General features: G+C 39.1%; 5 protein-coding genes across 8 annotated transcripts in view; 3 read left to right on the plus strand and 2 right to left on the minus strand.

Moving 5' to 3' along the window:
* The first annotated feature begins 1,191 nt into the window (after nt 1-1,191).
* On the plus strand, nt 1,192-3,323 carry LOC117987771 (actin-5C). Its single transcript, XM_034974821.2, has 2 exons — nt 1,192-1,350; nt 1,859-3,323. The coding sequence occupies exon 2, from the start codon at nt 1,870-1,872 to the stop codon at nt 2,998-3,000; it is 1,131 nt and encodes a 376-aa protein (XP_034830712.1). The 5' UTR covers nt 1,192-1,350; nt 1,859-1,869; the 3' UTR covers nt 3,001-3,323.
* A 5,676-nt stretch (nt 3,324-8,999) lies between these two features.
* LOC117987770 (klaroid protein-like) lies at nt 9,000-38,997 on the minus strand. 4 transcript variants are annotated; one of them, XM_034974820.2, is made up of 12 exons: nt 38,462-38,997; nt 36,268-36,436; nt 29,025-29,158; nt 25,356-25,511; nt 20,822-21,020; nt 18,755-18,947; nt 17,475-17,581; nt 16,832-16,955; nt 11,191-11,802; nt 10,610-10,780; nt 10,088-10,200; nt 9,000-9,361 (listed from the first exon to the last, which is right to left on the minus strand). In XM_034974820.2, exons 1-12 carry the CDS (start codon nt 38,617-38,619, stop codon nt 9,083-9,085), a joined length of 2,415 nt encoding a protein of 804 aa, XP_034830711.1. In that variant the 5' UTR covers nt 38,620-38,997; the 3' UTR covers nt 9,000-9,082. The 4 variants fall into 4 exon arrangements, with proteins under 4 accessions (XP_034830711.1, XP_069358778.1, XP_069358777.1 ...); XM_069502677.1 differs by lacking the exons at nt 36,268-36,436; nt 38,462-38,997 and adding exons at nt 32,116-32,228; nt 32,649-32,924; XM_069502676.1 differs by lacking the exons at nt 36,268-36,436; nt 38,462-38,997 and adding exons at nt 32,116-32,228; nt 32,349-32,475.
* Nucleotides 38,998-39,512: 515 nt separating this feature from the next.
* Nucleotides 39,513-64,305, plus strand: FANCI (Fanconi anemia complementation group I). Its single transcript, XM_034974819.2, has 25 exons — nt 39,513-39,715; nt 40,010-40,105; nt 40,669-40,841; nt 41,354-41,521; nt 42,322-42,432; nt 43,316-43,446; nt 44,468-44,667; nt 45,512-45,639; nt 46,477-46,688; nt 47,426-47,627; nt 48,735-48,896; nt 50,176-50,279; nt 50,670-50,827; nt 51,751-51,927; nt 53,012-53,197; nt 54,450-54,688; nt 55,430-55,606; nt 56,278-56,405; nt 57,870-58,066; nt 58,608-58,766; nt 59,263-59,458; nt 59,703-59,892; nt 61,774-61,975; nt 63,380-63,506; nt 64,134-64,305. The coding sequence occupies exons 1-25, from the start codon at nt 39,614-39,616 to the stop codon at nt 64,250-64,252; spliced, it is 4,044 nt and encodes a 1,347-aa protein (XP_034830710.1). The 5' UTR covers nt 39,513-39,613; the 3' UTR covers nt 64,253-64,305.
* Nucleotides 64,306-64,787: 482 nt separating this feature from the next.
* Nucleotides 64,788-66,512, minus strand: LOC117987772 (small cysteine and glycine repeat-containing protein 2-like). Its single transcript, XM_034974823.2, has 2 exons — nt 66,276-66,512; nt 64,788-64,973 (listed from the first exon to the last, which is right to left on the minus strand). Exons 1-2 carry the CDS (start codon nt 66,434-66,436, stop codon nt 64,868-64,870), a joined length of 267 nt encoding a protein of 88 aa, XP_034830714.1. The 5' UTR covers nt 66,437-66,512; the 3' UTR covers nt 64,788-64,867.
* A 45,916-nt stretch (nt 66,513-112,428) lies between these two features.
* LOC117987528 (suppressor of cytokine signaling 2-like) overlaps nt 112,429-115,917 on the plus strand; it is a 56,208-nt gene continuing 52,719 nt past the window's right edge. Inside the window, exon 1 of the mRNA XM_034974554.2 lies at nt 112,429-112,816. Within this exon, the coding sequence (XP_034830445.1) occupies nt 112,798-112,816 (19 nt within the window). The 5' untranslated portion in view covers nt 112,429-112,797. The remainder of the gene's footprint in view (nt 112,817-115,917) is intronic.

The raw sequence follows: 115,917 nt of genomic DNA on the forward strand, positions 1-115,917 counted from the left end.
GCCTCAAGTTTTACCGTCGTCTGCGCTTTGTACACCCTCCGTAACTTAGCGCCTGTACTTTGCTACAGAGGCCAAGCAGACGATGATATTGGATTTGAATGAAATATACACACACTGAAAAAAGCTTCATGTGTGCTTTCGCCCGTTGTGTACGAATAGTGACCGTTGCGAGCGTACACCAATCAGAATCCTGTGTCCATATACGGGAAACAGACGGTTTTGCACCGAGCCTGGCTGGACCAAAGATAATAATGCACCGAGGAGGTCATCAAGCCGAGTGCAGAAAAAGAACAAAAACGAATTTCCATTTATGAAAAATGCTTGACATTCATGTCAATTGATTTAGGTTTTTTGAGAAGCTTGGATACAAAAAAATAAAAATTTTAATAAATTGCTGGTGAGGTAAGGGGTTTCGCTGAGTGCGTGGGTCAAAATACCTATCTCTAGCAAAACGCGACAGTATTGCTGTTGAAGCGAATCGACCTCCGCGTGCGAACGACAAACGACCGGCTGTTCTCACGTAGGTACCTATTGCCTATTGTGTTCAGTTTTTGTCCAACCTTCAGGTGAGATGATCTATCACAATAAAATTATTGATTTTTCGGCAATGCATTAAATTATCAAAAATAAATAGGTAGGTAGGTAGGTAGTTAAAGAAATAGATAAGCATAAGGTACCTATTTAAACGGGCCCACCAGGCCCATTAAAAATTACAATCATGCTAAATTAGTAATTATTTATGTAGACATGCAAATTATAGGTAGGTACAATCAATAAATTCACCATGAATCATTATTGCATGGCGCTTGGCTCGCAAAATCTACAGCTGTGCGTGTTGGAACGACGCCAATATTGATCAATATTTTTATTTACTTTCGCTACTGCACTAAACACTTGGTTTTATTGATTGTTTGTATGCAAGTGTATTAAAAGGATTCTAATGAGACGTTGAGATGAACCCGACCGTGTATGTCTCGGAGCTCAAAGGCCAATGTGTGAGATGTCGTTGTCGTGTCGTTATCACATGGCGCGCTCGGCGCTATCAACGCCGCCCGCCGCCGCCGCCGCCGCGCCGGTTCGCTGCGGGGCGAGGGGGGCGCGCAGGCTCCATGCAGCGCAATACCATATATGGTAACGAAAACTCAGGCTTCCTGTGATTGGTGCAGAGCTCGCCGCGGCCGCGGGCTCGCGGGTAGGGGGGCCCCGATAACCAGCCTCATTTATATACTCCGGGGCCCTCGTCCGCCAACATTCCACGAAGTGGGCTCGAGCTGAGGTGTCGTACAGCATAAACAAGGCTGTGCAATAGCGATATTAATTTATTTATTTAATAGGACTATTTAAATTAAAGTAAGTTTATCACATGTGCATCTTAAGTGATTAGTGCCTAGTTGTAGTGTTTTGTGAAGATCAAGTGTAATTAGTGAGTGCGGTCAGTGACACGGAGCCGGGTGACGCCGGTCGGGATACCGGGAACGCCGGTTGCGGTAGGGCGTGGTCGAGATATTCCGCTAATTGCGAATCATTTGCAATACTACTGCAGTGGTTTGATATCAATATCAAATCTCAAAAGAAAGTAACCTAAGTGAAACGCGCGCTCGACTTTTACCGCCCGTCTCCGTGTCGCGCCTCACGCCACGTCCCCGGAGTAGCCTCGCGCAGACAAAGCCTTATATGGCCCGCCACTCCATCGCCCACTTAGTGCGGCGTGGGTGATCTCAACTCGAGCTATTTATGGTCTTGTAGTATTGATTTTAGTGATGACTAGACCCCATCTAATGAAAGTTAACCATCAATCCAGTTTCGTGTTTAGTTGGTCTATTATCGTGTAGCTAATAGAGTGTTTGTTGTTTTCCAGAGTAAATCACAATGTGCGACGAGGAAGTAGCCGCGCTGGTGGTGGACAACGGGTCCGGTATGTGCAAGGCCGGCTTCGCGGGCGACGACGCGCCGCGCGCCGTGTTCCCGTCCATCGTGGGCCGCCCGCGCCACCAGGGCGTGATGGTGGGCATGGGCCAGAAGGACTCGTACGTGGGCGACGAGGCCCAGAGCAAGAGAGGCATCCTCACCCTCAAGTACCCCATCGAGCACGGCATCGTCACCAACTGGGACGACATGGAGAAGATCTGGCACCACACGTTCTACAACGAGCTGCGAGTGGCGCCCGAGGAGCACCCCGTGCTGCTCACCGAGGCGCCGCTCAACCCCAAGGCCAACAGAGAGAAGATGACGCAGATCATGTTCGAGACGTTCAACACGCCCGCCATGTACGTGGCCATCCAGGCCGTGCTGTCGCTGTACGCGTCCGGGCGCACCACCGGCATCGTGCTGGACTCCGGCGACGGCGTGTCGCACACGGTGCCCATCTACGAGGGCTACGCGCTGCCGCACGCCATCCTGCGGCTGGACCTGGCCGGCCGCGACCTCACGGACTACCTGATGAAGATCCTCACGGAGCGCGGCTACTCGTTCACGACCACCGCCGAGAGAGAGATCGTGCGCGACATCAAGGAGAAGCTCTGCTACGTCGCGCTCGACTTCGAGCAGGAGATGGCCACCGCCGCCTCCAGCAGCTCGCTGGAGAAGTCGTACGAGCTGCCCGACGGACAGGTCATCACCATCGGCAACGAGAGGTTCCGTTGCCCGGAGGCTCTCTTCCAGCCCTCGTTCCTGGGGATGGAGGCGTGCGGCATCCACGAGACCACCTACAACAGCATCATGAAGTGTGACGTCGACATCCGTAAGGACCTGTACGCCAACACAGTATTGTCCGGCGGTACCACCATGTACCCTGGAATCGCCGACCGAATGCAGAAAGAAATCACCGCCCTAGCCCCATCGACAATGAAAATTAAAATTATCGCACCCCCGGAGAGGAAGTACTCCGTATGGATCGGAGGCTCCATCCTCGCGTCCCTATCGACCTTCCAGCAGATGTGGATCTCGAAACAGGAGTACGACGAGTCTGGCCCCTCGATCGTGCACAGGAAGTGCTTCTAAGCGCGCCGCGCTCGCTGCCACCAAGCGGCTCGCGGCCCGGCCGGTCCCGCGGCCGGCTGCTCAACTCAGGCTTGTAATCTCCGTTAATTTAATTGTACGTAAGATATTATTGTAATTAAATCGTAATAGTGACGGCAGGACGGAGCGCGGCGCCGCGGGCGCGCCTCGGCCGCCGCCCGAGGTACTGCACTCGCCAAAGGATCTTTTGTAATCTCATGAATGATGATTGTATGTGCTGAAACGGATAAGACTACTTTCTTACTAGGTCATTTATAAATTATAAAATATAATAAAAAATAAGAAAAAAAATCTGAAAAATTTAACCTGTCTTTCTTTTCACCTTGACCGTATATTATCGAAGCACTTGCATTGGGATAACAGTGCAGTGGGAGCAATGCTCGACATTGACCCATGTACCGAAATAGATCGGTACGGGAGGGCGTGTAGGTTCCAAAAATAGTACGACGCACGCCGCATAGGTACACTTATTCTGCCATGTGTGGTGCTCTGCTCTGAATTTATTAAATTCTAGGGCTTCCATTATTTCAGTACGTAACACATTCCAGATACAGAAAGTTGTTCTGTAATCGGAGTTCGCATTACTTATTCAAAATTTTTTCAATAGAAATTCCTAAATTATGGTTTTTTTTTTTTCAAGGGTACGTGGGTACGAAAATATCAGGTAGGTAGGTACCCTAAGTACTGGTTGGCTTTCTATTACAAAACCAGTAGAAGCCAACAACTGTACCATACGATTTTTGTTACTGTTGGTATCAGAAAAAACAACCTTGAACCTGCGCAGTGGGTGAATCGATCTATTTGGAGGTACGAGGACATCCTACAAGCTATGCTGATTCCTAGTTCGTACATAATAAATGGGTTTAGCTCAGATTATAATAAGTATACCTACCGGTTTAGCCCATTTCCGTTAAAAGCATGTAGGTAGGTATCTTTTTTGCCTACAAGACGAGAGATCTTTAATCGTATCCCATGCATATGTATGTAGTAACGGAAATGAATAAACTTTCATTTCGTAGTCCGTGTTGTAAAGGTGCGCACAGACACGCGAGCTATGAGCACACGAGTTGAGTCTAATATCTACTCGTGTGCTATATGAGCGTGAGCTCATTGAGTCGCTCATAGTGATTAGTGAGTATGTCAAAACAGAGCGAGCGACCTTTATCAGATACCACCACCACGTTACGTTTGTGCGCCGCGCCGTTCAACTTGATCCACGTACACATTTGTCTGAATGAATGCACTGCCTGTTACATTGAATTGAAGCGGAGCGCAGAGGATCGTTGCCTGAGCGATCGCTTCTTTTCAGCAATTGAAGCGGTTAATTAGCAGTAAACAAGACACTCCATGGTTGTTTGGGCGGCCGAACATTAAGAGGTATCCCGTATCCTACACCTGAGCGACTCATGAGCCGTTCAGCTCTCATGTACCTATGTACAGTGTACACCTGCGGTGCGAGCTGAGTTACGTCAATTTCAACTTGATCCATGAATCAAGTCGGAAGTCGGCACTTGGTTCGCGTGGCGCGGCGGAACGTCCACTCAGAATTGGAGCCACTCAACTCATAGGTGTGGATCCTCCTTAGGAGGCGGGGCGCGCACTGCGGTGCGGCGAGTTTTAAAATCCGTAAATTTGAATTTAAATCAAGTAAAATCCGGTGCGGAATTAATTCGGAAAAAACGTACGGAAAATAGCTGCCGTAGGTATACCTTCGTCTTATTAAGATGCCATGGCTGCTAGAGCATTACACACTGAGTCAAAACAAGCCAATGTGCACCAAAGCGCAGGACTGTACATTTTCCCACTATAAACAAAATAGAAAGAGAGTGCAGGTATTTATAAATGACAACCACAGTTTTAAGTTTTATATATAAGTTTATTTCGGAACATGATTAAAAGTACCTTTGCAGTTAAAAAATTCATCGATATTTTATAAAATGTAGTTCATTAAAATAAGGTTAAAATGTAGTTAAAATCTGTGACTTGGTATACAATAAAATAAATAAATAAAAGAATTTACACAAGGACTCACAAGTCACTATTACATAATTCATTTGTTTTGTAAGAAAATTATAAGTAAAAATACGAATTGAGGCGTTGGCGAACAAAACGGTGACACTTCTGATTATAGTACCTACTTCTTTTTCTTTAATTCGGACGGACTTTACTTTTAGGCAATACAATACAAGTCTGAACTCAATTCTCAAACTTGACATTGGTCTTAAACTTAGCCCCAAGTTCATGGTTTCGATTACTGAACTCATTTCCAACCAAAACAGCCCAAAACTGTGCTAAAATTGAGTCCAAAGTTAATGATTACGACCAAAACGGTACAATTACAGTAAACTTTCATTCGGTTTTTTGCTCCTGTAAAATTTAATTCCGTGCAATTACACCATTTTGTTCGCCCACTCCTCAAGTGTGACTGAATCTAAAACAAAATCAGTCTGAATTTTAATACACAATTATTTACATAGTATAGCCATGGCCGATTCCATATTTTTCATTTCTGCGAAAATAGACTACGACGGATGTTTCTACAAATAAAGAAATTTAATTTGATGACCTACTCTTAGAAAACTGAAAATATTACAATTTCAAGAGATGTTGCCTGCTTTTTTTAGTCTTTAAAATGTTGGCAACCCTATACTATGATACTATTCAATATGTTACTATTGAGGTCATAGTTAGTTGAAAAGTTAATTTTTGTATAGTCACAATTTTGATATAAATCGTAAAAACATTTAAAAAAAACATGGTCATTGTTAGTATTTTTTTTTTGTTGAAAAAAGTGTATAAAACTTTTTAGAAACTGAAAACGTAAAAATACTTTGTAGAAACTGAGAAAATGAATCTTCACTTTTTAGAAACAGAAAATGAATCTTCAGTTTTTGTAACTGAAAAAAATATAGTCACTTTTATAGAAACTGAAAGGACAAGAAATGAAAAAACAATATTAGATACAAAGTTAGTGGTAACTTGTTAACTAAAAAGAAATCTTAGAACTAATGAATTTATCAATAATATCTAAACAAGGCATTTGCAAAATTGGTAAAATAAATAAACAAGCTGCCTGAAGGTTTCCCTTTCCACCTTTTGAAAACAAAATTTAAGATGCTTTTTGAAAACTGTTTTATATGCAGTTTGCCTATAGGTATACTCTATCCGCGCAAATAAGTTAGTATAGCTCTCTCTCTGTTTCGTAATCCCATACAAATGATAGAGACAAAAATCTCAGTGGGCGCTAACCATTTTGAGCCACCAATCTATCACGAATGAAATTTAGAATTGGATAGAATAATGTTTATTCGAGGTATCATATACATGGTGTAGGCAATATCGTCCTGTCCAGCAGTGCAACACCTCGAACAGGTAGGCCACTCAGCTTGTGTTGAGACGTCTGGCCCCTCAGACACAAACCTATGACAAATATGAAGGTACCAGACGCCCCAACGCTGATCTTTCTCATTAATTTTCGAATGTTTTTTGAAAACATTTTCAATTGAATTTCGAATGTTTTTGAAAAACATGTTTTGTGATTGCTTAGTGGTTCAAAATGGTTAGCGCCCTTTGCCTCTATCATTTGTATGGAGTTACGGAACAGAGAGACACTATATTAACTTTTTCCGCAGATGGAGTATAGTAACGAAAATAAATTCATTATGAAAGTATTAGAAAAAAGTAAAACTAATTGTGCAAAAGCGAAAAAAAAACTCTAAAATAAACCTCAAAACTTAACCTAAATTTTGAAAATTCAAATTAGCACGGACGATGGGCTTCCTTTAAAACTATATTAGTTTGAGACAAAACACTTAAGTGTAGCTTGGCATATTTACTAACTTCTAAACTGGACTAGTTCCTTCATTAACCTAAATTAAAATATAACAAGGACCAATCAGCCAAAGTTTTTTGTTTGAGAAATTATCATGCAACATTATTTCAACTAATCAAGACCCACGGCCAGTCAAGCCAACTTAAGTCTAATAACCGCCGTACTCAGAGTCGCTTAATCGTTACTTAAGATTGAGTTAAACGAGACAGCTATATCTCTCACATAAATCTGTCTCGTTTTAACTCAATCTTAAGTAACGATTAGCTACTCTTGAGTACGGCGTTATGACAGCTTTTTAAATAAGAACGGCGACGCACTGGCAGAATCATTTCAAGCTGCTTTCAACCACCGCATAACTCAGAAACTATCAGAAACTTTAAGACTAGATTTAATTTCTTTTACATGTACCCGTGACAAGTTTTAAGTTTCTTGAAATTTCAGAAAAAAAGAAATTATTAGCTTAAATTTTGCATACTTGGCAATTATTACATCTTTGCCACGTTGTCATGATATGCATTCCGAACCAGTGGTAAATTAAACTAGTTAACGATTCAAAAGCACTTGTAATAAGTCTACTTGAATAAAATATATTCTACTCTATTTTATTCTATGGCAATTTCTCGATCAGTGAAATAAAATCTCTATAATATAAAAATGAATCACTAAATGTGTTGCTCATCGCAAATCTCGAGAACAACTGAACCGATTACGCTAATTCTTTTTGTATAATATTCCTTGAAGTACGAGGATGGTTCTTACGGAGAGAAAAATTTAAAAAATTTGAAGGCGGAACGAAGTTCGCCAGGGTAGCTAATAAAAATTAACACACAAAATATAACTAGGCTCAATGATCCTTGTCTTACGCATTTCAAAACGCTAAAATATTAACAATTAAAATCTTAATTAAATACTTAGTTACAATTAAAAACATTAAAATCTACATTAAAATATAAAAAGTACTCAGAACTAAGCGTATAACAGGTTTTGTGCGGTATCTATAGCCGGGCAATGATTCGAAGTTGTTATCATAAGCTGAACAAAATATTGTAAGGATCAAGGAATATTGGGGCAGACTCGACGCGTCTACGTTTTCTCTAAAATGTTCCTACGTTTACTGAACTTTATCTCTAGTACATATTGAACAAAGTATGAAGAATACTTTGTTAACCACGTACCAAATTAAAAAAATACCACCGACACGTGATTTTGCGGCCAATTAGTCATGATTAGGATATCATATTATATCCTATCTTTGAAATACGCTACCTGAACATAAATTACATTGTAGTTACATACGTTTTAATTTGTGTCACTGGTCACTTTGACATGGTAGTGTAAGTTTCTAGAAAAATGACATTAGAGTATAGTGTTATTTTTCTAGATTTTTCTGCTACATTCAGCACAATAATTATTTTGCAGAGATCAATACACTTCGTAACCATTTAGAAAAGACGTTTGCATTGCTTGGAGTCTGATTTCTGTTTTAATTAAACATTGAATTATCACTCGAAATATTAATGAATACTAAAAGACACAAACTAATGTTGTAAATTCTACCTGTATAACTTATATTGTTTTCAAATATAAAATTCTAACAACTGTAAAATTTCACTCACTGTTAAAGGTAAAAATATGTGTTTCTGGTCAAAATGTTTGTACTGCTTTAAGTAATAAGTAAGGATCATTTTTAATGCAACCAATCTAATTATCTTCATAACTAACTTAAGTAAGATAATTAGGTTGGTTGCATTTTGCCCCATAGTTGCAATTGCCTCGCTGGACTAAATTTCTTTTTGAGATTTTTCTTGTATTTTGAACATTCAATTTCCTATTACATTTTAAAATTGAGACTTTTTACAACGTAACACTAAACCTAAGGTTCCGTCAGTAAAATGTACACTTAGTCAATGTTTTGTTTCAAGTAAATTAAGTGTCCTTTTGTTCAATAACTACTACATACAACACACAATTCTCAACTTAGTCTCTAAGTAAATACTAAAATTTAAGTCAACACTCAGATTTTGTACTTTAGACCATTAAAATTAAACATAGTTCGCAATTTTAAGGCCACATCAGTATGATATAATATCCTAGGAATGTTCTACCTGTTACATTAAACACAATTTTGTATTGCAGCCGGACGTTTCATTAGTCACTCAATTCCTGTCACTGGTCACTTTTACAGATACACAGAGTTGAATGTCACTTGTGTCACTTTTCTAGAAATTTCTGCTAGGTCTCACTGTCTCTTATGCTGTCTTCGGTTGCGCTTCGAATGTCTGTGAGGGGGTTACCATGGATTCTGAATCTGTAGACGCAGGTGTATGTAGGGTTGCCATGGTTACTCTCAACTCTCAGTTCTAAAATGTCGTAAGCAACTGGGTACTCAACACCGTCAATGTTCATGGTTTTGGGGTATTTAACTGGGAAGTGCTGTATGGATGTTCCGTTGGCGTCGTACATGTATTTTCCAAATAGATGTGGTTCAGGATCTAATTCACCATGTAGACCCTGAAAGGATCATTTTTAATGCATATTTTTTTTTTGTTTTTAAAGAATTCCCCTTTCCTCTCCAACTAAGCGTTAAGCTTGTGCTAGGAGTAGGTACGACAATAGTGCAACGGGCGGGGTTTGAACCGTCGACCTTTCGGTTTTCAGTCCACTGCTTTACCCGTTGAGCTATTGAGGCTCTTTATTCAATACGCATTGGGAATAAAATTATTAACATTAACTTATATTCTTAAAATATAGTAGTTTTATAACAGCACAAGCAAAGGTTTAAAAAAATTACTCTATGTTTATACATATGCTACGCATAATTGGAAATTTTTCTGAAATATTTGATATGGAAAATATGTAACTAATGATAACATTTTTGGGATATCGTTAGTCTGAATATATAAAAGGAAAAGGTGACTGACTGACTGATCTATCACCACAACTCAAACTATTATGACGTAGACATCCTCTAAGAAAGGATTTTTGAAAATTCAACCGGTAAGGGGTTAAAATATAGGTTTGAAATTTGTGCAGTCGACGCGGAAGAAGTCGCGAGCATAGGCTAGTATTATGTAAAAGGAAAAGCTGACTGACTGACTGATCTATCAAAACAGTTTAACGGACTACTGGACGGATCAGGCTGAAGTTTGGTATGCAGATAGCCTATTATGCTGTAGACGTCCACTAAGAAAGGATTTAAAAAAAATATATTCAAATAGGGGTTTGAATAAAACTCACGTAAACAGAGAAGTTCTTGGGCGCAGATTCGATCTTCCCTTCCACGGCGAGCAGGCGGGACATGTGCTCCAGCGAGAAGCCAGTCACCTCGATGATAACAGATGTGCGTATTACTGCAAATCACAAACAAATATTAATACACTAGCTAATGCTCGCAACTTCGTCCGCATGGAATTAGGTTCTTTAAAAATCCCGTGGGAACTTTTTGATTTACCGGGATAAAAAGTAGCCTATGTCACTCTCCAGGTCTTTATCTATACCCATGCAAAAAAATCACGTCAATCCGTTGCACCGTTGCGACGTGATTGAAGGACAAACCAACAAACCAATAAACCAACAAACAAACACACTTTCGCATTTATTATAAGGGTACTGATTATAATCTAAGAAGAGCGATAGAGGATAGCATAGCACAGCGCAGCATAGCTGTGTTGACTGGTCACATTTACGCGAGTGCCGTCGAAGATACTATCTTCCGTCACGTGACCAACTGAGCCCGGCCTGGTTCTATTATATACTAACCTAGGTATCCCGGGAAGCCCTGGAAGGCCCAGCACTCGGCGGGCATGGCGCCGGGTGTGAGAGCGTAGCGAGGCGACGTGTACACCCACCACACTGGCATGCCCAGTATAGAGTACTGCTTCGTCTTGATCTGATACAGCTCTGTGCATTTCGTCGATATCACTTGCCCACCTGGGAGATAACAAAAATATTGTTCATTCTCAACCCCTGAGAACGGGTCTCCTCTTAGAATGAGAAGGGTTTGGGCCATAATCCACCACGTTGGTTAAATGCGGCTGACTTACACCTTTGAGAACATTATGGAGAACTCTCAGGCAAGCATTAAAACTATCGCGAGTGATTTCCTCACATTTTCCTTCACAGTTAATGCGAATTTTTGATTAGTTAAAAACATTAACTCCGCAAATTTAGAAGTTCCCTAAGGTAACAGACTAACCTACTAAGTTAAGGTAGGTAAGGTTAGGAGGATAGAGGGAGATCCCAGGATCGAATCCCCGACCTTCTTAGGAGGCCAACGTCTTAACCACTAGGCTGCTCAAGGAACTGACTATTTGACAATAATAAAAGTAACGGACACTTACCAGCAGATTCCATCGCATAATCCACAAGACCCGTCTTATCTGCGTCATACACCTCCAACATGCCCGCAACCATTCTCTTTATACCCGCAAAGTCCACATCCGATCTCATCTCAACAGGCCTTATCTCAATTTCCCTTACATACTCCTTGACCTTCTGAACAATGAGCTCCATCTGACGTTTCTCGATCGTCAACAGATACTCCTGAACGATTCTCCTCATTCCATCCTCATCTATACCAGGTTTCCAGGAATTTATCAGCTTCTCATGTACCTCACGGCTCAGTATCTCCATTTGTTCGTTCGAAACGTAGCTTCTATCGAAGTGATTCTTAAGTTTCGCCGCTAAAGCATCACTGTTTCTATTGTCACTTAAGATTTGGATGAGATTCTGCTGTAAGTGCTTGAAAGAGTATTCCTCTATTTGGATTTCTAAGTTGTCTAATTTGGACAGTTTTTGGTCGAAGAATTTGATACGCGTATCCACGTTCAACGCCCAATTTTCTAAAGCTGCTATTCGTTTGGTTAAATCCACATCTTGTACTATTGCTGGAGACTCGTACGTGTCGATTACTATTTCTTCTTTCGGGATAACTTCATCCTTGTACATGTAATCTGTAATAAAATAAAAACAAGTGTAAGTAAAGTGGAATGTTTCCCTGTCCTTCCCACATAGTTTTAAAAGAAATTCAAAATGTATATTGGAAATATTCGAGCAGGGAAGGACAGAGAATAAATTTTACGTAAAAATAATATTTCTTTGACTCACCTAAAAGTGTTGCGTAGTACATCCACTTTCAATAGGTGACTCTATCCTTCCCTGATAGTTATACAATTTGCAGGGAAGAATCGGGATAAAAATGTGGGATAGGTGTAAGGAAAACACACAGTGCATGCGAGAAAAAAAGAAATATATTCAATCAAAAAATAGCTTATACTTTAATTAGTACAAAATCATTTAAACGAAAATAAACTTAAAGACAATTCGTTACTTTAAATTATAGCCAAACCATTTTTATTATAATTATTGATTAAAATCTAAGTAATTTGTAAAACAGGCGATACTTTGTGACTTAATTTTTTTTTGTATTATCATACAATATTAAATTAAATAATCGAATTAAATTAGCATTGAAAATCCTAGTTGTATTTTTAGATTATTAAAAAAACAACTGACGTCAAATGAACAAAAAATAAATTAGGCTTGCCTCTCAAAAAATTTATTACGACTAGGGTGTTAGTTTTCTTAATTTAAACCAAAAACTTATCAAATATTTCATTACAAACAAAAAATAAACTCAAATATATGGCATCATCATGTTTCAATTAGGTACACCGAATAATCTTAAAAACTAAGGACATTACCCAAATAGGGCTAACTTTTTCGTCGGGCAACAATAAATCTTACTAATATAGACTGTAAGTCTGTTACTCCTTCGTGATACAATGACTGAACCGATTTGGCTGAAATTTGGAATGGAAATAGCTTACACCCTGAATTAACACATATAGTTCCGAGTTAGATGTATAAACTAAAGGATATAACAAAAATATTAATAAATCTCTTCCAAGAAATCTTCGTTAATTTGGTTTTTCTTTTTTAGGATCCTATTGATATTTCGCAAAATCTCAAGACGCAGTGGTTTGAGCTGAATGTATGTAATGTCAGTCCGTTTCTATGTTTATTAATTATATAGTATTTTCTCCACCTGGCTTGGTCCGGGTGGAATTTAATATATTTATATAACAAAGTATGTTTCTAGTAGATAAGGTAGCCTTCTAATGGATAAAGAATTATTGAAATCAGTTCTTAGTTTCGATTACAAACAAATAAACAACAAACAAACCTTCCATCTTTATAATATTAGTCATCTTTATATTATTACTAGCTGCCCCGGCGAACTTCGTACCGCCTAACAGTCGATTCTTTTTGAGGATTTTTTTAAAATTTTTCTCTCCGTAAGAACCATCCCCGTACTTCAAGGAATATTATGAAAAAAGAATTAGCGAAATCGGTTCAGCTTTTCTCGAGATTTGCGACCAGCAACACATTTAGCGAATTATTTTTATATATCTGGAGACTAATTAACTATTGATTGAATTAGTTGGTAAATATTTATTTGCTATCCGGCGATAAAAATAGCCTAAAACTGTATGAATAGGGAGTAATGTCCTTTGATTCATGCTGTCTCAAACCTATCACACAACCTTTTATATTAATTTAGATTAAAAAGGAGATGGAGAATTACAATGTTAAGTTTTTCAATACATGAAGCAGTTTTTCAACATTTGAAACAGCAAGCATAAATCACATCACTAGAATATGAAGTACATTAATAAAATTCAAAGAAAATAAATGACTGTTACGAAAATTATATATCTCTATTCTCTATATTACAAGAAAGCATAAAGCTTATTTCAAACTAAGGGATATGAATTATAGTATAGTGCGGTCGATATTGGCGTTCCCAACATTCGTACCAATTTTTGCTCAAAAAATTCCCAATATTCAATGGTACGAATACCATTACTCTAATAATTGGTACCAATTTTTATTGGGAACGCCAATATTGACCGGACTATAGTGTAATTTATATCCCGTAGTTTGAAATAAGCTAGAAATTGTTAAATAGCACAACAAAATCGTACAATTTGTACTGTAAATTAATTAACAGGTTAAGAAAATAAATATTTTGTACTCTTGGAGGTATATTAAATGAGCTAGATTAAGGCAATAACAACTTAAAAGAAGTGCTCCCGCACATTAGTTTAGGAGTTTAATAATGATTATAAAAGAATGTACAATTGGATAATATGTCAAAAATAAATTATTTCTTAGGAATTATTAAATAATATTCCAAATTAAATTGTCTTCCAAAATTTGTAAAATCCACATCCGCTGTTAGTTATAAGTTTCCTTGCCATTTTAAATTATCTGGGGAGCACCATAGAGTATTTAGTAGTGTATTTAAACATAAATAAATACATTTTACAATAAATCAAATTATTTAAAGGAATCTCTTAAATAAATATTATAATATGAAAAAGAGAATTAAATTATAATGTGTCCAAACTAGGAAAGGGGCAAGTTTCCGCCACGTTGTGTGAGTCTTAGCTAGAAATATATTTTGATTTAATATATTTTCAACTAGTTGATACCCTCGAGGATTGTTTATTAAAATCTTTTTTATTTATTTGTGGGACAAAAAGTCTATCTAGGTCTTTAACTGTATCTGTATCCATTCAACAAATCAAGTAGATTTGTTGCTCTGTTGCTTTCAGATTTATTATATGGGTAGTGATGGATTTGTCCCATAAAATCAATTGAAAATTCGTCGTACAAAATCCATTGGAAATATACAGGATGTAACCAGAACGCTAGCAAAAACTTAGCATTATTGTTATGTTACCTAAATACAATCCAATATCGATAACCATTTGCATCATTTTGTAGTATTCAGTGATTTAGTATTTTGCAAACCGGCAATGTATAGCGCGCAAAACCCGGGTCAGTGCCCCGCCTACAGCATCGACTCCGAGTGACCTACTTACATAACGTTCGTCGACCTCTGGCGTCAGTCAGATGTTTTATTTGCAATATATCGTAAACTTTTACAAAATTATGGGATTTTTTATTTTTTCGCGTTTTTTTTTTTGTTTTATCATATCAGCAATCATTAGTACTATCACTTCTCTTCATTTTTGCCAGCGTTCTGGTTACACGCTGTATTAAAAATATTATATTGAATCAAAATATATTTCTAGTCAAGACATTACAACTCACAACACTGCGAAAACGTTTGCCTTTGTTAGTTGACTTTGGACGCATTATACTTTACTTTGACAATAACTATATTTTATTAAGTACATACAGATAAAATATAATATTAAAGCATTAAAATAAAGTTCCCGTTTAAAAAATAGTCTCTTTAGTAATCGTTTACATTTCTTGATTATTTTAATCAAGTTCAAAGCTTATGTAATTATTTATTACAAGTCCCGCAAATTTCTAATGCGCGTGGCCGCCATTTTAGTGACGTCAGCACTAGACTGAAGTTTCGAGATGATGGTATATTTTTACTTAAATATACGTCATGACGTCAAAATGACGTCATTTCAATGTTAATGATGGTTCCAGCGCAATAGCAATTTGCGGAACTTATGACAAAATATTTTAAGAGTATTATACCTAATTATTTTGTACTCAATATATCTTGTTACAATATTTTGTAAACGAATCATTTTCACGACTGGTCAAATTGAGATCAGATGAATTTAAAAATACTTTCGCAGTTTTTATGATGACTACAAGACATATTTCTAGACTCGAATGTTCAAAAATCTAAATTAATAAAATCCGACCAAAAGAAATGTAAACAATACATACTGACAAAGTAAGGGCTTATACGCACTCATACGATCCGAGTCCGTGAAAATACGTTCCGAAGTAGTCATAGTACTATTTGTATGGTAGCTTTGACATATGACGTAGATATTTTTTATATCCGTATTTTCACGGATTCGGATCGAACGAGTGCGTGATCACTCTAACTTAGTAAACATATATTTAGTTATAATATATAAGTTAGTCTTTATTATCGTGACTGTCGTTTCTGACATCAAAAAAAAAAAAAAATTCATCCGCCCACCCCAAGGAAAAATCTTCGCATTTCTTCCCAACAACTAGCAGCAACAACCGATAGATGATCAGTTACATCTGCCACCGTATTCTGTACCACATCTTTGTACTCAGTATAAACCTTTCTAACTTGGGGCGAACTTGGCAAGTGATCCGTTACGTCCGGCAGAGTTATATTTATATCGGGCAAAGTTAGATTGAACGACGGTAGAGTTGGAAAGCTCGGTAGACTCGGTAGGGTGATGTTCGGTAGTGTTATACTCGGTAGATTCGCTGTGAACTCCTTTAAATCTAGGTGGAAATCGGTAAAGTTCGGCATAGCTAGATTTTCGTAGTTTTCATAGGTGTAGTGCACTGAAAGGAATTTGGGTTAATAATAACATGATAGTATGAAAAAAGTCAAAGTGCGCTCTATAATATGTAGATCTCAGCGCTAGGTTTTAAAAATCCCAAGAAAACTTTGATTTTCCAAGGTAAAAAGTAGCCAATATTCATCTCCAGGATGCATTCTACATCCTTACCGGTCAAAATCATTCAGCGGTTTAGACGTACAAAAACCAGCCAAGTGCGAAACAGACTCGCGCACTGAGGGTTCCGTATTACAGTTGTATTTTTTTGATATTTTGCACGATAAATCAAAAACTATTATGCATAAAAATAAATAAAAATCTGTTTCAGAATATGCAGGTGAAGCCCTTTCATATGATACCCCACTCGATTTATTTATCTTACTTTGAAAGTTGAAAATACTAATATTTGTTCATGAACACATTTTAATTTTTTTTCTGTGATGTAACCACAATATCACGGTTTTCAAATTTTTCCCCTTACGTGTGCTACAAGACTTGCCTACCTGCCAAATGTCATGGTTCTAAGTCAATGGAAAGTGTCCTTATAGGTTGTCTGTCTGACAGAGACAGAAAGAAACGAAGTGCTCCTATAATGGTTCCTTTTTTCCTTTTGAGGTACGGAACCCTAAAAAAAAGGAAAGATATAACAACTTACATCCATAACCAAAAGCAGGCAGCAGCAATAGAAGTATCCACGGCCACCAGCGACGCTTGACTCCGGCTTTTTCCACGTGCCGGGCGCCGTACGCTCGAGCCTGAATCCCTTCACTCGGCGATATCTAAAGTGCACATAGTACGGTCAGAGCATGTAGACATGTACAGTTCTTGCAATTCATGAAGGCGAGTGAACTTTACTTGTGGTTACGTCGTTTACATGGGCATTGCGTAAGTGTACGTGCATGTCGGACCAATCAGTCGCGAGCAAGCGTTCGCAAACGCACACATTTACTTTACCTTACTAGGCGAGTGGCTCGCCTTCGTGAAATGCAAGAACTATACCGAGTTTCGACGAAAACGGTGCGGTAAGGCGCTCTTACTTCTCCACTTTTTTTTTTGGCGACCATTTTAAATACGGACGAAATATTTAGATAAAATGATGCAAATTCGACTACTGATATTTTCTCCCACTTGCTTGGAAATTGCTACTTTTACTGTCCGCGATCGCGCGAGGACTCGGCTCCCGCCTCGTTCTTTCAAAATAACTTACGAGGTCCTCGGCTTCGCCTCGGCCTTCCATTATTACTCGGCCAGTGATCGCTTTATTTCAGGCCTGGACTGTAATGTACTATTACACTTACAGTTTCAGTGATGGTAGTAACTGTGGTGGTGACGATGCTCTTGATGATGGTGTACACCCAGTAAAACGGCGCCGCCGCTACCGACGCTGCACGCGATGCTATGCCACCTGGAAGATTCATATGAGCGAAGTGAGCACAAATACTTTTTACAGAATATTCTACATAGTTCGCTATGTGTACAAAACCCATACTTAAATTATTATAAAACAAAAGTGTGTCTAACTAAAAAGAAAATCTAAGTAATATCTGTAACTAACACTTGGCAGATTAACGTCGCGCGAGTGATTTGAGCGAAGGCCTGCGACCTTCACGTCGATAAGAGATGACAGCCTAAAACAGCTGTTCTGTTTGGTGGTCATTTTGAGTACGGACTAATGTACTTAGAAAATAAGAAAGTGACATACTCTGGGCAGGTCTGCGGTCAGTGTACGGGTATCTGTGCGAAGGCCCCGCAACCTTCTCGTACGCGTTGCCGGTTGCGGTGGTTACGGCGGTTACGACGGCCGCCAGCAGCAGTGGGATCCACCAGCTATCATCTACTTTACTACCTAAACTATTGCAATATCTATAACTAACTCTTGGTAGGTCTGCGAGCGTCTGTGCGAAGGCCCCACGACCTTCACCTTGATAAAAGATGGCGGCCTCAATACAGCTGTTCTGTTTAGCGCCATTTTAACTGTAACTTATACTTGGCAGATTCACGGCGCGCGAGTGTGCGGGTATTTGTGCGAAGGCCGGCGACCTTCATGTCAATAAGAGATGACGGTCTAAAAACAGCTGTTCTTTTTGGTGGCCATTTTGAGTACGGACTAATGTACTTAGAAAATAAGAAAGTGACATACTCTGGGCAGGTCTGCGGCCAGTGTACGGGTATCTGTGCGAAGGCCCCGCAACCTTCCCGTACGCGTTGCCGGTTGCGGTGGTTACGGCGGTTACGACGGCCGCCAGCAGCAGTGGGATCCACCAGCTATCATCTACTTTACTACCTAAACTATTGCAATATCTATAACTAACTCTTGGTAGGTCTGCGAGCGTCTGTACGAAGGCCCCACGACCTTCACCTTGATAAAAGATGGCGGCCTCAATACAGCTGTTCTGTTTAGCGCCATTTTAACTGTAACTTATACTTGGCAGATTCACGGCGCGCGAGTGTGCGGGTATTTGTGCGAAGGCCGGCGACCTTCATGTCAATAAGAGATGACGGTCTAAAAACAGCTGTTCTTTTTGGTGGCCATTTTGAGTACGGACTAATGTACTTAGAAAATAAGAAAGTGACATACTCTGGGCAGGTCTGCGGTCAGTGTACGGGTATCTGTGCGAAGGCCCCGCAACCTTCCTGTACGCGTTGCCGGTTGCGGTGGTTACGGCGGTTACGACGGCCGCCAGCAGCCGTGTGATCCACCAGCGGTCGTCAGCTTTAGTGTACGCGCCGTTGCGGGTGTAGGCGCACTCGTCATCTGAACTGTCTACCGTCTGAAAAAAAAATGAATGAAAATATTAGGAACTGGCAAACAAAACTGTGTAATTATAGTCCGTACAAAATGAGAAGTTACTCGCCATTTTAACTGTCATATCAAAGGTACGATTTTAGTCCTTATTTTAAAAGTGAACCATACTTTTGACATGACAGTTGACACAGAGCTAAATGGCGAGTGAGATCTCATTTTGTACGCATAATAGGTACACTTCTGAAGAAAATACTATTTTTTAATCTGGATGTTTTTGGCCCATTGAATACAAATCTTAGCTCATTTCCAATCTAAACAGCCTAAAACGGTGTCAAATTAGATTCCAACATTCATAATAAAGAACACTGAATACAAGTTTGAATTTATTTCCACGCAAAATAGCCTAAAACTATGCTAAACGTATAAGTTTAGCAATAGTAATTAGTATTGCTAAAAAGTATAAAACTTTACGTGTTTCCTGAAAATCCTGTTTATTTTTTGAACCATTTCACAAACACAAAGTGGGTAGGTAAAATATTTGTCCAGACCAACGCAGGCAAACTAAAAAATTTAACAATAAATGAAAAATAAGCCAACTTAAAAATGTAACTTGGTATAACATACTTTAAATAGCTTACCAGTCAGTTATGTCATATTATGCAAAAATTCGTTACAGATTATCATACTGGTTTGTCCAAGGTCTGTCTGTCAAGCGACATAATAATGTCTTGTAAGTGATGTGAGTCGTAAAATTAATGACTTTTGTTGTTTTATGGGAGCGCGCATTACTGTTCATAATGATAAGTGATTATCTTGTCTTAGATGGAGCAAAATTACTATGTAGTAGTTGTCAGCGACAGAAAAAAAAAAAAAAGTTCGAATAATAACTAATTTTTCACACAATTTCCTTCACAAAATTTCCTTCACAAAATCTTGGTTTGGTGAGAGGCTACGGCTGCGGGTAGATACCACCCTACCAGCAAGGTCTTACTGCCAAGCGATTTAGCGTTCCGGTACGATGCCGTGTAGAAACCAAAGGGGTATGGGTTTAATAAAAGTGCCATACCTCTTCCAGGCTAGCCCGCTGACATCTCAGACTGCATCATCACTTACCACTAGGTGAGATTGCAGTCATGAGCTAACTTGTATTTGAATTTTAAAAAAACCTTTCTTACTTTTGGCGATAGCTTACATACCTATAAGTTAGAAGAAATGTATTGTCTTGTGGGTTCTGCATTAATGATAGACTCGTCGCTGTCGCAGTTTTGCATACAAGGGGGTATGCAAAACTGCGACAGCGACCGACGCGACAAGACTGTCTTACAGAAAGCGACACTTACAGTAAATCTCTACCGGACTGTTTGGAAGACCAAACAGATTTGACGGATATATCAGGCTCGTCCGCAGTGTTGGGTCCTTGTATGCGGAACTGTTACAGCTACGGCGCGACAGGACTGTGTAACAGAAAGCGACACTTACAGTAAATCTCTTCCGCACCGTGCTAGTCTTCTAAACAGATTTGACGGGTATATCAGGCTCGTCCGCAGTGTTGTGTCCTTGTATGCGGAACTGTTACAGCTACGGCGCGACAAGACTGTCTTACAGAACGCGACACTTACAGTAAATCTCTTCCGCACCGTGCTAGTCTTCTAAACAGATTTGACGGGTATATCAGGCTCGTCCGCAGTGTTGGGTCCTTGTATGCAGAACTGTTACAGCTACGGCGCGACAAGACTGTCTTACAGAAAACGACACTTACAGTAAATTTCTTCCGGACCGAGCTAGTCTTCCAGACAGATGTGACGGATATAACAGGCTCGTCCGCAGTGTTGGGTCCTTGTATGCGGAACTGCGACAGCGACGACGCGACAAGACTGTCTTACAGAAAACGACACTTACAGTAAATCTCTTCCGGACCGTGCTAGTCTTCCAAACAGATTTGACGGGTATATCAGGCTCGTCCGCAGTGTTGGGTCCTTGTATGCGGAACTGCGACAGCGACCGTCGCGACATGTTCGGCACCGCAACTTGTCCTGGAGCCAGCTCCACTCGGTCGCGGGACAGCGGCGAATATGTGTAGTCCGTTTTAGGGTATTTGCTGAAAAGAAGAAAGTGTTGTTGATATCAAAATAGCGATAAATTATTCCGTTGGGATTTTTCTCAAAAAATTTATGGAATGCATTTTACTCTGCAAAACATTTCCGGTACCTTTTATTGATATGATGGAGAATACCTAAGTGTAATAATATTTTAATACTTAATATAATATTTAACTACTTTTAGATTTAAATACTTATTCAGTTTAGAGATTTTTGAACCTATTGCACACATAGGTAGGTAATTATAAAAGACCTTATTCTTTTCATTCATCTGTAAAATGTAAATATCTAGGAAAAGTATTTGAACTTATTATTACAACATTACACAATTTTTATCTACAAAATTGTATGTATAAATAGATAGAGGTTGGTAAGTATAGGTGTCAAGTAACTTAAAGTACCTCGTAACTTGATTCATCTTTCACAATATCACACAGAGATATCAACTCCAAGCATTTCGTAAGCACACAAAACCCAACCACCGACGAAAGAGTACACATAACTTTTATTTAGACAGTTTGAAACCTGTAAAGTTGTGTAAACAACACCAAGTCATCGCGACCAACATCTGAACAAGTTTTGACTACTAGAAATTATTTAAAATACCGTTATTCTCTATTATAATTAACTAGCTGATGCCCCCGACGATTTAGGATTTCAAAAATCCCGTGGGAACTCTTTCATTTTCCGGGATAAAAAGTAGCCTATGTCACTCTCCAGGTCTTCAACTATATACCGATGCAAAAAATCACGTCAATCCATTGCTCCGTTGCGACGTGATTGAAGGACAAACCAACAAACAAACACACTTTCGCATTTATAATAAAGGTAGTTATTATCATCAACCGTTTAAACAAAGTTTTCGTTCAACATTTCACAACAAAACAACACCATAATATAACTTTTTGAATTCTCTGTTTTAATGTGAATTTAATTCAATCACAGGCCAACATATTATTTTGATTAACTTTTTGCTACTCTTAAAAGAAATTACTAAAATTGTCAAATGGCTAATAATTAAACAAAAATCTTTCGGTATTTATAATGTCACAACCAACATAATATTTAGACTAACTGTTTACTACTAATTAAACTACCATTCAAAAGACTTTCGGTATTAACTTTCTGTTATAATCGAAGTTCCCGACTAAACTAACTCTCGGTGTTCATATGACATTTGCGAAGCTGCAAATATAGATCTGTGTTTAATCACACTGCCCTAGTAAAGAACGCCACGCCGAGCTGTGTTGTTTGTATTGTTGCAACTTTCTATTTTTGTATGTCTTGGACATAACTAAAATACACAAAAGACGTTTAAGGCAAAGGTTATCTAAATATACAAAAGGAAAAGGTTACTGACTGACTGATTTATTAACACACAGCTCAAACTACTGGACGGATCGGGCTGAAATTTATCATGTATTATTATAACGTAGGCAAGGGGTATTATGACGTAGTATGAAATTTGTGTAGTCCACGCGGACGACGTCGCGAGCGCATAAGCTAGTAACTTATAATAATGTTATGCACAGAATTCTAATAGAATAGAATAGAAATGGTATCGGCTTTTTATACAGAGACTTGCCGCCGATTTCTTTGCTATTCACTCATACAGAAACAGTTCAAAAGCACGTATTATGTAACCCATAAATGACGCCCGCGACTTTATCCGCGTGGATTTAGGTTTTTAAAAATCCCGTGGGGACTCTTTGATTTTCCAGGATTTCTAATCCGAATTCTGTGCCTTGTATTCAAACGTCTTCGTCCGCGTGGAATTACGAGTTTCCTATGAATCTAGGATACTTTCCTAGTCTAGTCTAAGTTCGCCTTTAGAATGTAAGCAATGATGATTACCACTATAACGTGGCGGCCGGCCAACTGTCATAATAGTATTACAGCTAAAGGGTAACGCGCGCGGCGCAATGTATCATGAGTTCATACAAAACTGAGCTACGATTCTTTGAATACGGATTGTGCGCGGCCAGCACATTGATTAAATGAAGGAATAAAGTAACAATTTTCCACGAACCTTAACACGTACACTTCTTCCACCGTCTCCACGTCAACAATTTTCACCACGTTATCCATATTTACGATACTTAACTTAACTTAAGCCTACTTAAAACACTTAGTAAAAGTTAAAACTTCATAAGAAACAAGAAATTCGTTAAAACTTTCGATTAAAACATTTGATCGTATTAAAATTTATAACTAACTGCACCATTTTCAAGTCAACGATTGAATCAACTGACAAAGTGGGTTGAATTTGACATTGAACAATAGTGGCAACAGTTTTTCTTATTTACCCACCTTTGCAAATAAATGTGCAAAGATTATGTTTTACGAAAACAGATAAATGCTTTATTCAGTCCAGAATTTGTTTGGTATTATTGTTTTTTATAGAAAAACACACATTCCTAATGCAATTTAGAATTAGAAATGTCTGTTTTCGTAGAATTTTCCAAGTATGTAGATTGTAGATACATTTTTAAAGTACTTATTTTACTCTGTATTTCAAAACTGAATTTATTGACTAGCTGATGCCCGCGGCTTCCCCCGCGTGGATTTAGGTTTTTAAAAATCCCGTGGCAACTTTTGATTTTCCAGGGCCTATATCAAAATAATTTTTCGTAGAAAACCTTCGATGGATTAAAAATAAATGTCAAATGAGCTCGGTGGCTATCATTCAGTCTCGAACACTCAGTTAACGAATCAGCCCGCTGAACAGTATAATGCACAAGGGTTCTAAGTAGAAGCACTTAACGACGACAAAACAGCTGTTCGTAATTCAGGTTTTGAATGCATATTATTATATTGTATTCTAAATATTTGCACACTCTTTAGGGTTCCGTACCCGAAGGGCGCCAACGGGATACTATTACTATTCTAAGCCTCCGCTGTCCGTCCGTCCATCTAAGTGGAGCCGAGAAGAGATGTGTACAGTAAACCAATCCGATTTTTAAATAAAACGTGATAATGTTTTCACGTCATCTATTTTGAATCTGATTGGATACCGGGCCTTATAGGTGGAGTTGACATATTCACAGAATATGTATTCCTATAACAACAAATAATAAAAATTACAAAATGGGCGCCATGAAAATTAAATATGTAAGATATGGTACGGAACCCTTTGTCTGCGAGTCCGACTCACAATTGACCGGTTTTTTTTTCGGTATTTTGGTATTCTTTAGCTGCAAACCAATTAAATTTCATTGGTTATTTAGCACATGTCTGTCTGAGCAGATGTGCAGATTAATTGACAACAGACCAGTCGTTCAGTACCGAAGTTTTACACCTGCTGTCTATAGTAGCTTGTGTCCTTCGCCCAAGTTACAACCGGAACGAGTATAATAAAAAATATAATATAGTTATAGTGTCCTATTTCCTGACAATTTGTCATAGAACCTGACACCATTCATCAGAAAACAAAAAAAAGGGGTTCATACTTGATATTCACGATTGCACCTAATCTAAATATATAAAAGAGAAATACCACTCACTGACTGACTGACGAAACTTAAAATTTTGAAGGAAGGTTCTTTCTAGGACGTAGGTGTCAGCTAAGAAACGGTTTTGAAAAATTCCCCCCCTAAGGGTCCTGTGTTTTTGGAGTTAGATACGTGAAAATCGACATTTAGGTATTAGCTTTAAATAATAAAAATCTGTATAAGTCAATTTGGGAAATTCCCCCCTTAAGGGTAGTAAAATAGGGGAGAGAAGTTTTTATAGAAAAGTTTTTACTTGAAATTTGGAAGGTATTAGGTTCTTTCTAGGGGGTAGGTATCAGATAAGAAAGGATCCAACTAAATTCTAAATGAAAGGGGTGGTCAAAGGATGTAAGGTGAGACTGAGTGAGTAGGTAAGTGAGGCATTTTGCATGCAGCGGGAAAATTTCTGATCTCATGAGAAACTAGAAATTTTACGCGGACGAAGTCGCGGGCAACTGCTAGTCAGTATTATAAATGCGAAAGTGTCTTTATTTGTTGGTTTGTCCTTCACGTCGCAACGGTGCAACGGATTGACGTGATTTTTTGCATGGTTATAGACACAAAGACCTGGAGAGTGACATAGGCTACTTTTATCCCGGAAAATCAAAGAGTTCCCACGGGATTTTTAAAAAACTAATCCCACGCGGACGAAGTCGCGGGCATCAGCTAGTCTAAATATATAAAAGAAAACTAACTGATCTATTAAAGCAGAGCTCAAACTACTGGACGGACGGATCGGGCGGAAATTTGGCATGAATGACGTAGACATGCGCTAAGAAAGTGTTTTTGAAAATTTAACTTAGGTGGTAAAATTGGGTTTCTCGGGCATAAGTTAATACTTACTTCCAGTATTCTCCTGCCATCTTGTAGAGGCGGTACGGCAGGTGGTCTACGGTGGGCTCGCGCTCCAGGAGGACGCTCGCATCTGCTAACGCTTGCTCCGCGAACGAGCTGTCCGTCGAGCATGCGCTGTGAGCTGGACTACTGTAGCGGGTTGACCTGGTAAACAAAGTTTAAATTAACTAACTTTAAACAGGGTACTAAATACCTTAGATTTTTATGATTATAAAAAAGAAAATGGAGGAACATCATGAAAAGTGTAGTCATTATCATCATCATGATCAACAAATGGCCGGCTCACTACAGAGAACGGGTCTCCTCTCAGAGAGAGAAGGATTTTGGCCATAGTCTACCATGCTGGCCATGTGCGGATTGGCATACTTCACGCACCTTTGAGAATATTATGGAGAACTCTCAGGCATGCAGGTTTCCTCACGATTTTTTTCTTCGTTAAAGCAAGTGATATTTAATTATAATTACTTAAAACGCACATAACTCCAAAAAGTTAGAGGTGCGTACCCGGGATCGAATCCCGACCTCCGATTAGAAGGCAGATGTCCTAACCACTAGGCTATCACAGCTTTATGATGACCTTTAGAAGCAGTTAAATCAGTACTACTTATTAAAGGTGTTAATCTTAAGTGTTGAAGGGCAATAAAATGGATAGGCATGCCAATGGTTGTTTATCTCTATGATTGTTTATCAGCCATAATCAGAATCGCTTAATCGTTACTTAAGTTTAGTTAAAACAAGACAGAACTATAACTATCTCTCACATAAATCTACCTCGTTTTAACACTGAGTACGGCTATAATATGTCAATCACAGAACGATGCAGACACTTACTTGATCCATGGATTCTTCATAGTAATACGCTTTGCGAATGGATATTATCTAGTAGAAAAATATGTATTTACTATTTAGTCTAACACCTAACAAAGAAGATAATTTTTAAGCGCGAAGTGCAACAAAAAGTTGGATATTTGCCAAAAATACACCAATAGCGTTTCAGTTTTAAACTTATTTGCGTGCGAGTTTCTTTCACGTACGAGGCCGAGCGCACTTCGGATACGAATTTGTATCACACGCATAATATGTGCAACTTTTGTCGTACGTAGAATTTTTGTACATCGTACGTGGTACTGCATTCGTACACGCACAGCCGATGTGTTTTTATCCGTCATTACAAGTTTATTATTTGTTGTATGCACTTGCAAATTGTGGAATGAGGTCCCATCAGCTGTGTTGCCCTACAATTACGATATAGAACTATTCATAGAGTGGATATAACAGGTAATACACACTTGTGCGTTTTCATCCGACTACAGAAGTCACTTGTTTTATACATTACAAGATAATGCCTGCGACATCGTCCGCGTGGATTAAGGTTTTTTAAAATCCCAAAGAAACTCTTTGGTTTTCCGGGATAAAACGTAGCATATGTCCTTCCCTGGTATGCAAGCTATCTTTGTACCAAATTTCGTCAAAATCGGTTGTACGGATGGGTCGTAAAAGGCTAGCAGACAGACATACAGACAAACACACTTTCGCATTTATAATATTAGTATGGATGTATTATATTTGAAAATAGTAGCACGAGCTCCCACCTGCTGTGTCCACTGAAAACTACTTTAAAGGGCTATTTACTCAGAGGACTGGAACAAATTCATTAATATCCATCAACATATTATTATTGAAAGTTTCTCAGTAGATATTCTGGTGCTGCATAGTGCGTATATGCAAGTATATATAAGTATTGCTGCATATGCAAGTAATCCTTGAACAATGACCTAATAAACCTACTTAACAGGTGACCCACCTGCTAGTATTAATATTTTATTTAAAAGAAACATTGTTTTGGTGATGTCTGGGTGTGAAGGAAAGCCTCAATAGGTAAGGGAGTGGACTGAAAACCGAAAGGTCGACGGTTCAAACCCCGCCCGTTGCACTATTGTCGTACCTACTCCTAGCACAAGTTTGACGCTTAGTTGGAGAGGAAAGGGGAATATTAGTCATTTAACATGGCTAATATTCTTTCTAAAAAAAAAGGCTGAACCTCAACCTAGAAAATAATAATTTATCCTGGATACTCGCGTATCTATTACTATTTAAACATCACGTAATCCTGCAGAGCGATTGTCTAAAACCTGCATCAACCATTATTACAATCTCAATTGTTCTGATTGGCTGAATTTGTGCGATTCTTGTTGCAACAATGCATTGTAGCCAATAGTGAGCGAGCATTAACCAATCAGAGATGATTGCGATCGTGACATTGTAGCTGTCAAACAACCGCGGTAGGGCCACAGGTCTATCAAGAATTGCTTAATCAAATCATTAAAAAATTATAAATAATTTTCGTTACCTTGTTTATTATGATTTATGACTGAAATTAATAAGAATGTCATATTAGTCATGCCATGCCCTATCATAAACACAGCCGTAATCGACGTATTAAGAATTGACCAGTATTACGTCATTGCCAGAAACATAGAACACGCATGGCTGGTCGACGTAACGTACCTACGTAAAATTCCATCCAAGAACACGAGATAATAACTATTCAAATGGCTTCGTAAAATTCTTTGGATGATTTTTGGTGATAAGCGCGTGATACACATGCTAGTTACTCGCACAAAAGCATGCCAGTTACAAGCAAGAACGAGCTACTAGCATTTGTGTGTCGAGGTTCTGCCAGTAGCTCCCATGCCAGTACATGGCATACCCGTAGATCGCAAGTCGTTTTTAGGGTTCCGTACCTCAAAAGGAAAAACGGAACCCTTATAGGATCACTTTGTTGCCTGTCTGTCTGTCTGTCAAGAAACCTACGGGGTACTTACCGTTGACCTAGAATCATGAAATTTGGTAGGTAGGTGGGTCTTAGCTGGCTTTAGGGGAAAAATCTGAAAACCGTGAATCACACAAAAAAAAATTAAATTGTGGTCATGAACTAATAATTAGTATTTTCAATATTTGAAGTAAGATAATTATATCAAGTGGGGTATCATATGAAAGGGCTTCACCTGTGCATTCTAATACAGATTTTTATTTATTTTTATGCATCATAGTTTTTGAATTATCGTGCAAAATGTAGAAAAAATACGACTGTAGTACGGAACCTTCAGTGTGCGAGCCTGACTCGCACTTGGCCGGTTTTTCCCCTATAGGAGAAGGGGGACCCGCATGCCAGCTACAAGCACGCGAAACACGTCGAAATACGCTGATCTTTACAGCAACATATTATTATGTTTACCATGCTGCTCTGCTTGGGCCCCAAGCGAACAAAACTTTTCACGGTTTTGGAACCAAATAAATCAGCGTCATCTCTTAGATACTAATGAACGACCCGTTTGAAATCCAGGCGTCTCTGAGGTTGCAATGAGTCGGTGCCATTTTGTATGTTCAATGGCCCTGTCCGTACGAAGTAATATATTATAAGTCAATGCTTAGCGTATAAAGAGATGAGACCCACCTGTCTTGCGTCACATTATATGACGTGTTTGTCTGTATGGGGCTAAACGGGAGGTCAGCGAGCGTGCTGCTTGTGCTGAAACGTTTGAACTGGTGCTCGTCGATTCGCGCTCATATTGAGTGTTTGTCTCTTCAGCAATATCTGTAGACGATGCAGGGCTTAGAGCAGCATACCTAAGCGTATAAAGAGATGAGACCCACCTGTCTTGCGTCACATTATATAACGTGTTCGTCTGTATGGGGCTAAACGGGAGGTCAGCGAGCGTGCTGCTTGTGCTGAAACGTTGTGAACTGGTGCTCGTCGATACGCGCTCATATTGAGTGTTTATCTCGTTCTGTGGACAAAAATCTGGATTTAAAATATGATAATCATGTCATTATAAGTACATGTATGACAAAACGGCTTTACTTCTCTCTCGGTCTCAACGACTGCAACTGCGCGACGCGCGGGGTGCTTCAAATCTTGTTAAATATGAGTTTGTATTACTGGAGTAAGGCACTGTCGCGTCGTGTCGCGTCACGAAGCGCAGCATAAGTGTGTTTGGACATTTACGATGAAACCCAATAATACAATCGCATTATTTCAATAGCTCAGACCTCAGCTCGGCGTTCAATGAACTAAACTATTAAACGAATCGTTATTATTATAAAAGTGGATTTCAGTTTTCGTGCTGTTTGCTTAGCATTCTCATGCATCCATCGTGGAAAGATTGCCTTGGAATAGCTTCAATCGGGTATTTTAGCAAAAAGTAGTTGACTACAGTGTATACAAGGATTCAATCGTCAAGTAAAAAGTGTATGAACAAAAAATGCGCCCGAGTCATTGTCATGATGTCATCAGTGATCAGACTAACCGCTGTAAGATTTGTAAGCGTAGGGGCGCGTTCTTACTCTGTCGTGACGATAAATAATCGTGCAGTTTACAGCGTCATGGCTTGTATAATATTTGAATGGAGGTGTTCACATATAGGACGGCGAGACTAACCCCCGTATTCACAATCATTACTATGAGGTCTCACAGTGCGCTTGAACGCACAGTGTGAGTTTCCACCAATCAGATTATTTTGTCAAGTCAATTTTCGATAATCTGATTGGTGGAATCCACACTATGCACACTGTGCGATTTCATAGTAATGATTGTGAATATACGGGTGATAATGTCCTCCTTGACTCTTTCATCAGCGATACAACGATAAAAATACGGAGAATGGCGGTGACGACATAGTGGGAACGCGCCGTTAACTTGTAAAGTCAACGCTTGCATCGCTATTATGAACATGGTAACATGGAACAATGAGTCAGCAGTAGGGTGACCATCAATTTTGAAAATACCGGATAAGTCCTATTGTCAGTCATTATCAGTTCTTTAATCTATTAACAAAACATACCTCCTGTGAAAATAATAACTGTCTTACATTGGTTACTTGGCTCGGACCGAACTCAGATATTGCTTACGCACTAATGAGAACTCTTGATCCAAATCCAAGTTATTCAGTAGACATCTTTGACATATCTACATCATAATATGTCCGATTTGAATCCAGATTCTCACGGATGACGGAGAGAACTCGGAAGACGGAAGTGCAGTGCGTAATCGCTCTTAAAGGGTTAGGTTGCACACACATGTCAGTGTTTAACGTGTTATTTGCCACATAAAGTTTAAATACTTAATATACCTACCTACTGTAGGTACAATTTGTATGAAAGTGGGACGGTTTCGAATCAGTCAGAGTTCATCGGCACGCGTCCACATTAGACAAGGAATAGTTTGAAATATGTTTGTGTTTTATTGGGTTTTCTGAAAATACTTGCCCATTTTGTTACTTGATAATCAAGTAAACTATTTATGTTCACGTTACAATTGCATCCTTTTCATTGGACATTTCTGCTCTTTATTTTTTTAGATTAACCATTATTTTTCTATCATGGGATTGTTTGAATATCAATCACTATGCGATGAATTATTTAATTATGTATTAAATACAAACCTTACAATATGCGCGACATTGGCGAAGTATATTATGCTTTGCGGGCGAATTAAAAAGCCATTTATTATCAAACGAAAAAAACCAAGCACATAGATAGACGTCACGAACTGTTCATGTACATATTACAGCTTTAAAGTCACTATCTACACTCCACCACGATCCGGTAAATAATAATAAGTCTTGGAAAAACGTACCATAATCAACAGTACCTATAGGTACTTCGGCAGCTGAGTGGCTGAGTGCCTCAACTGTAGTATCTATTTAGTTTCAAGGACATTCTATGACGTGCCACGCAAACTAATTCAATTAATTGCACCGATAAGACATTGAAAGTCGATTATGAAAAACTAACAGAAATTGGGTGTTTTAGGGTTCCGTACCTCTAAAGGAAAACGGAACCCTTATAGGATCACTTTGTTGACTGTCTGTCTGTCAAGAACCCTACAGGATACTTCCCGTTGACCTAGAATCATGAAATTTGGTGGGTTTTATAGCTGGCTTTAGTGGGAAAATCTGAAAACCGTGAATTTGTGGTAACATCACACAAAAAAAATTAAATTGTGGTCATAAACTCATAATTAGTATTTTCAATTTTTGAAGTGAGATAACTATATCAAGTGGGGTATCATATGAAAGGGCTTTACCTGTGCTTTCTAAAACAGATTTTTAGTTATTTTTATGCATCATAGTTTTTGATTTATCTTGCAAAATGTCGAAATATTACTTGAGTACGGAACCCTCGGTGTGCGAGTTTAACTCGCACTTGGCCGGTTTTTTAAATCCATGCTAATATTATAAATGCGAAAGTGTGTCTGTCTATCTGTTTGTCTGTCTGCTAGCTTTTCACGGCTCAACCGTTCAACGAAATTTTCATCTCGATTGCCATCTCGACCTGTTGCGTACTATAAATTATCGCTGGTTAACAAAGCAAATGAAGAAACAAAACATATACCTTAAGAAAATAGTGTCGTCAAATAAAATATTTTACTGGAATAAGCACTAGAATGAACTTAGATTTGTTAGTTATGGACCTAAGAAAAATCGTTGAGTTTTCTAACATTGCAATAAATACATTTTCACGACTGACCGATCATGCCTGTAACATACGCCTGCTCGTAACACAAGTACACGGAAAACTTTATAGTTACCTAATGAGCATGAGCTAATTATGTTTTAATCTTCAATAATCATACTGATAGCTCTAAAATTAATGCTATCCTTTGCGGCAAATAATGTTGTGAAAAGGATAGCACTATTTTAGACTAGTCAATTTAGTTTAAGAGACTGTAGAAGACAATTGTTACCAATTTAGTTTTGTGTCCAATAAAATCAAACAAATCGAGAGTGAATAGGCATGTTCTAGGCAAGCGCGCTCCATCTTTGGCTCCGCCAAGTCTGATTGCAGCCATGCGATAGTCTATAAATTAAAAAAAAAGCGTCGTAAAACTGAATCTATACACTTTTAAATGAGTTAATTTTAGTCTGTACAATTTTGAATGAGTTAGTTTATAGGGAGCATATTAAAATAATAACTCACTTTAAAACACGTTATAAAAAGAATCGAAGACAAATGAAATACTTTTAAGATTGAACTCTTATCTTTGGATACTCTGGAGTGGTCGTGCTAGCTAGTATTTATAAACAACTGCACAGTTCAATAACTAATGATTGCAAACAATTTAATGATGGATGGTGATTCACCTCTTATCAACACTCAACTGACCTTGCAGTGCCGGCTAATCATCTCGCCCTTCGCGTAAAACAAACAATTTATCGATTGCGCCGAGTGCGCTCTTTCGCTCATCGCCATGGCAATTTAATAATAAGACGTACCTACCTCACATGGCCGAATCCTCCTTTAAATAAAACACCGAAAAACTAGGTCAAGACTGAATTCCAAATTGTATTCCGTGACTTAGGTATTGAGCACAAATCGAAGTCAAAATTCGAAACTTAGCAACGTACGCGACTGTTTGAACCCAGATGGGTAGAAATAATAATGTCCATATGTGTTGGGCGGCTAATTTAAAAATAAACCGACGCGGGAGTTCGTTTTCAGTTATATTTGGATTTACTACGTTTTCCTCATAATTATGGTCCTTAGTGACTAGTGTTTTCCTGTAAAGGTTCGATTACAATGGGAGTTAGCTGGTCAGATTTCTCTAAGTATATCATGTGATGAATACACCATGAATTCACTATGAACACTTCCTGAATCTTGATAACCTAGGCGGGTAGTAACCTTGCAGCATCAGGATTGAGGAGTTGGATCCAGAAATTTTTATGGGACCACCGCGAAAACATCTTCTGTTGATTTAAAAAAATATTTTACAAATCGGTCCAGACACCTCGAAAAAATCGATGTAATTCAGTCCGTTTTTTTATGTATGATAAAAACAACGGACCGAATTGAGAACCACCTCCTTTTTGGAAGTCGGTTAAAAAGCCAGATGCCTTAATGGATGCTGCTTAATACATGAACAGATTTCTTTATGCCCTTGGTAACAAGAACTTCAAAGGAAAGGCGTACTAATTACATAATTTGTTTCAGGCAATTTGACATCAGTTAAGTTCAAATTAATTAAGTAAGTAATTCTCAAACAGACAGTCTGCAGACCTTTCTGCTTGAGAGATATAAAAGTTTTTTGGGCAGTGGTTCGTACTAAAAGATTTTTATCACATAGTTTAGTATGTAACTAGCTTATTCACGATAACACATACAACCACAAACTATAATATTACTTTCCTGTTGAAACCAATAATATTATTAGTTCACGTGTTCTGTGCTGTGACTATAGTGTGGAAGTTTGCACTCGATGGGGACCAAGCACCGGACGTCCGCCATACATAAATAAATTAACAGTTATATTAACCAGAACAGTAAGTAAATATGAGTACTCTATCGTTAGTTAGAGTACGTTAAAAAAAAACCAGCCAAGTGGCAGTCAGACTCGCGCACCAAGAGTTCCATACTATAGTCGTATTTTTTCGAAATTTTGCACGATCATTAAAAAACTATGATGCATAAAAATAAACAAAAATCTGTTTTAGAATGCACAGGTGAAGCCTTTTCATATGATACCCCACTTGATATAGTTATCTTACTTCAAAATATGAAAATACTAATTATTAGTTCATGACCACAATTTAATTTTTTTTTTGTGATATAACCACAAGTTCACGGTTTTCAGATTTTTCCCCTAATACCAGCTACAAGACCCATCTACCTACCAAATTTCATGATTTTAGGTCAACGGGAAGTACCCTGTAGGTTTCTTGACAGACAGACAGACAGACAACAAAGTGATCCTATAAGGGTTCCGTTTTTCCTTTCGAGGTGCGGAACCCTAAAAAAACTATATTATTTTCACAATGAATGAAGAATAATAAATTTCTTGAAATTTCTTTCCAGTATTTTGTCCATAGCGTAGGTATTCAAAATATATTCTCGAAGGGGACTGATGTAATAAGAGTCGCTAGTTGAAAAGGAAAGCGGCTATTAAGAGTGGGCGTCGGTTAAGAGTGATTGTTATTTATGGTGCATTATAATTGTAATTCAATTAGGACGCTGGCGGTTAAAAGTTGAATGTACTGCGAGTGCTTATTTGGTCTATGTTTCTTACGCGATTGATGTATGGTTAATATCAATATTTGATAATTTAATGGTTGTTTAGAATGATTTATACTGAGTGCTCAATTAGTGGTACACAAAGTTGAACTTAACTAATTATTATCTAAATATATAAAAGGAAAAGGTGACTGACTGACTGACTGATCTATCAACGCACAGCTCAAACTACTAGATAGATCGGGCTGAAATTTGCATTTTGCATTTGCAGAATTAGCACCAAAATATAGTTACGTTACTCAAATAACAATGTAAAAGGATATCACGTATTTTAATCACTACCCCTATTATAAATGCGAAAGTGTGTTTGTTTGTTGGTTTGTCCTTCAATCATGTCGCAACGGAGCAACGGATTGACGTGATTTACACTAGTTTAAGACCTGGGGACTGACATAGGCTACTTTTTATCCCGAAAAATCAAAGAGTTCCCACGGGATTTTTGAAAACCCAAATCCACGCGGACAAAGTCGCGGGCATCATCTAGCTAGGCTGTTCCAGGTTATCTTAAGCATTTTCCTTTAAATCCACATTTCGAAAGCTTGCAGGTGATTATTTTCACAGACTGCGTTTTTTAAAAAAAATTTTTTTTTATACAAACTTAATCACTAGTAGGGCGACTTGCCAACAAACAAACACGTTCGCATTTGTAATATGGGTAGTGAAGTATGCATTATTGTTTTTAACTACCAGCCAAAACATTGCGAATGGAGGCAAAAAAGGCATTATTATTTAAATAATAATAATGGTATGCGGTACAGACAACTAGTACAGCTGTCGTATTTTGAAATGTACAATTTCCACTACTGGTATTCACTCGTACTAGAATACATCATGCAAATGTGTATCCTTGCGAATACCGCGCACGACGCGTCATTAACCTTGAGTCGAGCGTGACCGACATCCAGCGATATGGCTTCAATATTCGATTGTTTACAACTTCACAGGTGTTTTATACCGGCTTCCCACGGTGCGTGATTCTGCGGATTATCAAGCACGGCCTGACGACCACAGACATCCACGCACCGCGCACATGGCTCTTTCCAACGGTGCGTGTCAGTTTGGATTGATCTTGGGATTTGAAGCCATTTTGAAGTTACCGACTCACCGATCGGATCTCGCACGCACCGTGGGAAGCAAGTATAACAGCCAGAGTCATCCATACAGAGAAATAAGATGAGGTGTGCAGCCAGCGTCCAACATCCAAACAGGAATATCATCATCATCATGATCAACCCATCACCGCCCACTACTGAGGACGCGTTTCCTCACAGAATCAGAAGGGTTTAGGTCATGGTCTGCCACGCTGACGCAGTCATCGATGTTGCTTACCTAACAAAATCGCATGCTTTGGGGCACAAGGCCACACAAGTATGGCACTCATGCAGGTGCAAAATACCCATCGCCCGGAATATCGAACTAGACTGTGTAGTTATCACAAGGTGATGAACAGATGATACAACCAGTTTTGAAGCTAAAATTCATACTTCCATACTAGTATTATAAATGCAAAAGTGTGTCTGTATGTCTGCTTGCTTATAATGACCCATCTGTTCTGTGGTCATGAACTAATAAATAATATAATTAGTATTTTCAATTTTCGAAGTAAGATATATTATATCAAGTAGGGTATCATATAAAAGAGCTTTACCTGTGAATACTAAAACAGGTTTTTATTTATTTTTATGCATCAGTTTTTGAATGATCGTGCAAAATGTTGAATTTTTTTTTCAAAATGTGTAGTATGAAACTCTCGGTGCTCGAGCCTGACTCGCACTTGGCCGGTTGTTATGAAATGTTTCAGTTATTCATGTCAAAAATAGGTAGTCACCTGATAAATTTCTTTCCGATGTCCTTTCAACCTGTCAAGGCTTTCCTCCGAGGAGTAATCAGATGTCTTGACGAGCTCAGACTGGCGTGCGGCCTGGCGCGTGCGGTGCGCCGGCGGGTCCTCTGGGATCACTTGGATGGAATCTGTAGTCTTCGCTTTTTCGATTTGTCTGTAAGAAAGTTGGGCGTTAAAGAAATCAACACATAAAAGGAGAATCACTATTCACTACCCATATTATAAATGCGAAAGTGTGTTGGTTTATTGGTTTGCTGCTTTGTCCGTCATTCATGTCGCAATGGATCAATGGGATTTTTTACGTGGTTGTAGATAAAGAAGACCTGGAGAGTAAGTAGATAGAGAAAGTAAGATAACTGTATCAAGTGGGGGTATCATATGAAAGGGCATCACTTGTGCATTCTAAAACAGATTTTAATTTATTTTTATGCATCATAGTTTTTGAATTATCGTGCAAAATGTAAAAAAAATACGACTGTGTTACGGAACCCTCGTTGCGCGAGCCTGACTCGCACTTGGCCGGTTTTTTACTTTGGAAAATCAAAGCGTTTCCACGAGATGTTCTTCTAATTCTACACGAACAAAGTCATCAGCTAGTTAGTCTCTACTGATATTATAAAGAAAAAATATTTTATCTGTAATCGATAAACTCTGAAACTACTGAACCAATTTTAATAATTCTTTCACCATTGTCTAATGGTTTAGAGTTTAGTTGTGTTGATGTGTTTTTATGTAGGTCATAGGGGATCATTGATAATCAGTACCCTTATTATAAATGTGAAAGTGTGTTTGTTTGTTGGTTTATTGGTTTGTCCTTCCATCACATCGCAACAGTGCAACGAATTGACGTCGATTTATTTGCATGGGTATGGTGACCTGACCAAAGACCTGAAGAGTGACATAGACTATGTTTTATCCCGGAAAAACAGAGAGTTCCCGCGGGATTTTTAAAAAACCTAATTCCCCACGGGCGAAGTCTCGGGCATCAGCTAGTTTAAATAATAAGTATTTCTTTTTTTCTCTTGATTTATGGCTTTTCCTAGTGCCAAATCAAGATAAGTACTTACTTAAATAGATTGCATTCAAATAGCATTGTATACATAAACACCCAAATAAGTAGACTATAATATTGAATGAAAACCACAAATATTTTGATGTACGTTTTTGTGTGTTAAGGTCATACAGTGTGAGTAGCTGAGCAGCCATGGCATGGGTGATGTCACAACATGGCCTTCATTTCATGACATCAAAGTACACAAACTCTGTTTATGGTAAAAATGTGTACATTTAGGAGGTTTGGAGGGAAACCTGTTCTAAGGTAAACTATACAATCTATAGTTTAGACAACAAAAATACTTTATCAACGCAACCTTTTGCCTGCGACTTTGTCATAATCATAATTATTTATTGATTTGCTCAGGTAATATGTTACATGTATATTATTTACATTCACATATCCTGCCAAGCATGGCGTACAAAACTAATTGAACCCAGCATCTCATCTCATCTTCTTAAAATATTATTATGTCATCATATAAAAATTATTAATTATTCAAATAAATATGGATTATTTAAAATTATTGTCATTTAAAAAATCATCAACATTACAATAGTTGTCTGTGATAACTTATTACCTCTAAAACATGGAGACAATGTACCTATCTTATTAGTTAAAGAATTTTCAGAATCTGATCAATAGATCATAAATAGTATTTTTCTATATAAAAATTCACCCAAAAATTGTTAGAAGAAAGTTATATGAAAGACTTTTTTGGAAAATCTACGGAAAAGACAGTTCCCGCAGGATGCGGACGAAATCGCGGAAACGCTACTAGACTACTAAAGTCAATAAATAAAATTCTCCTAGTAGTTAGGTAAGTAAGTAGATATGTAACATAATATAATACCTATATGGTATAATTTTTCTCTCTATTTTTTGGGGGTTCAGTCAAAGGTGACCATGTCACCCCCGTAAGTTAAATTTTAAAGTATTAGTACAATAATAAATGAAATATAACAAAAAAATATGCCTACTTCAATAAAGATATTTTTTGAATAGGACAACTTGTATCAATGATGTGTGTTGTGTACAAAAGTATGGTTACTACCATGCTACTATGCCGTTTACGTTGTACCGGCTATAGAATGTGTGATGTAAACAAATCAACGCAGTTCTTACTTGATAGGTGTGCTTCTTCTCAAAGGAGTTTTTCGGCCGGATTTATGATGGGTGTGTTCCCCACCCTCCGTACAGCTCTCACGGTCGCAGCTTGAGCGCAAGAAGGGTGTTTTTGACCGGGACCTTGACCTCAATTCACCAACTGTAGGATTCTCCATCCTTACAACTATTACACCACCAAAAGTTCCACAAATTTTATAATTTTAGTTTAGCATTTTCAAGCACTTGCACTGACCATATTTTACTCACTTTCGCAGGTCGGAAGTTGAATGAAAAACGCACTAAACACGTAGATTATTGCACAAGAAATCTATTTCTGTGACTTCGAGCAATGCCGCCAAAATAATACGTTACTATTTGTATTTGATAATAACCTAGTCTAGTCGACAACGATTAACACGATTGATGGAGCTAAAGAAGAATTCGTAGTACAGCATTTGTACGCAAGATAAATATTATTCAACGAAATTCGATTAAAAAATTTCGTAACGCCTCACTCAGCCTAAACACAAACTGTGATGACGTCACCAGTCGGCAGTCGCTGTCAAAATTATGTTATTGGTCTGTGGTCAAAATAGTCAAAATCAAAATTATTGTCTATAGAATCTAAGTAGATCTCTCTATGGCAATCGGCTCTACGGCACAACATGCTTGCAACGAGCTTGCAACAAACAGCAAACAACAAGCGTTTGCGTAGACTTGCCAACGCTTGTGAGCGTTTGTTGTGTGATCCGATTGGTTCGATCACAGAATACATTTAGTCCAAGGAGGGTCCAATTGGATTAACAATCTGTACTTTTTATATAGGTACCTTGCCTTACTTTACTTATACATACCTTATATAAGTTATATATTTTGCAACTTACAAGCCAAATATGGTGTAAAAATGTACTCTGTGGTGTTTGCCGATGCTTGCTGTACATGTGTTCTTGATTGCCGCAAGCATGTGGTGGCCGTAGAGGACATAATGTATACCATAGAGACATATTTGATATTTTACTCTTTGGTCAAAGAGGTTATAAAAATATAAGTTATCCAGGGCCGTAAAAAAAAAAAAAAAAAAATTGTAAACAACTTTTATTTTCACAGTTTATTTTATAAAATATTTCAAAGTTCAAACACTTGTGAACAACTTGTAAATTTGTGAATAGAATGGAGAAAGCAATTAATATATTTTCCACTATTAAAAGTCTCGGTTCGGACAAGGAAAGGCGCGAAGAATTAAGCGAATATTGTAACGTGAATATCAAACAGGTGAGTCAGAAACTACTTTAAGATTTAATTCTTATCCTGTATTTAATTAAGGAAGTGTCTAGCCGACTGACTGACGGAAAGCTAATTTATTTTTATCGAGCCGACCGTCGTATCGCTAGCCGATCTTTAAAATCATGGGGTCCTAGAAAAAAGGAACACTAACTTCGTAAATTAATGGCGCAAAAAGGTAGAATTTTATTTTGTAAAGCCAGAAATTATGGCCTGAAGAACAAGTCTTAGGATGATATTTGACTAACACCCAGTCTAATTTTTACTTCATTATTTAATTTATAGATATTACAACATTTACCCCGAAGAATTTTGAAGAGCGACGGGGGCTACTTGTTAGAGTACATTTTCTATGGATTACCAGACAAAACCAAATCTAAGGTATGTTGTACCTAGCTAGTTACCTACAGTACGCGGAAGAAAATGTTGTACATCGACCTTTAGAAAGAGTAAGCGGTTCCTTAGAGCACTGTCCCTGTCATTGAGAGTGAGAAAATGTCACATAGGTATGAGTGACAGAGACAACGCTCTATGAAGGCGAAACTTGTTTCCAAGGGTTACAATAAGGTATAATATTTCCTGCAGGCTACTGTACTTATTTTCTTACTTCACTTACTAAATTTTCTTATAGTATACTAGCTTAGTCCCGCGTGGACTACACAAATTTTTAACCCCTATTTTACTCCCTTAGGGGTTAAATTTTTAAAAATCCTTACTTAGGGGATGCCTCCATCATAATAGCTATCTGCATGCAAAATTTCAGCCAGATCCGTTTAGTGGTTTGAGCTGTGTGTTGATAGATCAGTCAGTCGATCACCTTTTCCTTTTATATTTTAGATAATATGTACTAGCTTATCCCTGCGACTGTATAGACTGTATAGACTACAAAATTAGGATGAATATGTTTTTCTTACACAATCGTTAATGTTTTGTCTTGGTTGCAGATTGTGGATGTAGTGCTTGGTAAGATAAGAAGTGAGCCAATGTCCTTCACACACTGTGGGGACGTCATAAGCAGAGTCTGTCTAGAGCTGCCTAGACTGCCCGTGACAGACCTGGTCAGGTGGAGCAGTGAAAGTGTGCAAACTGTCATTGAAGATAGCGATGTTAACATGATGTGAGACTAACCATACTAATCCATACTAATATTATTAATGCGAAACTGTGTCTGTCTGTCTGTCTGCTAGCTTTTCACAGCACAACAGTTTAACCAATTTTAATGAAATTTGGTACAGAGTTAGCTTACATCCCGGGGACGGACATAGGCTACCTTTTATCCCAGAAAATACAAGAGTTCCCACAGGATTCTTGAAGGCCCATCCGTTTAACCGATTTATAGCTGTATAGTAACTAGCTGATGGCCGCGACTTCGTCCACATGGAATTAGGTTTTTAAAAAATCCTGTGGTAACTCTTCGATTTTCTGGGATAAAAATTAGCCTATGTCACTCTCCAGGTATTTATCTATATCCATGTCAAATATCACGTCAATCCGTTACCCTGTTGCGACGTGATTGAAGGACAAACCAATAAATCAACAAACAAACACACTTTCGCATTTATAATAAAGGTACTGATGTACTGATTTAGTACAGAGCTTTTATGGTTTACATAATTTTCTCCATTTCAGTTGGAAAGACATTCTACCCGAGTGCTTGTACACTGTGTCATCTCATGACAACATAAAACACTGTGGTACAGAGATGGCCGGGGAGGAGTTCAAAATACAGTGCGTCCACACACTGTGCCAGTGTCGCTGGACTGAGAGACAGCTGGTGCAACTTGCTACTATGTTTAAGTGAGTATTATCCAGCCAGGGAGCGACAGATAGGTCCGGAACCTGTCTGTGGCATTCCCAAAGCACAACTAACCCTGTTAACCCACTGCTATAACAATAATAATAAGATTTCTTTATTCAAAGGTAAAACCCCAATACAATATAAATTTAAAACAAAAATACAATAAAAATAAATAAATGACAATATTAGAAAATTGTTACGACACACTCATTCGATGAAGGAAAATGGTTATTACACTTAAAACTAACAAAGGACTTGGATTTTACGTATTTTGGAAGACCCTCTATTTAATAATCACTGAGAAATAATTTATTTTTGACACAAAAAAAACGTATGTCACATGGGTATTTGATTCGAATTTTTTTATTACTTTATTATAAACTAGGAGAAAAATAATGACGTAAATTAAATCGATCAAATAATAAAAAAGTTATAAGCCTTTAAATATTTCTGATTAGACAGAGATAGCGATATAGAATTATGACGTCATTTTGACTGATGCCATAGTAGCTTCGTGCGGTTTCATACAAATTTTCGTTTTGCGAGAAAGGGATAGAAGACCCTCCCACTCCAAAATTAACCAAAATTAAAATGCCTGTAACTTTGTAAATCTTTGTTGGATTTTAATATTTTTTTCAGTGTACGTCATTATTTTTATCCTAGTGTATAATAAAGTAATAATATTTATCAATTTCAAAAGTAGGAAAGTACCCTATTCTGCAGGAAAAAGCGCGCCATCAAATTTCGCAGTGCGGGCTTAGCCTTGTATGTGATGTATATATCTAAGTTTTTTTTTCAGAGACATGCAGTTATCTCGTGCGGAGCTCAAACAAGTGGTCAATAAACTGTGTTCGCACATTGTGGACTTGCCGCCTGACACACTGCCTCCAGTAGTTCACCAATTACTGAAGTTAGTATTACATTCATTTTAATCATTAGCTTTTGCCCGTCATTTCGTCTGCGGTACATACGTAATTTATAGCCTATGCTACATCTGGATAAAGTATCTTTCTAATGGTAAAAGAATTATTAAAATCGGTTCAGTAGTTTCGTCTCTACCTAGTATAAATACGCTTAGATCTTTTAAAGTACGGATCTTTTAATCAACGCATTTAAATGCGGTTTTCATCAATAGATCGAGTGATCAAGATTTAAATACGTATAATAATTTATATAATATAATTTGTTGAAATAAAACAATAATTGTTCAAAATGTCAGAACAAATCAAGCCGACTAGACAGAGCTTTTATCGAAAATGCTTTTGAAATGTAACAAAATAACCACACTGACAATACATTACTATCTAATATTTAACACATGCGAAGCCGGGGCGGGTCGCTAGTATAATATATGTACAGTACGTAGCCGAAAGTAATGTACATCGGCCTTTAGAATAACATTTCGGCTTTGTAGAGCGTTGTCTCTGTCACTCATTCCTATATGACGTTTTGTCAATCTCAACGACAGGGACAACGCTCTACAAATCTGCTATCTCCTTCTAAAGGTCGATGTACATTACTTTCTGCCGCGTACTGTAAGTTATTGTGGCTAATTCCTTTGTACACAATCTCTAAACTAAACTAAAATATCACGTCTAAATCTATTGCTATCCCTTTCATAATGTTGCTTGCGGAAAAGGAAAGCACTAGATTTAGACCTGTTAATTTAGTTTAGTTTAGAGATTGTGTACTAGAGAATCGGCCCCATTGTTGCTATAAATCTACATAAAACTACAAGTTTAGTTGAGTATGTAGATTGATCATCCTTATCTTAATTTAAACATTTGATACAGATTATGTAAGGTGGATAACTTGGAAATAGTACTCTCCCACCTGAGCAATTACTTCAACTTGAAGTTATATAACACACTGGAACCACCGCAGCAGGACTCAGAGTCTACTACTATTGATGTTGATGATATAAGTATGTATTTCGCTTAATAGGAAAGGCATTCCGAACCAGTGGTAGATGCATCCGACTATTAGAAAGTACTTGTAAAAGTTTATTCGAATAAAAAAGATTTTTATTTATTTATTTATTTAATATTTGATACGAACCGCTAAGGTTTGGAACGCCCTTCCGGCGTCCGTGTTCCCTGCCACATATAGTACCACAAATTCATTCCATCCACAAAATCGTTTATTCAAAGTATAGGCCAGTAAATAGAGCATTTTAACATCGCACTAAATTTCCGATCCAATATTAATTTTTTTTAGGTTAAGGGTCACTTACTAACTATAAAATCACAAAATGCTGACAGATCCAGGTGCAGCTTCGATCGCAATCTTGAGGGAAAGTTTTTGGCTGATATCTCGGAAACTATCCGCTTTAGGGCAAAAGTTATTCAAATCATTATTGTAGAGAATAAAAGTAATGTGGTAATTATTAGTGTGAGGTTGACCAAAAAAAACGGCTTTATTTACTGGCCTACCTAACCTACTAGGTTCTATTGTAGGTACTCTTTTTGATAGTCAGTTGATAGATGATAATAATTAATTACGTAAACTTAAAAATAAAGTACGAGGGTTCCAAAAGTGCCCAGGTCTGAGAGCAGCCTGCAACAAACTCAAATTTCGACTACAGTACGATTCAAACGTAAATGCGCCCCTGAAGATTGCGCACGACGTTGCGCAGAATACACATTTTGGGTGTCCGGGGTCGCCCGAGGTAGCGGGGAGGGATTTCCCGCCAGTTCCTTGATGCGTCTCTCTCTCGCTATACGTGTCTTGTTTGTTTGTACAGTCGAATTGAGAAGTTACTTTGTTTAAGCTTGCTTAAGCTGAGGCGGAACCTACCGCCGCCCGTTAAGTGATTTAGTTCTTGAGTGTACTATGCGCAAGATCGCAAAGCTAACTTCATGCAGACGCATTAAGTTTGAGTCGTGTATACGTGAAATAGAACAACTATACTATAAAATCATTCACTCATACATTGGTTATTTCAGTTGAACACAGCACAAAAGAGCTGAGCCAGTGTCTCTCGACATGCCTGTACCACTTCACGCAAGGCGCCGCGGACCCGGAGATAATACGCAAGCACATAAAGAAGTGGCCCAAAATACAGCTGCTCAGGTCTCCCTTCCTCATAGACTTGGCGCTTGCTGTATCAGATAAGGGGGCTAATTTTAGAACTGCTTGCTTAGACGTAAGTGAAACTCCTAGTTCTTACTTTTTAGAGTGAAGCCACACGATGTGTTACGTAAGCGGTGCGGCGCCAGAGCGGTGCCGCTGTGTCATCCTACATAGTTTTTTTTTTTTTTTTTTAAAGAATATTAGCCATGTTAAATGACTAATATTCCCCTTTCCTCTCCAACTAAGCGTCAGGCTTGTGCTAGGAGTAGGTACGACAATAGTGTAACGGGCGGGGTTTGAACCGTTGACCTTTCGGTTTTCAGTCCGCTCCTTTACCGGTTGAGCTATTGAGGCCCATTTTGATGCCATGCCACACGATGCGTTACGACGTCGTGTGGCGGCCGCACGCGCAACGGACTTGGGAATAGCGTGCAAAATTCGAGTCAATGCCCCCATCTACGACACGGCATAGACTCCGAGTAGCCTATTTACGCAAACTTCGTTGACGTCTAGCGTCAGTCAGATGTTTTAATTTGAATAAAATAAGGCATTCCGAACCAGTGGTAAGATGCATTCGACGATTCAAAAGTACTTGTAAAAGTTTAATTGAATAAAAATAATACAAAAAAAATCACGTTGTGGTTATCCTGTATAAACGACAAACATCGATATAAATAACAAGATATGGTCAAGCGAACAAAATTTTTCACGGTTTAGAAACTAGATAAATCAACGCCACCCCTTAGATACTAATGAACGACCCGTTTGAAATCCAGACTCACTCAAGTTGTATTGGTGCATAATTAATATGTACGCACCAATGAGTCGGTGCCATTTTGTTTGTTCAATAACCCTGTCCATACGAAGTAATATATAAATCAATGACGACAAAATTTCAAGTGATGTTTAATTTTTAGGCTATAAAATCAGCGATAGAGTTTCATGTACTTGATGGGTTACGAAGGAAGGAGTCAGCGTGGGTTCGCTGCTCAGAGATGCCGGACGTGGACGTGTCCAAATTACTCAAAATACTGACCAATGAGAGGTAATCCATACTTTTTTTCTAATTAAACGTGAAAGTGAGTCTTTTTTCGGCTTAGCTGTAGAACTAATCTTGGCTCTTGGTAAAGCAACATTGAAAATTCATATTTTCCATGCGGACATAGTCGCGGGATTTTAATGCAAAATATGCTACAGTAGGTACGAGTCGCAGAACTTTAAACTAAGTATTTTATAACCACGCAATGTTCCTGTATGCATAATTTTCACCCAAAGTTTCACAAAAAGTGCCCACTCATGAAAGCAATTGGTTAAAAAATGCCGAAGCTTAAGTCGCCCTTCAATTATTTTCGATGCTTAGTCATTAATTTCGCCCCTTAGTCATCATTTTCGCAGCTTAGCTTACAGATTAGCTGCTGTTTTAAGATTTTTGAAGCTTATCGTTTGAGGCGTGTATAATTTATTTGTAGCTAAATTATTAAGTTCAAAGTTATTTAACACAATTACCTATTTATTTATACATAATGTTTTGCATATTTTATTATTATAATATCATTGATTACATTGATTTTATATATTATTTATATATATGTATATATTATATTATACTATATAACACTATATTGTATAGTATGTACCTATTAGAGTGTATGTTTATGTATGCCTATATATCTATTTATATATATATATATATATATTTATAACTACATTGCGACTCCCCGTCTTACAGTTCTATAAATTCTTAAGTATGGGTTGCCTGGAAGAGATCACTTTAGTGATAAGGTCGCCCTTTGTTTTTTAAGTGTATCCTGTATTCTTACTCTCTGTAATTTTAGTAACAATAAAGTTGTTTTAAATTTAAATTAAATTAAATCATTTTCAGTACAAATCACCGCCAATTCACAGTACTCGGTCTAATAAACCTAGCATTTTCCCTGCTCTCCGTATCACGTATAAAGCCAATGGCTCAAACATGTTGGTCATATGGAAAGTTGATATTGGTTCGACTGAGTAAAACACAGCCGGAGACTGCGGGCCACATACTGACCCAACTCGCTGACAGACTTTTGGGGGTCAACCAGCAACAATATTCAGGTAACTTGTACTTATAACTTCAGGTAACTTGCACCAGTATTCAGATAACCAATAAACTAGGTAACTTGCGTTAATGGTAACATAAAAGCGGCCGGTCAGTCTAATAACTACTTGAACCATTAAATCTAGCGTTTTTTCTACTGTGTGTCACGTATAAAGCCGACAGCTCAAACATGTTGGTGATATGGAAAGTTGATACTGGTGCGACTGAGTAAAACGCAGCCGGAGACTGCAGGCCATATACTGACCTGACCGACCGAACTTACTGACAGACTTTTGGGGGTCAACCAGCAACAGTATTCAGGTAACTTGTACCAATATTATAAAGTAACTTATGTCAATAATGAGGTAACTTATATCAATATTCAGGTCACCTTCACCAATAATCCGGTAACTTGTGCTTATGATTTTTTATTATTATTTAGTTACTTAACTAATATACTATAATTTATTAAAAACCTCACATGATAATACACAAATGTCATAAAGTTACAGTAAACATTGTCAAAAATTCATAAAACTAAAATTAAATATAAATTATTATTCGGTAACAACGTCGTGAAAAAGGTTTAGGCTTATAATTTGATTGTAAGTTGATACTGGATACTGGTGCAACTGAGCAAAGCACAGCCATAGACAGCTGGTCAAATACCAATCCAACACGTATGTTTAGGTAACTTAAGGTTTTGGGGTTTTTTTTTCGTTTTAGATATTTTTAGTATCAACGCACCTTGCAGATTGCCTGCACATCCTCTGCAAGCTCACCCCAGTGTCGATAGAGCGCTGTCCGCAACTGAGCGTGATACTCGAGAGCTGCCAGCCTGTGGGCGACTACACGCACGCGGCGCAGACCTACGCGGCCGTGCGACCGCTCATCTCGTTCAGCTCTAGAGTCAGAGACACCCTTGTTATGGTGTGTAGAAAGGGGCTGTATTCCAGGTATGTACCTATTGAAGTACCAAAATCACAGATTTCAAACTTACACTAGCATATACTCGCGACTTCGTCTGCGTGGACTACATTCATTTCGAATCCCTATTTAACCCACTTAGGGGTGGAATTTCGAAAAATGCTTTCTTGGTGGATACCTACTCTTTACAAAGAACATACCCTCTATAATTCATATCTCTAGGACCAGCCGTTTAGGCTGTGCGTTGATATATAAGTCAGTCAGTCAGTCAGGACTTTGAATTTTATGTATACAGATAATCTTAGTATGTAGGTATAGTTGGTTTAAGCAGGCTACTCACACGCCTGCCGCAGGGGCAATCTAAGTTGCATGCCGGAAGGGGTAATTTAGTATTTTTCTTTACACACATCCCTGCAGCTTAATGTGAGAGTAAACGTTCCACGGAACACACTTGTGTTTAGAATGATGCTATTATTACTGAAACCCCAAAAGAAATAAAAAGATTGAGAAGGTCCCCAATCGACCTACACATGTGACCGTGTGGCAGGACTGCATGGACGGTTTAGAGAGCTTGTGTTTCTGCCTCCCTGCCGCAGGGACATTCTACGAAACGGCCTCAGCTTGCATACATATGAATTAAGGAGTGTAAGTTGAATAATGTTAATGAGTTTATTCCTTCACTTTTTACAAACAAAACACAATAAAAGGAGTTCAACAAGTTAAATTATAAGATTAAGAGACACTTAATTTCGCTCGCTCACAGAATAATGACCACAGACAATTCGTGCTATCAAAAGTGAGAGAGGTGAACAAAGTATATCTATGCTCATTCGGATACTCGCGTTACAGGACGCAATTTAGGATCATGTTCCCTGATTGCCCCTACGGCAGGTGTGTGAGTAGCCTGCTTAACAAAGAAATGCTTACAGTACGCGGCAGAAAGTAATTTACATCGGCCTTTAGAATGACATTTCGGCTTTGTAAAGCGTTGTTTCTGTCACTCATACCTATATGACGTTTTGTCGGTCTCAATAACAGGGACAACGCTCTACAAATCTGCTTTCTCCTTCTAAATGTCGATGTACATTACTTTCGGCCGTGTACTGTACATAACAGAAAGCGTATTATGTCAACAGGGAATCTCTTTACCGCTGTCTAGCGCTATCTGGATTTCTGACCGTACTGAAAGAGATGAAGCTATCTAAGGGGCCTCTGTCTCAGAACAGCGACCAGTACAGCGCGCACTCGTACCTAACCCAGCTCTCCGTTGATCTGCACGCTACTCACCAGGGAACTGCGTAAGTTAACGTTTGTTGACAAAAAAAAGGAAAAAAAAACCGGCTAAGTGCGTATCGGACACGCGCATCGAGGGTTTTGTACCTGGGAAGGATACCTACGTGTGGTTATTTTTAGGGTTACGTACCTCAAAAGGAAATAGGAACCCTTATAAGATTACTTCGTTGTCTGTCTGTCGTGTTTGTCAAGAAACCTATGGCGTACTTCCCGTTGACCTAAAATCATGATTTTTGGCAGGTAGGTAGGTCTTATAGCACACATCATGGGAAATATGCAAAAACCGTCAATGGGGCCGATTCTCTTGTACACAATCTCTAAACTAAACTAAATTAACAGGTCTAAATGTAGTGCTGTCCTTTTCCCCAAGCAACATTATAAAAGGGATAGCATTAGATTTAGACATGCCATTTTAGTTTAGTTTAGAGATTGTGTACAATGGAATTAGCCACAATTTGTGGTTAAATTAAAATGTGTAAATGTGGTTAAATTAAAATTAAAATGTGTTCATGAACAAATAATTACTATATCCAACTTTCAAAGTAAGATAACTGTACCGAGTGGGAAATCAAACGAAAGGACTTTTTTTTTAATGTTTTTATGATGCAGATTTTTTATTTTTCTTTCATTTATTTATTTTTCTCATTTTTATCATATTTTAAAAAAAACAACAAACAATAAAATTACAGAAGCAACAAAAAAAAAATAAAGTAAAGTAACAGAAAATCAAATAACAGGAACAACAAAAAATTAAATAAAATAAAATAAACAACAGAATATAAAGTAACAGAAACAACAAACGATAGAATAACAGAAACAACAGAAATTAAAATAACAAGTAACTAGAACAAAAAAAAAAAACAATAATTAAAAATATGATAAAATGGATCCCACTAGCAGCGGGCTAGGATCCAAGCTGCCAATGGTCAGGGCCCCAGAGTGAGGAACCTCCTCACAATGCGTGCCGTCTCAAGAACCACTGCCTTCTGTATCTTACCCTTGATCCAACAACTAAGCGATAGTTTCTTAAGATGTTGGTCGAAACTATTCGCAATAAGACCATGGACTGATACAACTATCGGTACAATAATCGTTGAGTCAACACTCCACATGGCGGTAATCTCGTGAGCCAGGTCCAAGTATTTCGATACTTTTTCCTTTTCATGCAGATTTTTATTATGTCGGAAAAATACGACTGTAGTACGGAACCCTCGGTGCGTGAGTCTGACTCGCTCTTATCGGTTTTTTATTATGAAAGTAAATTTGTCTCATTTTCTATCCCAGGTTGACATCACGAATGCGGAACGAAACAATTTGCTTGGAAGTGGTGTCCATTTTGCGACGTTGTCTCGTACAAGATGCTGCGGTCAAAAAAGTTTTGTACAGAGGCAAGGGTTATAAATTAAATCCATACTAATATTATAAATGCGAAAGTGTGTCGGTCTACATGCCTACAGGGTACTTCCCGGTTGACTTAGAATCATGAAATTTGGCAGGTAGGTAGGTCTTATAGCGAACATAAGGGGAAAAATCTGAAAACCGTGAATTTAGGGTTACATCACACAAAAAAAATTAAATTTAGTATTTTTAATTTTCGAAGTAAGATAACTATATCAAGTGGTATCATATGAAAGGGCCTGTACATTCTAAAACAGATTTTTATTTATTTTTATGCATCATAGTTTTTTAAATTATCGTGCAAAATGTCGAAAAAATACGACTGACTCGCACTTGACCGGTTTTTAAGGTACCAAAGCAATGTAACAGTAATCTTACAGGATTGTACGAGTGTACAAGAGATAAGGTGGTACTCCACGAGACAATCTTGGAGATATTGTACGAGCATCTATTCAAATATCTACCAGAGGAGGACAGTGAGAAACCACTGCTACTCGACAAGTGCGTGCAAATGACAGGATCTGGTGCGGTTTTAGTGGTAAGTTTCAGCATCTAACTTTTATGTAAATAAATCAAAACCTTTTTTATTCGAATAAACTTTTACAAGTACTTACGAATGGTCGGATGCATCTACCACTGGTTTGGAATGCCTTTCCTACCGAGAAGAACCAGCAAGAAACTCGGCGGTTGCTCTTTTCAAATATTTGATATAGGTACAAGATTATGCCATGTATAAAATAGTATTTGCAGTCTTGTGCGTTGTTGGAACGAGCTGCAGGTCAAATCCACGCTCTTTTATCATTTAGATAATCTTCAATTGTGTAATATGGTTAACGAACTCAAAAAATACTTAAAAACCCCCTTTTTCGAAAACTTATCCAGGCTGACACACACTTTGAATAACTTTTCGTACAAATTTAACTCGACTCATACGAAGACGTACGAACACGCACGAACAACCAAGACCTTTCAAGACTGGGGGCGCGCTGACTGTATGCGAGTTAGTCGTAGTTATACCCCTTTGTTCGCATAAGGACAGATTCTCAGTGCGTGTAGTTCCGACGTCTTTTCCGCCGAATTTTATAAACAACTAGCTTATGTTAGCGACTTCGTCCGCGTGGACTACACAAATTCCAAATCATTATTTCACCTCCAGGGCGAAACAATCCTTTCTTAGCGGATGTTTACGTCATAATAGCTATCTGCATGCAAAATTACAGTTCAGCCCGATCCGTCCAGTAGTTTGAGCTGTGCGTTGATAGACCAGTCAGTCAGTCAGTTAGTCAGTCACCTTTTCTTTTTATATATTTAGATAAATGCTTTGCGATTTTCCATTCAAATGTGTGGGAATGCAAAAAAAAGCATGAAATAATTAGCAATAATACTTAAGTATTGCCAATTATTTCATGCTTTTTTGTTTCGCCCAATTTGATGTTTTTAGGCTATTTATACTTTTCCCAGGAGCCAATAGGTCACCTGCTATTCGCGATAGCACAGTTCCTCCAGCCAATAGAGGAGGAGGACACGGAGGACATACTGCAGGGTCCCAGCGACGATGGTGCCGCGTACTTGCGGAGCAAACTGACTGACATATTGGAGAAGCTGTGCGGAAGCGACTTGTTGAGTCTAGTTGATTTGGTAAGTGGTGGTGGTGTGGTAATTTATAAACTAAAAGAATAACTTATTATTTTCAGATCGGATTCTTGATTTCGATAGATTGATTGATTATTAATTTTGATCGTATGTCCGTCTACGGTATATAAGCTATCTCTGTACCAAACTTTATGAAAATCAGTTACGCTGTTTAACCGTGAGACGTAGCAGCCAGACAGACAAACGTACTTTCGCATTTATAATATTAATATTAATTATATAGCATGGATTGTCATAGTGGCTATTTCCGTTGCACACAATCTCTAAACTAAAATGGCACTTCTAAATCTATTGCTATCCCTTTCGTAATGTTGCTTGCGGAAAAGGATAGCACTAAATTTAGACCTGTTAATTTAGTTTAGATTAGAGATTTTGGCCAATTCCATTGTACACAAACTCTAAACTAAACTAAAATAACACTTCTAAATCTATTGCTATCCCTTTCATAATGTTGCTTGCGGAAAAGGATAGTAGAGCTTGTCTAAGCTGAAATGACGCCCCCCACTACCGCATTTACACACACAAGCAAATTTAAAATACGAAGGCAATACACATATAGAGGCCATTGTAATTGGTCGTTCAGTTGCCGGTAAGACTGGACAGATTTGTTGTCGAACTTGTCATAATTGATCTGAACGCGCGCGAGAGCGGACGTAATGTTACATATAACGCGCCATCTCCATACAGTGAGCGTTGTCGGATTTATCACGCGACTAGTCGACTGCGATATTTGCATACAGATCCTTACTAGCAGAACAGTCGACGCTCCCACACAGATGAAACGTCGTTATTTATATTTGCTCTCGCACATCTAATTCAACTTACGAAGTAGTGGGGCGCGTCATTTCAGATTAGACAAGCTCTACTAGATTTAGACCTGTTAATTTAGTTTAGTTTAGAGATTGTGGCCAATTCCGTTGTACACAAACTCTAAACTAAAGTAAAATAACTACGTCTAAATCTATTGCTATCCCTTTCATAATGTTGCTTGCGGAAAAGGATAGCACTAGATTTAGACCCGTTAATTTAATTTAGAGATTATGTACAAGAGAATCGGTTGTTTCTCTAGGAGGAACACGGCCTAACAGACTTAACACCAGAATCTCGAGCAAAAAGCCTGAAAGTTCAACAAGTACTTCAGTGCCTCGAGGCGCTCATAGCACATCGCATAATGCAGTGGAACGCGCACAGCTGCCACGCTAGCTCTGTGTACTCTCTGTTCCGAGCTTACAATCAACTGATGGACAACACTAAGGTATGTCCCACTTTTTATCTCTCCGACACTACGAATAAAAAACCGGCCAAGTGCGAGTCAGGCTCGCGCAATGAGGGTTCCGTACTACAGTCGTATTTTTTCGACATTTTGCACGATAATTCAAAAACTATGACGCATAAAAATAAAAATCTGTTTTAGAATGTACAGGTGAAGACCTTTCATATGATACCCCACTTGATATAGTCACTCACTTCGAAAGTTGAAAGTTTCAATTTTTTTTTTGTGTGATCTAACCCTAAATTCACGGTTTTCAGATTTTCCCCCAAATTACTCACTTCGTAAGTTGAAAATACTAATTATTAGTTCATGACCACAATTTAATTTTTTTTGTATGATCTAACCCTAAATTCACGGTTTTCAGATTTTCCCCCAAATGTCAGCTATAAGATCTACCTACCTGCCAAATTTCATGATTCTAGGTCAACGGGAAGTACCCTGTAGGTTTCTTGACAGACAGACAGACAGACAACAAAGTGATCCTATAAGGGTTCCGTTTTTCCTTTTGATGTACGGAACCCTAAAAATCATAATCCGATAGACGTCCACTGCTTATTTTTTTTAATTCAGATACAAGTTAGCCCTTGACTGCAATCTCACCTGTTAGGCTAACATGCGCACCACGAGAAAATTTTGTCTACGCATTTACTCGTCTTATTTGTATGAAGAAACACGAGATAATGCGTAGACAAAATTTTCTCGCGGGGCGCATGTTAGGCCCTCTGGTGGTAAGTGATGATGCAGTCTAACATGGAAGCGGGCTAACCTGGAAGGGGTATGGCAGTTTTTATTAAACCCATGCCCCTTTTGGTTTCTACACGGCATTGTACTGGAACGCTTAATCGCTTGGCGGCACGGCGTTGTCGGTAGTGTGGTAACTAGCCACGGCCGAAGCCTCCCACCAGACCAGACCAGAAATTCAGAAATTATAAAATTCCAAACCCCTGCTAGGAATCGAACCCGGGACCTCCCACTAATAAGACCACACATTCGTCATTGTTCGTCTAGAACAATATCTAGAAAAATGTAACTCTCGGAATGTTTGGCAACAACAAGGGCACCGATCAAGAAATAAATAATAAAACACACAGTTCTGCCACGCCATTTTAATTCCATGGGTCAACTGTCATGTCAGAAGTACGGTTCACCTTTCGTGAGTCGTGAGTCACTTTGTACCCATTATACCCTTCGTTGAGTTAACAAACAAGATGACAGTAAAAATAATCAATTTCAGGGCTCGCCAAAAGTAGGCAGGAAAAACAAATCGTTAAACGAAACAGGGGAGACTTCGAAATCGCAGAAGTCACAAAAGTCGCAGAAATCGCAAAAGGATCCGAAGGGCAAAGGGAAAGGGAAGGGCAAGAGCACTACCACAGTCGCCAATCTGGTCAAGGACAGAGCCCCTCCGTTCAAACCTTTGCCATGTTTGTGGGACTTGTCGTTTTGTTTGCGGATTCTGGAACTGTTGTATAGGTAACTCATTTATATTATACTAGCGACCGCCCGCGGCTACGCTCGGCGAAAATATAAATCCTCCGTATTCCCTAACCCGTGGTAATTTCGAAAAATCGAAAAATTGCCAAGTCTTATAATTATAACGCTGCCTTTAGCTTACGCAGCGTTGAGCGTGTATGCGTTCTATTTATACGCACTAAGGAAACATTATTTTGGTACTGATTTTTGTAACAAAATCAGTTTTATTTAAGTGTACAGTGCCCGGCAAATAATTTGAGTACTGACGCGATTGACTAGCGAATGGCGGGTCCGTGCGATTGGTTGATCAGTCGCCGCGAGTGCACGCGATTGGTGGATACGTCGTCTTCGCCACCTTTCTCCCACTACGCTGCTTCATGCGCAAGTTATTTGCCGAGCACTATAATATTGAATCAATCTGGAGTTTCGATCGCTTCGACATGATATGAGAGCATTCGCTTCGAAATTTTGAGAGCATGTATTCGAGAAGGAGCAATCCTAGATTTAGGGGACATGATATGAAGCTACAATATAAATTGCCATCATCAAACCCATTAAAACACTTTCTGACCAACAGAGTTGTTCACATATGGAATAAATTGCCTAAGAATGTGGTTATGTCAAGTCTGTTAACCAGTTCAAGAATAGATTAGTCAAACATTTGGAAATCAATAATAAAAAATGATAGGTCGTCGTAAATGGAAGGTCGTCCTGCATAAATAAGATCGATTTTTATTCCAGTGAAACTATTCTATGGTCATCCATATCACAGCGTAATGAAATACGCGGCAAAAGGGACTTCCATTTGTTTGCGCTGCGCTGCGTCCAGTCTGCGCTGCCCGAGAACACCACCAAGCAAACCGTTAGCACGCACGTGCTTTACATCGCTACGTTGATGTATAAGAGATGCGTTTGCAGGTTAGTACTGCTATCTTTCTCACAATGTTTCTTACTGAAAAGGATGGCACTGTTTTGAGACCTACCAGTTAGTGTACCGAATAGGCACTATAGGTAAGGAAAGCAGACCTGTTTTGGTGTTCCAAAAGTTAAGTCTGTCCAAAGTAAAGTTTGACGTTTCCATTTGTTTGCGCTATGCTAAGAGATGCGTTTGCAGGTCTGTATTTGGTGCCTCAAAAAGGAACCACAACCTTACATCGCTATAATCCGCCAAAACAGACAAATTTGTATGGTATTACTGTTTTGGCGCATTATAGCGAATTAAGCTTGTGGTTCCTTTTATATCATGGACTTCCACAAAGTAACGCCTCCTGCTTCTATCCAAAATCAAAAAGTTAAAGGGTGTCAAAGTAGTGCTATCCTTTTTATATCTCTATACAAAGACAGCACTACTTTTAGACGCCATCCATACTTCCACACTAATATTATAAATGAGAAAGTGTGTCTGTCTGTCTGTCTGCTAGCTTTTCACGGCTCAACCGTTCAACCGATTTTGACGAAATATGGTTCAGAGAAAGTTTGTATCCCAGGAAAGGACATAGGCTACTTTTTATCCCGGAAAATTAAAGAGTTCCCACGGGATTTTCAATGCTACGGGAGATTATAAGTATTGGCTTTTTATTTGTAAATAGATTTGGAGACATGCGAGAGTTCGACGAGCCAACAACACACGCGTGCCTCGAACTGTTCAAGGCTTGTCTGACGTTGGTGCTCTCTACAAAATACTCGTTAAAAACGGAGAGTGTCCTCAAAGGAATAGGTAAGTTTTTTTTTAGTTTTTAAGTATATTTTCAAAGTCAAAGGTCAAATAATTTATCCAAAGTAGATACTATTGTACCTACACTTTTTAATTGTCAATTATTGTTGGATTTGTAAGATGATGTTGGTGGTGATAATAATTAATTACGTAAACTTGAAACTAAACCTACGAGGATTCTAAAAACGTCAATAGTTTTGGTTCAATTATTCCTTAAAGAGTTTAAAACTGTAACTGAATACCGTATTTACGTACGGAATACGATTATTAAATAGAGTGTCTTCCAAAATACGTAAAATCCACGCCCTTTAGTAGTTTTAAGTGAGACCATTTTAAATTATCGGTTGAACTAAAAAAAGCATCAAATCATTGTGACGTCACATACCAGTATTTCATAGAAGCTCGAATACTAAGCGCGTGTTTTGACGTTTGGTAAAAAGATACTGATTTGACTAGTTGTTAAATACCGGATTATGATAACAATTCTTTGTTGAGTTGCGTTGGGTTTAATAATGTAAATGAGGACGATGATACTTTTCATCTGCGTCATATTCTTAACTAGCTAATGCCCGCGACTTCGTACGCGTGGATTTAGATTTTTAAAAATCCCATGGGAAAATTTTCCGGGATAAAAAGTAGCCTACGTCCTTTCCGGGTTGCAAGCTACCTCTGTACCAAATTTCATCAAAATCGGTTGAACGGTTAAGCCGTGAAAAGCTAGCAGACAGACAGACAGACAGACAGACACACTTTCGCATTTATAATATTAGTATGGATTTCTAAGGGTTGTGATCCCTTTCCATTAATCACATAATGGTAGGAGTTTTTTTGAAATAGTAATGCGGTGGGTTCCTAAATCCTTCCGTTAACTCGACTAAGAGAACCAGATTTCGACTTCTGGTTTTATAGCTTTTATCAGATGTTAGTGATGACAACCGGAACCGACGTCTTTCTGCTCTCCGCAGGACGGAGGAAACCTCCGAAGTTGGTCATCCATCCAGTTACCGACTTGGATTAACGTTGCTTGACAGTTGCAATCGATTGATATACTTAGTCATAACAGACCACACGTCCCTCTCGTGTTACTTACCTACAATTTGATATTGGTGCTGATTCTGAGCACGACTTAGAGTATTCGCATCCTGTTTCTAGTAATGTAATATGAAAAGCGCAGACACAGTTTGTCAGTTTTAAAATTAATTTAGAGCCATTAACTTGCGCTGCCAGTCGCGAGTCTACTGTTTAAATTTGTAGCGTGCACTAAAATTTAGAGACTTTAAATATAAAATCCATGTTTCGTCCTTTTTTAGAAATATTTAAAAGAAAAGGATGCAGATACTCTAAATTTAGTTTAGAGACAGACAATAAAATCGGCACCATTAGCATGTTAGGGGATGTCTGCCATACGCAGACAAGACGTCGAAAAAGTTCTGTTAGATTTGTCCTTAGCCTGAATGCATTTTTTAGCTGGCACAACCGAAGAACCAGAGTCAAAATGCCTGGCAGACATCATCAAAAAGCTATACGACTCGCTACAGAAGTTGGAATCGGAAGGGGCTGAGGAAGATTTGGATCTGATTGGAAAGAAGATCTTCAGCATGCTGGTGCAAATAACTACCGTGCTGCTGGAGACGCCTGTGCTAGCTTGTGACGCACTTAATAAGGTGACTGTAATGTTATTGACATATCCAAATGAAGTCTAAACGCCCAAACGCATTTGCCCTGTGCTGCGCGACGCGGCAAATATAGTTTATGTGAGTTTGTATAGACCACACACTTGAGAGACGCGGCAGGCCACTACGTGCCGCCTCGCATCGCGCAGCGCAGCGCAAACGTGTTTGTACCTTTACAACGCAATAGGATATTTGACTACATCAATAATAAATTATTTCTCAGTGAAAATTAAAAGTCTTCCAAAATACGTAAAATCCACGTCCTTTGTTAGTTTTAAGTGTAATAACCATTTTAAGTTTTGACGTTTGATAAAAAGTTACTCATTTGACTAGTTGTCAAATACCGTAATATGCACGCTCGCACGCACACGCAAACACGCTTACGAAAGCACACATACGCACGAATGTATACGCACGCACGCACGTACACACACACGCACGCTCGTACTCGTACGCCATTTGCTTTCGCCTACTATATTCGTAATCGCTTTCGTCTGCACCGTCACTATTTTTAGCTTTTTTTTGTTTTCAGATGATAGTAATTTTAGAAGACTACCTGCGGCGCAGCAAACAACCCGAGATACTGCCGCTGCTGTCTCCGTTGCTGACGGCGGCACAACGCGAGCAGCAAGAGGCGACGCTGCTGGTCGATGTGCTGACAGACCTGACAGCGGCATTGGGCGTTATAGATGTAGGTAGAATTTGAATGAAAACAATAAAAAAAATAAAAAAACGATTTCGACGAATTGAGAACCTCCTCCTTTTTTTGAAGTCGGTTAAAAAGTGTAGTCTCTTCTTCTTCTTCTAGTGCCTCTCCATTACTGAAGGTCAGCAGTCAGTTGTTTGTCCATGGCTAGGCGCAATAGTTCTCCGACTGTTTTTATGCCAGTCCACTCCCTGATGTTACGTAGCTATGACTTCTTCCTCCTTCTCCACCCCCTATCCCAGCTAGTCTCAATCAAGCATTAACTTTCCTTCGTTTTTTTAAAGATTATTAGCCATGCTGATCAGGACTAATATTCTCCTTTCCCCTCCAACTAAGCGTAAAGCTTGTGCTAGGAGTAGGTACAACATTAGTGCAACAGGAGGAGTTTGAACCGCTGATCTTTCGGAATTCAGTCCGCTCCTCAACCGTTGAGCTATTGAGGTTCAAATATTGGTTCAATAATTGCCATTTCTTTTGGCAGGAAGAAAGCAGCTCAGCCGGTTCGCAGTCGTACTTCCCCACGATAAACTCTAACAGCGGTCACACGGCGCTCGGCCTAGTGTGTACGCACCTTAGCAGCCGCTTCAAATGTACAGAGCACTCCCTGCACAGAGCTCGCGATCTCACGGAAGCGATCAGTACAGCTGTGCAGTCGCACCAACAGAAATTGGGACGGGGTGAGTGAATAGTAATATCCTGATTTTTTCTGTATGCTTGTTACGTTAACAGTCAGATCAGTCTAGTGTGTACGCACCTTAGCAGCCGCTTCAAATGTACAGAGCACTCCCTGCACAGAGCTCGCGATGTCACGGAAGCGATCAGTGTTGCTGTACAGTCGTTGAGTATTAACTATCCTGAATTTTTCGGGATGCTTGAGTTAATTGTGGGCTACGTGGTTCAATATCCGTTCATTGGTTGCAGAGCGCAAAGAGCTGTACAAGTCCATAGTGCTGCAGCTGTGTCAGTTGACCAGCTGGTCGTGTAGCGCGGCCAAGCTGCGCTGCAGCATCGGCGGCGACAGCGACCGCGTGCTCGGCATATGCATCCGAATGTTCTCGATCCTCGCTTCCATGATCAAGACGTTGGATTGCGACATGGCGGAGATTGTGCGGTGAGTTTCACTAATTTATCCACACTCCTATATTTTATTTTATTTTATTTTATTTTATTTGTTTTTTTTGCAATCAACAGCGATATATACAATATAATTTTACATAATAACAGACTGAAAATAAGGCCAAATAGGATTACAATTTTTTACAGATTACTTAAATAGATATTAAATATAAATTTATAACAGTACGTTTGATAATTTAAACAAGCTTTACAATAATATAATAATATGAAAATATAAAAGTCAATTAACTAGTAAAAATACCTAGTAGGTGATTCACAACATATGTATGTGTGTGTGTATGTGTGAGTGTATGTGTGTCTGTGTGTGTGTGGGAAACACTCCTTAATATGGATATTTCTGGTGGCACTGTAAGAATTATTGTAACACTAGACGATGCCCGCGACTTCGTCTGCGTGAATTTAGCTTTTAAAAATCCTGTGGGAACTCTTTGATTTTCCGGTATAAAAAGTAGCCTTTTTTTATTTTTTTTATACAGATACAAGTTAGCCCTTGACTGCAATCTCACCTGATGGTAAGTGACGATGCAGTCTAAGGTGGGAGCGGGCTAACCTGGAAGGAGTATGGCATTTTTTATTAAACCCATACACCTTTGGTTTCTACACGGCATCGTGCCGGAACGCTAAATCGCTTGGCGGCACGGCTTTGCCGGTAGGGTGGTAACTAGCCACGGCCGAGGCCTCCCACCAGACAAAATGCATAATATTACCACCACCAGACAAAAACCCTATGTCGTTCCCCGGGATTCAAGCTATCTCTGTACCGAATTTCGTCGAAATCGGTTGAACGGCTGGGCCGTGAAAGGCTAGCAGACAGACAGATTGACACACTTTCGCATTTATAATATTAGTGTGGAAGTATGGATTTGTATACCCACATTTATTTAAATAAAGAATTTTAATTTAATTTAAAACAACTTTATCTATATACATAAAAGGAAAAGGTGACTGACTGACTGACTGACTGACTGATCTATCAACGCACAGCTCAAACTACTGAACGGATCGCGCTGAAATTCGGCATGCAGATAGCTATTATGATGTAGACATCCGCTAAGAAAGGATTTTTTTCAATTTTTTTAATTTTTCTCAATTCGACCCCGAAAGGGTTAAAATAGGGGTTTGAAGTTTGTATGAAACTCTGTCAGTTTTGCAATTTACACTAATCTATATATATAAAAGGAAAACGTGACTGACTGACTGACTACTGGACTGGTGGTGGGTAACCCTAGTGGTATTAAATAGGGGTTTAAAATTTGTGTTGTCCACGCGGACGAAGTCACGGGCATAAGCTAGTTGTTACTGAAATTACAGAGAGTAAGAATACAGGATACACTAAAGTGATCTCTTCCAGGCAACCCATACTTAAGAACTTATAGAACTGTAAGACGGGGAGTCGCAATGCAGCTATTAATAAATTTGGATTTGAAAATATCTCCGTCAGTTTATCACCATTTCACAGCCCATCAGCTGTTTGCCGATTTAGACGAAATTTGATACAGAGATAGCTTGCATCCCTGAGACATGAGAGGTCATATCTTACATTTTATCTCGGTAGTATTAAAAATAAAAATCCTACTTTTAAAATCCTAAATCCACGAGGACGGGAACTGGCCCAAATGCTATTAGTTAACCACCTCCCTTTAAGAACGTAATATGCACATAGCTACCTAGAATATTAGACCTAGACATAGCTACCTAACGACAGAGGAATGTGCAGTGCTCAGACAAGCCGCCAAGCGCTTACAAGCACGAAGAAACCAACATTGTAAAATTGTGTTTTTTGTGGAAATAAATAAATAAAAATAAATAAGTCGTTCAATGAACTCAGAAATAAAGTTTTAAAATTTCTTTACAGCCCAGAACTAGAGAAGCTGTTAAAATTCACGGGCAAAAAACTATACCCGGCGACGGAAGGACTGATCACATACGTGGTAGAGGCGTCGGAACAGGAGGAGACGGCGAGCAAAGTGCTGCGACGTACCAAGCTCAACCCGAGACTAGTGCTCGAGCGGGAACAGTTCTGCAAGCATGTCATACTGTTTGGCAACAAAGTTAAAGTGAGTATTTAGAGTTATATGGTAGGCAAGTGATGCGCGCTTAGTCGTAATAATAGGAAGACCATTCTTCGGACTGTTATCCTGAAGACAATTCTTCGGACTGTTATTCTGAAGACCATTCATCGGACTGTTATCCTGAAGACCATTCTTCAGACTGTTATCCTGAAGACCATTCTTCGGACTGTTATCCTGAAGACAATTCTTCCGACTGTTATTCTGAAGACCATTCTTCGGACTGTTATCCTGAAGACAATTCTTCCGACTGTTATTCTGAAGACCATTCTTCGGACTGTTATCCTGAAGACAATTCTTCGGACTGTTATTCTGAAGACCATTCATCGGACTGTTATCCTGAAGACCATTCTTCAGACTGTTATCCTGAAGACCATTCTTCGGACTGTTATCCTGAAGACAATTCTTCCGACTGTTATTCTGAAGACCATTCTTCGGACTGTTATCCTGAAGACAATTCTTCCGACTGTTATTCTGAAGACCATTCTTCGGACTGTTATCCTGAAGACAATTCTTCGGACTGTTATCCTGAAGACCATTCTTCGGACTTTTATCCTAAAGACCATTCTTCAGACTGTTATGTCCGGTACCAGCCTGGAAGGTTATCCAGTGATCAATAAAAACCATCATGCTCATTTGACATTTATTTTTAATCCATTGAAGATTTTGCTACGAAATCTTTTTTATATCGCTCAGTGAAGCAGCAATATAAAACAAAACTATAACGAACTATGACAAGAAACTACAGTACGCGGCCGAAAGTATTGTATATTGGTCTTTAGAATGATATTTCGGCTTTGTAGAGCGTTGTCTCTGTCACTCATACCTATATGACGTTTTCTCGGTCTCAACGACAGGGACAGCGCTCTACAAATCTGCTATTTAGTTCTAAAGGTCGATGTGCATTACTTTCGGCCGCGTATTCTGTAAGGGTTTCGTCTTTTTCAACAGAATCTAAAAAGCTAGTCTACAACATCTATAAAAACGGCCACTGAGGGTTCCGTAGTACAGTCGTATTTTTTCGACATTTTTCACGATAAATCAAAAACTATGATTCATAAAAATAAATAAAAATCACTTTTAGAATCCACAGGTAAAGCCCTTTCATATGATACCCCACTTGATATAGTTATCTTACTTTGAGAATTGAAAATACTAATTTATTAATTCATGACCACAATTAATTTTTTTTGTATGATGTACTTCCACAAATTCACGGTTTTCAGATTTTTCCCCGAATGTCTGTTATAAGACCTACCTACCTGCCAAATTTTATGATTCTAGGTCAACGGAAAATACCCTATAGGTTTCTAGACAGACAGATAGACAACGAAATAATCCTATGTATTTCCTTTTGAGGTACGGAACCCTAAAAAACTAGTTGATTTGCAGATAAACTTCCAACAGTACCTGCCGGAGGGCCAGGCGAGGGACTTCAAGATCAAAGTGAGGAACTCTCCGCAGTTGCGGGAAGGGGTAGAGGGCACCGCTGGCGACGATGACGACGCTGACAATAATGGTAAGATTCGCAGATTATATCATTTTCAGCCTGCGGACGTCCAGTGCTGAACCTAAACTGTGTTTTGTGGTGCAATAAAGTATATACATAACTAGCTGATGCCCGCGACTTCGTCCGCCTGACCTAATTAGGTTTTTAAAAATCTCGCGGAAACTCGTTGATTTTCCTAAATAAAAAGTAGCCTATGTCACTCTCCAGGTCTTCTATACCCATGCAAAATCACGTCAATCCGTTGCACCGTTGCGACGTGCTTGAAGGACAAACCAACACACAAACACAATTTCGCATTTATAATAAAGGTACTGATAGTTACATAAGCCCATGGCCGTAGATCTGGGGGGGGGGACACGACAGGACTAAACTATGGCACTTCCCCCTTTCTTTGTAGTCTGCAGGGGTATGGCAGTTTTTATTAAACCCGCCCCTTTGGTTTCTACACCGTACCGGAACAATAAATCGCTTGGCGGCACGGCTTTGCCGGCAGGGTGCGTAGCTGGCCACGGCCGAAGCCTCCCACCAGACAAACACATGTAGGTAAAGCTAAAATACTCAAATACTCAAACCCCTTTCTGTAGTCCACGTAAACGAAGTCGCGGGTATAACCTAGTATTTGTGTAATTGTTCCAGATGTCAGCATCAACGACGCAGATACCGTCGTATTATCCGGTGGGAGCGACGACGAGGACCAAGAAAGTGACCGCAGTGACGCAGAACCTTCTAGAACGAAACGTAGGAGGCTCTCGTGAATTGTATTGTGATATTATATATAAGAAAAAATATATTACTTATTTTCATACAATCTTGTCTTTGATTTGATAAATATTCCCATGTGTCGACACCAATCACACGAGTATTAAGAGTGCTCTTCATCTTCATCATCATCATCATCATCAACCAATAGATGTCCACTGCTGGACATAGGTCTCTTGTAGGGACTTCCACACGCCACGGTCTTGCGCCCGCCTGGATCCAGCGGCTTCCTGCGACTCGTCTGATGGCGTGCGTCTACCTAGTGGCGGGTCTTCCAACGCTGCGTCTTCCGGTGCGAGGTCGCCATTCCAGCACCTGGGGACCCCAACGTCTATTGGTTGTACGAACTATGTTTCCGTCTTATCTATGTATATTCTAAAAAGAAAATGAACAGTATTTTTTCCAACAAATTCCTAAAAGGCCGGCAACGCATCGGCGGCTCCTCTGGTGCTGCAAATGTTCATGGGCGGCGGTAATCACTTTACATCAGGCCTGCTCGTTTGCTCGCTATATATATCCATTAAAAAAAAAATTGAGGTAAAGTAATTTATTGACAGCCAGAATTTCACAAAGATATCGCCGCTAGATGTTCACAGTCGATGTTCAAGTGTTCAGCCGCACGAAGGCCCGCAGCAACTGCCGCACAGGCCGCCAGTGCAGCCGCCGATGCAGCCGTGCCCGCAGCTGAAGTACGACCTGGCGACACCTCCGCGAGCCCTGCAAGTGTTAATTTTAAAGCTTCCAAAACAGTTACATGTGACATTTTAAATATATACCTATGTACTAAAATTATTACCTATTTTTTTTTTTATAAAGAATAATGTTAAAATATGACAAATATTCCCCTTTCCTCTCCAATTAAGCGTCAGGCTTGTGCTAGGAGCAGGTACGACAATAGTGCAACGGGCGGGGTTTGAACCGTCGGTCGACCTTTCGGTTTTCAGTCCACTCCTATACCGGTTGAGCTATTGAGGCTCAAACTTATTACTTTATACTTACCTAAATTTTTATATAGAGTAAATAATTATTGTACAGATACACTACCCAATCTTGAACTGAACTGAAATTGCAATATTTAATATTTGGTAATGATAATGTGATACTTTTATTTCTATTCTTATTGTATTTCAAATTTTATTAACCTTTAATTGAATCTTTAATGTTTATTATTTTACTGTACCTACCTAAAATTGTATTTGCAATGCCCTGACAGGGTCTGATGTATATTTAGCTTTAAGCACCCACTATCAATTAATGTACATGAAAGCAAATAAATAAATCTAATCTAATCATCATCAGATCATGAGTTTGTGTCAACTTTTGAGTGACACAACCGTTGGTTTTCTTCTCACGTTGACGTTTCCACTGACGATCCAGCGCATAGCTCCGATTGAGGATGCTCTAGGCCTGGTTAAAATCAACAAGCAAGGTGTACTTAATGCAATTTTCCTATCTGTCTTGTCAAGAACAATACGGATTTGATGTGACTAACGCATTGGGCTTAGTGATTGTCCACTGTGAGTTGTACACCAGTACGCTAGCAAAAACGAAAAACGAAGACAGATGATAGTACTGATGAGGTAACGTAGATGATAGAACTATTAAGGTACCTACCGCAAAAAAATACGATTTTTTTTAAAATCCTGTATTTTATGAAAGTTTACAATATATTGCAAATAAAACATCTGACTGACGCTAGAGGTCAACGAACGTTTCGTAAGTAGGCCACTCTGAGTCAATGAAGCCGCGTCGTAGGTGGGGCATTAACCCTAGTTTTGCACGATATATTGCGGGTTTGAAACATAGTAAATCACTAAAACTGCAAAATGAGGCAAATGGTTATTGGCATTGGATTGTGTTTAGATACTATAACAATAACACTAGGTAAGTCTACCAATCCGCACATGGCCAGCGTGGTAGACTATGGCCAAAACCCTTCTCACTCTGAGAGGAGACCCGTGCTCTGTAGTGAGCCGGTTATGGGTTGATCATGATGATGATTATGATATACCTACTCACCCATGTATGACGCCGATCTCTCCACAGGGCCCCTTGCAGTTAGCGCCAATCGCGTGAACACAGCAGGGTCCCACGCCGCACTGTCCCACGCGAGAAGCTAGAGGGCCGCAGGGGCCGGCCATCGGACCCTGGCAGCCGAGGCAGGCGTATTTTACCGGCATACTTTCAAATTACTAAGGTCTTCCACGATCGTGAAAAAAACTACGAAAGCAGTGTATTTTTTAAAATTTTATAAAATAAAAATATAAAATTTTGGGTAAGGTATTTTTGTAGGAATTTTTATTTTCTGAATTATGAAATTGACAGCAAAATTATATTTTCCTAGAAAACAATCGATGTGCTTCGATCTTCGATTGAAAAAGCGGTTTTAACAAAAAAATGAGTATGAAAACCTCTTTGAACCTCTTTAGAAAAAGAAAATTCTCTGCCAAAGAAGATGTAGGTATTTGATGTTTTTCATAATTTGACATATTTCCATTCTATTGGAAAATCTTTTAGGAGTGATCAAAAATTTATCACAGTGAAATTACCAAAATTAGTAAATACATAGTAAATCCGACAGAAAAATACGTAAGTATTTACACCTAAGTATTTTCTCTATCTCAGAACAAATATTCCTGTTCTCCATCCTCACACAGGTATATACCTATCCTACCTATGCGTAAAATACCGAAAATATCCAGTAAATGTTGGCGCAATGTGTACCGCGAGACCGCGAGTACCTACAGCTGGGCAATAATTATTAGTTATGCTATTGGTGAATTGACCGAATCCTCAAATATTTGTATGGAAACTACTGAAAACCCTAAAATGGGTTAAAACCCCAAATAACTTTTTGGCCGTGCCCACAGACTTATGACCCATCTGGCCGAGTTAATTAACGAAACAGTTGTAACCATAAAAATAAATAAACAACTATAAAAAAGGCTGACATACATAAATATAAAAGCCTGTTAATAAAAGATAAAAAAAAACTAAAATCTCGTTTTTCAGATCATCAATCCGTATAAAATGCCTGGCGTGCCAACGTGTGGTGTCCCGTGCTGTGGGCAGGTGTCTGGCTGCAGCTTCCCGGCGCCCTTCCGCGGCCCGTGTTGCGGCGTGTGCATAGGACCATGCGGCAAGCCCTTCGGCACCTATAGCTGGCGTTACAGACCGTCCTGCTGATACACAAGCGGAAGAGTTTGAAGATCCTAGAGTCCAAAATTGTACTTTGCACAGATTTTAGTTATAGTTAAAACAAGACAGATTTGTAGATATCTGTGGCATAAATCTGTCTCGTTTTATTTTAGTATTATTCTGAGCATCATACACTCTCGGTTCTACAGATCCACAGCCTGTAAAATGTATGTTCATATTGTTCCGATTTTTGTTGAGAGAAAACTGTATCGGCCCATTTCCTGCATGTGCAATTTGATTCAATAAACTATTTCAGTGATGGATTTATTTTATGATTTAAGTATATGTAGGTACTTAATTTAGATGATTTCAGGAAACTCTTGTTGGTTCTGGAAATGTAAGGAGAAATTGCTTGGTGAGATTAGCTTGCTAGCTACTGACACTATCTTGCTGTCTTATAAACTAGCTTGTGTTACCTGAGGAACAACGATAGTGCAGGGCTTTTAGTACTTAATGATAGTCGCAACAGGTCGAGATGGTCTATCGGGGTATGAGGCGGGGGGACGGGTCGCCTGCACCGGGTTAGGTTATCTCGACCTGTCGCATACCATACTTACTTGGTAAAATAAGGAAAAACAGATACATTCAAACATTTTATTCAAACTTTAACTGTCACCAAAATCTTCAAATTCACAACTTGACGTCGCTGCTAGTGTGCTCCAATCCGACGTTACACAGGACATCAGCAAGGTCCACAGGGTCCGTAGCAGGGGCCAGAAGGTCCGCATGGACTGGGGCACGGACCACATGGTCCGCATGGCCCGGGGCTTGGACCGCACGGGCCATAGCAGGGACCGCATGGACTAGGACACGGACCACATGGACTGGGGCACGGACCGCAACAGGGAGAAGGGCACGGACCACATGGACCGCACGGTCTAGGGCAAGGGCCGCACGGGCCATAGGGGGCGCACGGGCCACAGGGGGCGCACGGGCCACAGGGGGCGCACGGGCCACAGGGGGCGCACGGGCCACAGGGGGCGCACGGGCCACAGGGGCTGCATGGGCCGCAGGGTCCGCATGGGCCACAGGCACCGCACGGGCTACAACAAGGACCGCATGGCCCACATGGGCCGCAGCAAGGACCACACGGACCGCAACCGGGACCGAAGGGACCGCAACACACCATTTTCACTATAGGTACTTTTTATTTCACGTTAAAACAATTTTGTGTTTAAACTTCAAATAATACTTGGTAATTTTGCGATTTTTGTATATCTTTGTTTTCAAAATTTACGAATTTTTAAAAGGTTTTTTTATAAAAATAATGTATCCCGTGTAGATGTCAATATAAAACTGAAAAATGTTTTTTTGAGAACATTCTTCTTTCTTCTAAATTTAAATTCGAAATTTCAAATTTTATTTGAAGAAGAGTATGCCAGTAGTCAAGTGATTATATACTCTTTGCCAGTAGCTCTATCAGTACTTACAGGCCGCTCCGGTACACTAGCGACTCTATGGATGTAGTAGACTATGAACTTACATCAAGGATAGAGTTCCAATCACTGATGTTCCACTGTGCCACATTTTACGGCTCTTGAAGAAAAATTACTTCCGAAACGGTCACTAGCGCGCGACTTGACGGCAAGCACATATAATTTTGTTTTGCTTTTCACTTTTCTAGTATTATCTCGAACACTATCCGAACATCGCGTCAATCAAAAATATAAAATCGCATCAATCACGGTCAAGCACGTACAGTACCTACGCGATAGAAAATAATGTACATCGACCTCTAGGAGTAGAATGTAGATAGCGGTTTTGTAGAGCATTGTCTCTGTCGTTGAGATCGACAAAACGTCACATAGGTATGAGTGACAGAGACAACGCTCTACCAAGCTGAAATGTCATTCTAAAATTTTGTGGACTGAAAACCGAAAGGTCGACGGTTCAAACCCCGCCCGTTGCACTATTGTCGTACCTACTCCTAGCACAAGCCTGACGCTTAATTGGAGAGGAAAGGGGAATATTAGTCATTTAACATGGCTAATATTCTTTCTAAAAAAAAAAAAAAGGCTGATGTACATTGTTTTCTGCCGCGTACTGTAAATGCTTTACTCAAACATCGAGCAAACGTGGCCGGCAGTCTGCTTATCAGGGGCCCACCCCGGACGGGTCTGAAACTAGTCGGACATACACCGACAAACAAGTGAGTTGTAGCCAGTCATGCCTTTATTTATTCTAAACTAGCTTAATAATAATAATAAGTAATATTTATTTTTTATTTTGCTCGAGACTTCGTCCGCGTGGACTACACAAATTTGAAACCCCTATTTTACCCGCTTGAGGATTTAATTTTCAAAAATCCTTTCTTAGCGGATGTCTACGTCATAATCTCTATTTCAAACTAAAAGTTAATTAATTAATAATTTAAACTAAAACTAAAACCTTAAAAAATATAATATTATAACTAAAATATATTATTAAAAGGAGTCCCTTTAGGCAAGGTTCCGAAGATACTGGCAGCGTTCCCCCTTTGAATAGCTAGGCTAATTCTTATACGTCATAATTAATTATTCTACGTCATAATAGCTATCTGCAAGCAAAATTTCAGCCGGATCCGTCCAGTAGTTTGAGCTCTGCGTTGATAGACCAGTCAGTCAGTCAGTCAGCTTTTCCTTTTCTAATATTATAATATAGATAAATAGGTATAGATTCCGAATGTGATTCAGGACGTGGGACTGTTGTAAAACAATAGGTAAGATTATTGCGTGATAATTCTTAAAATTATTACGTATAAAGTACCTATAAACTAATACCTACCTAGTGGAAGTAATATGATATTGAAGAACTTTGCTTAGTCACATTTCCAACTGAATGAACTCAGTAGGTATGACACGTTAGTTACTGGTAGCAGTATGATCTCAACGACTTTGTAATCTAATATCGGAATCTTGGAACGAATTTACGGTAAATTCCTGTGAAAATCATACTCAAGACATCCCGCCACGAAATGGATTTAAATCTTGGAAACTTGCATAAGTTTCACGCTTAGGTAATAATGGACATTGTCATCATCTTAATACAGTACGCGACCGAAAGTAATGTACATCAACCTTTAGAAGGAGATAGCACCCTCCCCGATTTGCATCTCGACCTGTCGCGTACTACTGTGCTCTAGCCACCCTACTTCTTTCTGACTCAATGTTCCCGCTTTCTGATAGCTACCTACTTACTTACCTACAGAGGCGTCTCTAGCCCTTGTGGCGCCCGTGTGCAACCAGTACCCTGGCGCCCTCTAGTCTAGTAGGAGCAGGGTCAAAATGGAATACTAACAGTTATATTTTCAAACGGAAATTCGGATGCAAATGGTGCAATTTTAGATGATGATTTTAAATGATGACGGCGTCGGCCATAATACGAGCGCAGGGTCTTTGAGAGCGCCGGCATCGACGCATCTTTGGAGGTGTCGCATTAGAGGGCGCTCGGCGCCCCCTTAGACCTGGCGCCCGTGTGCGCCGCACACCCTGCACCATAGGTAAAGACGCCTCTGCTTACCTACGTCTTGATTCTTTTACCAATATGACTGCCTGATGCGCATCAGGTTTGGAATAGGTATTATTTTTAAGCTAATCTATGACACATGTAAAATGAAAACTGACTAACTGACATACTCAAGTTAGGCCTAAGAAAAAAAATCCAGCATCCAAGTCATGCCTGGGTAGGTCAACTTATCGATAACTAGTTATTAATTAGTTGTTTCCTTGATTCTATCATTAAGTAGAAAAGGAAACATGCTAAGCATTTAACAAGAGTTCATTCCTTGGCAATTTATTAGCTTTCCTGACCAGACGAAGTAGTTAGTTGTAACTTGTATCTAAGTAATTGGAAATAACAAAAACTTCAACGGATGTAGAAATCTAGGTATTGATTATAGTACAGCATAGTTAGGTAATTCCGATGTTTAGTTAGTGCATATTTTACAATACCCTGTCATCAATAGGGCGGCTCAACCCGTCATGGCCGTCGGTTGTATTTTTTTCCGAAGATTGGCAATTATTATAAGTGTTGTGGTGGTCTCCACATACCGACACAAAATAACGCTAATTTAATGTTGTTTTTACTTTTAATTTAGATTTAAGTTTATTTAATAGAATTGTCTATCCCTTTTTAAATCTAAAAATAAAATAAATAATGTAATGGTGAAATGTTCATGGGCGGCGGTAATCACTCAACATCAGGTGACCGCCTGCCCGTTTGCTCGCTATCTCTATTAAAAAAAAAGTATTAAGTATCTATGTAAAAAAATATAGCCTTATCTAATTACTATATAAATCATGACCGCGTGGAATGGTGCAAAGAATACTGGCTGCATTTCCGCGCTGGACAGCCAGGCTGATCCGTTGCGCAAAAAATGAGCCAGCCCTTCTGTCACCAGATGAGGCTATTAATCGCGGTGAAATGTCTCGTAAAATTTTTTTAGCACTAAGACTCCATGGCCCCAGGGTCTCCACGGCAAACGGCACAAAAATGTAACTCTCTATAAGAGAGGCATACTTGCGCCGCTTGCCGTTTTCAGCTGTTTCTGCTGCGGCTGCCGGTCTTGATGCTGTCTTCCTGATATGACACGGGGCCAATGTGTCAACGCAAGTTGCGTCCCACATTAGCGCCCGTCCCCGTTCCCAGGGAACCAGCGTCAATCCATCAGGTCTCTTGCCATCATCCCGACTAATCCCTGCCGGCTCAATGAGCGCAGGAATATTTATGGTGGCAAGAGCTCTTTTAATTGTATCGTTAAGAGAGCCATGCCTAAACAGCCTACCAGAGCTCCTTTGGCAAGAGAGTCCGTGGATTCCAAATTTATCAACCTCTCAACATAGTCTTTTCTGTGTGAAATGCCACTTATAGGTATACTCAGCTATTATACGACAACTATTTATGATAAGAATGACCGATCACATTTTTGTGCATAAAAAAATTTAAGAAATAAGTATAGCTCAGAAGGTGTAATGGAAACAAAAAGATAATGTGTGTCTAACACAATATTATATTTTTGTTTCCATTACACCTAAAGATAATGATAAATAACTTAATGTTATAATTTTATGAGTAAAAACTAAAACATATAAATAATTATTTAAATGCAAAACAAAAACTGGCCGATTAATCTCTCAAAGGAGAGACAGCTGCCGCGATAGCTTTTTAAAAAGCTTTTGAACTACCTCTCATGACTACGGTCATGCTCCGCAGTGCAATCTTGACTTTATAGATCATTATTCTAACTAACGGGTGTTCCCAAACCACTGCTGGCGCGAATTTCTGATATGCCTATACAAGCCTGTCTATAAGTATCGCCTAGTGATCACTTGATCAATTTGCCGGTCAGAATCTGCTAAGGTAGGTCCCGATTCTATGGAACTATCGCGTTGATCTACGCTCTAGCCTAATAAAGATTAACTGTAGGACGGCATCTTACATCATCTTAACTCGATTAAGTTTTTTCAACATTGCATGTAAATTTCTTGCTGGGTAATTAATCCTTTTTACATAGAGATGGGACAACTTAGAGCAGCTTTTTTCGATTGGATGGTTTCCTTGCTATGTTTCTCTCTGGTTTCTCTTCATAAAAAGCGCATTTATTGTTATTTGGTATAAGAACAAATTGCAAAAAGTTTTATAGATAGGGGATGGATGTAAAAACTAAGGTTAACATAGCCACGCTACGTCACGTCATGCCACGGTTCTATATACCTATAGATCAATATTAGATATTAATCTCTGATAGGGAATAGGGATTGCGAAAGTGTACAAACATGGATTTTTGCAAGAGTCGGGTGGTTAGGCAACACATTTTTTACTGCATCGCTTTTCTAGTGAATCGGATGCCCGTTTTTTGTGCGCTTCTGTTTTTAGTATGTAATATGGTAATTATTTCTGTGGAAACTCAATTCTAGGTGTAATGTAATGACTTGATACTACTGAGAAACGTTTTTTACTGCCATTAGCTCGTATGACTTGTATACTTACAGTTTGTTAACTGGTTTAGTGTTAGGAAAACTTACTAAGTAAATTCCTGATTTTTAGGTCGCATAGATAACAACTTAAAAACGTAGCTGTCTTACACGAAATACTCCTAAAGTAATATTTTCAGGGTGAATGTATCTAATATCTATCACCTACTGTTTCATTTTCTCGCAATCGAAGTGAAAAATGTTTAGGTAGGTACCTACCTATAGATTGCTTAACTTAGGATTCATATTGGATTCTATATGTTTGAAAGGGCTCATTTTAGTCCCTTGTTGAATTTTTGTGTTGTTTCGGGTTGACTATGCTGCGTAGGCCCTACTGGCCGCTACAGCGTCACCGGGGAGGGTGGCGAGCGCGAAGCTCCGCCTGGGGCTCGAAGAACTAATTTGAGAGTTCGGGGGGCAACGTCCTCCTAATGTCCTCCTTCCTTGTTGAACAATCAAGGTAGGTACCTACTTATACTATCTATTGAATGCCTCCATACTTCAGCACATACCATAACTGAAAGTCGTAGATAATTCCGTTAATAATAGCTGTGCGATTGGAAAATCAGCTAATAAGTAGGTAGGTATATCGTTATACAATATTTACCGGGAATATGGATTCCATGGTAAGTATTTATTGCTTAGTAATTATAGTTTGAAGTTCAATTGAGGACAACTTCTGCGAAATATTGTTGTTAGCAACTTGACTTGTAAGTAATAAGCACTTTCTAACGACTCGTTGTAAGTTTCTGGATAGAATATTGTACTTAGATACGAGAGCATTTAGACAAGGCTCAAGGAGAAGGAGAGACTAAGGCTGAAACTCTGTCTCATGGTTAATATAAGTATCTCTAGGTCAAGTTAGGTAGGTACTCTATCACATTATGAAAGGCCTACGAGTACATTTGCATTATTTTATCTGCGTTTCATGTACCTACCTACTGTTTTTATTTTTAAACAATTGTCCGCTTACCTCCGAAGCTGGCAAAGCGAAAAATCTGAAATATCTTGTTTAGGTACCTTGGAGTAGGTTAGTACCTACCTACTTATTTGTTTCTTCCCGATAAATTCAGTTAGCTCCTCTCTCACTAGAAGTCTTCAAGTAATTTATCATCGATAAAAATGACAAGGTAATGGTCAAGCGAACAAAATTTTTCACGGTTTTGGAACCAAATAAATCAGCGCCACCTCTAAGATACTAATGAACGACCCGTTTGAAATCCAGACGTCACTGAGGTTGCATTGGTGCTAAAGCACCACTGATTTGGTGCCATTTTGTTTGTTCAATGACTCTGTCCATACGAAGTAACATATAAGTCAATGTAATTTATTGTTAAATTTGTACAACATTCATCGTAGTAAGTCTAGAAATAGATTGACGAAGCTCGCGAAAAATGTTCCATATTAAACAACTTCCCAGAATCTTGAACGAGAGGAATTTGGCAACAATTTTAAATTCCTTGTTATAATAATGTATTAGTTGTGAGTAAAGAATATTTTTAAATGAAGAGATCCGTGGGTGTCTATTTGAGGGATAGAATGCGCAACAAGGAAATCCTTTAGAGAACCAAAGTTAACCACAAATCCACGGTTTTCGGATTTATTCCTTTAGGTAAACTACCTACTTGTGCTATAAGAAAAATAAAATCATTAAAATAATATCAGAACCTTGCGTGAGCTTAACCATTCCATTTTAACCTCGATTCGACGAAACTTTGCGCCTCTGTCTCCTCGAAACATAAACCAATTTATGTTGAACTCTTTTGTAATTATATTTCATTTCTGATGAATTCACGCGTTTTGGTTTCAACACTGCAGGGGTAACATTTCATAGAATCCTGAAGCAGGCGAAGGGTCGAGGCCTTCCACGAAAATTATGAATATGTAGTAAGTATATACTTATATATTTTTAACGGATGGGTTGTGGACTAGGAAATCTATTTTGAAAAGCCCTCCCTGGGCGTACACTAGGTTCTTTCATAGAAAGAGCTGTGAATAAAAGAACTGTTCTTTCATACAAACGCGATTAACGACGGGAGCGGTAGATAGATCAAAAACTATTATAGGTACATAAAAATAATTAAAAATCTGTTTTAGAATGCACAGGTATGTACCTTTCATACGATACGTGGGGTATCGTATGAAAGGTACATATGATCTTACTTCGAAAATTGAAGATACTAATCAAAAGTTCATGACCACAATTTAATTTTTTTTGTGTAATGTAACCACAAATTCGTGGTTTTCAGATTTTTCCCCGAATGTCTGCTATAAGACCTACCTACCAAATTTCATGATTCTAGGTCGACGGGAAGTACCCTGTAGGTTTCATGACAGACCGACAGACAGACAGACAGACAACAAAGTCATCCTATAAAGGTTCCGTTTTTCCTTTTGAGGTACGGAACCCTAAAAAAGGAAAGATTTGAAAGACGAACCAATCGCACTAGGTCTAATTACGCGATAGGTCGAGATGGCAATCGCAGAGGAAACGCCCGCACACCCGCACAGCCCCCGAACTAACCAGGTGCGGGCGAGCGCGGGTGACGTGTGGGTGTGCGGGGCGTCCCCCCCGTCTCACACCACGATTTTCATCTCAACTTGTCACGAATTTATACCTACTTTCTATATGGAAAAATAATTAGATGTATACATTCTATATCGATGGATATATTAGAACAAAAAATTAGATAATATGTTAGAGGATTTTCACAATAATACTTAAAGATTTTTAAAAAACAATCTTTTTAACCCGTTAGAACTTCTCTTCTAGAAATGTTTGAGTGTTGATCATTGTTGGTGCGGTTTAAAACTGAAAATGAATAAAACTTATTAATATCATTATTAGTACAGATATATGGACCAGTAAAAGATATGGATTATATTAGCATAGATATAGATTTACTTGATGTTAGCAGTAAGGGCCCGGAAGAGGCCCGCATGGTCCACAACCCCCTATGCTCGGGTTGCACTGCTGATAGGAGTACAGAAGATATCCACCTCCGTGGGGACCCCCCACAAAGCCTCCATAATAAACAGGCATCCTGAAAAAGAAGGGACAATTTAGGAAAAAAATGATGCAACAGCAACCAAAAAATTATAGAACTTTCGCAACTTCAACCAAAGTTTTGTAGTTGTGTCAAAATGGACATAGGAATTACCGATATTTGAAATTGAAATATTTTACTGGCCAGTAACAAGCTCTTTTTAGTGGTCTATGGCCTAAGATTTTGTGTTCATCATTGTTGAAAAAACTTGGCTGGATTATGTACTTACCAACAAAGATAATAATATTCTGTGCATAAGATTGCATAAGATTCTGTGCATTTCATGAACTCTCAATCATCTCAAAAATTTTAACAAAAATCAGTCAAAAACATAGATTAATTATTGGTCTCGCAGCTCGCTCCGCGTCAAAAACTTATATATTTTTATAAAAAAACAGCAACAAATCTATAAACAGGCAGTGAACATCCTATCGATCCGACTTCCTATCCAATATAACAAAATCTCTTTGTAAAGGAAAAAACTTCGAAAAAATGCCAACCCAATACGGCGGCTACCGTGACTTCAACCAAGGCACGTTCGCCAGATGTCCGGGCGGCTGCGACCGTCCCCGGGGCAGGTGCTGCGTGCCCTGCGTGCAAGGCTGCTGCTGTTCGCCCGTCGGCCCGTGCTACAACTACCACTTTGGCACTGGCATGTAACCATGATCTCTGATGAATTATACAAGTGGCGCTACTAAAATTAAAATATAAAGGTTGTTTATTTCATAAATATTATTTAATTTCTTTTAATTTATCCGTGGGAATGGGTCCGTCTTTGATTTTCGGGGATAAGAAGTAGCTTAAATGTCAAAATAACCGTTGCTACCGTGACTTCAATCAAGGCACGTACGCCAGATGGCCGGGCGACTGCGACCGTCCCCGGGGCAGGTGCTGCGTGCCCTGCGTGCAAGGCCCCTAGCAAGGCTGTTCGCCCGTCACTCGGTCGGCCCGTGCTGTAATGCCGTGCTCAAATGGACTATACACAGTAGCGTTTCTAGTTTAATAAAGGTGGTTAATTTACATTTCTTTGGAATAGTATTAGGAAATATACCTACTTTGACGTAAGATTTTTTTATACCTTTATTAGCTGTTATCTCCCAAAGCCACCATGATCCAAACTTTCATACTTAGTCGCTGATCGTTCTTCCCTGTGTTGAGGACAATACGAAGATAAATTTTCAGCTTTTATAAAATATCGCAGGTCTGGCACGAGCTATGGCTCTCTCTCTAATACAAAAAAAAATTAAAAAAATGCAGGTATCGGTTCATGGTTCTACAGGTGCCGTTAAATACTTACGCTCACAAAGTTCTCTAATTAAAAAGAAAATGTAATACACAAAGCTAACGCTTACACGCAAGACCTAGAGGCCAAAATAGCTTGTGTACATAATGAATTATGAATAGATATGATGCACGTGTCACGTGCAGTTGGAAGGCGGGTAAATTGCGCTATTTCCGGCGCATTTTCACGGAACCGCCTGCGGGCGCGCGGCTACGCATTCACCGTACGAATTCAGAGGTGCGTAACATTTGGTAGAAGAATAAACAAAAAAATATCGGTCAAGTGCGAGTCGAGGGATTCACACGAAGAATTACGATGGTCTAAGTCCCGCAAATTGCTATTGCGCTGGAACCATGTCTCATTAACATCGAAATGACGTCATTTTAACGTCATTTGACTATATTTAAGTAAAAATATACCATCAGCTCGAAACTTTAGTCTAGTGCTGACGTCACTAAAATTGCGGCCACGCGCATTAGCAATTTGCGGGACTTATACGGTACAACATATAACTTTTTATTGTTTTTTATTTTCATGGCAGCTATTGTGAAATTTTTATTACTTGTTGTTATAGCGGCAATAGAAATACTTTTGCTGTCAAAATTTCAACTCTCTAACTATTACGGTTCATGAGATATAGCCCGCTGAAAGCCTAGAAAACGTGAATAGTGAGAGAGTGAGCGGAGTGAGCTCACCCACAGGTCGCTATCGCGTATCACTGTTTCATGTCCTCGCAATCGAAGTGATAAGTAGAGTGTTTAACTAAAAGCCATTCATGTTCGATACTGTAGCCCCTCGAGCGACCCTTGTTAAAAATTTAAGTACTACATCCTAATCCTAATCCATACTAATATTATAAATGCGAAAGTGTGTCTGTCTGTCTGCTAGCTTTTCACGGCCCATCCGTTCAACAGATTTTAGCGAAATTTGGTACAGGGATAGCTTGCATCCCGGGGAAGGACATAGGCTACTTTTTATCCCGAAAAATCAAAGAGTTCCCACGGGAGTTTAAAAACCCTCAATCCACGTGGGCTAAGCCGCGGGCATCATCTAGTAATATTATAAATGTGAAAGTGTGGATGTTTGGATGTTTGTTACAAAAACGGCTAAACGGATTTGGATGACATTTGGAATGGAGATAGATTATACCCTGGATTAAAACATAGGCTACTTTTTATCCCGGAAAATCAAAGAGTTCCCGCGGGATTTTGAAAAATGTAAATCCACGCGGACGAAGTCGCGGGCATCAGCTAGTATTTCATAAACAGTTCGGCAAGTGCGCAACCTCTGCCATGCGACAGTCACATCCGACGGTCCTTCCCACGGCAAATTGTAGGAAGTGCGTTCCAAATGTCCCAATTGTCGACGCTTCTACGAATTTTTACCGCTCTCCTTTACCAGGGTTTTAAGCGCTCAATCAAAAAAAATCCTTTGTTAACCTGTGAATATATATTTAAACTAGCTTATGCTCGTGACTTCGTGCGCGTGGACTACACAAATTTCAAACCCCTATTTCACCCCCTTAGAGGTAAAATTTTCAAAAATCTTTTCTTAGCGGATGCCTACGTCATAATTGCTATCTGTATCTGCTTGGCATATTTCAGCCCGATCCGTCCAGTAGTTTGAGCTGTGCGTTGATAGATCAGTAAGTCAGTGAATCCTTTTATAATATATTTAGATAGAAGAGAAGATTCAATGTAGGATACAATAAGAAAAAAATTAAAACCTGACTAAACACTGAAATATAGTAAAACTAGCTGATGCCCCTGGCTTCGACCTCGCAAATTTAGGTTTATAAAAATTCTGTTGGAAATCTTTGATTTTCCGGGATAAAAAACCGGCCAAGCGCGAGTCAGGCTCGTGCACCGAGGCCGAGGGTTTCGTACTACAGTCGTATTTTTTCAAAATATCGTGACCCCGTGACCAATTTCCGTTGACCTCGTCGTCGCTGAAATGACGTGCTCGCGCGTCAGTGTGATCTGAAATAGACAAATTTTTAACGAACGTCACTTTTTATATTATAAATGCAAAAGTGAGTTTGTTTGTTGGTTTGTCCTTCAACTACGTCGTTACGGAGCAACGCATCGAGACAAACGCCTAGTTAAAGAACTGGAGAGTGACATAGGTTAATTTTTGTCACAGAAAATCAAAGAAATCCCAACGGTATTTTTAAAAATCTTAAACCACACGGATGAAGTTGCGAGCATCTGCTAGTTTATAAAATAATAAATAGCGTTGACCAACCCTGTTACAAATGAAAGAATTCAAAAAATATTATTATTACAATCTCAGAACAAGGACTATTACAATAATAACTTTCGTGACAATTTAACGTTAGTCATTTATCAATTTTGTGGCCCTGTGACCAGTTTTCGTTGACCTCGTTGCTGAAATGACGTGCATGCGCGTCAGTGTGATCTGAAAATATAGTTCGCTAACAATTTATGACGAACATAGAACTTTACAATAAAAATAACCCGTTGTAATCGTCTCCGTTCACAATTCGACGTAAATGATGCGGCAAATAAACATTTAGGAGTTGTTTAAACAATGCGTAGGCATGTAGGTATGTTTGCGCAATGGAATTATTGTACGCGTAAAGATTTCCGTTACTTAGAAGTTTTATAGAATTGTTTTTCGTCTTTTTCCAAGAAACCGTTAGCAGGGCGGTGTTATTCGCATTAAAAAAATGAACATTTTGATGACCTCCCTGGCGCAACCGTGAACGCTGTGGTCTTATCAATGGGATGTCACGGGTTCGATTCCCGGCAAGTTCATTTTGGAATTTATATTTTCTAAATTGTCTATGGGAGGCTTCTACAGTGGTAGCTAGGTAACACCCTACCGGCAAAGCTGTGCCGCCAAGCGGTAAAAAGCGTTTCGTTACAATGCCGTGTAGAAACCGTTAATGTACTACGGAACTCTCGGTGCGCGAGCCTGACTCGCATTTGGCCGGTTTTATTATGTAGAAACCTACGTCTACCATTTATCTCATGCACGATTTCATGTGAAGTATCTGCCTACTTGATTCGAATTTAATGTTTATTAATAAAGCAGGATTATTATAATATTATACTGATCACGATTGTAGGCTTTAGTCTAGAGTCTAGACAAATTAGTGATCTTCCGCAACATACATTATGTGACTTATTGCCACTTAACGTTATTATAATGTAGTAGTACAGTCAGCTGAATTGCTATGGTATGTTTTATTTTTCACAAGCGGCTTCGCACGGTACTACAATTTTCGTAGGGATCTCTAATTTTTTTTTAAAATAAAATATAGCCTATGTTACTCAAGAACACCGAGGAGTAAACCAAATAGTATCTGCTCAGGAATAATGTAGGTAGCTTTCTGCTGGTGAAAGAATTTTCAAAATCGGTTTAGTAGTTTCAGAGATTACGCCCTACAAAACTTTCGGTCGATTGAACGTAGTGAAAAAATTTTGACGACCTCGCTGGCGCAGTGGTAAGCACTGTGGTCTTATTAGTGAGAGGTCCCGGGTTCGATTCCTGGCAGGAGTTTGTAATTTCATAGTTTCTAAATTTCTGGTCTGGTCTGGTGGGAGGCTTTTGCCGCGGCTAGTTACCAATCTACCGGCAAAGCCATGCTGCAAAGCGATGTAGCGTTACGGTACGATTCCGTGTAGAAACCAAAGGGGCATGGGTTTTAATAAAAACTACTTAGCATACCTCTTCCGGCCCTTCTAGGTTAGCCCGCTCCATCTTAGAGTGCAAAATCACTAACCACGAGGTGAGATTGCAGTCAAGGGCTAACTTGTATCTGAATAAATAAATAAAATTTATATCCGTATTTTCACGGATTCAGATCGAATGAGTGCGTGATCACTGAACTGTATAGTAACGACCGAGCACCGACCGTGGTAGATGCATCCGACGATTCAAAAGTCTTTGTGAAAGTTTACTTGAATAAAAAATATTTTCATTTTCATTTTCATCAACCGGTCGCAGATTCGCAGCGAGCGGCGAAACTTCCTATTCCTTCTTTCGAGCGCCAGATACGTTTCGATGATGCAAGAGTATTTTGTGTACGACTATACTCTGCCAGTGCGAGTTATCCACATTAGGGCACTTTCAATCCAAGTTAATTATAATTCATATTGTACCACCGGTGAGTCAGCTTAGCGTAGGAATAGTTACGCAAAACGTCGCGAGTAATTGCGTCGCGCGTCGCGGCCGGCGCCGGCGCAACTCGTGATCGAAATATACGATAATTACATTTCCCAGAAGTGTTATTTGTGTTTGTAAACGTTACACGTATTAGTAAATAGAGTGTGAGGTAATATTTTGGCTTATATTTCTTTTGTAGCGTAGGACGGTGGAAAACCGCGTGGGCCGCTTTACATTTTAAAATAGTTGCTGGTCGCAGGCTATGGCATTTTATCAGTAGGTAGGTACCCTTATAATAAATGCGAAAGTGTGTTTGTTTGTTGGTTTGTCCTTCAATCACGTCACAACGGTGCAACGCGAACGGGTCGGCATGAATTTTTGCATGGGTATAGATAAAGACCTGAAGAGTGACATACAATGACTTATAATGTATACTAGACATAGGCCACTTTTTATCCCGGAAAATCAAAGAGTTCCCACGGGATTTATAAAAATCTAATTTCACGCGGACGAAGTCGCGGACATCACCTAGTTAATTATATTATTTAGCTCAAAAACCAACGAAAGATAAACTACCTACCACCGTACCCACAAAAAATAACTGTCATTTTGCATAGAATACCCTTATCTAGCGAACCTTACTCCTCGGTGAGGTGCCATATACCATTTATAGCGAACCTTACTCCTCGGCGAGGTGCCATATACCATTTATAGCGAACCTTACTCCTCGGCGAGGTGCCATATACCATTTATAGCGAACCTTACTCCTCAGCGAGGTGCCATATACCATTTATAGCGAACCTTACTCCTCGGCGAGGTGCCATATACCATTTATAGCGAACCTTACTCCTCGGTGAGGTGCCATATACCATTTATAGCGAACCTTACTCCTCGGCGAGGTGCCATATACCATTTATAGCGAACCTTACTCCTCGGCGAGGTGCCATATACCATTTATAGCGAACCTTACTCCTCGGTGAGGTGCCATATACCATTTATAGCGTAGGTAGTATGTCCATAAATATATTCTGGCCTGCGTTGCTTTTATTTTCTAAATACATCGTATACCTATTATGTAGTTCTTAAATATGCCTAGTACAAAGAGCAGTTAAAATTTTCACTCAAAGAAAAACACACAAATTATGAACCAAAAAGAAATAATTTATACTCGTAGTTCAAACACTAGAACTAGCAATTGCAATTTTCCGATTCAAACGAAATCATCGTAAATGCAGAGCTATAATATAGAGATAATTGGCACCTATGCAATGTAAACCGCATTTTGCGGGCCGGGCTTATTCTGAAATGCGGGGAAATTGTCTACAATATATGTACATATTAGATATCGATAGCAATAGGATGTAACCACACTCCTACCAATATACAAGCGAACTGATTTAATTGCCAATTACTATACTACTTCCGGCACACCGGCCTGCCCGCACACGATTTGTCTGTGCCTCGGTAACGGTAACTGAGGTCTGATAATAGTGATAAGGCCGCTCTTTGATTTTAGGGTTCCGGACGTGAAGGGTGCTAACTGCTAACGCAACGGCACCCTATTACCACGGTAATGTTTAAGTCTCCGCTGTCCGTCCGTCCGTCTGTCTGTCAGCGGGCTGTACTCAATGAACCGTAGTAGTCGAAATTTTCACAGTGTGTTTTGCATTGCCTCTATAACAACAAAATAAAAACCAAGATGGCGAATTTCAAAATAGCCGCCATGCAAATAAAAAATAAAAAAGTGGATATAGTATGCGACAGGTCGAGATGGCATGCGGGGTGGGGCCTAGGGGCTCCTTGGACACCGGCACCCGCACTAGCCTAGTGAGGGATAGCGCGGGTGACGTGCGGGTGTGCGGGGCTTCCCCCGATTAGCCCGATTGCCATTTTTACCTGTCACGTACTAGGTATGCATAGTGTTATAATCATTGATAAAAATGACAAGATAATGGTCAAGCGAACAAAACTTTTCACGGTTTGGGAACCAAATAAATCAGCGCCACCTTTTAGATTCTAATGAATGACCCGTTTGAAATCCAGACGTCACTGAGGTTGCATTGGTGCTAAAGCACCATAGAGTCGGTGCCATTTTGTTTGTTCAATAGCCTTGTCCATACGAAGTAATATATACGTCAATAATTATAATGATTTATTTACAAAACAAACCTTTATCATATTATATGCAAATACGAACGTTTTTGCCACAGGGCACAGTTAACGTCTTCATCGCATCGTACGTAATAAAAACAAATAAGCTCTCTCGCTAGTCGCTACTGAGAAGGCAGCGATTCCTGCAAGTCACCGTATTGTGCCATGTTCGCAGAACCTCACGGCTTTCTATAAACTGATTACTGCGAAATTGCGTCTCGCGCGTGGCCGTAGCCAGGAAGGGGTTTAGGGGTTCAGCTCCCCCGACATTCCAGATAGGAAGCAAAGGAGATGTTTCAAATTGTGCCACATACATGTACGCTTCCTTAAAAAATTGAGAATAATCCCAAATTCATGCATGATTTATATACTTAATTAGATAAGGCTAGTTTTAAGTTTTATTGTAACATTTTTATGAAAAAAAAAACTCTATATTTCGTATATCTTGCTGTAAAATTGAAGGGCAAAAATTTTCTTTGATTTCCTTTGAATTTTGATTGATTTCGATTTTGAGTAAATTTTGTAAATCATATAAAAATTCCTCTCTGGTAAACTTTATTCGAAATTTGTTCCTAATCGCATTTTTTGTCTAAGTTACAACTACAGTTTAAAACCCCCCTGCCCTCTCGAACTCATTCTCTGGCTACGGCTCTGGTCTCGCGTAACGACGTATATCCGAACGGCTTTCCAATTTGCGAATAATTCTTGAAATTGCTAACGGTTGTTTTATTATATTATATGCTTTGTAGGTAAGTATAATATACGAGGAAGTATGGCGACCTACCTCACCTATTATAAGTGCTTTCTAATGAAGTAAGCAATCAATGTTTTCTACCTATTATAATAATTTTTCATCTTCATAGCTTCTTCTCATACAAAGGCGCGTTTGAAACCCTCAGAAGCTTTCTTAATCGCTGACAAGTGACAATCATTCACAATTTGTTACCCTTTACTGGGATCTCAGTCTCACCTGCAGGTACGTAACGTTTTTCGTAGAACATAATATTATTATAACAAATAATTAGTACCGATTTATATATTCAAAATTAAACAATTTTCCATAAATACACTTGATATGAGATTTCTCATAAACCACTTCCTATTTTCCTTAATAAATCTGCCCCCAGATTTTCTATGTTCCGATTTTCTTGAAGTACCTACTTATCTACTCGTTGTACCTAACTACTTAATATTGTGATTTTAAATTAAGTATTTTTAGGAAAAGTTCTCAATTTTTAAAAGCTACACTAAGTAACTACGAAACTTCCACAAGATTCGCGAGTATCAATATACCAAAAAAGGAAAAGTTGACGAACTGACTGATCTATCTCCACAGCTCAAACTGCTGGACACTCCGGGTTGAAATTTGATAGCTATTATGACGTAGATATCCGCTAAGAAAGGATTTTTGAAAATTCAACCTATAGGAGAGTAAAATAGGGGGTTGAAATTTGTGTAGTCCACGCGGACGAAGTCGCGGGAATAAGCTCGTCACTAATAAATTTCATTGCCGAAATGCTCAAAAGTTTGTTGAAAATACAGTTGAACATGTACCTACTATTTAAGACCTCCATATTACCTACGTAATACAGCATGTTCCCACTTAAGGAAAAGGATTAGTGGTGACCGTCACGCGTCATCATAGGAATGTTATCATCATTATCCCGTAATACGTTACAAGAAATTAGAATACCTATGGTTTTTCCTAAAGCAAAAGTTTTATAATACAAAATGTTGAATAGTAAACCCACCGGAAAAACATTGTGATGTAACCGAGTCATTTAAGGCCTGGAGAGACAAAACGCGGGGCGGTAGAAGTACAGCTGATTACTCTACTATGACGTATGACAATATATGTATAAAAGGAGATACGAATGGAAAAGAGAGGACTAAGGGTGAGATCTATAGAGTGCACTCTGACTAAGCTTAGACTTAAGACAGAGTTAAAACGAGACAATATCAAAGTCAAAATGCGCTCTATAGATCTCAGCCTAAAATACAGACTGAACAGCTCCAATATCTGCGTCTAGGTATGTTTTCTTCATAACGTCGCATTGTTCGCTACTACAAAAGTATTTTCAGTAATACCCAACTTTTTTTTTTTTTTTTTTTTTTTTTTTTTTACTTGACTTTTGGTAAGGTAATTTCTTTAGATACATATAAGGGGAAAGTAGGTACCTACGCTAGCAGCATATACCTACTGTTAGCAAGTCGTGGCACAGTACTACCCAGAAACTTACTTGTTTTACTTGACTTTTGGTAAGTAAAAATAGCAAAAACTTTTTAAAATTTCCCCGTTCCCGGGAAACCAAAACTTTATTCCTGCTTCGCGGAAACGGGGAAAACGACACTCTACTTTAATATATAGAAGTTTCATGATGACACAACCGTCAGCCCAGCTGGTGTTACAGAGCAAATCAACCGCTCGGTAGGAGATCTCCCTTTGGTGCGGTCGAGCCTACACAGTACACACCGCTCCCGTACAATGCCATCGGGCGTCGCCGTCGTCCCGCGGTTTGTCTGTCCAAACCTTAGGAATACCCGGAGTTCAAGTTCTGCGGGTTAGGCAACCTACCTGAATAGTGTATAATGAATGATTAATAGGTTACTAAGCATGTGCCCGTGCCGTCATCTGCGCAGACGCGTGCCCCAAGGGTTTTTTCCAATTCGTAAAATGACAAGATAATAAAATTGATATGTGCCGTAACTTACGTAACAATAATTACTAATATTATCGCCAATCAATTTAGCAGTTCTGGGTAATACTGTGCCACGACTTGCTAACAGTAGGTATATGCTGCTAGCGTAGGTACCTACTTTCCCCTTATATGTATCTAAAGAAATTACCTTCTTTTTAATTCTATCACAAATTAGCTCTCGTCTCCCATTTGGTTTTTTTCCGTCTTCAAAAAAAAGTGGAGTATATCAATCCTGTATGTTTTTTAAATTTATAGACTAGCGCTTGGCTGGAATCATACCTGCTGGCAATTAGTAACCATGCAGCCCGCAGCCTAAGTTGGGGCGCGCTTGCCTAGAAGATGTGGAGATGCCTATTTACTCTTCGACTGCCTACGCACGTTCTGAGTATTTCATCTGGTGCTACTGACAAAGTAGTCTGAAGAAAACGAGCTAACTTAAAAGGGTACTGACCAAGTTTGAACTCATACCCCAAATCGGTTTCTGCACGGCTTCGTATTCCGCTACGCATTTCGATGCTTAATCGCTAGGTGGCAGGTATACACCTACCTACCGGTAGTAACAATATTGTAACAGTATAAACAAGTTCCTAAAGTGCCCCTGGCGGGAATCGAATCCGGGAACTCTCACTTTACAAGACTCTGAGGACATCGTCACAATTTGTGTGAAGTTCTGACGACTAACCTACAGAACTTTAGTCGTCAGAACTTCACACAAATTGTCACGATGTCTGAACGATCGATGAACGATGAACTTCAGCTAAGCCTTCTTAGCTGAAGTTCTGACGACTAATTCGACATTCTAATTCGATTTTGAATAAAGAATAAAAAACTTTTTAAAAGCACTCTTCTACAAAATTACTAAGATCATGAAATCGAGACCTACATAATTATATTTTCTGAGAAGCGACCGGTTATTGATATTAAAGTTGTTTTGCAAACTACAAAAACACAGGAAAAGTGGATCCTGTTTATTTTCTATTTCGATGTAACTACTTACTCACTACTATTCGCATCCTTGATGAGTTCTTGGAACAATTTAATTATAGGTATCTACTATTTACTTATATTCCTAACGATTTGCCTTACACCTTCTGTTTTCAAAGCGAAAGTATTCGATTTCCGGTCGACCGTTAGATCAGGACATGAAAAGTGTGATCTTTGTTATAAGTAGGTAAGAGCAAGTCTTGTTCTTGACTAACTGACTGATCTATCAACGCACAGCTCAAAATACTGGACGGATCGGGCTGAAATTTAGCATGCAGAATGCAGATGGCTATTACGATGTAGACATCCGCTAAGAAACGATTGTTGTAAAATTCAACCCCTAAGGGGGTAAAATAGGGATTTGAAATATATGTGTATTCCATGCGTACGAAGTCGCGGGAATAAGCTAGTTAAAGAATATAAGATATTAGCTAGGTTTTGCCTAAGTACGTAGGCAAACTGTCCTGTTACGCTTAGGTATTCTCTGACAAAACAAAAATAAAATATATTATAAACAGGAAAATCCAGTTCCTCAAAACATTGAATGGGATAATTCCATCTTGATGGCGTGACGCCTCCGCTCATTCACTAAAAGACGAGTTCGAGATACCATCTATAAAGTCTAAACTGTCGTTTAAGTATATTCGACATCCTGTTATTTCTAAGTCAGTTTTGAGCTATAAAAATACATAGGTATAATGTAGTCCCCGACACAGATATTTTCGCTGCATACCCACTTTTAGTCTATCTGAGCACTGCATTCTCAGATAGACCGATTTGAATGCCTTTTTTGAAAGCTTTTTATTAGTTTCACTTGTTCGTATGTTGTCCTTCGTTGGTATTCCATTACAAGGGCTAACTGCAATGGAATAGATAAATATATAAATAAAGATTTATTCTTGCTAGCTACCTATTTGGTTAAAGATTTTAAGCTTATTTTGCGGTTTAACGACATATTGTATTGTATAAAACGGGTACATACCTACCACGATTACTGAGGCGATTTTTAACTCGGCAGACTCAGTTGTATGAGTCGAAATCAGCAGTTAAAAATCGCCTAATAAATCGTGGCATGTACCTACCCGTTTTATACAATACTATTTACCTACATACCTACTTGATTATAAGGAAAACTTGGTTATTAATAGACACTTTATAATCATAAAACGCACTTTTTCACATAAACCTACAAACCGGTTGCGTTGACATGCGTAGCGTGGGGTGCAGCTCAGGCGGACAGGCGTGTAGGTGGGATTTTATTACAATAGCTTGGTATTGTGAAATTTTTACACTCACCTTAATAATATGATGCCATTTTAGTCACTCTTGCTCAGAAGTCTTCTAAACAACGCCAGCCAGCGCGTATTCGATCCTATTTTCAAAATTCTCATATCATTCTTAAATTAATAGTTTCTAATGTTCTTAAATTAAGTACCTATATTAATACTTGTGAGTCTTACTTATTGCACGAAATCGGGCACCATCTTGAAAAGATCAGTCATCAGACCTTAGCGATGAACCCCGATGCCTTGGGCGTATCAAATCTATAGTCCGCGACAGATTGAGATGGCAATCAGGGTATCAGGCGGGGGGTGCTCCATAGACCTGCACGTCACCCGTGCTCGTCCGCAATGGGTCAGCGCAGGGGCTGTGCAGGTGTACGGGGCGTTCCCTACCCTATTGCCATTTCAACCTGACGCGTACTTTGCACTCAATGCCAGACCGAGATGCTTGGCGCAATATTATCCGCAGAAAGATGCTCGGTGAAAGGAGTTACAGCTCTCAATAATAGCGAGTACAACGCACGTACAGATAAACTTATTTATGTATTTGTAACGTGGGTACGCATCTTTGTAACCACAAATTACTAAACAAAAGATCCGCTGACGTAGTAGAGGGCGTTGCCTATTTTTTCCATTTTGTAGGTTTTGTCATTTACCTCATTGAATTGTCCCAAAAATGACTCAGGCTTTGGTGACGCTACGTCGAGCTACATTACGTTGACTGTGGTAATTTTAGTTAAAAATTACTCAATATGAGTTTTATTATAAACAAGGAAATTGCTTCAACTCTAAAGGCTAAGCAAACTGTCCGCTATGCGAGTAGCTATAAAACTGCGGAAGTCATTTTACAAGAAATTGCGGAAGTAGGTGGCTATATTCAGTGTAAAAAGAAATTGACTTGCTGCAATCGTTTACTCAGTGCAAGTGAGTTGCTAGAGCTGACTTCTGCAAGTTTTCATTGCTATACTTGGCCCTACTTCACTTGGCCCTAAGAACAACCTCCGCACAAGGCAGCGTCTTCGACGTCACGCCACGGTCTTGGGGGCGTACAAATTTATAAAGTCCAACCAACCTATTCGTCCCAGCCAGCGTCTTCCTAAGCCTGGTTTAAACCTCAGGAGACGCTCTTAGGACGTCGTTGCTCCATTATTTCTTCGGGTCCTAAGAGTAACCCCCAGGCGGAGCCACCCCCGGGTTTAGTAGGTATGCATCTTCATCTAACCCATCGCCAGCCCCACTGCACGGGGCACCTCTCAGAATGAGAACGGTATAGGCCATTGGCCTCCACGTTGTCCAAGTGCGTATAGGCAGACTTCACACACCTTTGAGAACATTGAGAACTCTCAGGCAAGCAGGTTAACTCACGATGTTTCTTAAAGCAAGTGCTGCTATAAATGCAAAAAATAACTTCGTAAAGTTAGAGGTGCGTGCCCAGGATCGAACTTGGATCCTCCGAATAGGAGACCATTATCTTAAGCCGTCCTAACCCTATAAAGTTATCCCAGTAGGTATGTATGAACATCCAGATTTCAGTCAGCGAAGAAAATTACTTAAGTACTTACTTGAAAATGATATAGAGCAACTTCCTTTGTCCTAACAAGTTCTTGGTATTTAATAGTTAGACCTGTTTATTATTCTACGCCCATATCATTATACGTGTAACTGTAGGTACTGCTACTAGGTTTTACCCGGAGCGATTACAAAACTTGCAACAGAAGGCTTTTACAAACACTTGAATCTCCTAGTAGCAATCTTTAATGACCTAACCCTCCACCTCCCATGGCCCCACCAACCTCTCGGTTATATGGGCCGAATTATTTTATGTCTCCTTCTTGTGCTATGCTCACTCTCCCCCCTCAGTGGCTAGACGTCACTAGCACAGTTGAGATGTCCGCTACTGCTCCTCCGTGGCGCCGGCCTGGCACCTGTACGCTCCGAGCTGATTCGCCTCTTATGCCAATGGTGCGGGAATTCCCGTAGCCTGTTGTAGTTCCTCTCCGATGAGACGAGCTCCGTGGAGAGCACCGGCCCCGCTTCCCCGCATACGATCCATTTAGCATCGTCACCAGCAAGTCCTCATAATGGGGACCCTCCCACAGCACATGGAGCCTATCCTCGTCGCCAAAGCCGCACTCGCACGCCGGGCTCTCGCACAACGTCATCCCATGCAGGCGCGCCCGGAAACTGCCATGTCTGATGGGGATCTGTAACTCACTAGTATTGACAGTTTGCAATATGCACAGGATTTCTAGATTTCTAAATTCCGGATTGTCATTACACGGATCGTGATAAATATTGAGCGTGTAGCCTTCGACTAACACTGCCAACTTCCAAACTTCGGGTTACTGATGAATATTTCTTGATAGATAGGTAAGTAACTCAATAATTTTTTTGGCCCGATCTGATACTCAAACCTGGGATCTGATGATGATCTGCAGACGAGTAATTTAGTCATAAAAGGACATATCTGAGGTAGTGTGTGTAATAAGAAGGCATAAAAAAACACGATAGGTAGCTTTAATAAATGAACTAAGTACCTACCTACTGGTAAAAACTAAAAACACAAAAGCAAAACAAGTCGAAAAGGCACCAAAGGTTCCAACTTCCAAGAAGATCAAATGTTTTTCATCAAAATATGATCAAGATATCTGATAAGAGGATGTTAATTATCTTGTTTACGAAAAATTATTACGATAAAAACAAGACATCTAATTATTTTGTTTATATTTTATTTAAAGACAATATCGTCATCATCATCATGACGATCGACCTATCGCCAGCTCACTACAGAACACGGATCTCCTCTCAGAGTGAGAAGGGTTATGGCCATAGTCTACCACGCTGCCGCTGGCCAAGTGCGGATTTGCGTACTTCACTCATCTTTGAGAACATTTGCATGCAGGTTTCCTCACGTTGTTTTCCCTCACCGTTAAAGCAAGATAACTCCGAAAAGTTAATATTTAGATTCAGCTGTCAACAAACTTAACATACGCCATTAAAATGATGGATCAACCGGCTTCTCATCGCAAACAATGGTCGCCGCCGCCGCGTCTCATGCTCATGACATCTCTCGATAGTAGCTTGACGTTTCTGGGAAGGCCGAGTGCTCGAGCGCACAACTGTTCAAACAATATCGATTCCTATGATAACGCGTTCCGTGAACGAGGAACGAACTCGAGCGAGTGACCTCCGAAACATCCTTGACTGGTTTTAGCGATCCGCGATCACTAGATCCGTGCCGCCCTCCTATTCGGGAGGTCGGGGTTCGATAATCAATCCCGGGTCATCATCATCATCATGATCTAGCCATCGCCGGCTCAATACAGGGCACGGGTAGCTCCTCTCAGAGTGAGAAGGGTTTTGGCCATAGTCTACCACACTGGCCATGTGCGGATCACACCTTTGAGAATAGTTTGTGGCCCCTATTTTCAAATGACAATAATTGTTAGAGACGCGTCTTCTATGCTTTATCGTTCACTGGTAGGTACGAATTGAACCGTATACGCTTGCACGGGCTAGGAATTAGTTCGTCATACAATTTTGATGAGCTATTCGAAATCCCTCAAGAGTTTATCGCGCGTTTATACAGGGCGGCGTGCACGTGTTTTAGTGGGCTATCGAATAACATTTTTTTACATATACCTATTTGGATTCAGTCCTGAGCACACGCCTCTAACTTTTCTTGCTTTAACGGTGAAAGAAAATATCGTGAGGAAACCTGCATGCCTGAGAGTTCTCCATAATGTTCTCAAAAGTGTGTGACGTCTGATGCCAATCCGCATTTGGAGCGTGGTGGATTATGGCCAAATCCTTCTAAAAATCAAATCAAATCAAATTTATTTTGCATTCATGAGAAGAGACCCGTTCGTGGTGAGCCGGCGATGAGTTGATCATGATGATGATGATGATGAGTAAGTAGTAAGTACCTACCTATTAGGTATTATAAAGTAATTAAAAGCCGACCCATATTCGTGGGATCCGGTTTTTCATCCTATGCAAATACCTATCTCTAACTTTCCGGAGTTTACAGTGGAGAAAAACGTCGTGAAAAACCCGTATGCCTTCCTAGTGCCAATACGGAACCAATATACCTACTTATTAAAAAAAATACCATTTAATATGTCAAGTACCTACTCTCAAAACAGATAGTATAATGTGAACGATAAGACCTACCTGGAATATGTATTGAGTATTGTGTGAATTGATAACACTATCAGAGTAATAAATTATTTGAGGTTTTATAGCTTTAAGTGGAAAATGGGTTAATGATCTCACTGGTGCTGTGGTGAAGTATCTGGCAATTAAAGGTCATGTAAACAATTCCGTGTTGGTGTTGCCAGTAATGACATATGGACGGATCTAACTAACTAACTGTGGGCCTCATAAGAGAGCTCAGAGTCACTCAGCGGGCGATGGAGAGAGCTATGCTTGGAGTTTCTCTACGTGATCAAATCAGAAATGAGGAGATCCGTAGGAGAACTAGAGTAACCGACATAGCTCAACGGTATGCGAAGCTGAAGTGGCAATGGGCAGGGCACATAGTTCGTAAAACCGATAGACATTGGGGTCCCAAGGTGCTGGAATGGCGACCTCGCACCGGAAGACGCAGCGTTGCAAGACCCCTCACTAGGTGGACGGACGACATCAGACGAGTCGCTGGGAGCCGCTGGATTCAGGCGGCACAAGACCGTGGCGTGTGGAAGTTCCTACAAGAGACCTTTGTCCAGCAGTGGACGTCTATCGGTTGATGATGATGATGATTCAATTCCGTATTCAATTGTTGTGCCAGCGTGGCAGACTATGGCCCTTTTCATTCTGAGAGGATACCCGTGTTCAGTAGCGGGTTGATCATAATGATTCAATTCCTTATTTAATAAATACTTATTTCTTTATGCGTGGCTTGAGAGTAACTCAGATCTTTTTCCCCCCAAAAAAAATTTGAAATGGCCACCAAACAGAATAGCTGTTTTGAGGCTTCCATCTTTTATGGACGCTGTTGAGTGCGTATGAGTACAGTAGTATCTATAGTCTATAAATATGTTTCGATCGCCACGTAATATGATTGCAGCTAGTTGGTCTGGTACATATACCTATTACCTATAAATTAAAAAAAAACTTTTATCGGCCCGCATAATATAAGGCCTGGCGGAATGCTTTATTTACTTACCATCCTACCGACAAAGACATGCCGCTAAGCAATTTAGCGATCCGATCATTAGTACCTACCTACTTAATAAGTTCCGTGCCTAACTATATGGAGGGCGCTTATATCACACGAGTAGATATAATATATAGACCAGAGGGGAAGCTTCATACTAGCGGCTGGCTGTAGGTTCACTCACTCTAGCGCAGCTCACGCACACCACGACGTGTCACGGACGCTCCGTTTGCCATCGAACTGGGCGAAAACGGAGCGTCCGTGGCACGTCGCCGTCGTGGTGTGCGTGAGCTAGTGTGAAGCTTCCCCTTTGGTCTATAATATCTACTCGTGTGCCCGGTTATATCTCCGGAATTAATGGTTAAATCTACCATGCCCAATTCTACGAAGAGTTGTCCACCCCAAGAGTTCAAGGAATATCCTTGAGGAAAACTTCCAATACGCTTGCCATTTCTGGGAACCGGCCGGGCATCAATCTTTATAGGCTCAACTCACACTCGCAGAGTCGAAGCGACGCGACGCGTCACGTTTTGCAGGGCAACGCGCGGCGACGCGCGGCTGTGCGCGACGATGCTCGTAAGCGCGTCCGGATCACAAAGTTTGCCAGGCATTTTTCCTACAATTTTTATCACTGAGGCTTTCTCCTTGACGTTAAACAAACATTCATATTTCTGCACTAAATTAATTATTTTTTCATCATCGTCCATTGTCGTCGTAGTTTAGCAGTGACTGTCGTCCGTCCGCGGTTGTGGTCGGCGTCTGACGCGTCACTGCGCCCGAGTACTCGCGGCGAGTCGCAAATCCACTCGACTCCAGCCGAGCGTCGAAGCGCGAATGGGCGCGTAAACGCACGCTTTCTTATTTACATAGCACAAATTTGTACTTAAATAATAGAACAATAGCTAAATGAATATGCTGTTGGCGGAAAAACATGACGCGTCGCGTCGCTTCGACCCTGCGCCAGTGTGAGTTGAGCCTTACTGTTGTGAAACGTTGCGATTTATATTTGGACGAAGATTGGCAATGAATGGTCAAAGATTGTATTTTATCGCTACTCTTTATGATGAAAATATTATAAGGAATTTTAAGCGTATTTATTTCGAGTACTTAAGTATAGAATGAAAATTGGGCACCATAGGCTAAGGTTTTTCAGATGTTACTGAATCCACTATCATTTGTAAAATAAATCGAGTCAAATTCACGTTTTATCAGTATAAAAAGGACAAATATTAATATCATAAAAAGCTTCTAGATAATATGGACATCAAAAGGAGGCTCAAAAGAACCAAGCCGTTCGAATTAGTGTTTAAAAGTACATAAGTGCAGCGTTTGTGTAATAGTGCTTGTGCTACCTTATTTTTCTAGGTCACAAGAACATAGTGAACTGTAAGTACGTGTTAGAATAAACTAAGGACAGTTATTGGACTGTAAATTAGATTTAAAAATTAATCATATGTAGAAGTTTAAGCTAGAATAATATTACTTATTAGCCCATAGGCTAGATGGTAGTATAATAAAGCTGCCATTTTATAATGATGCTTTATGGTAGGAAAAAAAAAACCTACATAAATGTAAATTAAACTAGTTAATGATTCAAAAGCACTTGTAATAAGTCTACTTGAATAAAAATATATTCTATTCTATTCTATTCATAGTTTACTCACCTCTTACCTACATTAAATTTTTTTTTTGCGTTCAGTACTTTTTTTTAGAATCCAGTGGTAAGTTAGGTAACTATAAGCTACTAACCTACTTTTTGTAATAGTTAATGTTTTTATCATTATTTATACCTACACTATTTTCAATCTATATGTTTATTATCATCACTCCATAGCTACTTAGGTCAATGACCTAGCAGATATTTTAATAAGGGGTTAAGTTACTTTTGCAATAACTATGCTCAATAATATTTCAATGGCTACTAATTAATGTTAATTGTTAGTATCATACCTATTATACGCAACATTATTCTCACGTTACATATTAATATGTAACTATATAACTAGGTCAATGACCTACAATGTTACAATTAATTACAATAAAGGTTTAAGTAACGTTTTCAATAACTTATATAACTAATCTAATGCTATTATCATATTATACGTAACATTATTCTCTCGTTACATATTTTTTTTATTTTTTTTATACTACATAACTAGGTCAATGACCCATAATTTCTTCGTAATAGGCAACATTAAATTGTGTCATACGCGTGATAAGGCCGGCTCGATACCGCAAACTATAATTTATTTTACATATTAGTCGCACTTGTTCTGAGAATTTTTATCTTTAATTCAAGGAACGCGATAAATATCACATACTAGCTGACCCGCCGCGGCTTCAATCAAAAGCTTAAATACCAATTTTCATCGATGTAACTTTTAAAATGATGGCCTTTCATACAAATAGGGTCGAAATTTCAAAAAATCCTTTTTTTAGTGGATACCTACTCTTTATAAAAAACAACACCCTCAAAATTTCATGTGTCTAGGACCAGCAGCGGTTTAGGCTGTGCGTTGATAGATCAATCAGTCAGTTAGTCAGTCAGTCAATCAGTCAGTCAGTCAGTCAGGTTTCAGGTTCAGGTTTTCAAAACCTGAAACTAGTTTGTTCAGAATCAGTAACAGAATCGATTGCAATCATTTTCGCTACGGGTTAAATTTTGACCTAAAAATACTTCAAAATCCTGCAAGTTTGAACACCTAGTTGAATGACCGCATGCACCAGCTGATTCGAGCCGCGCGAATGGGAGCGCGACCGATCGACGCAAGCCGTCCCGTTCGCTCACAGCTGCTTGCTTGGGGTGACCATGTTTTTGCGGGACAACGACTCAATACAAAAAGCTTATAACTTCTTTAATTTTCATTATTTTTGAAACTTTGTATATATTTTATTCTTTATATAAAAATATTCGACACTTGTTTCGGTTTTTACGTACCTACTTATACTAAAACTAACATTGTTAAGTATAACATCACAAAAAAAATTAGTGTCCACGATGGTCCACGACCAAATAATTAGTTTTTGATTGGTTGGTGCCTCAAAATGGTTAACGCCCACTGAGTTTTTCTTCGCCCACTAACTTTCTGCGTGGATAGACTATACACGTGTACCTAATTTAGTTTTTAGTTTCAATGCCAAATTAAATGAAGTTGTGAGAAAAGTTACATCAACAAAATGACAGTAGACAATACAAGAACAATCGCTTATCATCGATTCCGTAAAATCGCATTTGGCTCATTAAGAAATATTACCGCTATCATGTTTCGGGGAACAGTGATTGGTCCCTAGTATAGAGATTTAACTAATGGGTAGAGCGGCTATTTGGAGACATTTTATACCAAAACTAGCCTTTGCTCGCACTTCGTCCGCGTGGACTTCAAACCCCTATTTACTCACTTAGGGGTTGAATTTTCAAAAATCCTTCTAAGTGGATGTCTATGTCATCATAGCTATCTGTACTAAACAGCCCGATCCGTACAGTCGTTTGAGCTGCGCGTTGACGTTGATATCATCAGTCAGTCAGCTTTCGTTTTATACAATATTTAGATTTGGATCTCTGCGGGCCTAAAATATGTATTATTCTATCTTACGACACAAATCAGAAAATAAATAACAGTTAAAAAAACAACAATCCACACGTACTTCGATGACTCCTCATATTATTATAACTTTTTGTCCACATAGTGCAGATAAATTAATATTTTAAATAGATTTAGATAGAAATAGCTTATGATAAATGTTGCGGAGGGATCTGGGAATTGGAAAATTCTCAATAAATGACTTTGATTTGATTTGATTTACTCATCAGGAAAGTGACCATGAAGCTTTTCCTGCATACGCTAGTTTTTCTTGCTCTATAAAAAGTAGCCTTTGGTCGTTTTGTCCTACCTGTCACTAATAAGATTTCTTGCATATCTTTGGCTTAGAATTACCGACACTCAGCAATTCATTCTGTATTATTGGCGTCCATTGAAAAGTCGCGCGTCATCATCCTCGGAAGGCCTTAATTGTTGTCAGTTTCCATCATCTCAAATAATGTTATACCAAGCGTACCAAGCTAACATAAGGGTACAATTTTTATGATTGGTCTGTCCTTGACTGCTATATATATATGCAATAGAAAACGATTAGGAGTATAGGTAAGTTTTATAAAACTTTCATAACCCTTCCTAAGTTGTTAAATGAAAGCGGGCGTCAGGTGACAACGTAGTTAAGGGCTGACTTATCATAGAATAAAAAAAACCTGCCAAGTGCGAGTCAGACTCGCGCACTCAGGGTTCCGTACTACAATCGTATTTTATCGACATTTTGCACGATAGGTAAATCAAAAACTATTATGTAGGTACGCCTAAAATAAATAAAAATCTATTTTAGAATTTACAGGTACCCTTTCATATGATACTTGGTACACTAATCTTACTTTGAAAGTTGAAAATAGCAATATTTTGTTCATGAACACATTTTAATTTTTATTGTGATGTACCCAGTGGACGAGTGGTTAATAATGATGATGGTGATGATTAGAAGACTAATAACATCCCTACTTTACATTACTGGGTACCTATTACTTCTAATGTTTGGTATCCACGTACACAATTTTATTAAAATGCCGTATCATTACAAGAATTCTGTGAAGCGGTTTCGCCGCGTTTCCCGTAACCTGCCGCATGTCCCCGGTCGCTATAATTATACAGTGATTAAAACTACATTAACTAAATTGTACAGTGATTATAAGTATATTAACTAAATTATCTCGTGCCGATAGCTAACCTGCGGCTACTGAGGTAGGCATAATGATAGGCTATTATAAAAATCGAAGCACATTAGTTATAAACCAACCAATATGGGGTAAAAATTTGGAAGCCATTACTGAGGTTACCTTTTTTCATTATCAATGATTTTTGTTGAAGGGCCACAGCGAAAGAAATATCTATATTGGCCATAACAAAAAACAACAATAGCCAAAGTTAATGTTGTTTAAAAAATGTTGTCATAATTACCTAATTGGTTGATTTTAATTTTTTAATTTTATGTGATAGAGTAATAGTTATTATTGGTGTCCAACCACCAATTTAATAATTTTCCTCAAAATAATTAATTGTAATATTAAGTAGTTTTTGCAAACGGAGAAAACTGTTGTTCCTACTTCCTAGGGAAATTGTCATTGACTTCATTGTCATTGTCTATATTAATTCGTATGGACAGGGTTATTGAACAAACAAAATGGCACCGATTCAGTGGTGCTTTAGCACCAATGCAACCTCAGTGACGTCTGGATTTCAAACGGGTCGTTCATTAGTATCTAAGAGGTGGCGCTGATTTATTTGGTTCCTAAACCGTGAAAATTTTTTTTGCTTGACCATGTCTTGTCATTTATAGATATCTATGGAAATTGTAGGTACAATTTCATTCTGTCCATCCATTTGTTTAGGATATTTTATCACTAATTTATCACACACCCATTTTTTATTGAACACGTGGATGTAATCAGTGGGATCATTCATAGCGGAAGGGTTAAAATCGTAAAAAAACATCATTATTTTCAAAGTTACACAATGATAAGATTGTAATACGCGAAAACAATTACGATATATAGTTAATTACAACGTATTCGCGAAACATAAAAAGGTATAAAACACGTTGTAAAATGTTGAACGTCGCGCGTCGTTTTTAGGGTTCCGTGCCTCAAAAGGAAAACGGAACCCTTATAAATGATCACTTTGTTGTGTCTATCTGTCTGTCAAGAAACCTGTAGGTTACTACTCGTTGACCTAGAATCATGAAATTCGGCAGATAGGTAGGTGTTATCACACACAGGGGAAAAATTCGAAAACCGTGAATTTGTGGTTAGGTGCCTACATCACAAAAATATTAAAATGTGTTCATGAAAAAATAATTAGTATTTTCAATTTTTAAAGTAAGATACCAAGTGGGGTATTATTATGAAAGAGATTTACTTGTAAATTTTAAAACAGATTTTTATTTATTTTTATGCATAATAGTTTTTGATTCATCGTGCAAAATGTTGAAAAATACGACTGTAGTACGGAGCCCTCGGTGCGCGAGTCTGACTCGCACTTGGCCGGTTTTTGTGATACGTACATCATACTTCTGAGTACGGGCGGTAATTATGAGGGTTCGTGGTAAAGTGCGGCCTGTCTGTGTCGGTAATTACTAATTACAACACTCGAATGTGCTTCGGCGAACCACCTTACAGTTACATACAAGCAAAAATTCGCTATTAACTTCCACTGAAAGGAATACGGACGCTAGCGATTTGAACTGAGTACCGGAGCTTATTTCAATACTAGCTGATGCCCGCGACTTCGTCCGCGTGGATTTACATTTTTCAAAATCCCGCGGGAACTCTTTTATTTTCCGGGATAAAAAGTGTGTTAATCCAGGGTATAATCTATCTCCATTCCAAATTTCATCCAAATCCGTTCAGCCGTTTTTGCGTGATTGAGTAACAAACAACCAAACATTCACACTTTCACATTTATAATACTATATTAGGATTAGGATTAGATATATTAGGTGCTGGGACAAAGTCGTCGGCAAACGTTCGGCTAGCGTTTCCCCTGCTGGCAGTGGCGTGCACAAGGTTTGAAGCCAGGGTAGGCATTAGTTAGGTGAGAACCTGTTAATACTGGCTGGTCATAATGAAAAATATGCATTGAGCCATTACAACTGGGGTAAGCAGTGCATTTATGCCTTTATGACCTGCACGCCACTGCCTGCTGGGAATCGAATACTTACTAGTAAGTACTTACTAGTAAGTATTCGAATCCGGCAGGGGTTCGGAATTTTATAATTTCTTAATCTCTGGTCTGTTTTAGACATAAGTAATGTGGCAAGTAAATTATTATTCATTCATTTATACATTAAGTCTCGGGTCAAAGCAAGTATCTAGGTAACACATGGTATAGATATAAGCAGGTTTTCTTGAAGGCCCTGAAGGCTAAATCTCTATTACATCATTATGACCAAGCGCGTATATTGCATTCAGCGCACAGCGAGATTAGAGTAGAGATAAGATAAATTTAATGTTTTTTGTGTTAATTAAAGTTTGTATGCGAGTCGCGATTCGCGATTCACTAGGATATCTCAACGTTACATTAGTGATAGACAGGACAAAGTTTCTGCTTTGATTGATTTTCCATACTTAGGTTGCAGGTCAACATCACCACATCACGAGCTCACTACAAAGCACTAGTGTCGTCTCAGAGTGAGAAGGGTTATGGCGATAGTCTACCACGCTGGCCAAATGCGGATTGCCAGACTTCTTTGAGAACACATCTTTGAGAACTTTATGGAGAAGTCTCAGGTTTATTAATTACTTAAAACGTACATAATTCCGAAAAATTAGAGGTGCGTGCCCAAAATTGCAGTTTTTTTTGCCGATTACAGATAACTACGTCATAAGTCTAGACACAAATATTCGACAAGAAAATTGATAAACTAGACGGTTTTTCCTTTAGGGACAGATCTGTGGAACTCTACATAATATACATACATAGATATTAGGCCTTTGCCTGAGACTGTTTGCGTAGAATATATTTGTATTTTAAATCTTTTTTGTCCCCATCCCATGGGACGAATATGCTTATTATTATTTTTCCGAACACAAAACTTCAACTCCAGAATGCAATATATCTGTACGTAGTTTAATCCATAATTGTTTCGGTAGTTCAGCCGTGAAATGGTAATAAACAAATTTAGCGATAGATGGACAAAATTCCTTATTATTTTTAGTCACCATGTGAATGAATGTATTTTAAACTAGCTGGTGCCCGCGACTTCGTTCGCGTGGAATCATATTTTTAAAATCCCGCAGGAACTCTTTGATTTTCCGGTATAAACAGTAGCCTATGTCACTCTCCAGGTCTTTATCCATGCCCATGCAAAAAATCACGTCAATCCGTTGCACCGTTGCGACGTGATTGAAGGACAAACCAACAAACCAACAATCAAACACACTTTCGCATTTATAATAAGGGTACTGATAACCGCTCTAGCCTTCAGCAAGTAGTGAATCTCTCCAGAGTCCAGACACGTGCAATAAACTTAATAGGGCATTTCTACGAAGCGTGGAGACAACATTTACGGTGAATAGAAGCAAATCTTGGAAGTGAAACAAACAAATTGCTCTATGGAGGTCAGTTTGCATTGCAAGAAAACAAACCTATCAAGTATCAGGGCCAATTTAAACTCGCTAATAAGGTTTTGTTCGTGTACCGCTAAGTGTATTGGCGTTATTTTTGTACTTATTTGATAGTTAAGCACTTATAGTAACGAGAAACAAGTAAGCTAAGTAAGTTCATTTTTTAGTCGATTTTATTCGTATGTTACCACTAATACAAAACTGTACCTAATGGTTTGTGAGTTAACTTTTTTGCCGATTAAAAGGAAACTTTTGCGCTTCTTATAAAGGACAATATTGATCGAAATTCGAAATCGATATACTACCAGATCCAAACATAACTACTTATTCGATAGTTAAGCACTTATAGTAACGAGAAACAAGTAAGCTAAGTAACATTTTATTGTTAATTTTTTAGTCGATTTTATGTCGTATGTTACTACAAAGCTGTAATGGTTTGTGAGTTAACTTTTTGCCGATTAAAAGGAAACTTTTGCGCTTATTATAAGGGATTATGTTGATCGAATTTCCAAATAGATTTACTACCAGATCTAAACCAGAGATATTTATCTGCAATTTAACTACTGCATACTTTTCTTCAAATAAGACGAATAAGTAATTATTTTACAACAGGAAAGCATTAGGTAAATGGATTATGCAGAAGGGTTTCAGAGCCTACCACATTATCATCTCAAGTAAATCGTTCTATTATCGTTTTAAATTAATGAAATGAAGCGCGACTCTCAGTAATGAGGAATACAGAACTTTCAGCAGTGAAATAGCGCGAGCGAAGCGAGTGCAAAATAATCAAATTGATGATCTAAAAAACCCTTGTATTATATGATCAGCAATCAGCATAAATTATAAAATCTAAAAATTATTTAATAGCATGAATCAGACGGATTTATATTCGTACGTCAATGGCAACAAAATTAGATTTTTCCGCGAAGTAGCCTATTCAAGGCGCTTGCGGATTATTTGGGGATTAACGCGCAATTGACACGTGTAGTGTGGCCTTAATTGGCGTTGGAACTTGGAAGGAATCCAGGTGATTCGGGTCACGGTCAAGGTCACTACAACAGTTCACAGTTCTGAGTAAAAGAAGCAACAGGTTTTATAAAAACGTAGATGTGGGTGTTACGTATAAAATTTTTTATTTATTTAAATTGCCTAAGTATAATTAATTTCAAAAAAATCAGCTTTACGCTTTACATATATATAGGTACATACTATATGAGTATGATTGTGGTCAGGAACTTTTCGATCTTGTCCCCCCTTCACAATTTAACCGCAAGAAGTCGGGCGAGTCTCCATCCTTATGTCGTCGACATCCCATCTACACGCACGAATCGTTTTGCGTCATTATTCCTCATAGGCATGGCTAAGGTTCGGAATACTCTCCCACGATATGTGTCCTACCAATTACAACCCGGGTATCTTTAAAACAAGAGTGAATAGGTATCTTTTAGGTAAACGCGTCCGGTCTTAGGCCACATCATCCCTTTCCATCAGGTGTGATTGTGGTCAAGCGTTTGCCTATAAATTATTAAAAAAACTTATTATGAGATATTGAAAATGTCAAAATACCTACATAAAGTTTAAGGGGTTGAATGTCTATGCGGACGAAGTCGCGGGAATAAGTTAGTTATTCTATAAATAAGTACAAAGGTATGTATTAATATAAGTATAAAATATACAATATACAATAGTATTATGTACCTAATGATGATTGGTTTGATGAGATATTCAAACTGTTCCACGAAATCGAAACCAGGTTTCTATTAATATCAAGGCATATTCAAATTGCATTATAAAGTAAACTAGCGACCCGCCCCGGCTTTGCATGGGTGCAATGTAGATACTAATGTGGTGTCATTGAGGTGCATTTGCCTCGGAAACTTTCAAATGAGAGGATTTTTTTCCGACCTAATTCACATTACTTCAATTTCTCTAGGGATCTCTAATTTTTTGAAAATTAAACTATAGCTATAAACCTTCCTCTTGAATCATACTATCTATTGGTGAAAACCGCATTAAAATCCGTTGCGTAGTTTAAAAGATCTACGCGTTCATACATACATACAGACGCGGGAAGCGACTTTATTTTATACTATGTAGAGATTAAATATTTATTAAAGACGGTTATCATATAATTGTAAATGTCATCAACGATGTTTTTGTTTTTACTAGCCTCTGCCCGCGACTGTGTCCGTTAGACATTGATTAAAATTTCATGAAAATCCCGTAGGTACCTGAAGTTCTTCAGATCTAGCGTATCTACTTATATTAGTAGAGGTCAATGACATTTTCTTATTCATGGCAGCATAAGTACTGAAAATTGCTATTGCGCTGAAACCATGTTTCATTAACATCGGCTTGACGTCAGCCGAAATAAAAATACACCGTCGGCAATTTTTTTTTTTTTTTTAGAATAATTATAATAATTTACAAACCTAGCGGCTAGCAGTAATAGTAAAATTTATTATTAAGTAAAATTTATTAGGTACTTATTTTTGATATGTAAGTATATATATTAGTTTTATAAATATTTTTCTTTTAAAATACTTTATGTATTAAGCAGTAAATATTTGTGTACTTTTGTATATTTTAATGAGTATACACATTTACACCAGAACTATTTTTATAGAATTAGTAAATCTTTTATTTGCTTACTGTACCTATGTTAGTTACAAAAGCTAAGTATATAATTCTAAAGGTTCAACATAAGCCGTAGGTAGTAGCGTAAAATATGTATCTAAAGCAGAAAAAGAGTGTTGTTTCCACTTACTATGAAATTTTCCTGTTTACGTTCGGAATTATTTCCTAACTAGAAAAGTCATTTCTTCCATTCATGTTTTCTCAAAAAACAACAAAGCTATTAAAATGAACGCGCGCTCTCCTGAGGAGAATAAAGTGGTTCGTACTTTGTGTAAGTACCGCGAAAGTGGAGTGTAGACAGAGATATTTAAACGTTTTCAATTAGTGCCAGATAGGATATAGTCATGTCAAAGGTCATTTGGCTTCTATAGATTAGGTGTAAGGCAATGACTTTTATGTGTGTAAGTTGTAACGTTATGAAAGGAAAGGAAATGACAACTTATACCCAAAGACTTTTTAAAGGTATTTTCTTGTACCAATAAATTATTATGATGTGTCAGGGCTCTATCGCTGTTTTAGATTGTTTCGCTGGGATTTAGATTTTTTGAAAATGCCATAGGAACCCTTTAATTTACCTTAATAAAAAGCATAGTCCATGTCCATTCCCGGGATGTGAGCTAAATTTGTACCATATTTCAACAAAATGGGTTAAAAAGATGGGCCGTGAATAGCTAGCAGACAGACTCTGTCACTTTCGCATAAGTAAATAAAATATTATGTATTAAGTATGGATAGATAAGTGAATAGATGACTGATGAAATCACACTATTCACATTTAGTTAAATTGGTCGTTTGCAAAATTTGTGCCAGACAGACAAACAAACAAACAGACCGAAAGAAAGTGAGTCGAATGATTTCCTTTCAGAATGAAAAGGGGTTAGGCCAGAAACATATTCATTATGAGAGGAGACCCGTGTCCCGTTCTTAGTAATGGGCCGGCGATGGGTTGATCATGATGATGATGACGAAAAGGATGTCAATAGCTACTCTATTATTGTACGAGATCTCGAGTGCAAACAAAAAGTGGGATAGTCTTGCAGAATTCAAGGAAAAGATACTATTAGCTGTCTAATCCATTACCCCGCGCTAGAAGCGGGCCGGGGCCAACACAATTTATTATAACTGTACGCAATTCGGCGAAACAGACGTCAGAAAGTCATCAACTTCATCGAGTGCGTATAGCCGGATAATCTATAAAAGTTATCACAAAGTGCTCATTATAACCTAGGTTATTTTTAAGAAAATACCTAGTTAATGGGCTGGAGGCCTATCGGCACCTATAAGTTACTAATTTTTCCGCCCCGGCTTCGCTCAGGTGAAATTTCAGAAAATTACTTAGTGCAAGTTATTGAAATAACTTGCACAAGATATAGCCTATCTATATTATAGCCAATAGATAGGTTATTCGGAAGTTATATTATTGTCTCTTTATTACATGCCTACCTAGTACCTACACAACTTCAACTTTTTCATAAGATAAAAACAAAAGTTTTTTTGTTATTTATACAATAATGATTCTTACACAATAGAAGTGGAAGATTTCTGGGAGACGTAACAATGGACGTCGATCTCTCCAGGAGAGGGCAGGGCAGCAATCAATACGAGATAATCGAGTTTCCGAGAAGCGCGATGCGTGTGACATGCGCCACGCTTCCTCGAAAGTATTTCTTCATACACAAAGTGGGTACAGTTATGGCGATAAATATAATCTCATTTAAAATCCATAGATTTTGCGTTTCAAGTTTTAACTAAGCCCTGATCGACAAGCCAGATTTACCGCGGTTTTCGTGACTGACCGGTAAAGCTCGCTGGTTGATCATCGCAAGCCCGTGGTGCCGTGGTGTTGTGAAGCCGAAGAGCTACGAGTACTAATCTTTAACCCGGCTCCACACGATGGCCCCAACGTTGGCTCCAACGCTGTTCGCCCAACGCGTAGATCGGAAAATTAGCATTGGCCCCAACACTCGCGCCAACGGCAACGTTGGGAGTTGGCCATTCTGTCGGTTTTTTCAAAGGAATCAGCGCCAACGTTCGCGATCCATCCACACGTTGGCGCCAACGTCAGTGTTGTTGCAATACATATCAAGTGGGTACGTCCACCATCTTCTATCTACAAATAGAAATAATATGCACTTTAGTACTGTAAAAGCGCTTAGAGCAATTTCGATTTCTGTATCGGACATCTTCACGTTGGCTCTGCCGGGACAGATAATACTAGATTATAGCCTACATGTGGACACCTCACGAAAATATCGACCAACGCTAGGGCCACTGTTCGGGCTAACGTGTGTAGCCGGCCTTACCGCAAGAGTAAGGATAGTAAGTATGTTATTAGTGATTATTACGTCATGCAGAAGTTCGACGCATCCAGACAGAGCAATGATGCGGTAAGGGAGCGACCCGAGGCAGCCCCAATTCCGGGATTTATATTGAATAATCGTCATTAACCACGAAATCAAAGACGTCGGACTACTGTGTCTCTTATACTGTGCCCTATATGGCTCAGCAGAAAAGAGGCCATTTTCGCAAATAGGTTTAGGGGTCATTTGAAAGCATTTTACTCTCCTATAGAATATAGTTGCAACCTGCAGTCTAATTTTCCTTATACTTTCCAATCTTTAAGGTTGCCTGGTAGAGATCGCTAATTAGCGATAAGGCCGCCTTTTGTGTCTTCCTTCAGTCTTCCTTTTTTATTCTTTAATGTAATCCTTCTTGTGGTTGTGCAAATAAAGTGTATTTACTATTATTATTATATCCCGTATAGAATATTGCGGTTAACACTGCTATGCTCGACTGTACACAGGGACAGATGGTGTACACATGTGTACAACGCCATATTTCGACAATAATGGCTCCAAAATAAAGTGGAGAGCTATTCGGCTGTTGCCTAACGGTCGTTGAAATTTGGCGCCTCGTTGCGTCACCGCTGTCCGCTGGTCCCTTTCTCTTTAAAACAATAAACAGTGTTTTCACCACATACCTACTTACCTACATAAAACAAACACCTATAAAACTTATTCCTTTACTTGTGCCATAAGACCTACGTACCTATCAAATTTCATGATTCTAGGTCAACGGGATGTACCCTATAGGTTTTCTTGACAGACAGACAGACAGACAACAAAGTGATCCTATGGATGTATGAGGTAATCTTTAGAACCATTATAGTTTAGGTACATCATCCTGGATGACACTGGCTATAATTATTTTGAAAAAAAAAATTAATATGGTAGACCAGTCGTGTTTTTAGGGTTGCGTACCTCAAAAGGGAAAAAGGAACCCTTACGGACTGGTCTGCCATATTCAATTTTTTTTTCAAAATAATTATAGCCAGTGTCACCCAGGATGATGTACCTAAGCTATAATGGTTCTAAAGATTACCTCATACATCCATATCTATTCAGGCATTTTAGAAGAATTAAGGCGGAATAAAGAAATACTTAGTAGGTTAGGAAAACGTTAGGAACCTACACCTTTTTTTGGGCAGTAGTCTAAAGAAATTATTCCAACTTTTCTTATCCCTAAAAATCCGTTGTTGGAGTTAAATAAAAGCCGTTGAACATAACAATGAGTAATACATCCATTTTAATATTATTTGGATGTTACGTGGGCAGCTTGCGAGCATGTTGGAGCTCGGTGGAAATCTAAAGATAAACTGGATTCTTCAGCGAAAAGTTTTACTTGTTTACGCGTTCCCGAACCGATTCACACGATTTAACTTTTGGATTCTTGTGAACAATTCTGATTAACATATCTATTTGATGATGAATGAGAAACTGACCGGCTGACTGACTGAATGACATAAACACGGGAGTGTGTAGTGTATACTTATTACTAAGTAGATGAAACCACGACTTGGTCCACGTGGTGAGATTTAGATCCCGTGGGAACTCTTTAATTTTCGGAACTTTACTTATCGCTAATGTGAATTTCTATAATTCCTTTCTTAGTGAGGTTCTGTGAGAACGTAATATATCCAGTGATTTAAACTTTACCTTGACTTTCGTCAGTCAGTCAGCTTCTCCTTGTATTTATTGTCCAACTAGATGATGCCCGTCACTTCATTCGCTCGTTTAGGTTTTGTAAAAGTCCCGTGGTAACTCTTTGGTTTCTGGGACAAAAAGTAGCCTAATAGGGTCTTAGACTGTAGTAATAAAATGAAGTGATTTTTTGTACAGCGGTAGTTTATGGGGCTAGAATTAATTATTAAAGAGAATAATTTGTAAAAATCATGATTTTTTAATTTTTAACATGAAAGTCACGCTGTGCGGAAAGTGAATAATGACGTCACAATACGTAAACATTTTTTTTCAATTTTTAACATAAAAATAGAGTAGGTAGGTACTTTCTGCGGAAATATTTAAAAAAAAATTGAAAATATTTGTCATTTACGCCATGTGACGTCATTAATCGCTTTCAGTTAGTACAGCGTGACGTTAATAATTAATTATTTTTAAATGAATAAATTAATAAATAATAAGAGAATATTTTTTTAAATTAGTCTCTTTAATTAATTTTAGTCCCATAAACTGCCACTATACGAAAAATCCCGTCATTTTCCTTCTTGGGGTACAAGCTATCTCTATGCCCAAGGAATAGGTCCTAAAAAGCTAGCAGACTGGCAGACATATTTTCGCATCTGTTAATGTTAGTAAGTATGTGTCTGTATTAGTATCCAGGAAGTATGAATAGTATCTATGGATTCATTCGTTCATTCATTCACGTGAGTTTCAGGCTTTACGAGACAACCGCAGTTCAAAATAGCTGAAGTGAATGAACTTGCCGGCTTCACAGCGCCGCGCCGCGCCGCGTCGCTTCGGAAGGCGTGTGTTCTATGATTGATTGCGGCAATTAATGCCAGAAACAGAATATTATATGTATTTATCAAAGGTTTTTGTATTACGGCATTATTATTGAAATTATATCTGGTACTGAGATATAATTTTGAGGGTTTTCAAAAATGTGTTTTGAAATACATTTCAAATGTAGGTAATTCTGTGACATATATACAGGTTGTAACCAGAACGCTAGCAAAAACTTAGCGTTATACTACCTTAAGACAATCCAATACCAATAGTCATTTTGTTTTAGTGATTTAATATTTTTCAAACCCGCAATGTATAGCGTGCAAAACTCGGGTCAATACCCCGCCTACGACGCGGCATTGACTATGCAACGTTCGTTGACGGCGTCAGACAGATGTTTTATTTGCAATATTTATCGTAAACTTTTATAAAATGTAGGATTTTTTTTCTATATTTTTTCGCGTTCTTTCTTGTGGTATCATATCAGTAGGTAATTATCAGTACTAATCACCTGTTTTCGTTTTTGCTAGCGTTCTGGTTACAGCCTGTATATAAAATCCAAAAGCTCTTGTTAGAGTACGCACTGCAAAATTTCACAGCGCGAATTTTGGCGTAGGATTCTGTGACATAGAAATTGTATGAACCCTTTCGCATGTATTTTTTCGCGAGTACGTGTGACTCCATACAATTTACATATCAATATGTCACAGACTGTTGCGGATAAAATCACGTGGTAAAAATTCGCTGTGGGAAATTACTTCCATTAACTTACTTCCCCTTCCGCTTTCTTTAACTTTAATAATATCCTCTACCAGTTGCCTGGAGGAGATCGCTATTTTAGCGATAAGGCCGCCTATTATACAATGTACATGCTATCTTTGTTGTATTTCTATTGTTTTGTTTTTGGTGTACAATAAAGTATATTTTACTTTTACTTTTACTTTACTTACTTGAAATGAAATGGGACGATCGTAAGATCGAGCAAGGCAACGCCTAACTAGCCTATATTATTATTATACCTAAATATGAAAGTGTTTTTTTGCTGGTTTATCGTTCAATCACATCGCTTTTATAATAAAATCCCGCAAACTATTTTGGACTTACCTTTGCACAAGTTTAAAAAATCTATTAAAAATATGCTCCTGAAAAAAGCATATTACACAATTGAAGATTATCTAAATGATAAAAGAGCGTGGATTTGACCTGCAGCTCGTTCCAGCAACGCACAAGACTGCAAATACTATTTTATACATGGCATAATCTTGTAGGTACCTATATCAAATATTTGAAAAGAGCAACCGCCGAGTTTCTTGCTGGTCCTTCTCGGTAGGAAAGGCATTCCGAACCAGTGGTAGATGCATCCGACTATTCGAAAGTACTTGTAAAAGTCTATTTGAATAAAAAAGATTTTTGTTTATTTATTTAAAAAATGGAGCTACGGATAGACGTGATTTTTTGCATGGGTTCAAGACCTTGAGATTGACATAGGCTTATTTTTACTCCGAAAAATTACGAGATGGGATTTTCCACGTGGGAGAGATCGCGGGCATCAGCTGGTTAAAAATATTTTACTTTGTAGTGGAATTTGAAGTCGGTGTTTTGAAAGGAATTTTTATGATATAATACCCGTGTGTATAACCACTTACCTATTTCGTAATAGCAATAACAGCAATGCCAGCTGCACTGCTCGAGCGCATGTACAGTATCCATATTATTTTATAGTAAGTATAAATTAATGACAATGCCTTGAGTTGGTTCTGACTTCTGAGAAGCGCGAAGGTTGGTGGTTCTGGGAAGTGCGGGCCAACGCGAGCGCACGCGTGTCCCGTGTGTTTACCTCGCACGACGACGTGAGTTGCGCACCAGTAGGCACTAAGAGCCAGGGCTGCTGCTTTGGATAAAATGCTTTGACCGATCTATAGAAAAATACAAGGACTTGCTGCCAAGGGCCAAGATTGGCTGCTTGAAGAAAACTGTGGGCCAACGCGCGTACCTCGCACGACGTGAGTTGCGCACTAGTCGGCACTAAGAGCCAGGGCTGCTGCTTTGGAGAAAATATTTTGACCTATCCATAGCAAAATACAAGGACTTGCTGCTAAGAGCCATGATTGGCTGCTTGAAGAAAACTGTGGGCCAACGCGCGTACCTCGCACTAAGAGCCAGGGCTGCTGCTTTGGAGAAAATATTTTGACCTATCCATAGCAAAATACAAGGACTTGCTGCTAAGAGCCAGGATTGACTGCTTGGAGAAAAAGCAAAGAAGATTATGTAGTTGACAATGCCTTGACTTGGTCCTGAGAAGCGCCAAGGCTGCTGGCCCTAACAAGTGTGAGCATACAAAATGCCTTATTGTCATTATGAACAAGATCTTAGTTCTAAAAGGTTTCTCCGTATTTACAATGATCAAGCAAGCAAAACAAGTACTCCAATCTGAACACAATGCATGCATAGTGTACACAAACAGATCTCAGCGGGGTTTTTGTATCTGTGCAGACCATCAACCATCATGTTACAACTTTAGGTTGGGCTACTTGTTTTGCAATCACTGCCCTGAGTGCCCCAAAGATATTTTACTCTTTGGAGTACCCCTACAATATTCTTCCGATACCTGCCAGCCCTAATCCATACCGCCAACAGTTCGCAGCGTGCCAATGCCCAATGCTATCTCCATAATGCGAGTACTACAGCCGGCAGTCGGCTATCGTGCATGAAAGAGGGACTACGCCGCGTCGGCTCGCAACGCCGAACTTTCTCCTCGCGATATATACGAGTTCGTACCTAAACTGTGATACACGAACCGAACCGGCCGTCCAGTGAAATTGAATGTGCGCGTTCTCGGAAGAGATTTTCTGCCACGGTCGCCGGCGACGTCGATTTCTGCAAATTAATTTCTTCGCTTCCACGAAAGCCGGCCATAAAGAGTTTACGGAGAAGCTATAAAGTGGTTTTGAGGAAATATTATCCGCAATTATAAAGTGTACTGTGAGTTTCCGTGTGGTGTGTGGGCAGGCGTTTACATTGGATCCCAATACTCCGAGCGCACCTTCAATGGTGGTCAAACTGCCAGGTGAGGACCTTACTATAAGTTGTAACCTTCCTTGCCAAGCACTGGCAGTTGGCACTTCCTCCGTTGCTGCTGAATTGCAGATGTCCACGGGCGGCGGTAATCACTTAACATCAGGTGACCCTTGGTAGGTAGGTAGGTATGTGAGCTTTCAACTAGGTAATTTTGTCTTAAAAGTTAAACTTTATCATATATTTAATTCCAGACATAACCTATGGCTTTGCCTGATTGCATCCTAATTTGTTCAGCCGATTTTAACCAAAAAACCGTTTTTCAAACTTTTACACATTATGCCTATTTTTTTCTCTGGATATCCTTGAAATATTAGGTAGGTACTAGCTGATGCCCGCGACTTCTTACGCGTGGATTTATGTTTCTAAAAATCCCGTGGGAACTGGGAACTTTTGATATTCCAAAATGTCTTTCATAATTTTTCAAAATCTGGATAAAAAGTAGACATATATGTCACTCACCAGATCTTAAACTATTCCCATGCAAAAAATCACGTCGATCTGTTGGTCCGTTGCGACGTGAGTGAATATTTGTAATAGGGGTAGTGATATAAAATATACCAGTCAAAGTTTTACACCTGCCACCTGGCTTTGGAGATCAAGAGCAGCAGTTCTGCACTTACCTACGTAAAAGGGGAGTGGAGCTCTATTATATTGTACCTAGGTACAACCAGAAAAATTTCAAAGATAAATTGAGTTTTATATAAGTAGGTAAGAATACTTACTTTCTTACTTACTTAAAAATTGAACGTTAAAATATCAGTGAAGGTTATAAAGCTGCCTTGCTGGACAAAGGTCTTTCCGATAGTATAGGAAGGAAATGTACTTTCCTATCTACCTAGTGTATCATGTCCCATGGGACTCTAGCATTAGGTATTCAGAATTCATCATCTGGTCAGGTATCCACCACCTACCTACTTACCTACTACATTCATAAATATACAGCTACCTTCACCTTAGAACGCGCAATGAATTTTCATTTTTCGCTCGAAACGTGGAGATTAAACTGCGAGCTGGAGATTTACCGGAATATTTCTTTTATTTCCGGAAACTGTCCTTTATCCGGGAATATAAATAACTTACTGCGATAATAGCTTTCGGTTTGCGGCGGGCGGACTAAAATTAGGTAGGTAAATTGTATTTGGATAATCTACCTTCCCAGTTTTATTTATTTATTCAGATACAAGTTAGCCCTTGACTGCAATCTCATCTTGTGGTGAGTGACGATGCAGTTTAAGATGGAAGCGGGGTAACCTGGAAGGGGTATTGCAGTTTTTAACAAACCCATGCCCCTTTGGTTTCTACACAGCGTCGTACCGGAACACTAAATCGCATGGCGGCACGGCTTTGCCGGTAGGGTGGTAACTAGCCCCGGCCGAAGCCTCCCACCAGTCCAGACCAGATATTTATAAATTATAAAATCTAACTTAATCCTACAGTTATTGTTAATGACGGTCTCAGGTGGAAACACGCCAGTTTATTTTGAATCTAAATAATAGGTCTAAAAGGTGACTGACTGACTGACTGATCTATCAACGCACAGCTCAAACAACTGGACGGATCGGGCTGAAATTTGGCATGCAGATAGCTTTTATGACGTAGGCATCCGCTCAAAAAGGGTGTTTGAAAATTCAACCCCTAAGGGGGTGAAATAGGGGTTTGAAATTTGTGTAGTCCACGCGGACGAAGTCGCGAGCCTAAGCTAGTGCATAGGTAGGTACATATGCAATATTCAATACGTATGTAATATCTTCGCTTACGAGTCAGTTATTAATATCATCGCATCGCACAAATTGTTTTGTGTCAGATGAAAGTCATCGTGGTCTAAATGGGAACACAACGCTACAGGCGGCGCCAAACGATATCGCTGAGGTCTTGGGGTCATCTGCTTATTAGTTATAATGCATCGTTATCCCCGCTGGGGATAGTGCGATTGACCCCACGAAACGGCGTCGGCGGGGAACTACAACCGGCTACGGGAATTCGCGCACCATTGGTATAAGAGGCGAAGCAGCTCGGAGCGTACAGGTGCCAGGCCGGCACCACGGAGGAGCAGCAGCGGAGATCACAGCTGTGCTAGTGACGTCTAGCCCCCAAGGGGGGAGAGTGAGCATAATAAGGGACAAGGAAGAGACAAAATAATTTGTAGGGAGTCAAGAAGGCGCCCCGGGAAAATGCCAAGAGCAAGTACCGAACGGGCGTCCTCCCGCGATTCGGCCCATATAACCGGGAGGTTGGTGGGGCCATGGGAGGTGGAGGGTTGACCCCACGAAACGCGAAAGCTTATGTAAAGTCGTAAACATGTTCATCGTTGAAATGATAGAGAATAGTAGATACATATAAGTATTCTGCTCCAAACTTAATCTGCCCAATAATGTCATATGCCTGTGTCGCATTTGCACATCTGCCACCCTTCTCTCTCAAGCCTCTTCCAAGTCCTACAAAATAAGTAACGTGGTACGTGCGCAACGTGGACCTCCACAGATACTTCCAACTACCGAAAGTAGCTTTATTACTTCAAACAGTTTTTTTGAAGACGAGGTTCCCGATTTCTGGCGTTACCCGGACGTGGACTCGCGCCACGGCTTCGGGGGCGTACGGACTAACCAGTAGTCCAACCAATCCACCCATCCCAACGTCATCCAAAACCGTGGTCCGCGCCTCATAGGAGGCGTTCTTAGGAGGACGTTGCCCCCCGACCTGCCGGGAATTAAACCCGGTACCTCCCACTTATAAGACCACAGCGCTTACCACTGCGCCAGGGAGGTCGTCAAAAAGTGACACCTGCTTCTGTACAACCATTGGACTTCAATATTTAAAAGCAAACAGGTTTTAAGACTAAAATAACAGAATGATAAAACTAAAAAAAAAATATGATGTTGGTACATTACCATGCAAACTTCCACCGAAAATTGGTTTTGAACGAGATCTATTAAGTAGTTTTTGATTTATCGTGCAAAATGTCGAAAAAATACGATTGTACTACGGAACCCTCAGTGCGCGAGTCTGAGTCGCACTTGGCCAGTTTTTTAAACACCCAGCCCAGCACCCATCCAGCAACAGGCTTGCTTGTAGTTGTGACGTTTTGTCAAT

The sequence above is a fragment of the Maniola hyperantus genome, chromosome 13 (assembly GCF_902806685.2).
Source record: "Maniola hyperantus chromosome 13, iAphHyp1.2, whole genome shotgun sequence".
NCBI classification, from domain to species: Eukaryota; Metazoa; Arthropoda; class Insecta; order Lepidoptera; family Nymphalidae; genus Maniola; species Maniola hyperantus.

Coding starts and splice junctions, on each gene's coding strand:
- LOC117987770 (XM_034974820.2), bottom strand. CDS start 38,619: ATGGAGAATCCTACAGTTGGTGAATTGAGGTCAAGGTCCCGGTCAAAA. Junction 29,159..36,267: donor ATCGGAAAGAAATTTATCAG/GTGACTACCTAT, acceptor TTTTGTCCACAG/AACGAGATAAACACTCAATA. Junction 10,781..11,190: donor TTATGCGATGGAATCTGCTG/GTAAGTGTCCGT, acceptor GTTATCTCCCAG/GTGGGCAAGTGATATCGACG.
- FANCI (XM_034974819.2), top strand. CDS start 39,614: ATGGAGAAAGCAATTAATATATTTTCCACTATTAAAAGTCTCGGTTCG. Junction 39,716..40,009: donor GTAACGTGAATATCAAACAG/GTGAGTCAGAAA, acceptor TTTAATTTATAG/ATATTACAACATTTACCCCG. Junction 50,280..50,669: donor CAAAAAAGTTTTGTACAGAG/GCAAGGGTTATA, acceptor GTAATCTTACAG/GATTGTACGAGTGTACAAGA.
- LOC117987772 (XM_034974823.2), bottom strand. CDS start 66,436: ATGCCGGTAAAATACGCCTGCCTCGGCTGCCAGGGTCCGATGGCCGGC. Junction 64,974..66,275: donor GAGATCGGCGTCATACATGG/GTGAGTAGGTAT, acceptor TAACACTTGCAG/GGCTCGCGGAGGTGTCGCCA.
- LOC117987771 (XM_034974821.2), top strand. CDS start 1,870: ATGTGCGACGAGGAAGTAGCCGCGCTGGTGGTGGACAACGGGTCCGGT.